The sequence below is a fragment of the Falco punctatus genome (genome assembly GCF_963210335.1).
Source record: "Falco punctatus genome assembly, chromosome: 1".
NCBI lineage: Eukaryota > Metazoa > Chordata > Aves > Falconiformes > Falconidae > Falco > Falco punctatus.
The window spans coordinates 56,469,843-56,614,021 of NC_137580.1; the positions used below are offsets into that span (position 1 = coordinate 56,469,843).

Consider the following 144,179-nt stretch of genomic DNA (forward strand, 5'->3'; position numbering starts at 1 on the left):
ATTCATATCCCCTGTTCAGTGTGCATCAGGGGTTTTTTTGTTGGAATACATTTTGCCATGATATTATACTCATGACTTGTATAAGTGCGTAAACTTGCACAACAAAATCCAGGCTGGATCATTTTGATAAACTATGACTGTTGCTTCTGGTGAAACGCACATGGATCTACACTGAACCACAGCTGTAGCAGAGTATATTAAGTTCTGTTTTCTGAACAACTTGACATTGCGTATGCTTTGTTTGCAGTGTGATGTGTGATCTGAAAGCAAGCACTAAAGGCTACAGAAGGCTAGCAGTTTGGTCAGGTTTGGGAAAGTAGCCAGGTGCATGTGTGAACTCAAGCTGTGCTGAATCCTTTGTCTTTGCTCATACTCAATGCTCCCCTTGTATCAGGCTTCTCATTTTCTAAAGGAGAAAGCAAATCACTGGCTGGTCTATAATAGTCTGTGTTTGTTTCCATACAGATATAGGCTATCTTCCCTCTGTTGTCCACAGCCATTTCTTTCAGTGTTTTAGAATTTGAAGATTGAAATACATGCATGCATACTTGCATTGATGTATACCCACATAAGCCTTCCTACATTTTTGGTTTTTTGTTTGGGTTTGGTTGTGGTTTAGTTGTTGGGTTTTGGTTTTGTTTCTTAAATCAAGGCTATTCTTAGCTTACCATGCAGTTTTATCAAGAACCAAATTCTGCACTTTTCAGATTAGGTAGGTCACTTGGAGGGCAACAGAAAGCAAGATTAGTCATATACTGCCTCAGGCTCAATTGTAAGGCTAGGTATATCTTTGGGAGTTTGATAAATTAAGTTCCCAATGTATCTATAGGCTCCTTTTTAAAAGGGTAGGTATTCATTTCTTTTTGTGACAGATTTATATTCAAGTCAATCTATTTCTAGAGTTAAAGGGCTGTCATTGTGACTTCTAACTTATTCATACTTTCTTTGTAATAGCCTGTGTTGGTAGTAGGATCTGAAGAAAACCTGGCTGCTATTCTTACAGTTTTGGAGTTTGAGGCAGGGAAGAGCACATTAATTTGCAGCCATATGTTACAGGGAATGCAGTTGTTGGTATCGGGTTGCCCCAGAGTCCACCCCAGCAAGGAGTCTTTGGTGGAGCTGCATAACCCAAGAGACCAAAATGATCTCCTTTGACCATAAGCGGGGATCTTCAGAGCTCAAAATGACCCGTCTTAGGGATCTGTACAGTTCAGATCTAACACAGAATTTGGAGTTGATAAACTCCAAGGCAGAAAGCCAGGAATATTTGCAGAAGAGGAAATAAGATTGAACCTAGAGCTTCTTTAATTTTGTGCCATGAAAGACAGTGATCTGCTTCGATCCTTGGACAGCAGTTTAATACTTGAAAGTTCATTCTTCCTTCCCACAGCAGCTTTGTCAGCTTTTACACAACGTCACAGCACTACTGAAGTTAGGAGGAAACTGGAGATCGTCTAGTCTAAACTCCCTGTTCCTACCAGGTCACCTGCAGGTTGCTCAGGATCATGTCCAGATGGCTTTTGAATATCTCCAAGAATGGAGACACCACAACATCACTGGGCGACCTATCCAGTGCTCAGTCACCCTCACAGTAAGAAAGGGGTTTTGCGTGTTTAAATGGAATATACTGTACATCAATTTGTGCCCTTCGGCTCTTGTTCTTTCACTAGATATCACCGAAAAAAGGTTTGGCCTGGTCTTCTTCACTCCCTCAGATACTGATGCACATGGATAAGATGCCCCCTGACCTTTCTCTCTTCCAAGCTGAATGGTCCTAGCTGTCTCGGCCTTTTCCCATATTTCAAAATCTCCAGGCCCTTAGTCATCTCTGTGACACTTCACACGACTTGCTCCAGTATGTTCATGTATCTTGTACTACAGGGGACCCCAGCACTGAACACAGCACTCTAAATGTGGCCTCCTGAATGCTGTGTAGCAGCTCAACCTGCTGGCAATGCTTTTCCTGTTGCAACCCAGGAGGCTGCTGGCCTCCTTTGCCACAACAGCACATTGCTGGCTCAGTTTCTTGTCTGCCAGGGCCCCAAGGTACTTCCCTGCAGAACTGCTTTCCAGCCCTTACTGGTGCATGGACTTACTCTTCTTCTGATGCAGGAGTTTGCATTTCCTATTGTGAACTCCATAAGGTTCCTTTCTAGCCATTTCTCCAATCTGTCAAGATTCTTTTGATAGGCAGCACAACCCTGTGGTGTATCAGCCACTCCTCCCAGTTTTCTGTCTGTGAGCTTGCTGAGGGTGAACTCCATCACATCACCCAGGTCATTATTCAAGATCTCAAATAGTATTGGCCCTAATATCAACCTCTGGGTAAATAACTAGTGACTGGCTCCCAAGTGAACTTTGAGCTACTGATCACAATCCTCTGAGCCTGGCAGTTCCGTCACTTTTCAGTCCCCTTCACCTTTACTTCATCAGTTTGTCTAATAGGATGTTATAGGAGATAGTATCAAAAGCCTTACTGAAGTCAGATAAACAATTTCCCTTGTCCATACAGCTAGTCTTCTAATTGTAGAAGAATATTCAATTGGTCAAGCATGATTTCCTCCTAATAAATCAATGCTCACCATTCCCAATCACCATCTTGTCCTTACAATGTTTGAAAATGCTTTCCAAGATTATTTGCTCCATTGCCTTCCCAAGAATCAAGGTAAAGATGACTGACCTGTAGCTCACCAGGCCTTCCTTCTTGCCCTCTTTGAAGACAGGAGTAATATTTTCTTTCTTCCAGTCCTCAGGAACTACTTCAAATCACTGTGATTTTTTCCAAGGCAGTTGAGGGTGGCCTCACAGCAATATCAGGCAGCTCCCTCAGCACTTGTGGGTGCATCTCATCAGAACCCATGGACTTGTGTATGCTCTGTTTGTTTACATGTTTTCTGTCCTGATCTTCTTCCATCAAGGTTAAGTCTTCCTTGTTCGACTTTCGCACTGGACTCAGGGGCCTGGGACTCCTGAAGGTAGGGCTTACCAAAAACGACCAAGGCAAAAAAAGCACCAAGATCCTCAGCTTTCTCCATGTCCTGTGTCACACGGGTCTTTGCCCCATTCAGCACTGGGCGAATGCTTTCCCTAGTCTTCTCTTTACTGCTGAGTTAGCTATAGAAGTCCTTCATTTTGCCTTTAATGTGCATCATTAGATTTGACCTCAGGTGGACTTTTGTTTTCTCATGACTGTCTCTGCATACTCAGACAGTGTCTCTGTATTCCTTCCAGGTCACCTGCTTCCACCTCCTGTACGCTTCCTTTTTATAGTTGAGTTTAGATAGGACCAACTTGTTCATCCGTGCAGGCCTCCTGCTGCCTCGGCTTGACTTGTTGCATGCTGAGTTAGATATTCTTGAGCTTCGAGAAAGAGATCCTTGAAAATAGATGCCCCGTACCTCTTTTCTCCCCAGGATCATCTACCAAGGGACCCTTTCAAGCATATCCCTCAGCAGCCTGGGGCTGGGTATGGAGTTAGCACTGTGCGGACTTCAGAGTCGAGGCCAGCCTGCTCCCTTGAAGTCCAGGGCTCAAATCCTGCTTTTTGCCTTGTTCCCCCCTCTATGGATCCTGCACACCGCTATCTCATGGTCAGTGTACCCAAGGCTTGCATATCCCCAACAGTCCATCTTTGTTTGCTGTAGCTCATACTTACATTGTGTCCTCCTGCATTGGCTCTCCAACACCTGTGCCAGGAAGCTGTCATCAATGCACTTCAGAAGCCTCTTGTGTTGCTTTGGGGTTTTCCACTGAATTTTTGTTTTGGTTTTTTTGTTTGTTTAATTGGTTGGTTGGTTGGTTTTTAATGCTGTCTTTGTGTGGGGTATGAAGGGGCTCTTACCTTTGGTAAAGAGCAGGATGACCAGATGCATCCAGTCTTTTATATTTGCAGTACCACCTGGTCACTGGCTCATTACTGGACGCTTGTTCTCCTGTATTAATGCTGTCAGATTTCTTAAAAATAGAAACATTGACCACCATACACAGCCGACAGTAAAAACAGTTGATTTCTACTATAATGCAGCATGAAGCATAGTTTGACTCTAAACTCCCATCACTGTCATTTCTGCAAACACTAACCTGTTTAGTGTCAGGTGGCTGTGATGGAAGGGAAGAGCAGAAAGGGATTTTGAAGGAAAATGTGTTCCATCAGAAAGGTTTAACAGCAATATGCCAAGCCACAACTTAAAGTAATTTTCATTGCCAGTTCTATCTCAAAATATTAACAATTGACTTGGGGCAAGGGAGAGGTGTGCAGCAGCTGAATAAGTAGCTCTGCACAAAACTGTAATCTTCACAAAATTCAGTCACGTTCTCTGCACTTGCCAGTCATGTCCAGTATTAGCAAAAAATGATGCTAGTCTTTGGAAAGTAGAAGAGACATCAAATTCCTTCCTTTTCAATAATTTATACCAGGGCCTCAAAAGATCTGCAAAGAAATTGAAATCAGAGTTGCTTTTCAATATTTAAAGTGTTATGAATATTCATCTTTCACTTTTACTGTGGCTCCTGTCCACCACAAATGCAAAGGACAACTGTTCAAGATGTTTTTCATGCTGGATCTAGTTAAATGCTTCTCTTCCCCCATATGATTTGTCAACTCTGCAAATATTACTGAAGCTTCTTGTTTACTTTGTATCTGTACATAAAGCATACTGTTGAAAAGAAATCCTCATTCATTACAATCTGATTTTTGGATTAAAAGTTTCGTGAAAAAATATACTCTATTATACACCATTTTCTATATTGCTATTAATCCCTCACATTCCATAAAAGCGTAAAAATAATCTTTGATGCTGGTGATATATTCAGAAAAAAAGTATTCTAACTAAAGTAAAACACTTCCCAATGGAACAATAGCTATCTTTGGACAATTGCTAATAAGAGAGCATTACAAGCATATTTTGCCCACCAAGCATATTTTGTCTGCATACATTTTTGCATTCACAAAGAAGGAAATGTATAAAGAGACAAGCAGAACAAACTGCTTCTTCGCCAATAACTTCATTCTTATTTTTATGTTGTCATTAGGATGTTACCTTGCTTTATAATACAATATTCTCTCTGAAAGGGAAGAAATGAAAAGGAAGTCAAATTCATCAAGTGGCTCCAGGAGGTGTTATCTGCAGTGTCCTAATAAATCAGTAAATCTCTTAATAATCCAATGCCCTGAATAGATACATAAGAACTGTACTGGTCATACAACTGAGATTGGACCCTGTTGGTACACACTCAAAAGCTACTGATATACAGCTCTGGAGAAAAGCAGGGAGCAATGCCCAAATAACACATACTTATCAGTGTGTTTTGAACAACTGTCCAGCCGGCAGCATCCCAGTGTGAATCCCATGTCTCATGGGTTGCCCAAACTCTCAAACCACTTCAAAGAAGGGTGGTTTGTTTTGGAACCGTGGCAAAGAAATGGCAGGCTATGGAATGGCAGTAACAATCAGGCCCCCACATTGCCCAATATATTGCTCAACGTGCACCGTGTGTGCTGTCCATAGGCTTTCCCCTGGGAATGGCTTTGGTGACAGCGTTGTAGTAGGACTGGAGTTCACTGAGGGTGTTGTACTTCTCTGTCAGTCTCTAACACAGTAAAACAGGTTCTCTGGGACTTTGGGATCAACACTAGATTAGCTGTGTAAGGTGTGCTACTGGGGAAAAAAAAAAAGCAAACCAAAACCAAACCAAAAAAAAAGCCCACCAAACACTTTTGAGCTATTACAAAGCAATCCAGAAAAAAACATTAACAGAAGGGCAATAGCCTCACTCAGCCTGTGCTGTTCTGCAGATAAAGTGTACGCCCCAGTGCGGGATACAGGTAAAGACATGCTGTAAATAGAAATTTGACCTGAAGAACATAAGGGAAATTTCTTTAACATTTTTTCTGCTCCTCACGTTTTAATTTTCCCTTCAAATCCGGGAGACTGTGACAACAGTTAAAAGGAGGCTGTAGCCTCTGACAAATATTCCAACACCAAGGAATATATTTGTTGGTACCTTTAACACTCAGAGTCTAAAAGCCTGAAATCCAAGATGAACCATCTAACATAATCTGAACTATGAGCAACACAATATCTTGAACTGTGAGGTATTCCACAGAGCTCATAAAGCAGCCCCAGCCAAGGGCTACAAGGAGCAATAGATTCTACAGTTTGTTTGTGAACTGAAGGCTGTCACTGATGCACACACGAGGCACCTAACTGGCATAGCCTGTCCTGCCAGCAGCTGCCAGAAAAGCATAAGCAGGAGCTGTGATACGTCACCTTGGGGCCACAACTGCAATTACCCAGCCCTGCATTTACAGGTTCGTGACTTCCTGCAGGAAGGTGCTGGCACCGAAGCACAGGGCTTTCCAGACTGCATAACCAACACAGAACCCTTTCCCCAAGGGAAAATCACACTGTCCGAGCACTGCCTGCCTGCAAATCTTCCATACATTTGCAGCACCTGTTAAAGGAGGAATCCTGCTCCTACAGGGTTTCTCACGCAAGAGGTTCCAAGGCTGACAGGGTAGATGTTTGGCTACGAAGCATCACACATTCCAGCACAGAGGTATGCCACTGTTTCAGCTGAGGGTTGCAGCTACCTGACCTATAGCACTCTATAGTCAAGTACCTACATGCATTTGAAACTAAAAAATCAAGTCCAGCAGCCACATTGTAACTATTACCGCATGACCAATGGTAGACAATGTATAAAAGGAAGGCTTTTCTTCACCTGATACGGTATGTATTTTGTATCACCTCAGTACAAGCAAATTTGTTAGGGAAAGCAAAATCACTCAGTTTGTGTGAGGATATGTGATAGCAAGGCTCTTCTGCTGCATCCTGTTAATTGACAGAAGTCATTGTACTCGTGCAAAGGATATTGTCCCAATTCACAGACACAGGTAGAGTTTGCTATCCACCAGCCCAAATATCTCTTTCAGGGTACAAGCAAGTAGGATCTAAGCAGTGATCTTCCAAGGAAAACCCTGGGAAAGCCAGCCTTGTGGTGAAGCCTGGGCCCAAATGTTTGAGTTTTCAACCTAAATTACCAATAAAGCCAAACAAGACTATGTAGCTTGGACTATATACGTAGGGACACTTGTCTCAGAAGTCCAAAGAGATAGAGCAGGTAGCAACAGGCACGATTTACAACATGGGAAATTCCAATCAAATACAAAGGAATGTTTTTATGCCCTGAAGGTGGTGACAGAGGAGCAGGGACCCAGGGAGGCTGTGCAGATCTCCATCCTTAGAGATGCCCAACACTGACTGGACAAGGCCTCACACCATTTAACGTGGCTGTGCTTTGAGCAGGGCATTTGACACCATGACCTCCATAGACCCTTTTCAATGTAAATTATTGCAACTTTGCTATATTTACCTATTTACAACACAGATTGCTCCCACACTGTCCTGGCATTCCCAGGTATTCCAGGAGATAATTACATAGCCCCAGCTCAGATACAAGGATCCTCAAATCCCTTCCGATGAGCAAAACTACTTGCATCTTCCATGAAGAACATTTATGTGTTTGTCATGAGAAGATGCAGCCATACAGGAAAAGAAAGGGCCACCCCTGAAGTATTTATAGCCTTTCCACTGAAAGACCTGGAACTCAGAACACTCATTTTGAAACAAAGAAAAACAAAACAAAACAAACAAACAAACAAAAAAAACCACCAGCACACACAAATCCACACCCTACTAACAGTATATACATTCGGGGTTGTTTCCACCTAACTTTTGTTGCCCCATCTACTCCCGTTGATGAACCAAGCTGTCTTGTAGCAGCTTTCTTATATTCCACCTGGTGATAAGTATATACCCTGCAGCAATATGTTTCATAATCTCCTGAAAACATGAAATATTGCTATGCATAATATGAATACATGGGGACATTCTCATTATATACATAAAAAACCCCTGTTAAACTCCCACCAAGCTAAGGAATATTTTTTTCCCAATATATTGTTTGCTTCCTTTTGGAAATTCTATCTTTAATAAAAAAGCACCTTCACAGAGGATGTAATGGGTTGCTTAAGACAAGCAAACAAAATCAACCAAACAAAAACCCCACACACAAATCCTGAGAGAAAAGCCATGAGGGGAATTAAACATGTGTGCTGTCAAACCATTAAAAACAAAAATACCAAATGTGCTATATTTAAATTAACTTTAATAAGAAGTACAAAAAGATAATGTTAAGCAATATTTTGCATGTGGTTAATAAATATTCTTCAACAGCAAGCAGTGACACATTCAAACATAAATTCAGTTATTTCTTTTACATTTTAGAAAAGTAACAACTTTTTCCAGTTAAAACAAGGTCACAAATTACAGAATATTATCATCCTCTTTAGTTATTTGTAACTATGAAACCTACTAAATAAGTGAACTGTCACCCAGATTTTATATGATGTTGATGTTCAAGGTTAAGTATACTTACATTTATCATGCAGTTTCTTACTGTGCATATTTGATTGGTGTTTAATTTTCTTTAAAATTATCGGTTCCATCGTTCCTCTTTCAATATTTCTTGTTGATACACTGAAAGCATCTATTTTCAAATTCCTTTACATTTTCATGCCTAAGTGACTCACTAAAGTAGATTTTTCATACAATGCATAAATGCTCTCTGACTCCAGCCCAGCTGAGAAATTGCAAACAATGTCTGAATAAGACTCCACGTTATTTTTACTATTTTCAAGTATAACAAGATTTAGTGTAATCACTTCCATTGAAATTAAAGTGCCTTCACATGTTTCTTAATAAAGTGACTAGAGGAGAGAGGGTGAAGGGGTGCTGTTTAGGAACTGATTTTTTAACAGTTTATAGATACGGTGCATATTGTACATATGTATTCTAATAGATGTAAAGTACTACATTGCATTCCATGCTAATGCTAAGCTACAGTAGCCTATAAACTGATAAATTCAGCCAAAATGAACATCTAATAAAGAATATCAAAAGCAGTTGATCAAAGCAATTTCTTGTTCCATTCTCTATCTCCATCCATCCTCAACAGTATAGGTAGATGGATGAAGTACTGGAAAACAAATACAACACTTTAACCTGTTGAAGCTCACCTCTTTGAGTATCAGATGAATGAAAGCACTCAGTGCAATCATTAAAAACCTTGAATGCATAAAGACATGCTCCAGGCCACCTGATCAAGTAAAGTATTCACAATATTATGTAAGGAATTAAAATCTGAGAGCAAAATATAACTTTTAAATCATCCATCGATAAAAATATATTCATATATATTTATGTAGACACCAACACTAGAGGAAGAGTATACATCATCTTGCATATTTTAAAACACCCTCCAAATTCCTTTTTGTGACTGTTATCATCTACTCCTAACTCATAGCACTTGCACAATATTCTTAAAAGGCATAAATATATCGGAGGAATGAAACAGACATCAAGTCCTGTATTTCAGTATGGTTGGCCCTTCTTTTAAGGGCTTATTTTCATGGGTTAAAGAACTAAGCACCTCTGTTCAAAGGAGAGCCCAGGTGTACTCTCATGTGTGCTCCCTCTCTGTAAATGATCCTTACTGACTTCAGTGACATAGATGAAGATCTGGAGGATGCTAACCAGCTTTATTTTAAATTCAGTGCAAATTTTGCCCTGGTCTCAGTCAGAGATGTCAAGCCTGCAGCGTTTAGCCTTTCCCAGTAAGATGTAATCACAGACTCCAAAACACGAGTTCAAGGATTCACCTAGAGAGATCTGATTCTAGAAAATTAAATGGTTTAAAGTAGAGGAAGGCAATATTTTTTTTTTTATGTGATTAACATCTGCCATTCATTGAAACCAACTTTGAGCCTTTAGCTTCTACTACTAAAGGTGTGATGATGTTCCTCACTGATTGTCAGATGGCTGGAATGAATAGTTGGGTTCAGAATAGAATTAAAAGTTCTGGTTGTTAGGGGCTTTGGGTTATCTACAGAAATGAGATGCAGGAGGTCTCCTCGACTGAAAATAAGAGCAGGTAATTTTAAAGGGATACAACTTAAAGTTATATTGCAAAGTGACAGCATTTTAGCAGAAGTTACACCGTCCCTGGGAAGAGGTGGAAGGAATCCTAAAATTGCTTTCTAAAGAACCACTCCCTTTACTGGAGGCTGAAGTGTGAGCTGATTCTCATATAAATTCACATAATTACTTCAAAATGTCAAAGTCTTTAAGACAAAAGCTTTATAAATGACATCAAATTATACCACATTTAGAGATTCTATTTAGATTTGTTTAGACATTTGTACATTTATCATGCTCTGTGTTTTTTAAATGAAGCAATTTAACTTTCTGGGCTCATTTTAAAATGTTTTCTTCCTCTACTTTAAAATCCATTGCATTGCTTTCTAAATTTTAGCATTGTGTGTCTACACATAATTGGGCATAGACTGATGGTGGTTTCATATCCATACTGAAATCATCTTTCATGCAAATTTTTTAGGAATGGAAACATTCAGGAACAGACTTCATCTATTTTGTGAAAGGCCAAGGTAAAAACCTGTGCACCACTAAGCTTTCAGAATAGGAATAAGAGGTATGGAGGATGGATGCTGACTATCTGTGCTTAAGTGAAAGTCACACCTCTTAAGAAAACAAAACTACAGCTAATGAAGTTCCACTTAATTCCTGAAGCTTCTTTCCTCCCACCACCCTAGATGTCCCATATGGTGGGAAGCTCACAACATTGCATGGTTTTCACAGAGCAGGCAGCAGAAGCCTCTCAGTTTCAAAGGCACAACTCATGTCCCTCAAGTTCAGCAGAATTATACGAGAAGTATTTAAATGTCATATGCTTTAAAAGGTACTTTCCCACAACTCAAGTATGAAGGCTCAGACCCGAAGCTGAAACAAAAATATACATTACCTCCCTCAATGGCTTCTTCCTCCATCATCTCCAAATCCACTGACACAGTAACAAGCCCATTTACTTCTCCTTCCCCTTTCCTCCCCTACACATGCCTACGTCCTCCCAGCTGCTTCTAGTTGCTTTCATGCAGTTTATGGTCACCCCACTCCTGAAAAGTCTCACCACCCCGTATGTTATCTATAATCACTGGGAAGGGAAGGTGATTCAGCAAGGCTCCTGGGCTCCTGTTTGGTGTCTATTGAAGCTCTTTCATGCTCTCTCCTGTGACCATAAAGGCAAGCTCGCTCCTGAATTTACCATAATATTCAGTGGTATGAGTATTCTCCCAAGCAAAAGCTCGTATCTCACATCTACCATAATAATTTCTTTAAGGATGCTCAACAATGCAGCAGTTACAATTTGGATTAACCCACATGTGGAAGCTGAAGGGAATTTCATTGGCTACAACATAATTGAGAAGTTTGGAAGCCACTCTTTTAAAACCAATCTGTTAAGAAGTCTCCAGCAGACAACCCTGGCTGATAAACCCTGCTGATCTCTATATTCTTCATGCTGATTTATAAATTACTGTTAAATTAACAACCACATGCATTCAGAAGTATGTGCCCCCGTACTACCTTGGAAACCTATTTCATAAACCTCATTCAGAATTATGGTAATTCCAATCCAAGTTTACCACAGTGTTAGATCATTGTATTTATTGTATTCTTTCTTAAGTCACATAACTTATGACACCCTGACCCAAGAATAATAGGAAGAATAAATTAGATTAACATATCAACCAAAAATTTCACTCACAGACACCATGTGCAAGTATGTGATAGTGAAGTGACTTGTGTTTGCTCACTCATGCCCTCTCTCACTGCTTGAAGTATTTAAGACCAGCAAACTTTACTCAAATTAAATGAAAGTTTTAGATATTTGGCACATAAATCTGTGACACCAGCTTTAAAATCCCAGACACAGATTCTATACTGCTAAGTGGAAAGAAGGTCTAACTCTTGTGTTCCAATATTCCTTGCATGATGCTTGCATTTACTTGAATCTTTACATTCAAATTCACTTATCCAGTTATTAGTCTTACAAATTTGCAACTTATGTGTGGTCAGTTTACTCGCTATTAATGTTTCGGTAGTGAAACAGTAAAGCAGACTCCTTCCTCCTACAGGAGGAGTTTGCCTTAACACAAACCAACTGAACTAAATGGAAAAGCAAAACTTTTCTGGAGTGTACGCACTCAAAAGCCTTGCTGATGCCCACAACAACTGCATGTAGATATTTAGAATATATTATTTTTCACTGAGTCATTTTATATAGTATGCCTATTTTTCTATATCAGCATGCAAGAAATGTATCTTTAGCATGTGATAAACACCTTTTTTTTTTTTTTTTTCTGTCTGACTGACTCTAAGTATAACAAAAGCATGGAGAAAATGGTCAGTGAATGAAAAAATAATTGTACCCAATACAAGCAGTAGCAGCAGAGTAGACTAACGTAAGACAGTAACAGGCTTCTTGTGCCAACTGAAGATATATATGCTTTTCGTGTGCAGCTCTGCATTACACAGATGTTATCTTCCAGAGAAGACTTGTTGGAGAAGACTTTACTGTTAAAAACCTTTGAGGGGTCTCATTCTTGGATAAGGATGCAAAATCCTTCCTTATCAGTAATCCAGCATGCCTCTGAGCAAAACCATGTTTGCAGGGGGGAGCATTCTGACTATACAGTGTTGTGCATGGAGCAATACACAACATCATTCAAACATTATGAAGGGTTTGGAGTACCTGGGATATGGCCAAGGGTGAAACACAAACCTGTTTCTCACACCGCAGTTCAGTGAGGTTCAGAGAGTCCCTATATCTTGCCGATGTGAACAGAAGGTAAGAACTCCCACTAAGTCACAGGAAGGAGACCTCAGCTACAGAAAACATAATTGAGCTACTCAAGTTCAAGTGCAGTTTAGCATGGGCCTCCATTAAACTATACAGTCAGAGCCCTTTGCCAAAAACAGAGTTAAAAGTGAAGGGATTTTTTCTACATTTCTAATATTTACAATTATTTGTACATATGTACATATTTATATATTTATTCATACCTGGACAATGCGATGTTAAAGGGATAATCTATAATTTACAAACGAAACATTTTTAAAATGTATAATTATACCATGAAAAAAACCTTTTTTTTATTGCTTGCCTTCCAGCCTTATGCTCATAATCACACTATTGCACACATCTCCATGTTACATGGAAGATCTACATTTATATATAAATATATATGAAAATAAGGATAGTTTTATTTTAATATTCTGAGTAAAGTGCTCATTTTTTAACTACTGTTGATGAGAAAGGTTTAATCTGACGGTTTAGTTAGAGGGACTTCAAGGGATACACACCTCGTCCATGCTTCTCCCTTTCATTTATAACTTATGAAATGTCTTTATTTTTCTGATGTCAACTCTGTCTTAACTATTAATTCTATTCATAATATGCATTTGTGACCTTGGCATCTATACTGTCACACAAAGTACAAAACAGAACCACATTAAAAGCAAAGAAAAAGCAAGAAAATAAAAGAGCAAATGAAAGCAGTGTTTCTCATTGTTGTTTTAGCACATTTCCATGTCTTAAGATACTCTTTTATTTGATTTTAGAAATATTTGTACAACTTTGTTAAACTCTGAACATATCTATTTTATGCACTATACTCAAGTACTGTACAAAACTGCAATAAATGACACTATACGACTACATATGTCTCTACTAGAAGACATCATCATAAAGGTGTATCTTTTTTTAAAGGTCAACTAATAACTGCTAATGTATGTGTGAATCAAAACATTTTTGATTGGCCAAGTATACTAAAATCTAAATACAGTACACAATTATTACTTATGTCATGATTTACCAGGCCTTTAGGGGCATAAAGAATCTTTGCAAAGGCTCAGATGAGAAACAATTTTACTGATCAGTATTAAATGTTCATATAAAATTGCAAATGGCAGCTCCAATTTTGTTATATTTGTGTATAGGAAATACAGTTGATACCTACTGATGACGCATGACCTTTTATTAAAAAAATAACATTCAAATCTTAGCAAAACCATTTATAGTATACAAAGTTGTTGTAAAGTTATGTCAGCGAAATGTAAAGTTGCAATTTACAAAAGCAGCAGTAAATTTTATCATATGGACAATCTCCTGAACTTAAATCATGGTTCTTGTTTCCCTTGAAAACAATGCTTTCTGGGACAAATACAGGTAAGAATTTTAACCACAGGTTTTAGAATATCATTAAGCAAGGAAAAAGAGTGTATTATACTACTGATATACTTAACCCTGAAAATTTTCTGAATGTTTTTATGCATCTGACAATAATCCAATTAAGAAAAAAGGCAAAAAGCAAAAAAACCCAACTTTGCTGAACCAGACGACCTGGCTTAGCAACATCAGATAAACAAAATGGTGAAAAGAATGAGTTTCACTAGCAGAAGTCAGTTGATATTGGAAATTTGATTAACACTTGCTTTTCCCTGAAATCAATTAGAAGAGTTTATTAACAACTTCAAACAGGACAGAAGTAAGAAAGTTGTGGCTTTTGCCATATAGTAGTCTTTACTACTTCTTCAGACTACCTACTGTCCAGAACATTTGTGAACAGTAGAACTGTATGACCACCATACTCTGTTATGTACATGGGTACTGCTATTGTATGAAACAATTACACCTTTTTTAAAAAAATCACTTTTTTAAATGACAGTTTCTTTCATTAAAGTAGAATTAGTTACTTTATAGAAAAATATTTTAACTTTAAATTAAAAAAATACTGTTCCTAAATAATTATGTAGGATCATATCTTCATTTCATTGTACGGAGAGAATATAATTCTGTGTATTTGAATCCTGGTTTAACAGAACTCTCCTGGGTATCACTTTTAAAGAGCTGGCTATATTTGCCATGGGTGCTATCTGTTTACAGACCCATGAATTAACACTGTGTCCCTCCTTTGGAGATACACAGATAAGACATCTATATACACTCTGTACATAATGGTTCACAGATTAGCAGTTATTAGTCGGACTGTACATAGCGAACAACCTATCTGATTAGAATGATGTTTTAAGTCCTCAGTGCAATTCAGCTTTTAGGTTGATGGCGCAAAGCCAAGTAAGACAGGCTCCCTGTTTAAATATGTAGCCCAATACACTAAATTAAAAGTACCAAATAAGACCGGAAACACTATTCTAGACATTCTGTCAATTTTGCTAACACTGTTGAATGTCTTCTTTGCTTCCTGTGGCTTCGCTTCTGGTTTTGCCTTGTTGGGTTCTGCAGTTGTAGCACTCTTGGAGATGGTTGGTAGCACTGAGTCCTTGGTAATATTTGGAGCATAGTTGGCAACAGCCACTGCATAGGCATTGTTTTTCTTAATGACAGATGCTTTTTCTTTTTTCTATTGAAAGACAGCATGAAGTTAAATATTTAATGTGTATTTGCCAGAATAGACTTAATAAAACATCTTTTCAAATGTTAAACAAATGAGTATGTGTGAGTCTGTTAAAATAAATACCAGAAATACCATACCGATCAATTGAAATATAAAGAAAGACACTCCCCGTCTATCCAAAAAGATGGTACAGGTAACATAAGAATGGTCTAAAAACATGGACTCTTGCATCATCAAATGCCCTACCAAAGTTATATGAGGAAGGGTTTGTTACTGCAATTGTAAGGACAAACGGAGAAGAGCTGGTCTTTCTCTAGCTGCTTTGTATCTGGCTCCTGACAATAGAATTGCAAGATCTCTAAAATGTTCTCTGTTAAGAGAACTAGGAGGAGTGAATGGGTGGACTGGGAAAAAAAGATTACCTGGCATTGTAATAAAACGCAAATGAGGCCATCTTTCCCACATAAATCTAGCATCACTATTATTTGAACACCTCATAACATACCACCAATAAATACAAGGATTTTGATAATGGTCTAAGTTTTTAAGAGATTCTGAAGGTGTGTATTTACATGTACATATACATACACACACACACACAGAGGTCAGAAAGAGATTGTGATTAAGATAAAGAACTATTCCAGCCTGGTAGTTGCAGAAGTGAGCTGCAAGAAGTAGCCCAAAAACTGTTTCTGTTTTTCAGAATTATTTTTTTTTAAATGCGTTACATTGATGAAATGGGGATTAGAATCTAAAAAGTAACAGAAGGTAAGTGGAATAGAATGACAAGAATTTAATGAATTTAGCAAAGGGAAATTAAGGTCTTGCACCTGGAGACGACCAACCCCATGCACCAGTACAGGTTGGGGCTAATGGGTTGGAAAGCAGCTTTGCAGAAAAAAGCCCAGAAGGTCCTGCTGGCCACCAAGCCAAGCCCAAGCCAGCAATGTGCCTTCAGAGCAATGAAGGCCAACAGCCTCCTGGGCTGCATTACAAAGAGCATTGCCAGCAGGCGGAGGGAGGTGATCGTTCCCCTTGACTCAGCCCTGATGAGATGTATCCGGGGTCCTGGATCCAGTTCTGGGTTCCCCAGTTCAAGAGGGATATGGACATAATGAAGCAAATCCAGTGAAGAACAACAAAGATGATTTAATGCCTGAAGCACCTGAAATATGAAAGGCTGAGAGAGCTAGGACTGTTCAGCCTGAAGAAGGGAAGGCTCAGCGGAGAATCTTATCAATGTTTAAAAATACCTGGTGGGAGAGAGTAAAGAAGACCAGACCAGATTCTTCCCAGTGATATCCAGTGGAAGGACAGGAGGCAATGGGTACAAATTGAAATGCAGAATATTCCACTTAAATAAACAAAAAAGCCTGCTTTACTGTGAGCATGACTGAGCACTGGAACAGGTTGCCCAGTGAGGCTGTGGAGTCTCCATCCTTGGAGATATTAAAAAACCATCTGGACATGACTCTGAGCGACTGTCCCTAGCTGACTCTGCTTGGAGTAGGGAAGTCAAATTCAACAGTCTCCACAGGTCCCTTCCAACCTCAGCAATTCTGTGTTTTTACGGGACTGTGTATGCTCTCAAATGGCTAAAGTTCAGCCAATGGCAGTCCAATGGAGAGGCTATGTCTATAGATATATACAGGAGTGTGTAGGTAATGAGGATAGGCTTGAGGTTTTAGACATATAGAGGTACACAGACCAGCTCTGCAGTAAGACTGTAATGCTATAAAATGATTGACTGTTTTGCAGTAAGCCCAAACTAAGGAACTTCTAATAACCTACAGGAAAGAATGGAAGGATTTCAGTTTCTCAGAAAGCATGGCTCTCCATTTGTAATTGAGAAGCAGGCAAATAAATATAGATTCAGTCCACCTCTTCTGCGAAATACAGAATTAAACAGATAAAGAAATAGTTAACTTTGACTCATATAAGAAATCATCAGCTGTTGTACTGGTTTGGTTTGATTTTTAATCTGATGGAAGTGGCACAAATGAGGGAAGACTTGTGATACTTCTCATACAAGTGCATTCCAATTTTTTACTTCCACTGGGAAGCATCTACCCAATTTCCAATTTTGATTTTAAATTAGCTCCAACTTGATATTTATTAAGGACATCTACAAATCTTGATCAGATCTTTATGGTTAGATGTAGTGCCCTAAATACCTTGTCTCAAGAGATGGTATCACATAAAAAGAAAATCTGGGATCAGGTGGGAATTCAGCATTGCTCCTTGTTGACTGGAGCGTGAAAAAGGGCTGATCAAATAGTAGCTTGTCCCTGCACCTGCTTTCCTGTGAGACCAATTCCATGTTGATAACATTCAGATGGGAATTTCCATATGACATGAACACAGATGACTGTCACTGAGGAAACATATTTCACTTTATTTGGTAAAGAGTAAATCTGGCTTTACATGCACAGATGCATTCGACAAGAGTAAGAGCAAATTACCAAATCAAATTACTAAAGGAATACTTTAATTATTCTATAATTCCTTCCTTTCAGGCATTCCTAGTGTGTTTTTAAAAGGTACCTGTAATACCATTAATGAGACCTGCATAATAAAGACAAACCATATTTTTGTATGAGAAACTATGAATATGTTAAAAGTTTAGCTTTTTGTTAAGCCAGTTTGAAAGAAATACAGAACTGGGAATGTGAATGATATATAAATCTTAAAATGGAATGGCTAATTTTGTCATTCCTATGGAAGGAATACTACCTAGCTGTTCAATAGCTGCCACTCCTAAGATCACAAGACAACACTGTTATATTCATTTAAAGGAACAGCCAAAGGATGATTGGAGAGTTTATTTAAGGGCTCCCTACATTGTTACAATGCCAGGGCAATGTGCCAGTCTGAAAAGCCTCACTTGTGACATGCTGACAAACTTGTAGTGATTCGATATCTACTTCTAGCATGAGGGAGCAGATCCTGAAGCTATGGATAGTTCATGCCCTTCCAGAAGCCACAGGGAATTATAAACAATGTACTCATTTCCTCTGATTGTCCTTTACCGTTAACTGAACATTTTGCTGCTTTATGCATTCAAAGGGCTGAGAAACCATCAGTTAATTAAACTGTTTCACGTCTACTATTACCATCTAGAAAGCAAATAATATTCTATCCTATTTTAAGGAGAACCACAGAAACGAGAATATTCTTGTAAGAAGAAATCCTTTCCCATGGGTAGAATCAGGGACTCGGATAGGACAAAATTATATCGGATAGTAAGTCAGTCAAAACAACAAGTCAGCTTTAACATTTTTTCTGAGTTACTAAAATTATAAACTGTGAAGCCTGACACAAATTTAGGTGTATCACCAGTTCATTTTGTTCACAAAATAAGAAATTCCATCAGGTTAAAATTTCTTCATGATATCACACCTACACTACTATCAATACCAGAAAATTAAGGCATGACTGTGCTTCTGCACCCCCCAAGCATCAATACATCACAGGTGAAGAAGTACTCAGAATTTTGTGCAACTGCTATGTAAATTAGTTTAAAAATGAATGTCTACATATCATTAGGGATAAGTTTCAGAATACTGAAAATGCTCGGAACTTCTAGATTTTGTTATTAATAGTTTTTACATATATGGGCATTCAGTTGTTTTTCTGTTCCTTAGTTACCAGGAAAATTATAATACATTATCTCTTTCTGTAATCTTTTGCTTATTTCCAACTCAATGGGATTAAATAAATAATAGAGTGATTGACCAATATAATCTGGATTAAATTTTCTGAATAAACAGATAAACAGATAAACAATTACATCTGGGGAGTCAAGAAACAAGTCAAGACAGTCCCCAACATGCTTGATACCTAAATCTGGATTATTGAGACAAAATGAGATTAGCTACATCAGGGCAGATATATTTTTGTTCAGGACAGAAAATACATCTACATTCTTTTGATATAAATAATCTTTTTTTTTTTAATATAGCCAATTTTGTCAAAACAATATATTACAGCTGGTTTAGTGCAATTGACTAGAAACAGGGCTATTTCCTTAGGACTTACCTTATCATTCACTACACTTTTTCCATCCCAGGCCCATCCTCGTTTTGTGAAATAATTTACTGTTGCAAATTCAATTAATGCAGAGAATACAAACGCATAACAAACAGCAATAAACCAATCCATAGCTGTTGCATATGCTACTTTGGGAAGCGAATTTCGAGCACTGATGCTCAGCGTTGTCATTGTCAGCACAGTTGTTACTCCTGCATGGGGACAAAAAAACAGAACATCAACAATGTTACTTGGATTTTGAATGTCAACAAAAATACAAACCAAGAATATTCATGAAACACAATGGAAAATTTGCTTGTCTAAGTTGGTGAAAAAGTGCCAGAACCATGTTGAAGGCTCCATTGGGCGTTCCCTTTGCAGTGCTTTAGTTCAATTTTGTCATCTAAACTTCCCTTTTTTAGCCAGCTGAAGATTTTACTTACAGGAGAGAGATAATTCCTTTTTTGTTTGTTTTTGGTTTTGGCTATCAGGACAGGTAAGGGATAAGATTAACAATTCCTTAATGGAATCATAATATCTTGCAGCATTAGAGTAGTAATGAATACGTTAGCATTTGGTGGCTGTAGGTCTGGCACCCATCTTTACTGACCGGTCCACATACATTGACCGTACACATACATTATTAATGTTGGGGGAGGCATTGCCAGTAGCTTTCTCACTAACCATCCAGCGACACAGATGAGGACATAAACAGGTTTTTGTTCAGATAACACGGATTTTTTCTACAACAGCATATTGATTTGAAATATCAGATTATTATATCTGTGTATAATGTGTCAGCAAACAAGACCCAGGAAGATTGTTGTTCTTTCACTGTGGCAGTTATTAAAAGGCCTTTACAGTACTTTGCACATAATGAGGACCCAGTAGGAAGCCAGGGATTATACTAAAAAAAAACAAAACAAAATAAAAACAAACAAAACAGAAAAAAAGATACATGGGAGGACAGAGAACGTCTTTCTGAATCTGTTTTAGCAAGTCAAAACCCACAGCCACAAATGCAGTCTCCGTTCCTTAAGTAAATCAGTTCTCCCACCTCGGGCTGAATCACACTTAGACAAACTAAACTATTCCGTTTGTGGCACGCCATTAAATACATCTCCAGAATGAACAGCAACACAAAGTGATATACTTAGCACAGATCAGCAAACCTACACTCCATTATGACAGACAAAAGAGATACCATGGCTGAAATATTAGTAACAGCACATCACAGCTTCAACAACTACACACTCCTAAAACTGTTTTAAGAAGATTCCCAAGAGAAAGTAAAGTCACTCTCCCTAAACCAGATCCTCCACTGTCAGCAATCTGTCACGGGTTCTGCAGGATTGACCTAGCTCAAATTTTCCTTCTGCTACAAGAGAAGCATTTTTAACCACTGTGAGAGGGAAGAGAAGCAGGATTACACCAACTCAGACCTCTTCAGGCTTTTCAATCTCCACCGCCCCCCTCCCCTAAAGAACCTCCACCTCTGAAGGTGCTACAAAGAATGACAACACAAAGCTGAGTGGACTCAGCCTCAGTGCTGCTCTATCTTGATGCACTTCTAAAGGTCTGGGCAGCAAGGAAAATAAGGCACAGAAGCATCGTGCTGAGTCACACAGTATCCAGACACCTTAGCAAACATAATTCTCTAATTGCTCTTTTTCAGTCTCCATAAATTAAATAATTGGGTTTCATCTGGAATCAGCCATGACGCTGTTAGGATCTACCTGCCTATACAACAAAAAGAAAGCAGCTATCATACTATATTGTATGAAAATGCATAGACAATATATTTGGTAAAGAACTTGTTCTCTCCTAACACACAACATATGGCTTAATTCTTTTCAGCACCTCAGGGAAAAGGCATCTGTCTTACATTTAAAATTATCACATGCAAATTTTAACACTGGTCCTGAGCTGCAGATAAATCATTTTAATTATACAGAAGTATCAGTAAAGTGATTATTTCTCAAAGATAAGGTGACCTCATCCACATGTAAATAAGCACAGTTGCTAAGGTACTGTTTTGTTAAAGTCCTACCTTTTAGAATAAACTAATATTCTGGAAGACCCATTGGCTTCTTCAGAAATCTAATTTAAGATTAACAGCTGAACTTTTCTAGTCTTAATTAAAACATCATGAATATACATCTTGTGCCTTGCCACCAGTCAACAATTCCTCTAAAAAGTTCAGCAAACCACACCACTCTGTGACCCAAATGCTAACCAAACAGCACGTTGTCAGACAACTGCCAGTGCACTGTCATTTATTCCTTTGCTCTGTACATTCAGTGATGATCAAGCTACCAGAGTCATTTAACCTGTACTGAGTGGGAAAAAAATGGACAGGTTAATTTAATCTGTGATACCTGCCAGTTTTGGAATCTCTAGCATTTTTATACTTGATATTGTTCTTCAGTCAAAAGACAGATGATTTTGCACATTATAGTTAATTTGAAAAATCAGTATTATTAAGTCTTCTTTATGAGAAAGGACTGAATGGAAATAAGCCACCTCCTTGTCATGCTAAACCTGAGAGAACTGAAAAATTATTGATGTGGAAGAATATGGTCAACTTGTAAAACAAAACACATTTATTTCACAAAGATAAAACCCCACAAAACACATACACTGACCAGATCAGAAACATTCCTCACTGCATTACCAAATCCAGAACACTAGTGAGCTAAAATTGGTATAAAAAATGGTGAGTGGATTGTCCCTCTACAGCGAGATAGTAAAAAATATTAAAGGAAACCAATCTTCTCCCCTAAATCTTATACTATTCTGAACAGCCTAAATAATTTAATAGGCTGTGTAAAGACTGCACGATAACTCACTGTGATATAGAAAGACCATAGTTTATACAGGTCAAGAACTCTCTTCTATAGCCCAGCACCCAGCAGATGTGGCACTGAACGGGTGCCAGAAGGACATGGACAGGTATCATCTTGTAAGAGACCACAAGCAGTCACCAGTTTGTCTTTAAAAAGGATCCAAAAAATAAACCATTGATGTTTCCCTTCTCTGAAGAGGACCAAATATTTTACACTTGACAGTAAGTATACTCCAACATCTTTACACTTTCTGTTCTCAGCAGTGCATGTCTATAAAATCTAAAGTATCTTCTATCACTACAGGTTTATCCATTCAGGCCAAGACTGAAGCTACTTGATTGCCTAGGATATTTTTATTTTTTTTCATGGTGCCACTTTTGCAGCAGCTCATCGGAGAGAGGATATCCATCTCCAGGCTGCAAATTCAATGCTTTTCACTAGCACTTCCACTGGCTGGGGAAAGTACCAGCTCTGTCATGTATTGGATTCCAGGACAGATGGATACTGTTCAAAATGTGTTTAAAGTTAGCCAGCCACCTCTAGGCAAACAGTTTCTGTCACTCAGTGGTATAGGGCACTGCCACGCAACAGTGGAAGAGGTAAACTGAAAAAATAGAAATGCCTAACTAAAAGCATACCGTGGAAATTGGAGGAGTTAGCAAATAAATATTGAAGTTCAAATCTATCAAGATGACAAGTTTATGCCCACATTTCCGTGCAAAAGCCAGGCTAATCCTTGACAGGAAGAAGTTCTTTTAGACCCTAATTTCACCTTTTGTGTATCAACTGATTTTTTCTAATTTGAACAGATTTTACACAACTAAATCATGTCCTAGCCTTCTCATGTTAGAATGTGGACATCTCCTTTGAGAACAAAAGTAAAAGGCCTAAATAAAGAGCTACCAAAGGACATTTCTGTAACAAAAGAGGTGCTTCAGCTTTGCAAATTATTTGTATAAAATGCTTAAGATGTGTTCCATTTCTTAAAATGTCATGCTACTACTGCAATTTTATTTTTTCATCACAACACTTTGCAAAGATACATACTGGTTGAAGAACACATCACAAAAGGATTGATAAATTACCTTATTTTATTTTATTTTATTAGGAAGCTAATTCCATTGCTCTATTATTTCACTCTTTCTTTTTCCTTAACAGTAATTGCAAATGTTAGGTAATTAGATCACTCAACCTGGTCCAAAACCTGAATAGATTTATAAATACAAATAACATAGCAGAAAGAAAAGACTTGTCCCTTTTACAGAGAGGCAGATTACTACTTCATTTTATCACTCCGAGAGTAAATAGTTGGAGGTATAAACAAAAGCTTTAAAATTCTGGAAATAGTGTAATTTTAAAGTATTTTACCATACCATCTGGCTACACACCAAACTGTTTCTTTTTTACTTACACAATGTATATGTATTACTTAAGAATACAGTACAACAGGAGGGTACATGGATTCTGCATAGACACCAGGAGGTGAGTCTGGACAACCATTGAGAGAAAGATTGTAGGAAACAGCTCAAGTGCTCTGCCTACCCTTTTTACTAAAAGAACAACAACATGAAAGGGCAGAAGCCTTTTTAAATAGCATGGGAAGCCAAGGACCGTACATAATCTATTTTCAGAAAAGCTGCATTCAGTCATTCAATTTACATATACATATTGTGAAGCTGGTGCTCATGTTGCTTCGCTGTACCAAACATGAGCAGTGGAACAAAGTTCCCCATTGATCGACAGTCAAGATCATTCCCAAAGCTGAATGGCAAGTGCTATTTACCTCAGCTCCCAGAAAAGTTGCATGTCATTATGCCACTATGGAACACCAGGAACACCAGCTAGTGTCTTGACACACCACTGAGCTAAGAAGACACTAATTTGTTTGCAGCGAGCTCAGTCTCTAACCAAGGGCTACAGTTCTCAGGTATGCTTGCCCACTGCCTACCACTAGAGCCTTATGGCTGCAGTTAGCAGAAATTCCCAATTAAGGAATTATAGACTGAAAGTTGTGAGTGGTGGGATATCTCTAAATGCATGAAAGACAATCTGCAGCATGTGAAAGGCAAAGTAAATAACATAAGTTGAGATTTTTTTCAACAAAATGGGAAAAGGTACTTTGTACATACAGAATTGTTCAAAAGGAAGGGTCTACATAATTCAATTCCCATGTAAAAATAACCAGAACAAATCTGCACTTTTCTTAGGCTTCCCTTTCTGTAGTTGCACGGTTTAAAAGTGTGTCTATTTCAGGTCTAAATGGCTTTTTGCTTCAAAATGTACATTAATTAATATAGGCTTAGAAAAGATGAACCAAGATAACTAAGAACAAGAAAAACACAGGGATAGGAATGCAGCATAAGAATAAAATGACCACAGAGAACAGAGTCCTGACCAAAGAGCACAGCTATGTGAATTTAAAATTCTGCATCTAGGACAATGTAATAAAAAAAAAAAAAAAAAAAGACTACTAATTTTTCTTCTTGCCTGCTTTGGGTATCAAATAATATATATCTGACTACATTCATTTCAATATTCTCATTCCTACTCCATGTGAGTTAAACCACATAGAAAACTGTAGCACTGAGAAAACTAATTTCTGATTTTTCTGTCACCTGCATCTAATACTGCTATTCAAATATATGCAATGTTTCTAAATGTTATGACCCCTTAAAAAATGACGTGAGAATTCAGTAAGATGCACAAGATTGGTTTTGCTAATATTGTTGACACTAAGTGCATAACAATAAACACATTACTAAATGAAACAGATTGTAATCTTGCACTAAATGAAGGCATTATGAACCAAGCTTATTCCCTTTCGTTAAAAATGCAATCAAATGCTTTTCAAATTTATCTGCTAGAGAAAACACATTCAAGACTTAATTAATGAAGATAAAAGTTTCTTCTTTCAATAATTTAAAGCAAAGTTAAAACAATATACATTAGGCCATAATTCATTTGAGATAGCTTAGGTCAACAATATTAAATAGGTGCCATAAAGGAAAGGGATTAAAGAGCTCAACTATAAAAGAAGCCTCATTATACCAAGCCCTTAATGTTAACCTGGAACTTGAAACTGTGTTGAGAGAGAATAGAAAGGGGAAAGAAAAGTAACTTCTTTCAAGCATGAAATAATAAATGCTAAGTGGTGCTTTGAATAACTGGGAGTTATGTTTCTTTGAAAGGAATCCTACTTCAGTGGTTAGTCCTTTCCAGGACTTGGTAGCTCTCAAGAAGGTATTTGAAACAAATTTCTCATTGATTCTGAAAAACACTTTATCAAACCTAATACTTTCTACTTAACCATACTTTAATTTTGATATATTTATTACACAATGAAAAGATGGCTATCCAGCAAGTGACTACTCCCTATAAAAACTAAAAGTTAAGTATGATCAATACAAATGTAAAGTGCTATCTCCTGCTATTTTTTATATTCCCTGCTGGAAGTAGCTTTTTTTTTTTTTTAACTTAGCTGTAGTACAGGCTTCTTGTGTCACTGGGTGGAGTCTACCCAAAAGTACCACCCAAATGAGACCTTGAGGGCACCTGCCAAGCTCTGTCAAGATTAATTCAGTATGAGACAGAAAACAGTAAGAAGCAACAGACAAACTTTGTTATGAAACTGTGGCTAACTTCACAGTTTTGTAACACATTTAGGCAGGAGACCAGAGGGTATCAGAAATCCCACTGACAACTGCTGCCAGTAGGTATGGAGAAAGACCAGGAGGTTCACCTGGGGCTACGCGATTAGAGCAGCCCTTGGCAGCTGATGCTGACAATCTCATGCACAGTGTAAAAGAATGTTAAGAAGTAGCTCCTCAGGGGACATCCAACCCGATGTAGAAGGCTAAGCCTGAGGTGCAAACACTGCTACAGAGGCCAGGCTGCTCCATCAGGCAGATCCTCAACACGTCTTGTGTCTTGTTCCTTCAGGGTGCCAGTCTACAGCTGGCCTGCAGGGGACGAGCCCTGGCGGGTGCGTGAGGAGCATTTCTGTGCAGCAGAAACAAAATACTAGTACAGAAATTGCTGTCTCCTCAGTATACCCACTGTGCTGAGCAAACAGATTTTAGATTTTATGTCACTGGGTGGGGTGGTTCTGTTCTTGTGGCTATCCGACCCTGCTCCCTTCAAGGCATCCTGAAACAGGACACTGTTCATTACCCATATTATGCTAAACCCCCAGGAGAGTAAAGCAGCAGGCTGCTGTGCCGATATTACTTATTTTAAAGAAGATGTGAGACTTTTCATGGACAAATCGGTTACACTGTCCTAAATGTATAGGAGAGAGTACAGAAAAGGGCAAAGTTAGAGTTATAGACAGATTTGACAGTGTACTTGCAAGGCTGGAAAAGAGGAATGTGCACTTGGATAAGCAGAAATGGACAAATTCACAGAAGATTCTAAAGGAAGAAAAAAAAAATCTGCCTGATAACTGGTCCCACTAAAACCACTGGCCCATTTCATGAGACTTCAGTGCGGCTCATATTCAAACCTGCAATCTTAACAACACTTTGTGTGACATTTTCAATACCAGCAGAGACAGTAAGTGCTCTGTTGTGCATTATACTCAATATAAATTTGAGTTTGGCCTATTTTTTGAAAGACTGCATGGTGTTTACCGATGACTAATCATATGACTTTTTGCAGCTTTTATGACGGCTGATTCCACACAGACATCACTTTCCTTTTGTTGTGCTAGTCTCTTTTTCTTTAGAAGCAAACAAATTAAAAGAAGTTTAAGTTATGCAAAGAAGAAAGACATTTGTTACTTTGCTTTAATAAAGAGAGCAAAACCTTGTAAGAGAACCACCACTATTTTGTGCTGCTGAAACTGTTCACTCCCTTACAGTACTCTCCAATTTGAATTAGTGTGCAAGTTTTTCCCAGCTGCCCAAAGTAGGGTTTCTTTTAAAGGACTGCAGCTTGCAACATTTAATGCATTCAAATAATCCAACAAATTCAAATTTAATTTGCTTAATTTACAAATATATTTAGAAATGGGCTTACCTACTAAGTACCAAAACATCTGGATAATATCAAGGTAAGGCATTTCAGAAAATAATCTAAATTTACTTGTTAAGTAGAAACATTATCATCTTTTTTCCATTCTGTGAAAACTGTTTCCTCTTAAGGCTCAAGGGTATGTGGACAGTTCTCTCGTATGTGCTAATTTCCAAAAACTGGGATTCTCAGAAGACCTGTAAGATAGCTGTATTTTGGACTAGAAATAGTATCACATTCTACAAACGCACTAACTTGAATGAAAAAAGCCTTTAACCAAGCATACTACAGAAATGCTTCCTAACAGTTTCAGCTCTTGCAAACAAAGCTAATGCTGCTCAGTATACTCACCAAAAACTGTCCTGGCAGGTACAGATTCTCTGTTCAGCCAGAATGACACTTGAGAGAGAATGACAGTCATGATACAGGGAAGGTAAGTCTGAATGACAAAATAACCGATTTTTCTCTTCAAATGAAAATGAGCCGTCATTACTGTGTATTCACCTAGGTGCCACAAACAAACAGCATACAATGAAACCAAAGGTTATCTTTTTAAGGAAGTACATTTATTTGGTAAAAGAATGGTATGTTCACATGAAACAAATGCACTAGGGTTAAATTGCACAGAATGTATTTTGCAGTAGAAAGCATCCTAAGGAATATAAAGAAGTTTTTGAGTGCAGCTACATCTTATTCCCACTGAGCTCGAGGAAAGATTAGTGTTCAAGAACTTATAGGAACTCTTGTGTGTCCTCACAAGAGCTTCAATCCTACAGGCTTCTGCACATAAGCAATTCTGTGTTCACACAAAAGCACCCTGATAACTTAGTCTACAGTCAGAAGATAATCATGGGGTCCATCACAGCTTGGCACATACAGGAACACAGCCTAGAGTCTGGTAGAATAATCCAGTGTTTAATGCCAAAAACCTGATGGAAGGAAAAAGTGGTTGAAATCTTCATGCTTCGCCATTTAGTAGACAAAAAGTGTCACTTACCATATGAAATTAAACAATTATCCCAGGCTTGGGTTACAAACATTAGGATTCAAGACTGAGCTCCAGATCGCATTAAAAGACAGTCATGGGGGACAAGTTCACCTCTGCTATCACCAGTTACTTATTAACTTGAAAGAATCAGTGAAGTGCTGCTATGTGTTACTTGTACCATACATTAATGGACTATACCCAATATCTTATATTTTGCAAGTTTTTTTCAGTAGCCTTCTAACACCACCAGCAATGCCTATGTTCTTCATAGCCAAGTGAGTGTCTCTTTCTTCAAAATATCTTTTACTAACCTGTACTTTTCTTCAAAATATCTTTTACTAACCTGTACTTGATTTAACTGTCTCTTTTCCAATTGTTTGGCCTAAAAGATCATACTGATTCAATCTTGAGCCATCTGGTGCCACCTGCACTGAATCTGAAGCATTGTAAGTCCAAATGTATGTAACTTCTGAAGTTGTGTATGCATCTATGGGAAATAAGATAAAAAAAGTCGTCAGCAATTTAAATTAATCAGCTTACATCAAAACTCATAGAATTAGAAGTTACTTAAAATGATATGGTAAAAAAATGTTTGGCCATTTAAAATAGTTTTACTGTAGGGTAAATGCCTATTGCAGAATGGGAACAGGGCACTCATTTGTGATCTTATTAACCACAATTTATTGCCATTAAATTACAGACAACATCTCTTCTACACTATTAAAAAACTTGTCAGAGATTAGGTATTATAAATATCCTACAACTCACGGTAAACCAGATGAAAAGAACAGCAATTTCCATTGTTTAGGGACACATGACATTTTTGAAAATTCATTCTGTATTGTTCCCGTTTTCCATTGTCCCCACTCTCCACTGTGGGAATGTATGACAAGCATTTTATTATTAGATGAAATTCATACCTCAATATGGGAAGCCAGATCCAGTGACAATGCCCTTAGCAAACTTGCAGTGGCTCAGGGCCTTGCCCTGCACACTCTCTGAAATTTCGTTCCTTGGCATCTTTTTGTGGGACACTCTGACATCAAGCAGACTGCTCTGTCAGGGCAGTCATGATCACACATACATTTGGCCTAGAGTCTGTCAAGCTAAACTAGAATGAAAGCAAATCAACACTGTATTTTAAATAGCATTAATGCCTCTCCAGTAATTAAGAAAGGAAAAAAAGTGTAGTATGTCCTGCAAGATTTTTCCAGTCTAACAAATGTAGTATGAAAGGAAAAGGGTAAACCACTGATGGAAGAAAGTGTGTGCTCATTTTGGTTTACTGAGACAAGTACATTTTAAGTCTTATACCATAACTGTAGTGAAGTGAAAAAGAAAAGCAACATTTCTATTGAGCTGAAAACATTTTCACTTGAGAAATCTCTGGAGACCCAGAAAGAAGATTCTTCATGCAACTAGCCGTAAAATGCATGACTAACAAAATCTTACAGGTAGGTAACATCAAGATTTTTAACATTTCCCTTCTACCTTTCCAGCTTCCCACAAGACCTCTGCTTTAATGCAAACCAGCCGTATTGCCAACTGCTGATTTGTCCCCATCCACCTCACTGTTGGCCAGACTTTTTGATAAAGATGGGTAATCTATTAACCTACAGCTTCTCCAATACATTCAATTTGGATCTTTTCTTATGTGTAGAAAAGAAAACGGAGACATTCACCCAGGCTGATGATCCTCCTAGCAACGTAAGATTAACAGCGTATGAAGAGCTGTGACAAATATATACCACTAGTAGACTTGTCCCAGCTAAACCAAAATCCTCAGGATTCCTGATTATTTTCACCACTATTCACCATTCAAAAAAATTTTCAAAAAGCTGAAAAATGCACAGTAGTCTAGAAAGGAGTGCTAGTTAAAGAAATAAAATGGACAGAAATAAGAGTGCCCTGGATGTGCCAACGGGCTGAAGCACACATGACTATGGGGGAAATGAAAGACAGCTTTTCTAAAAACACATAGCTCACAGTTTGAATTCTTCTGTGTACTGGAAAACCAGAAACCATGGGCAGAGAACAAAGAATAAATTAGTAAGTAAAATAAACCAACCAACCAAACAAACAAACAAACAAAAAAAAAAAAAAAAAAAAAGAAAGAAACTGTTTACAGAAAGTCTAACATACTGAGTCGGAAAGGTTTCCAACCTAGGAATGGAAATGCAGTCGTAGTATAAAGTAGTCTCTTGGTCTGAGTATCAGTTTCATTATTACAGTGTTTTTAAAGTTGTTTTGAGGCTACATATGAGTCTTTTTTTCCTCCCACACCTTATAAATCAAACATACCTTGCTGTGCATGTATATGTAAACATTATTAGCCAGTAGCCAATTTCAGCTAACATCTCTGGTGTTAGTTAAGCTGTATTATGTATTATAAATATAGTATTTAAAGGACAAAAAAGGCTCCATGATACAAATATTATTAATTCTAATGATCTTTTATCTCCATAGCTAAGATTTTCCTCTAGTGTGGAAACATCATCAGAAACGCAGGCTTGATTTAATTTGCTCCAAACTCCAAGGAAAAGGGATATGCCAGAATTTAAAGGTATTAATCAGTTTTTTCCAAAAAACATTCCCTTTCCTGGACCCAGCAGAGAACATAGGCTGCAGCCAAATTAAAAAAGAAAACCTTTTAGTGTACAAAATTAGTGATCCTAATTCATGAAGAAGAAGGAGGAAGGCTGTAATATAAATAAAGTTATGCTGCTGTTAAAATAATAATAGTGAGATCAAGGTCCACCTGTCTGTAAGATGCAGACATACCCATGAGTGAAATTTTTTGTCACAAGAAGCCATTTGTTGTTGCTAAGAATGTAAAAACAAATATCATTAACAAGAAAAAGAAAATAAATGTTTCAATACATGAAAAAAAACATTCTTTGAAGTCTTTAATCAGCTCTTCATTAATACTAGACAGGCTATGTGCACCCAGGACTGCATTCCTCAGTATAGTTTGCACACTGGAATGAAAGTAGATCAGTGCACTGCTGAATTAGATGCATAGTGTTTATTGTTAACTGGAGTCAAGAAAGCTTTAAAATACATTAGAAGATACAACGCTGAGTAAAGAAAAGAGATTTTGATGTGTCAGGTTACTTTTTTTTTTTTTTTCCAAAGTACCATCCTGTGTTTAAACCTCTCATGTACCAACTTCTGAAATAAAGTGATGCTGAGCAATGTTAGATATGCGCTAACCAAAGTCTATAACTCTCATTATATACTCACAGCTGCCAAATTTCAGTGGGCATGAGTGAGCATCCATAGGGAAGTCTTCCAAGTGCATTGGACATTCAGCTTGGACCGTAAGCCTAAAAGGCAAAAGACCATTATGCATTTAAGTCAGTTAGCAGGACAAGAAAATCAATTCCACAGAAATGAACAGAGATCATGCTGATTTAGGAGATGAAATTAAAATGTTATATTAAACTAATTAAAATTTAAATCAGCTCTTGCTTCTTCCCTTTTATGTGTTCCTTTGGAAGGCATTGACTTATCACATCAAAAACCTGAAAAGGCTGACCTCAAAACCATAAGCAAGGGCCATTTAAATGAAAATATAAATTATGTAACTGCAGGTTGTTAAGAACAGTCATTTTCTTCTCATAATATTCTGAGGTACATATGTGATAATATGGCTCTCAAAGGCTCATTACAAAAACACACAAAATACAGTTAATTTGCCTAAGGACTGTGCTCCATAGTTTTCTGATTTTTTTTTTTTTTTTTTTTTTTTTACAGTTTGAATGGAAGATGTAGAAAAAACCCCATGCGTTCTTTCAAAAGATTGCTATTCTCCATGTTAATTGTGATTATTATTTTTATTTATGTACAAGCATGACAGTATGTTAACAATGCATTCACTTTTGCTCATTTTGTGAAAAAAATCCCAGCAATGTTCCAGTATCAAATATGGGGATTAATATGACAAAAAATAATTTATAACAGTTTGAGGAAAGTTTTTGACAGAATTTTCTTTCCCTTTTTTTTTTTTTTTTTTAAAAAAAAAGGCAGCTGTGTTTGTCCTTCTTATCCTGTAAGTCTCCTCTGGGTAGAGATTTACAAGTTCAAATATTGATTTGAGCCCAAGCAAAAATACTATAAATAGGGCTTTCAATTTATTTCCAGCAAACTTTTCTGAACTTCTCCAGCCACCACATCATTCAACATTATTAGCAGTCTACCCATCAACACTCAAAACTGTAAGAGTTTGGGTATTGTATACTAAATTTGCTGGTATGGTTGCATGGAAAAAAAATGCACAGCATGTATTTGCTTTACAGCTCACATTTTATATCTTACTCAGGCTGGGGATTTTAAATCTACGTTCACAACGAATTTAATTTATTAAACATTCTTAAAGAAAAAGAAACTAAGTCAGAGGTTTCTGGAATTTTGGATTAAAAAAATCTCTAAAAGCTCATATAGGCAACATTTCTGCAAAAAGAGTAATCGAAGAAATCACTCTTATAAAAATGCTCCTTATGCCTATGCATAGATGATATTTATAATTTTTCATAAAATATTTTCTAAGCAAACAATACATTTTACCAGCTAAATGTTTATCTTAGCTGCTAATCATGCACAGGATGCAAAAATTAAAACTGTAACTAAAATACTGTAATTAGATGTAAAGAAACAATTATTACCAAGTATTTTTTGCTGGAAAAAATTGGAGGTCTTACTAACCCTTACCTCTTCCTCTTTAGTTTTTGTTGCCACGGATCTTAACAATAAATTTATTTAAAGGTTCATGTGGTTGGTACAATGGATGCAATAACAAGCAAAAGTCATACACTATTTTAATCATTCTAAGATTGAGTATTCTTACAGAGTGATTCCCATCTGAAGGTCAAAAAGCACTTTATGCAGGTGGTCAGTATCTTTTAATACATTATAGAGGTATGAAGGCTGATGAACATGTAGGAAGACTGATCTAGCTCATTATCAGCCAACAGACTCACAACAGAACTGGAAACAAGGTGTACATTTTCCTAGCTTTCTTTCTGCTGGGACAGAAATGAAACAAAGGAACGTCCTCCTGGAACCTTATTTAATTGTTACCTGGAAAAATCACAGGAGATATAGCTCAAGAAACAGCTTGAGTAGATGAAAAAGATTGCAAGCCTTACCTCATGGTGTACAAGAGGGTCCCATCATCTTGGATTCGTAGAAGCTTGTTTGGCATCGTCATGTTATGAGCCACTGACTTCTTCCCATTATGAAAAAATGTATCTGGGGTCCAGATTTTGCTGGCCATTAAATTGTTCAATCGAAGAATGTTCATTGGTCCCTTAAACTTTAATCTCTCATCCTTCCATCTCTGACGGAAGAAAACATCTATTGTGTATTCCTGTAATGGAATAAAGATATGCTGCAGCAGATGCACCTGAAGGAGGAGAAGCACCCAGCATTTCAAGAGCATGGGGAATGGCTGAGACTGGAAGGAAGGAACGTAACAAGGCCACCCACAAAGGGAGTGATATATCCAGGCAGATTGATATAAAAGATTTTTCCAAAGGTGAAAGTAAGGCTCTGCAGTGGTATGGATTTTATTAACAAAAGTACATAAGTAGGGAACAATAGCTGATGATTAACAGGCGACAGACACGCTGTCTGCTGAACTTTACTCTGATGCTTAATCTGGGGAAGGAACTGCAGTCTGGAGAAAAGGATGCAAGCAAAAACAGGCTGATGACCTAGACCAGATGCCTGTGTCACCCAGCGCTGGGTATCCCATGTGCTGGCTTTTGTTGCTGTTCTAAACAAACAAACAAAAAAGATACTGATAATGTAAATTCATCAACTAACTTCAAATTGGATCTGTGAGTGGTTTTAGTGGTTTGCTACTGTCAGAACAGCACATAAATTGGAAATGGAAGAGCTTTAAAACTTCATTGGAAGCAAACAGTATTCTGGGTATTGGCAGATGCTACCTTGGTGCAATTTTGGTTTTGTTGGACTGCAAAATGGACTCACAATTTCTAAATATTAGTATACTACAACAGTCTGTACTATAGCAATTACTCTGCAAATGCTACAGTTCACATAAACCATTTTTGAGCAAATTATCTTTGAATGGACAAGTCCTGATAAAATTCAACCAATATAAAATATTCGAGTGATTTCCATATAAAAGTGATTTCAAGGAACTTTTCAGCCCCTGTCACTTTTTGCTGGCTCCCTTGTGTGCTGATTAACAAGGCTCAAGTTTTTTCCCAGTCAATCATATGGTGATACAACAGGAGTGCTGAATAGACAGCGAGAACTGACAGCTCCTTTGGTCTGTGAGCCAAGGAGCTGTGAGGACCTTTTCCAGGTCAGGGCCAGAGGCTAAGATGAGCATGTGGAATAAAGAGAATTCTGTTACCTGAAGGAGCATGGCAGGGGCAGGAGAGAAAGTAGTTGTCATTACTAACTGAGAAAGGAACCTGGGGAGATCTTTTTGGAATGGTGTGATGGGTTACTTATAAACTAAGCTGGCAAAAACCACAAGCACAATTTTTAGGTACATCAAGGGGTCTTACATTACTACAACACAATTTTGTCAAAATGATAGTTGCTAAAACAAATATTAAAACTAATACTACAGTACACGGAAAATTAATTTGCTTGGGTTTCTTTAATGTTAGCTGGTATTACCTCCAATAATATTTTAGCAAATATATCTGTGAAATACAAAATTATACAGTAAAACATATGTTTCTTTCACATTATACTTGATCTTCTGCTGTCTCTCATCACTGCCAGAGACACTGCCTCATGACAAGTACTTTGCCCATTTCTCTATGATCGATCATATTCAACTGTTCTATTTTAATTGCTGATGTATATGTTGTTTTATTTGCTAAACATCATGTGACTTAAAATGCCATTTACAAATTCCAAGTTATCTATCAGTTCAGTTGTAGATTAGGGGAAGTCACAAAACAAAATCATGGAGGACCAGGAGCAGTGGGAACAGTGTGCCCTGAAGCAGAGGGAATATATGAAATCTGGCTAGAAATACCAAGTAATTAAAGGAAAACAATTGCCTTAAAAGCCTCCTTGTGGTTTCTGTCTGAGGGGCTTTGCCAATGAATCATTGCTAGGTATGATAAGATTGATGTTTGAGGTATAAAGAAGTGGAAAGAGCCTGAGGGAGTAAGACTGAAATCCCACTGAAATTCAACAGGAGTGATAAGTCCTACAGGCTTCTTTGAAAAATTTCCCCGCATAAAAATGATTAGAATATAAATCTCAAGATTTTGTAAAATTTCCATCAAGAAAAAAATTCAAATGTCCCGCTGTTTTGTTGTCTTCCAACATATATAAAAAGAATTACAAGAGATATAAAACAGAAAAAAGCTGACATGGAATACCACTAAATCAAAACAGTAACATTTAAAAAAACCACATCTGATGCATGCCAACTGCTTAGGAAGCAGAATAAGCAGGACAGAATCTGAGCTGCAGCCTTGAAAGATCCCACTGATAAATCTTTGACTGAGCCACAGGTAATTCTAACCTTTCCATCCAATCCGTGCTGGAAATCTTTATTTGCAGGACATCCCATTTAGAAGACGGAAACAGGGAACAAACCAAGGTTTGGTGTGAATGATCGCGAACACCTTTCTCCTTCCATTTACCACAACAGCAATAAAATCTCACATAGTTCTTAAATAACGTATCTTTCTATAGACGTCAGTGCATTTTTCAAAGGAAGTATTGGGATCTCAATTCTATATGAAGGGAAACCAAGGCACAGAGATGAAATTAACTTCTCCCTGGTCCATTTACAGAGTGATTATGAAAAGCAAAATACAATCCATGCTGTTTGCATCTACTGATCCCATGTTCCCTCCTGAGCTAAAGCTATTAAACTTATGATCATGTATGCCACTATGATGATTACCATACAAAACAAATGAAACAACAGGAAAGTATTAAAGTATTTTGTATATAATCAATGTGATAAAAAGCCATCCTTTTTAAAAGATGCTACAAAAGACTTTATAACTATTTCCTACTCCACATATATGTACCACTTTGTGGCAAATGCTGTGTAATGTTTACTTTCCAAGCAAGACTAACATTCTGTTAGAAATGCTAATCCAGACTCCAGAAAAAAACACTCAAATTACTACCAGATACTCCTCTCATACAATCCGCAGATATTCTCCTATGTGAAGAAAACTTGTGCTGTCTCTGGACATTACCAAATGCAGTATTTTCACAGAATCACAAGAGCATACTTCCAGGACTACGAAGGACTCCTTTGATCATTTCTAGATAAGCAAATGCTTCCTACTGATTCGTATCTGAAATGGTGCTTTCACAGCTGGACTCTAACACAGTATAATTAAACATAATCTTTCAAATATGTATTATACTGGTTTACATGATATTTTAGGTACAGATGAGATTCTTACTACAGCGTTAAGAGCCACTTGAGCCTCTGCCACTTCAATGGTCAGAAGAGTAAAATGGTGAAGGAATTTCACTCTTCATTTAATATGCAATTGTTGTGCATAACAGTATGCAGAGTGAAAAAAAGACATTAGTATCTCTGGGAGAAGCTTTAACTGCCCTGAGTATAAGCAATCCCTCCTCACTACACGGCAGTCTTCTTTTTTGCTAAGGCCAGATTAGTATGGGAAAAGTTCAAACAACAACAACAAAAAAAGTACTCTCATCCTCTCAGCTAATGGTTGGCAGATTTTGGCAGTCTTTGCACCTGGAGTAAAGATGGAAGTGTTCCAAACGTCTCAAAAATCGTGAGTGCCCATTAGCAAGCAGTACTGCCACAGAGCAGACCGAACATTTTATTAATCACCCTCTGGAACACAGCATTTTGTTTAGTGAATGGTTCAGGCCAGAGTTCCTCATTCCCTACTTGAAAAGATTTTTCTCAGTCAATTCTCTAAAGAAAGTTTGGCTTTTTCTTGACCACTCTTAAAGCCATTAACTGACAAACATATAGATCTATGAAAGCAAATTTTAAGTAATCTAAAATATGAAACTTTTAAAAGGCAAATAGAAAAACTTAAAAATAAGTAAAGGGAAAATGTTACACACAGCTTTTTTATCGATTCCTTAAAGACAGTCAGAACTACTGTGGTTGCTACTTTAACAGGATAAACACACAAGATTCACGGACAAAAATCTCACCTAGCTAATATAGCGATTTCATATTAATATTTACTTTTACATTAGTATAATTTCTTAATTTTATTTCTTAAAAAGCATATTCTTGGTGTCATATCTACCTTAAGACAATGTGTGATGTTTAGCTTAAAAACATTGACAATATTAGTATGCAACTAATACTACCGAACACTAACATAGTTGGTATGCAAGTAAGTATCAAAACCACTTCCAAGAAAACAATGAGTTTTAGGCAGGAGATTTAAAGAAATATAATTAAAGTAAAATAATCTGCCCAGTATATGCATTCTTGCTATAATCTCATATTTGTGGGTTTGAGGAGTGCAAGTTTGTGATGGAACTTCTGCAAATTATTTTACCAAACTTCCTTATTGAGCATTTGGACCTAGCTTTGGAGTGAATGCTGAAGTTAGCTTTACAGTGGGAGGATCAAATAATTCGTTTGTTGTCTTGGTCATTTCATTCTCTGTGGGATAGATTTATGCACAGTGCAAACAGCATACACAAGGGCTCACACACCACAACAGGCTGCAAAACCCCATAGTTCTTGAAGTACGCCACTGTATGGCTTGGCTTTACCTAGGCCTGTCTTCCAGATTGGACAAACAATGTTCCTACCATGTCCATCTCACTTTCTACGTATCTCTCCTCTAAAAAAAAAAAATAAAAATAATTATTATCTAACAATATCAGGACCGAAAGAGTTCCAGGTACAAATCTCCTCTTCCCCAAAGCCCTTCAGCTCTAATCACCAAAATGCAGGCTGCTCGGGCTCTGTGAAAGTACTTCACTAGCTGTGTGTCTAACATCAACTTGCACTGCACAGATGTATAAACTAAATCCATTTGTTCTTTTCCAAAACTTACCTTCCGATGTGTACAAAACACAGAACACAGAAGGAAATAGACAGTCAGAAATTACTTTCAGGTCTTTAGAAGGTGAGGATCTTAATACACTGGTGAATAGAATTCTTGCAAATATTCTGAATAAACTCCCTTATGAAGGAGGGTTGTGGTTTGAAACTGCACTGTTGGTTATTTTTTATCAAAACCCTTAACAGCTCTGTTAAACACTATCCCATCACTGCATTTCAAAGGAACATATATTAATTTTTTAATACATAAGTAATGTCTGCCAGATATATATGACCTGTAATACTGTAAGGAATGTGTGGTAGATTTCCAGGGAATTGTAGTATGGTTTTTCTCCATTTGAAGAACTCATTTCAAGCCTTTTATTTCTGCTTCATCTGCCAACTTCAGTCATTTTTGCCTAAGCATTTAATCTAAACATCAAGTATTTGAAAAAAAAAATGGAAAAAATGTGTTTAACCGGTTTGAGTAATAGTGTTTAGGGAAGAGAATGCCTTCCTATCCATATCCACATCCTTATGAAAAGGACCTTCTCTGAATAATTTTCTCTCTTTCTTTCTATAGACCTGATGTAGAATGAACTCTGAGTCTAAAATATGCACTGAGGAGGGGTAAGAGAGGAATGCAAATGATACAAATAGGGATTACTTAGAAAAGAGACTACAAGATATTATTCACACTGCTGTCACTGAAAATACAAACACTTCTCATTATCCTTTTTTACTCAGACATGGAGAAAGAGCAACCCTGAAACATGATGGATGCCTGGTGCCAGGGACAGGAATCCAGACAAGAGATACACTGAGAGCTAATGTCAGTGAAGGGCTTGGACACAGACTCTGACAAATCAATCTCCAATATTGAGCCACCTGGCAGGATGCTGCACAGGGGAACATGCCTTCCCAACAGAATAAAAGGACAGAAAGTCTGCAGGAGATCATGTGAGATATCCTGCTCAAAATTTCAGCCTGTGGTTTTAACTTGCAAAGGCAATGACTTGAGCCTATAATATAAGGGAATACAGCAACCAATTTGTTGACTTTCAGAAACATATCAATGATAAAAAGCCAACCTAGATGCTCCCCAACACCCAAGAAAGACAAATGTATTTATCATTTCTGTTTGCCTTTTACTGTTTAGTCTTCTGCTACTGAGCCAAAATAAAAGTGACAGTAAAATAATTGCAGCACTTTTTTAAATCATTGTGAAAAAAATCATCTGGGTGCATTCCTATACACTGTCCTGACTTACTTATCATGCAGCCCCTGTAAACCTTCTCTCCAGTTAAGGAACCATAGCTAATAATTAGAGTTTGAAACAGGTAAAAAATGAGTTTCATAGAAAAAAAAAATCTGAAATACAAAATAAAATGAGGAAATCTGAAAAATGGACACCAAAAAAAGAAACGTGGTTCCCAGTTCAGACACTCTTTTTAAAGAACCATCTTCAGTTTTAGTGAGAGATGCTGTAACAATCCTTTTGGTCATTTCCAGATTTGACCTTCCACCTTCATTGAAAACCTCTGTTCTGGCTATATTTGGAAAGTCAGAAATGTGTATTGAATGTTTAATTGAAAAACGACCAGATGGAAGTGTGTCTAGCGATGAACTGGCTGGGTATGACCATCTCTACAGGGAGATGTTCATGTTTCTTGACTCTAGAATAAAAAATAGATGTCTATCTTTGAGAAACTAGGAAAAAACATTGTGTACAAACCGATAGGGAAAAAAAAAGATGTAACAACAGTAAACAAAACTCTTCAAAGACAATGAAAAGCTAAGGTTGACATTTGAAACACAAAACTTTCAGAGAAGTTGTAATTTTTAATATTCAAGCAAAACTGATTCAGATCTTGCCACTTACTAACAGTGATGCAGGAAAGACTGTACCCAGTGACAACTAGAAAGACTGCTCTGAGGCAAAATTTGGCAAAATCCTGGCCAAGCTTTCTCCACAGCAGACCTCATATAAAGGCTCTCGGTGCCTGTATGCTCTCTCTTATATACAGTAATTGTTGCTTGAGAAGTAAACATGTTACTTTTTTATTTATTTTTTTTTTCTATCAAGGACATCTGCACTTACAGCTATCTGGAAAATTTTAGAAGCCAAAGTGTCAGGACAACTTGAAAACAAAGTAAGTCTGAGAAAAAGCTGTCAAAGTACACTACTTGCAGTGCTAAAATCAGAGTTAGCAGCATATATATTTATAAAGATACATCAATCTACCAGACTTCAAATAATTAATTCTGAAAAAACCCAGAGAAATAATCAATTATAATATTTAAATCAATTCCATTTTGTTACCATACAAATCACAATCCAACATTATCCTTCACCTCAGAATTTTCAAATATTAAATATTGAAATTTAATTAAAAATGTTTTAATTAGCCTCTTTAATCATAATTTAGCCTTATAACTCTTTAGAAAATTCAGATAAACTTTGTTTTTCAATTGTTCTGTTCAATTTTTGGTTTGTTTGTTTTTTCTAAACAATGCAGCTTTTCTTCTCTCAGGCTAATGTCAAAATAAATCTGTATCACCAATCTGGTTGGAAGCCTAGAAGGCATAGCATGGTAATACTGAACTTAAACATTTCAGAGAAATAACAGCTCAAAAAGACAGATCAGTGAAAGTAAAATCTGTTTAATCCCATGTTTTGGTTTGCCCTCCTTGATTTTCATTAGTTTGCAAAATGAAGTTGAAAATTCCTGTTGTATAGCCATTTCCTTTGACATTAAATGTGGTGGTTGACATACAATAGCATTTTTATGACACAGCCAATATAGATACACCAATATTTTAGTCACAGCAGTTCATTTGAAGTGCAGTTTGCAAGAGTTCTGGCCAAGACTGAACAGATTTGGTAGCTGACTATTTGGGGCTGAATAGAGAGTAGCATCTTTTTTAACTTAGTCAAAATGTTAATCCACAATCAGCATCAAAAGGTTTTGACTCTTAACACATTTGGAGAAAAATCTCAGCCTCAGCTTTTGCCTCCTAAATTTATCGATGACAACTTCAGCTAGCCTAAAATCAAAGATCAAATTCCCCTGGACTTAATTATTTTTTGGCAAAATTGCGGTGCTGGTAAAATACAGGGGATAAGAATAAAACCCTACATTCTAGCAATCATACTGAGTCACATATTGCACACAATACTATATTATTATTAATAGGAACTACCACACTGAATGAGGAAAACAGAAACCTCATAAATTGCTGTCAATTCAACAACAAAGGTTAGAATGACACTTTATCTGTGAATCAACACTTCTATGCGACAACTGTGTCCTTAGCTCCAATCCGCCCATCATTTTCAGCATGCCTTCTCCCTCTTCCAGACTATAAACAGAGATTAATCATCTCCCACGGCAATGAGTCCCCTTCCCATTTTCAACAAGCTTTTCTCCTAAGCACTGTTGTTCTTCAGAAGATGATAACCAAGGGGAAAAAAAAATCCAGGCTGGCAAATAGGTAATGCAAAGGGGTTGCAGTCATACACCTGCTGACTTTCACTGCTACAAAAAATCCCAGGGGAAGGAATCCTGCTGGCAGCAATGACTATGAGAGTTTTGGGCAACAGCAGGTGTCCAGCCTAAAACCCTGGTGTGACTGAGCGCCTCACCACTCAGGCTGTGAGAGCAGGGGACCTCAGGGGCTGGTACTCAACCTTCCTGAAAAGATACCAGATTCAGTTCAGGATCCTCTGGAGATTTAGGAGGACATGGGCAAGAATAAAATTTATTCTTCCAATGAAGCCTTTTAAGGAGGAAGTTTATAAAATGAGAATATTCCAGACCTTCCAACATTTACAGAGGAAAATATTGGCAAACCCTCTGTATAGTAGTTTACATTATCAATTCAGTAACACAATACCCAAAAGAAAGAGTACTCATCGTAAAAACTCTAGTGTCACCTTCATGTTTAACAGAATATGTGATAGTTTGGAAGCTATTATTTCAAAACTCACAGGTTGAAATGTTCTAATTGACTGCTCGTACGTTTCAAAATGATTTTATAATTATCAACTGAACAAGCTAAATTAAGCCTGAAACTTGTAGCAGAAAGTATTAAACTGCTCTTACTTACCTATCTACTTATCTGCAAATAGACCTGCCCATTACAGTAACAGCTGCTGTTCTTCTGTGCCGCACTCTGCTTTGATTAACACCTCTGCACAGAGCTGTTAGAGCTCTGACACCAAATGACCTGACCCCTTACTGTGCCGTCATATCTGTCTGTGCAAACGGACACAGAGTTCTCCACACATTTACACACCGATGTTGAAAGTGTTTCAGGAGCTACGGATTAGGCTCAGGGAGCTTTTCATTAAATTCCCATTTAAGCACAGATGACATGCACAGCCTTGGGTAAGGCTCATCGTGCCTCCGTACCACATCTTTAAAATTGTGTTCATATCATCTCCTCATTTCACAGGAATTCTGCAAGTATAATACTGCAGTATTATATATATTGCGTATATATATACATTATATATACATATAGATACAATAATAATACTGCAAGTGTAAATTATATGTGTAGTGTATAGTATATATAATATATAATGTGTATTAAAATATAATAAAGTGTAAAGTGTAATATATATATACACAATAATAATACTGCAAGTGTAAACACTGTGAAGTCATGTGATACTAGATTAACAAGGTCAAGATGTTCATATCACTTTTGTATATAGCTGTGGATACTTGCTTTTTATAATTAATAATAAAATAATAAACACTTCAAAAACTTAACATTATTAGGAAAAAAATACCCCAAGAGAATCGGTAACATATACAGTGACAAAAAGAAAATAAATGTCTACTTTTCCTATGAAACAACTTTTCAAGTGAAGCCTCAGTAATCTATTCATCGCAACTGAAACAAAGCTTGAAAATTGAAACTATCACACACAAAAGAACAATAGAAAAAAACCCCAGAATATATTCTACAAAGCTATGACTAGCTGTTAGTCAGTGAGCAAATAGCTTTAAAAATGTACACCATACCATAAAATATTTAGTTTCATTGCAGCCTAGCTCGTAACATCAAGATGTGTCCTGTTTTGTATGATGTATAACCTGAAAGTTTTCACAGAAAAATTAAATATTGCCTGTTTTTAAATACATTATTTTTTTTCAAAGCCTATAGTTAGAAATAGGTATTATTGTATATCTCTTACATAACCATGAATGTTCAAAACATTTCAAAAAATAGTTTCATGCAAGAAAAAACTTCAGGAATGGCAAGGGAAGCTAAAGTAATTTTCAGATTGTCCTTCCCTTCTTCCCCTTTAGAGATGTTATATCCATGAAGATCTTTCTCCCTTGTGCGACACGTTCTCCCTAATCTCCGTATGATTCACAGTAAACTTACAAAGGACCCCTTGTCTCAGACTATTTTCCATTGCTGTTTTCATGAAAAACTGTAATCCAGACCAATATTGTGACAGTTTCCTTCTTCTTAATGTCACTGACTTCCTTTAAATGGTTAGTAAAAAGTTCAAATTATGAAGGATGGATGTGTAGAACAACACAATTGTGCTGATAACCCAACTTCCAAGCTACATCTTTCAAAGGTTTAGTTTAGACTGACTCCAGGCAGGTCCCTCAGACTGATGCCCACGTTAAGTGTGCTCCTACAGTGCACCTTTCAGCCCAGTTTCATCCAAGAGAAATCCAGTTGACCCAGTTCAAGACTGCTCCAGAATACGAACCAAAGCACAGTCAGTAGGGACAGTCATGATTTGCTGGTCTGAACTAAACAGCTAATACAAGTGTACTTATCATGTAAGGTCTATAAACCATTTTCCATCTTTAGAACCACTGGGATTTGGCACCTCCTGACTTCAGTGAAATTATTTGCAATTTGTCCACAATAAGTAAAAGCAGAATACAAGTTTAAAGGATGTAAATAACATATATCTTATACGATTTACTATATATTGAAAAGATTCAGAAACTCACCATATCAGTATCTGAAACAGGTCCAAAACTGGTCACATAGATGTTAGTGAAGACTTCAGTAATACTATCTGATATAAAAAGAAAACACAAGCAAACATTTTAAATTTCTAATATTTCTTCAAATTCTGCAAAATTATGGGACATTTTGAACAAGTTTATCTCCTTATTTACTTCTCCTAACCAGTATCCTGTTGTAAATATGGGGCAGGCCTCTACCCCACTTAACACAGAGGTTATTAGATGAGAGTTTGTCCCACTGAGTAGTTTGTTTCAGTTAAAGGACTATACAACCATCAGCAATGACACACATATCTCCCATTTCTCCACAAGCAAAAATAACCACATTGTCTTGGACTGAACACGGTGGCACAGTTCTAAACATAAAATGCCTTTGTTGAAGCAGCGTTCTCTCTGTTGTTGCAGATCATTCCTATTTGTTGCTGCAGATCATTCCTATTAAAGCCTTTCTAGTTCAAGGCTGTTTTCTTCATCCTGAATAGCTTTTTCAAAGCCAAAGACAAGAATAAGCTTACGAAGCAATTATTGACTACACCAAATGTAACACTCAACAGCATTCTACTTTTTAATTGGGTATGTTTTTAAGTGCCACATATTTTAACACAATAGTTCCTTCCCTTGATACACAATGCTCCTGATACATTGTTGTGGTACTGTAAATACTATAAGAAAATGTTCTTCCTAATCATTGTAGTCAGACAGCCATGAAATCAGAATATTAAATATTGTACTGCAGGGAGAAATAATTGCTGAGTTTTCTATCTTCAGTTTTCAATTACACTCAAAATGGAACGATATTCACTAAGAGGGATAGCACACACTTGCAGGAAATTCCTTACAGCAGTTGCCAACTACTGTCTGCATTCAAGACAGTCAGCATAAGGAATTCTCTACCTTAAAGCCAGTTGCTGACTAGGAAAGAAATCATAGAATCATAGAACGGTTTGGGTTGGAAGGGACCCTAAAATCATGGAGCTGCATTCAAATATTTCATAAAAATAGCTGCGTTTTGACCGACCCCAGAATTTCCATTCCTGAAAATAATATAGCTGCCTGTTATACGAGTGATCCTGCTGTTCAGTTGTTATTTGCATATTTATCCATCATTTAATATGGATAGTTAATACTTTCTCTGTTCTTAAAAGCTATCTTTTGACAAGCACGTGGCACAGGCAGGTTTTACCTTCACTTGTGTTAAGCCACAGTATAGCCGCTGCTCTCTGTCCAGAGGAATCGGCAGGTGCTCCACCAGCCACCAGGCAAAGGCAAGGCTGTTCGGTGAGCAGCTGCATGGAAACGGTGTGCTTCCAAAGGAATGGAGCTGCACCCACAGCCGAGAGCAGAGGTGGCCTGATACAATACTTTCAAAAAAACTTTGGAGCATGGGGGAGGCACATTCCTGCACTCTCATCTGTAAGGAAACTTGCATTTCCTTCTCCAGCTGAACACCAGACATGTACTTATTAGACTACAGGATTTTGTAAAGCCTTTCCTACCCAAAACTACCTTCTTTCCAAGATTTCTTCTGCTTTTTAAGCAAATAAGTAAAGGCTGACACTTACTATGTGTCATTCTGAAAGTTCAAAAACACACATCCCCTGCACGTCCTGAGAGAGGTATATTTCTGTGACAGAGACTTCTGCGATCCCATGTGCAGAATCCATCGACAAGCTGAGTTGATTTCTACTCCAAACACCTTACAAACTAATTTTAAGTCTGTGGACAAAACGAGGTGCTGAGTCTGCGCTGTTCTTTGTATTCAACAAAGATAAAGTATGGGTCTGAAATACCACACAGAAACCACAGGTACAGTCCAGAAGACTAGTGACTACATGTTGCCTGTGGGAGACTCTCCAGAAAAAAAGATCATTCCCTCCAAATGGTTACCTGGCACAGGCTGAAATGAAATGGAAAAGTGACAAGAGAGCTACTCCTCAGGGGGTAAAACGGTGCTGCAGGGACTGACTGTGAAATTTGGCCTGTACTATAATGACAACGCAAGATCTTAATTAAATTCCATGAAATACACTGGTGCTACAGAAGTATGATTGAAAATCAAGTATCCCAACAGCAGAGAACCAAGGCTAATTCCAATTATACTCATGTAATTTGAAGGAACCCTACTATAGGCAACAAAGTCACTTGGCAAATCTTAACCTGCACACACACATCCCTGCCAAAGGGTTGGAAGCACAGTCCTCTTGTAACCTCACCCTATTGCTATCAGTTGTTTGCATCCGACCTATTTGACACATGGGAATGACTTTACAATTTGCATATAGTAAACTACAGGACATGGAATCTTCAGGTTTGTCTTCCATTTAGTTTTTAATTAAAAAAACACCTCCCATATTCCATCATATTTTTTCTGTATACTTCTGGATCCATCCTCCCATCACTTGGGAAGTGAAGGGGGGACATGTGGGAAGAAGAGGCTTACTATCCACAGATCCTCAGCAACAAGAGCTTCATTTCAGGTGGTTGTAATTACAATAAGCACTTCAATGTATATAAAAAGTCCTGGGGCAAGTTCATCCCTGATAGCCTCAGGAATGGGAATGCATGCAAATTAACCATGTACCTTTATTTCTTTTTTTGCCAAAACTGCCTTAAGCCAGCATAGCTCCAGGCAATGGTGACAGCAATGTGTTTCAACACAACCAGTTGCAATCCCCCAAAGCTGGGGGTTGTCCTGAGAGCAGGAGCTCCACCAGGCTGCTTCTGCTCAGGCGAGAGCCATGCCATGGCACAGGGCGAAGGGAGCAGGCAGAATGTCTCGAAACAGGGTGTGAGAGGGACAAAGGAAGCTGAAAAGTTACAAGAGATGTGAAGACTGGGGGAAAAGAGAAGGATAAGAAAACAGAGCAAAGGAAGACAGGAAAAAGAAAGAAAAGTACACAAAAGAGGAACTGGCAGATTTTTATTTCTGCCTCATATTTTCTCTCAAAATTAAACATATTTTAGAAGTTTCTATTCATACCTACGTACAAGGAAACTGGTCCTTAAAGATAAAAGAAGCTGAAATGGAATAAATCTCGAATTAATCCTCTTATCATCTGTTAGCGTCAGCTGCCTGAGCCTTGTGTCTGTTTTTTCTTTGTTACTTCACAGTGTTACAATAAAGGTTCCTCTGAATTACAAACTTGAACACAGGATTTCAGAATCAGTGTCTACAAAAAGCAAATATGAATCCTCCTTTTTTACAACAAGTTATGTAGTTATTGCTTTGGAAGAATATATGCTCGTCAAATAAAGTCTGTATTAAAACATACCACTTTGTCCCACTGGTAACTTACTGAAAACAATTCAGAGGCACAAAGCACAGTTTCAGATGGGCTCTCTAATCAGAATTCATCCAGAAGGCACCACAATTACAAGCTTTTTATAACTGATGTTCTGTCAAGAACAGCACGAGTCATCACACTTAGCCCACTGGAGATTCAAGCAGTTCTGGAACACCAGTGCTTGTGGAAATGCCAAAGGAACGTACGCTGCTACAGAACATTCAGTGCAATGTGTACTCGTGTACAAATCTTCATTCTATTTTTTGAGAAAAATTAAGGACAAGTTTTTTCCACTAGAATTATAAAATCTTTTTCTTCAATAGACATGTAAATACATAACTAAAAGGCCTGGTTTTCAAAAGCGCTTAAATCAATGGAGGCCTACTGCTTTTTAAAGAAGAACCCTCTGTTGGGAGGAGGGGTGGTTGACTCATTTATACTTGTGAGCTCTTAGGTTATTCTGAATCACTGACTTTGAAGGTTAAACAAAGAAACAGGAACAGGAAAAGCTAAGGATGTCATTTCTATTTCCGATGCTTCTTTTAGGGGGGAAAAATCTTGCCTAAAAATATGACACGTAGATGCCATCATCATATGAAATGCTTTGAAATTCAGCAAATGCTATTATAGTATCGTTTCTAACTTTTCTTGGTCATAAATGTTAAAAGAGAAGCCTTATCTGACTTTGCTTAGGCCAATTTCTCAAGAAGATAGAAGCCAAAGGTAAACTGACTAAAAGAAAGAGTCAAGAGTCAAGACAGTTAAAAATAAAGAGAGGAAGACAAGTACATCCTATGGAAGTAGTAAAAGTAATAACTATTAAGATCATGTTTCACATAGTTCTCAAGCACTGGTTTCTTCTGATTCCCTTTTCTTTCTTGAACTGTCATGATGTCAATACTGATAAAACCTCCTAAAAATGAAAAGCAATAAATATACCAAACTGCAGATTTAGAGACCTTATCTATCCTTAGCTAGAAGGTTTACTGTCTGCTTTAGTTACACTTAGGATTTGACAAACATTAATTACAACAATCTTCCCTCTGAAGATAATAATTTTATCATCTCCATTTTTCTGTTCTTGGGAAGCTGAGGCAGAAGAATTAAATGAAGTGCAAGTAATGTGAAGTACACGTGTCCACCACATCTGGCTTCGGCTGTCCAACGTTAAGTATCCACACAGGAAAATGTCAATGCCATTGACTTGCCAAAAAAATAGAAAAGGAGTTCAGGGCTTCATTAGAATTGATATAAGTGCCTTTGTCCTTTCCATTATGCCAGTTTTCCTGCTGCTGGGATATCCTTCCTGATGGTCTCAAGTTCTGATGACTTGTTCCTCAGTAGAAGAGCCTGCTCAGCTGAAGTAGGCTGCTTGGCAGAGAAATTGCAGGGGTTGAAGCCTAAATCAATCACAGGCTGAATAATGGAGATGGTCAGAAAAGTCAGATGAAAAGGTTCCTCATCAGCATTTACCAATTTCTCAAAATTGGAAATTTCCACAGAGGCAATTAAATTTTGAATGAGTTCCTTTGAACTAACTGCCTGCCAGGCAGTTTTCAAAACTTCTCTTTCTTCCAAATGTCCCTTCTCAGCTGCCTGCATCCCTGAAGGGGTACAGAGCATTCCAGTGTCTGCAGCGTGGGGTAGGTAGACATGCAGGGCTGGGCACACCTGAGAGCTCTCCTGTTCCTGGAGAAGTCTGAGGCAGTATTTCTTGAAATAAATTTTCTATTTCACAAATTTGAGAATAATCTGTCTTGCTCGTTCCTTCTCACCTTGCTCCTCCTCTCACCAAGTAATCTACAATCCTTTCTTCGCAGACAGTAGGGATAAAACATGCATGACTCGTTCTAGGTATGTTTAAAAGAAGAGAAGAAAGGAGTGTGATCATTGCAAAGTCTTCAGAGTGGACCACCAGCAAGGTTCCAGATGTTCATTTGCATGAAGCTGACTATGTTATCCATTAATGTGTCAAGGCTATCTTCACAAGAAAACAGACTAGCAGATTGGGTTGGAATTTTTAAAATTTTATTTGAATTTTCAGTCAATAAAACTATGAATCCAGGGTTTGGGCAGCTAAAATAAAAGCCAATCTGTCTGAGGTAACTCAGAAATCATCAAAAGTATTCTTGGTGGGACAGAGCTTTTAAAATATGCATACGTAGTTCTAATGCATAGCATGAAACAATTTCTTACAAACATTATTTTAAATGTAGAGTAAATAGTACCCAGGAGAACACTGCAAGGCTGTAAATGGAGGGCTGCTACAGCATGTGAAAAAGTATACGAAAAAAAATACTGCTCTTTAATTATGTCAACAAAAAATAAAAAAGGAGGTCAAGTTTCAGTGCTGTGGGAGCCTTAACTGAGGATTTCTGAGTTCTTGTGGAAATGCTGTCAAAAGCTTGATGTTACTTTAATTATTTTGGTATAAAGAAGTTATTTAACTGGAATTGACATTGTTCTGACATTGTAATATGGTCTCTAAGGGCATGCTTGGCAATGTTGCCCAAAGGCTTTGAAATTGTCATTCATAATACAAGTCAGGGATCATACAGGTGAAACAGCCAGGGTCTTAATCCATCTAACACTGCTCTAACTCAACATGCTGCCCTTATCTGACAAGCTCCTTAGTGTGTCTGTTGACGGCTCAAGACACTCTCTGGCTGGCAGGGAATGAGTCAGAGGAGGTCGTGCAATGTGGAGCCATACGAGCAGCAAAATCCATAGGAATGCAGGTATTTCAAAACAGTGTTCTGCCAGCTCTTCTTTATATTTGGTTACATGGCAGTTTTATCTATCCAACTACTCAGCATCTTCATTCATTATCCACTGTTAAATTACAAGTTTCAAAGACACATGTGCCAACATAAATACACTCCCAATTTGTAAACTGTACTGTGAGAAGAAACAAATTCACTTCCCTCCTTGACCCCAGCGCTTCACTTCCAATAGCCTCACTCTACCCTCGAACTGTTGGCAAGACAATTTCTTAATATAAGCCATAAGTAAACCTCTTTCAAACCTCCATCTTTAACGAAGCATATGTAGAGTAAGCTTACCAGTTAGACCTAGTAATACCTGTAAGTGTTACTGTTAACAGTTGCTCTCCTGATTTACATTGGTATAAATGAGATCTGAATCAGCCATTGTACTTGGTTTCTCACGGTGTTGACTGAAACAAGAATATATTCTGCAAAAAGACACAGGAACTGAAAGCCAGCAGGTTAACAGACCCCAAACGATTTCCCTCTGAAGACCTTGTATCTTTTAACAGACATTACAGCATACAGACATGTAGCAAGCAGACAGCTTCATGTAAAGACCATCAGTGACCCTCCAAAGGCCTGCACAGAACTCATGAAGTTTGGCAACCTTGTAAAGTAATAATACCACACTCAAAATAAATACCATTATGTCATTTAGACTAACTGAATACCTGGTCCTGTGTATAAGCCCATTCTTGAATTTGAATTTCTATTTCAGAAAAGTAGTGTCTATTATTCTGAAATTTAATATAGCTGGTCCAAAATAGCAGGAAAATATAAAGCTGAGGGAGAATTTACTGTGATACAGAACTTCAGTTAAAAGTAGGTGTATCTTTAGAAGTGAGTGAGACTTTTTGACCATTAAAAAAAAAGACACATTCACCTGGAAAAAACTGTTTAGTTTAACTGTCAATATCCTTTTCTTCTGTAGCAAAAAATATGACTTGGGAAAACATTTTCAGATATGTTTTTAGCCAACCTTTTTTAGGTGTAGGTTACCCACAAAATACGCACAGAATGAAATTTAGGCATAGCTGTAACTCAAATAACATGATGTATCTCCACAGTCAGGTAATTACTTAGATTTGTCCAGTAAAAGACACTGGTGCAAACTGTAAGAGCACTGTTTCCAGCTAGTAAACAGAAAATTAAAAGTTCTCTCTGTGCTGAGTGATACAGTTATATGTTACTAAGAGAATTTTCCTATGCATAGAACAGATTTGGGATTTAACTCTCACTCAAAAAAAAAAAAAATAGTAATCACATGCACAAACATTATCTTTACTACTTTTCCTTCTCCCTCTCTCTCTATCAAGAGGTCTTTAATTTGCAAACCTTATTGTTTCAGGTAACAAAATTAAACACATTTGCAAAGGGTCCTATGAATGAAAAGCCTTGGATACAACTGGCATTTGAGGTGCAGTTTTAACTTTATTATAAGCTTCCTCTGCAAGTTCGAGAAAGTCACTCAAGGGTAGGGTTAAAGACTGATTTGGGTGCCCAATTATCTCTTTCAGTATATCGGACAAGCTCCACAAAGTTATTTAAGCTCCAAGTTTCCACTTAAATCAATAGAAGTTAATCTGAAAGTCTCTGTGGTCCAGATCATGACGACTAAATTTTGCACTTATATTCATCTGAATCCCCTTTAGTCCCAAATTCCTGTCTAACATTGTCAGTACCTAAAACTCCCTGGCTGCTTTTATTTCCACCTTAAGGCAAAAATACCCTGACGCTGCCAAGCAGCTTAAAGAACTGGCTCTCAACCAAGTCCCAATGAGTTCCTCAAACTATAAATAATTACAAATTTACTGGGCCAGAAAGACTTTGAGAGAGAAAGCCAGAAAACAAGCAAGAGACTGATTTCACAGCCTAGCAGTACCCATGGGATGTAGCAGACATAAATTGAAGTCTCTGCTCAATATCTAATTATTTACATAAAGCAGAACAATTTCTTCCGAAGGCTGGGGAAGCATGCCCTACCTTAGAAAATTCACCTTTGTGGTCAAGACAGACCCTGACACACAGTAACTTGAGTTCATGTCTCAGCTTAGGATGATGGAAACCTGTGTGAGCGAGAGAGAGCGTCTCTTGTCAAGTACGTGCTCTGATTTAAAGCAATCAGCCATTTGCATGGCTTTTTTCAAGAAAAGAGGAATGGCACGAGGGGCACACCACTGTGAACAGATGAAGTAGAGACCGGCAATGTTTTCCCACACAAACTTGGATGTTTCACCTGTGCTGGTAAGAAAAGGCATCAGTTGAATGCCTCTCCATCATTTTTAATCAGTTAGTTTGACAGATCCGCACTCAGTTTATTGACTTCATGAACAGCTTTTGCAGATAGTTAAGACTATGCCCACACCATCTCTGAGGTGTGCCAACATGCCTAGCTTTCCCCGTGTTCCACAAAGGAGACCTGGCTGTTTGAAGCAATGAATTTCACTATAAGTGGGAGCCAAGAAATGTAGGCACTGCCAAACCTAAGCCCTCAGTCTGTGTGGGTCTGACTGGGCAAAGACTGCGGATTGTTCTGCAGTCCAGCAGTACAAAACAAAGGTCTCCATCCACGTTCTGACACATATGTAGATATTTTATCCAAAGTAAAACGTCTCCAGTGGAAGAAACCACTCTCCCAGAATGATCAAAAGCCCTGTGTCTAGTTAACAGAGTTAGAAATCAGGAGGCATGGATTCAGATCCCTTTCCTAAATCAGGTAGAGAATAAATGAGATGTTTAAGCCAGTCACCAACCAATCAACTGGTTTATGGTTTGAATCCTGACAGTACATAAACGTGTGACAGAGTTCAAAGCAACCAAGGAGTGCATAACTTATTTGGTTCTTTGCACAGGGAAAAGAAAAATATACTCTTGGTCATTAAAAAAAAAAAAAAAAAAGATACACTTGGTCATTACTGTTGGACTTCATAGATTTTTGGCACCTCAAGCAATATTTTGACAATCTCAGAGGTATCAACTTGCCAAGTGATTAAGACAGCAATTAACTATCTAGACATCTTTCTGATTTTTTTCCCCTATCTTTTAGACAGAGTATTCCTCCAATTTATAGCTTCATTGTAAAGACATTAATACAACATGGATGGTTTGGTTGTATAAATATTTGAGATAGCTGAGTAATCATAAACAATAGTCTTGACTATCACAAAATTAACTAAGGGAGAAACAAAATGTTGAAAATAGGAACAAGGAAGAGTGAATGAAATCATTAGAAAGGGCAATCTAAACACATGGGTAGTAAGAAATCTGGTCCCATAAAGCCAGACTACCATGAAATCCACCAAATCATAATTTGTTCCCTTTTCATTACTTCTTCACACACCAAGAAAAAAAAAAGAAATAAAATTAAAAAGCATTCAGTTCTAAAATAAACAACAAATGTGATTCATGTTTAGTTGGAGTTGCACAAAATGTTCAATAGAAACATGAAAGTGAGCACAGTTGAGTTTGGCTGGAAGAAATGTAATCTTACTGAGATGGGTTACTTAAAAGGTTGAAGTAAAATGAACTTTGCTAACACACAACACATTTGGCAGCAAACCAAAACTACTTGGCATTCAAATGAAAAATAAAACCTTATCCCTTTAGACACTACAGCTTCCATCAGGATGCAAAGAGATTGTATATAATAACCAGGCTGAGTAACAAATGGGACTGCTGTATTATTTAGAACAACTGGGTGAGCATGATAAAGCTAAAACGAACCAGACTGCCCCAACACTGTCCAAAGAATGAGACGGAGGAAGACAAAAGAGAATAAGAGCACTCAAACAAGTCTGGAAATGGAAGGCTTTGATGAAGTGGAGCAGTAATTATTTGGACCAACCTGAATCGGTGTCATCACACAAGTAGGGACAGCAAAGTTATTATTCCCATGCAACTGTATTTCTGTCTACTCTGCTTAGAGGCTTGTGCTATTAGAAAGCAAACTATAACATTTACAACAACTCCCAAAAATTATTTCACATTTTAGAAACATATTCAGAAGTGTTTTTTTTTCTTTTTTTTTCCCCTCTCTCTCTCTTTTAATGTTTGAAATTTATGACCGCAGTACTTAGAGTCATGGAACACCCTGTCAAATTCTGGTGCATTATCCTTCTAGACTACTTTCAGGTTTAATCTCTGTGCTTTATTCCAAGTCACAGCATTTATAAGTCATCCCATTTGATACACCACCCTGCCAGCCCCTCCTGTACTCCAGCACACATCTCCCAATAACAGCTGTACCATTTTTAAAAAGCAGCAGCTTCAAGTTTTTATTTACAGTCATGAAGTGGCTGAGCCTGGGCTTCTTAACATATGCCTTTATTGCACGGTGGTTCCTAATTCACTTGATTTTAATTGCTAGCTTATTTGCTTGTTCATCTCCTCTTACACAGGCCCAGGTGCTTTTCTAACCAAGATCACTGAGCCTAGATCTCCAAGTTAGATTTCAGGACCCACTTTGGCTTATGCTGGTAGGGCCTCAACTTGACAGTAAAAGTACAAGTTACGAAAGGCAGCTCTCCTTCAGTGCCTTCCCAGATTCCAAACATTTAAAAAAAACCCAATGCTCTTAATTCCCTGGAAAAACATCAGAAGTCAAAGTCCTTCCACATCAAGAACATGTGAAATGGCTGCAGAACTCACACTAGAATGACTAAGAAACTGTGACAGTACACACAGGATTTCACCCTTTAGTTACACACTACTTTTTCTAAGCTAAAACAGACACTGTCACTATGCTTATTAACCTTGTTAAGTATTACATGAAGATTTGGGTAGCTTGCCAGAACCTGTAGAAGTCAGTGAAAAAGGCTCCCTGTGGTGATGGCCAGCTTCAGAGGAAGCCTTTGGAGAATGCCTGTCTCCACTGTCAGCCGTGGCGTTGTGGTTTAACCCCAGGCAGCAACTAAGCAGCAAGCACACAGCCGCTCACTCACTCCCCCACGGCGGGATGGGGGAAAGAATCAGAAGAGGGTTTTGGTTTGGGTTTTTTTTTGGGGGGGTGGTTTGGGGTTTTTTTGAGATAAAGACAGTTTAATAGGTAAAGCAACAGCCAAGCACAGAAGCAAAGCAAAACAAGGAATCCATTCACCACTTCCCATCGGCAGGCAGGTGCTCAGCCATCCCCAGGAAAGCAGGGCTCCATCACATGCAGTGGTTACTTGGGAAGACAAATGTCATCAGTCAGTGTCCCCCCCCTTTGTTATTCCCCCAGCTTTATATACTGAGCACGATGTTCTATGGTATGGAATACCCCTTTGGCTGGTTCGGGTCAGCTGTCCTGGCTCTGCTCCCTCCCAGCTTCTTGTGCTCCTGCTCACTAGCAGAGTGTGGGAAATTTGAAAAGTCCTTGATTTAGAGTAAGCCCTACTTAGCAACAACTAAAACATCACTGTGTTGTCAGTGTTATTCTGATACCAAACCCAAAACACAACACTGTACCAACAACTAAGAAGAAAATTAACTCTGTCCCAGCTGAAACCAGAACACGTGGCTAAAATAATTGGCACCCTGGAGCTGACAGAATCTGGGATGAAGCTGTAGGAAAACCAGTCTTGCTTGTTCTGTGGTAAACATTCATTGTCACCAGAGGTCAGCACGTTCCCAAGGCCTGCTGCTATCAGAGCAAAGTATGAAATTCACATGTTCTGAAGTCCCAAAGGCTGATGGAGCTCCTCTAGACAACAGATTTAAGAAAACATTGAAAATTATGATCCTTTCAGACAGATTAATTTTACTGTCCATGTATAATGCCCAGTTACTATAGCCCTGGATCGTACAGTCATTAAAAATGGAGCTAAAGTTCTTTTATCTTTTGCTAGCCTTGTACTTTGCATTCAAGCATGACAGGAACCAATGGTAGAAAAAGGTAGTGCCTTTATTTAATAGAGCTGTGTATTAGTGGGCACTCTTAATGCATTTTTTGTAGCAGGAGCCTCAAATATATTTTTAATAGGTAATGCTGTATGAAATTCTGTAATAGCATTTCAGAAGATTGTGACACACTCTCAAAAAAAAAAAAAAAAACCCAAAAAACTAGACAGCATTCTAATCCTTCTATCAACCAGCCAGCAGTTCTTATTTTAAGCTAGGTGAAATAACTCTGAAGTACAGGAAATTAATGTTTATCCAGACTACTCTAATATTCTCAAAAAAGCTAGCATGGACTTATAAAATCAGCTGTAGGTTGTGTGTATGCTAACCCCCTAAATACCCATGGTACATAAGAACAGGTAGGGACACTTTTTCTTTACACTTCTCTGATCCCCATGGTTGCTGAAATGCACAGAAAGGAGGAACAGAGGTATGGGGTTTGAGACACACCACAAATCATACTGGTTGCTAAACTGCCTTTCTTTTGTTCTTATCTTTTATTATTATTATTATTACTCTTTTTTATTTTTTGGCTGGACAACTCAATGGATGGTCATGGATATTAAGCTTCTTGCTAAACAAGAGTCCTGACAAACAATGAGTTCATGGCTTGACCCAACAGACAATTATTTACATTAATACTTAAATCAAACAAATAGCCCCCAAATGAGCAAAAAATTACAACATAGGCAGTGATGGGGCAATCTTTTTTAAAATCTCATTTTAACATGTTACAGAGTTGTCAGTTACTCTTGTTATCTAGTTAATAATAAAAAAAAAAAAAGGTCTTAGATTAAGGCTGTGTAATGTGCCTACAAGAAATGTACTGCAGCACTCAAAAGTCCCACTGCTGAAGCATTTGGTTGTCACCAAACTGCTTTACAGATAACAGCGTTTCCCAGAATCTCCTCTAAAACATACTCCCAGGATACTCCAAAAGCTTGGATTAAGCAGCCTCAAATTTGTCTTTTATGGTTGCCTGTGACAAGAGAATTCCCTTCTGGCTGTCCATGGGACTTTCAGAACCCATCAGGCTTCTTTATGTGGAAAGGTTATATATTTGGGACAAGAATCTGCTTTTAACATTACATTAACAGGTGGTGGGATTTTTTTACCAGCAGAAAATACAAAATAGTATTTTTTTCTTTGGAATAATGCCTAATGTGAGTTTAATTATAATTCAGTTTCTTAAAGTGCATATGGCTTTGTGAAAATGCAGACAGCGTCCACCACGGAATACTATCTCAAAACGATTGGTTATTTTAAAAATAGCATATTATGCAGTAGCAAACAAGATTATCTTCATTTTTTTATGGTCAACTAAAGACAAAAAGCCCGGTAAAAAAAACCCAAATAATTCTCTGACAGCTATTAGCACCCAGCAGATGGAAAGGGATTATTAAGGATGTGACCATTCCCTTATCTCAAACAACAGGCATTTATATTTCTCCCTTCTTATCTTCATTTATTTAGTTATTTTTCCAGGAAGGAATGTCCTCTGTTCAGAGACTGCATGAGGCAATGCAGTAACCAAGCTCACATTTAAAGTTCTAGTAAAAAGAAGTTCACTATTTGGTACTCCATTAACACTACGGACACTGGTAAGGACAGTCCGTGAAATGCCATAGCATGCCCTCAGCGTGGCAGAGGGGGTTTGTCAACACAGCACTGAATCTAAGCTTCAAACTTCTGGTTTTCCTCATTTATATACTCAACACTACAACAGCTCCTCAATCTCTTCTCATGCAGAGGGACTTCATTCCTCATTCAGTGAGCCTGTAAATTCTGAAAAACAGAAATTACTTCAAATAATGAGGGGGAAAAAAGGCATCTACAATAGCCTTTAGATTGTCAGTCAGAAGGAAATACCTACAACATAAGGCTGGTGTATTAAAGGCAGGAACTGTCCCTTCAACCCACCTCTACATTCTCAAAAGATAAACGCAGGCTCTCCTTTCCCCTCCATTCTCTTTCTGCTCTTCGGTGTGCTGAGAGGCTCAAACACTTGAGGGAATGGAAAAGGATGGCTCTAATACCTCCCAATCTCCTGGTATAAGTGGTCTGAAGAACCTATTATCTTAGGTCAACTGAGAATGGATACAAGAAAGGAAAAGCAAGGAATGTGTTGAAACACAATTACCTCTCTTGGATGAGAGAATCAGCACCAAGCAATAGAGACCAGAGAAGAGAACTCCTAACAACAGAGCAATCTTTCAGTCAGAAGACACATTGTTTTTCTGTTCAAGAAAAGCAAGAGGAAGCAAGAGGGTTCAAGATGAAGCAAGTTTTTAAATTGAAACAGAAGAAGGCATTAAACACATATTGGTAAATCCAGAAAACTACATTCACACAGAAGATTACATAGGCAAGCAGTCTATAAACATTTCAAGAAAAAAAACAGGAGTTTCAGCTCATTTAGAAGTCATCTTTCCAGGTGGAATATAACTCCTCTATACACCTCTCTGCTCAGGTCAAATCTGTGTTAGAAATTATGTGACCTGTAAAACAGAGCACTGTACCGGGGCTTGGAGACATAGATCATACCTCCCAGTTACTTCATCCTCACGTACCTTTTGTATTTACCCAGATATAACAGTCATCCCTTTTGCAAAAAAGTCTTGAGTTCTCTGATACATTTTCAGTGTCACTGCTGTGAGAAAAGCCATGATGTACATGTAACAGATGTGAAGTTCTACAGCGCACATCAGCGTTTAACTGATTCTTACTGAACTATGTGTCAGAACATAGTGAAGGTCAGTGGTCCATGGCACTGAACTTGGATTGCAATCAACTCTATTAGTCATAAAACTACAAGATTACAAGATACTTATCTTACATGTAAAAAAAAGACTAAGAGATGGAACATGGGACAACCATGTTTTTCTCAAACAAACTGCAGATTAGGATGCATGATCTCTACTGGTTCAACAAAAAAAATGCATGTGCAGGAACAAATATATATGGATGGACATAAAAAATAAATGTACTCTGGTCAGATTCCATTAAATCCAGTATCTGACTGCAGCTACACAACTTTACTAAAATTTTTCATATCCTCTGATGTGCACAATAATTCCAGGTAAGAGGAAAATTGATTTACGCTGCTTTCACAGAGTTAACTGCTCTAATTTTTAAATAGCCCTCAACATATGGCAAGGAATTACGGAATGTAAATCAAGAGCCACGTGCTACAAAGTAATCACACAAATGATTCCCAAACAGCAACACCACTTCCAGAAGGTTAGCGGAATCATACCTGATGTACAGACAATTTCAGAAAACTAGTACTAACATATTCTGCAGTATAAAGCAAACTATTATTAGGGTAACAGTGGTAAACAAAACTTCCTTTAGCTTGTGGTTAATTTAATTCAAGCATTAACCTGAAAAAACAGACATTAAAATGTGTTTAAAGATTAATCTTGGCATATTGAAGTGCTTCAGTTTTTATCATTAAAATTTATTAGACTTTTGACAGTATTAATTCAAAATCTTCTGCTGATGCTTTAGTTTAGCAGGCTGGTGAATTGTACAGCAACACAAAACATTCTCTGATATATCCTCTAAAGCTGCTTTTTGATACAGATGACTCGTTGAAAAACATTACTGTCAGAAATTCAAATATATGCATATACCATAATGATAAAACTGCTTATGTTATTCTACTTTAAAGTTTCCAAAGGGTATTAAAAAAAAAACAAACACAAAAAAACAACACTATTATTCAGCTGTCTTAATTTGCCAGTTGTTTAAAAGTGGCCAATGTTTAATATCACCATTTTACCTCCCTCCTTCACTCTCCATCTCTTTTGTCCTGCCCTCCTGCCCTTTCCCCCTTCCTTGCTCACAGTGTTTTTTCACCTTGGCTTGTATTGCCTTAATGCTAGGTTGTTGAAAAACAGTGTTATGTTCTACTTTGTATCTGCTTCTTGGAGTCCTTAGAAGCTACTGTTAGATACTAATAGTAGCAACTAATAAGAGCTACTAATACCACCAAGTAATACAGACCAAAAGACTGTAAAAAAAACAAAGCAGGTGCAAATTTAATGTACAGGCAATTACAATGTCCTTCTGCATGATCCTTGTTGATGAAATACCTCTCTCTCTACACACTACTAGTTCTAAAAATTGGATGCGCTAGCTTGTGTATTGAAAAGGTTGTTGTCAAAAATGGTCACAAAATGGTGGCACTGCAAGAAAACAGAAGCAGGAATATGCAGTCAGGAATACTGCTAGAAGCAACAGATCCATCTCAGATCACTCAACACCACCAACAAAATTGTACTGGCACAAAAGAAAGGTCATACAATCTATGGGTAGAGAAGGATCTTTGCTTTCTATGTACCCAGGACTCTGCCTCTGCATCATTTCAACCTCCCCATTCCAGCTGCTTTAGATACGAAATCTTTCAGGCAGCTGGATGTAAGCAACTGTACCTGGGAGGAGGGTAAGGCAAGTCTGGGTTTCATAGCACACAAAAAAAATTTGCAAAATTAGACAGCTGCACCTACATGGCATGTCTGTCTTGGATTTGGGGAAAGCTGTATTTAGAAGGAGTGAAATAAATTCATGAAATTTTGGTTAAAGAAGAGAGTTTGGCATTTTCTAGAAGAATGTATGAAATAGGTATTTATAAAGAGAAAATCAACTCTGAAAAGAGAAGAAAAAGACAACCTCCATAAGGACACTCCAGAAGGGCAGGGTTTAGAAGTACCTAGGCGCTTCCTGAGGAGGTGTTGAGCTCTAAAATACATAGCATTGTACAGCTTTTCAGTTCCCTGTATGCTGTCCATCTAATGATAACAAAGTAAACTGGAAAAGATTCAATGAAATACAATGCCTCTCCTTTAAAATGCTGTCTTTTCCCATATTTAACCCTTTTCAGAATTTCAGGTTATGGTGACAGTGGCAGAAATGTGGCTAGAGTCACTATTAGTCAAGTACCAGCTTCTGCTGAATGTTAGAAAATGCAAGACAAAGACCATAGAAAAGGATCTGTCCTCTGCATTTTTCCAAACTTTGTCCACTTACCCCAAATCTTCCATTCATCAGTGGATTGTTTATGTATAATAAGCTCAAGAGTTGTACAACACTGAATTCTGCTGTCCATAGGTAGACTAAACTTTTCATCTACACAGGTATTTTTATTCAGCTGTATCTTCCAGAACTGACATTCTAAATTTTATTTTTTTTTCCCAGTTGCCAATTAAGATGGAAAACTTCAGCCATTATTTCAAGATCTTGCTGGTTGTAAGTCATAGAATCTTAGAATAATTCATTTCAAAAAGCAGCTTTGGAAGGTCCAAAGCAGAGCCAGCTCTGAAGACAGATCAGGTTGCAGACATCATATTCTGTCTAATTTTGATTGTCCCCACAAATACGGAGACTCTACCACCTCTCTGAGCCACCGTTACCTCTGCGACTGTGCTGAAAACCACCAGCATTGGCATAGTAGTTACGAGCTTGCCTAATACAACCAAGGGGAGGGGGGAAGTAATATTTCTTCTTTTCTTTTTGGGTTTTTTGTGGGATTTTTTTTTTTGTAGTTTTAGATGATGTCTCACAAATATAGTATTGCTACATTGTTTTCACCACAGCCTTGAATAGAGTGGAAGCCTGTTGGGCTGTGCAGAATATAAATACATAGTAAGAGGTGTGTCTCACGGCAGCTTTTATTTATGGGGTGCTAATATACAGGAAAAATTTAGATAAATATTTGCCATTAGAGGCTGCAAGAAGTAAGGTCAAAAGAACCTTTTCTACACAAAGAAGCAGGAGTTCTGCATGTTCATTTAATTCCAAGTTTTTAGCTCCATTCAAAATAAAATCTCAAAACTTGCCAGTGAATTGTCTTGAAGGAAACTTACACATGACTATTTATACATGACTATATATAATAATTTTTTTTATTGGTCACACAAGCATAAATCAACATCACTAAAACAGTGATGCCTACTCATATCACAGCATGATGCAACTACCATTTTTCCTTAAACCAAACATACTCCTAAGGTCCATTTTTCCAACTGTGTGAAGAATAGTGTATTCCAAATATTGTCTGTCCTACATATCTAAAACCAAAAAATTCCAAGAGAATCAATGCTTTTATTAACTGCTGCTTTAATAGTTCTTCACCAGAACTCTCTTCATACTTGTATGTAATTATATAATTGACTAAGAGATCTCTATAGCTTCCTTCTTAATTTAGCTAGCACTCTTTTTTTGGTATACCTTACTAAAGAAAAAATTTGAAATATAACTTGTTGTGTGTCTCCTATACAAAGAATCTAGGAAACTGAGTACTCCATGGCTACATTGTAGCAGGAAACGTTAAAGGATTTCCCTGATACTGTACGCCTTTTAGTGTAATCCAGAATACTAGTAATTTTGTATTACAAAATGTATCTTTGTTGCTACAGAATGACTAACATTTCTTTCATTGTAAGCAACATATACATTGATTTCTCTATTTCAAATTCACCTTTTGCTTAGTTAAAATCCGCTACTAAAAACCCCTGAAATCCATTTAAGATCCCCAAATATATCCTGGATGAATGTCTAATGCATTTAGATTTTTCTGAAAATGTTTCAGGGTTAGATTATTTACATAATAATTATATTTCCAATCCAGGTGGCATTACACAAATTGTATCATATCACAAGGGTAATAAAAATTTTTGAACTATAATATTGCAGTCCTTTGGTACTTGGCTATTAGAACTAGTCAGCCTGAGTGAGAAGCAGCTCTATTTTTCAGATGGCAAACTCACTGCAAGATTTATGTAACATGTTAAGAGGCCTTAGTGGGAAGCAGTCAACAGCAGAATATCTTGGATATCGGCAAGGCCACTGCTTTCCAACCACCTTCTAAATAATCGAGAATAAATGTACCACTGAAAAAAGGCAATGTTTGTCTTAGACCATCAAATCTGGCTGAAAAATTAAACTGTCCCATCAGTGTGATTTACAATGAGCTTCGGCAAGCTCCACAGAAATCTACAGTATCTGCTTTCATGTCTTCCTTGCAGCTGACATAAGCAAAGTAAGCAAAGCCTTAATTCAGCCTTGGTGTCATCAGCCGCATCTCTAGCATTAAAAGCAAATGCTTTACTGGGGGGGGGGGGGGGGGGGGAAGGGTAAAGAATGAAAATACTGAATAAACATGTTCAGTGAACTGAGAGATCCTCCCAGATAAGCTCCTTTATAGGCATATAAACTTTACTGTAAAGTACCTAGATTGTTGGTAAGCGTTGTGAAGCGTAGCATTTTGCCACATTGCAGTGCAACATTTTCCCCAATTGCAATACTCTTCACAGTTGTAACATCAATTTTGATGTCTTCACTGTTGATTTACCCACAGACTTTCAATAAATAAATGAGCTTTATTTAGCTCCTCAGCCCCTACCCTATTCTACTTTTTTGCTGGTTTGTTTTTCAGTGTCACAAAAGTTTCTGAGGGGTTTTTATCCTTCCGCTTTCCTAATGATTCATTCTCTAGAATGCTTATAGATACTGATGTTAGTTCTGTTCTTGGATTTTAGCACTATCTGCATGCCCTGAATAACTAATTAAATGATATTTTCATACCTTCCTTTCTATTGCTTTTCCATTTTTCACAAGGAATGCTTTTTGCCGATATATGTTATCCACAACATAATTTAACACAAATTAATCTGAGTTTCTCTCTGACTCCTCTGAAAACACTATTACAGCCAGATTCTATGTGACCCTTCCAGGAATGCCCAAGAAAAAAGCATATAGTATTTACACCTTTGTATCCCAGCATAACTACATAGACAGTGGGCTTTCAGAAAATGCAAGTGCTGCTCTGAATTGCTTCTGCACTAGCACTGACAGAGAGACATTACAATTTCCTGAAGATGAAACTGGAGCAAAGAAGAGCTAAAGAAGCAACCAGAACTGAGCAGGGGAACTGCACTTTTTCCTTTAAAAACAGCAGTGAAATCTTTCCTGTAGTGTTCTGCAGCAAAAAATAGTCAAAGTGCCTTCTTTTAGGATAATCTGAATGTGTATTAAGCACAATGAGGCTGACAAACACCACTAAATTTTGAATGCCCAGCTAGGGGACTGCTACAGCTACAAACTCTTCTAAAGCTGATTAAAAACTCTGAATCACAGCGATATATAAATATACTGCCCTAAGTTTAACATCCTCCAGATTACCAGCATATGATCATGGCCTTGTTTCCTGGCAACTGAAGACATACAACTGATAAACACACAGACACAAATATATATATAGCTCTTCTGATCTGGGGGAAGAAAAAGAAGTTTTCTGCGAAAAAATGTTTTTTCCCTTTTAGCTCATATTGATGAGCACATCATACAATCTTTAATTCACAGAGTCTAATACTCTCCACTACTACACTGATCCTATGCAACGATATATACACTGCTGCAAAGATGAATGATCATACCCGCAAGTATTCATTGCTCACCATCTCTGATAGTAACAATCAGCCATAATACTTCTCAGTTCTCTTCAGTTTTCCTGCTAAATTTATGTACAAGATGTTGGGGGGAAAAAAGGCTATGGTCCATCTGTAAGCAAAATGCAATGGGGATTCTTGTTTAAAGCAATATGAACATCTGAAAGTCACCTTGCAGCAGAGACGGATCCTTCAAAATGGAACCACAGCAGCACTTACTTTTCACCTACCCGATGCCTGGTTTACCTCGGTTTCTTTAATAACCAACATTCACCATTTTGGTTACAATGAGAATGCCCCTCCTGAAGCTGGTGAGACTGACCACAGTTTGTGGAAAGATCCTCAAATTGTGCCAATTTGCATAGCTCTTTTCAATGTCAATATGGCAGTTGAAAATCTGGCCTTCAGGCTATGAAGTCCACTCCTCTGTCCTTCAATTTCTCTTTGTTGTTTATATTTTATATAGCCTTGTACTCAATTATATTTTATAGATTTGCAGGAGAACAGATAGAAGTTCTATAGCTGCTGGAAATGACCAATTTCAAATATGAGAAAGCAGAGCAGGCTGAATAGCTTATGGAGATGGTAAGATAACTGAAGTATCCAACATGATATCAAAATCCTACCACCATCTCCATTCCTTCTCCCTTCCTTCCTCTTTTTCATCTTTAAAAAAAGCTAGCATTTTAGCAAATATGTATGTTTTTACGGATACACCTAATCCACAAGAATATCAACATATTAAAAGAGGGGATTGCCTTAATCTTTGTCCCTTTTTCCTTTAACCATGTCTGTCCATGGGGCAGAGGAAAGCAGACAGAGCAGACAGATAATCACTTCCAGATTCGAATGCAGCTGTATCTCTGCTTCAACCTTCTGTTGTCTCATTATTTCAAGATCTAAATTCTCTTTTGGTCCCTTGTTTAGTTTAATGTCCATTGTTTTGTGGATTTCTTTTTCTATGTGCTAATAAAAATCAAAGGATTTATGGAAAAGTGCTACCCTAAAGTATCTTGCAAACATTACAGCAAATAAATAGAAGAAAACACCTTTATGATTTTGAAGAAAATCATAAACAAATCAAACTCCTCATGACTTGCCATTTGCATGGCTGTATTTCATACAAATTAGTGTTAATGACACGCAGAATTTGTTTTGAAAGGGAACTTGTAACTTATTTTTGTGTCTAGACAGAAATGGCATGGAGTGTTTGGGTAAAATAGTTCATGTCAGAACTGAAAGTGCAGTCAAGAGTGTTCCAGCTGCAGTCCTGTGCTTAGCATAAAATGAGTACAGAGAAAAATTTCTCTCCCCTTGAATACCCTCAAGCCTATCCATATCAACACGGTAGCTCTGGGTATTATCTAAGTCATATGAGATGTCTCTGGCTGCAGGGGACAGTGCAGTGTCTTCTTTTCCCTGCCCACACCCATTTTGCAGGCTATTTCATCACTATAGTGTTCATACATCATTCAAGGATCCCAGCTGCTAGGGCAGCCAATAGCCAACAGCCAAAACCTGTTTATACAACAGAGCTGCCTCACCAGTGATAGCTAAAGCTGCCTTAACAGTCTACAGAAAATAGTATTCGGTTTTGAAGTGTATAGATGTATCAGTGAAGGATCAAATTACATACTGTAAGTACTAACACCAAGCCTCTTAGCAAAATCAATTCTAAATATATCCCTAAATTCAAGAATTAATTCCCAAACAGCTAATTACTTAGTTGAATTTATTTACGGTCTTTGAAGAAGCCCATATCTTTCCATTTTGCTGGTCAATAACTAGCTAAAATGCCAGTGTTAAGCTACCACTTTTCATTATTACGAACATTTTTGAGATTAATAATTCTTTATAATGAGCTGAATTTTTGCTGCAAGACATCTCTGAAAAAGTCTTTCACAACAGGTGAAAGTGGGCTGGTGAACAACTCTTGCTTTCAGGAGGCTTTAAAAGAATCCATCTCAAACCCTGGACTGTTTCTGCTGTAGCACATTAGGCCAGACTGGGATCTCAGTCACAGTAGTGCAGCAGGATAACACAAGCTGCTATGCCAAAGTAAATGCTCTACTGCTTTCAACTGAATTATTTCAGATTCATATAAATGCAAGTGGAAGAGAACTAGTATATTAAATTAATGACATCTGGCATGGTTAAAATGCAGTAATCATGCAAAAACACTTTTAGAAACTATGAGGTCTCACTAGGTACATAGTGTTTTTAAAAATATTAATTATTTCCACTTTTCATTTCAGAGTACAGGTTAAGAGAGAAACAGGAATAAAGTGCTGCAAAATCCTGAAATATGAAACTCCATAATTACTAAGCACTATGTACAAAAGCATTGTTCAGTGTATTTCATATCATGGATTATCACAACTGGCTTTTACAAATGTTCTTTTAAACTATAAGAATCAGTCCATCCACAAATAAAGTATTCTTGCAGATTAAGATTAAAGTATCATGAATCATCACGCTTTAATATGCATGACACAGTTTCATTTCACACACGTTCTGCATGGGTTGATTGCCATGTATGCCAATATCAAACAGATGTTAATCCTTTAATTTTTTTGTTCCCAAAGTATATTTTAATTACCTAAGAGCAGGGGGGGGGGGGGGGGGGGGGAGGAGGTATTTTGAAGTATATTTATGGAACATCTAAAATAAAAATCTGCTTGAAAATTAATTTTTAAAATTCATGTTTTTAACAATATCAATTTTAGCATTAAAAAGAATGCATGATATGCAAAGGAACTGCAGACTGTTCTCATTAAATGACATTCTTTTTTGTAAAAAATAAAAGATTTTTTCATTATTTTTCTAATTAAAAAACATAATTTTAAAAGCCCTGCCAAATAAATATGAGCTTTGTGATACGAAATGTTTCTGCAAGTCACCTGTTAGGCATTACATGTTTATACTATGTCTAAGTTCTTACATTTGGGTATGTTGCAAAGAAATCAAATCTCCATGTAAAACATCACTATATGAATTCTTACATCAGCAGTGCTGTATGTCTCATTTTATGGATTATCTAAATTTAAAAGTCCTTAAATATAAAATATTTCACAAGTCTCCACAGTACAGAGGCCAGAAATGGAAACTAAAAGATATCCTACGTTAAGATTAATGCGTAACAAGAAAGCTGTTTCCAGCCAGTGCCAGCTCCCACTTTATGCTGTGTCAGATGCAAGCCAAGATTCTCCAGAACCAGAACAGCACCAGAGCCACAAGTCAGGGTGGAAAAGTGTTGGCTAAAACCTGTGAGCTTTAACTAATTCCTAATTTGATCAGAGTTGTTAGGTCCCATGGAAGTTAGAGCGGGTCTCTAGCTTTGAGCCTGACGTTACTGAAATCAACAGGAACAGGAATGGCTCCCAGGGATTTGGCAGTGGAATAGTTTCAGCAAGCTGCAAGAGTCTCCAGGTTGAAAATTACCACTACCAAAACTGTTATGAATAATAATAATAGTAACAGGTTTATATTAGATAGATAAATATTTACATTAGGTAGTATAAATAGCAGATAAACAATAATAGTAAAGAAATATTATAAAAACCAAGATATTCTACCCCTCCCCGTACCATAGAGATCTTTTTGCACAGTAATACTTCCAATACCAAACAAATTGTTTAAATTTCTTGCTTACATACTCACATGAGCTGGCATACAGCTTTAAAATGAAAATGTGAACTGACATTTTGAAAAATAACTGGCAGTCATGGCACAAAAGTGCAGTGACCCCTGTCCTCCAATATTCCTTTTATTCTTTTACTTTTTTTCAAATGCCCAAATACATGCAAGGTACCAGAAACGAAATGCTAATTACCAGTGAAACCCTAATTCCAAGGAAATAAAAAATAAAACATTTCTATTGAATTTACTGGGACAAGGAATGAATCTAATATGTGTACTTTACACACACCACACGGAACACTTGTGCAGATTTCTGAAAATATACACTCATCGCATTGCAGGGAATCAACTCTGCATTCCTTCTTCAACCAAAATTCCCTGACTGGAATAACAGCTTTAGATGTTATTTTTGTTCTCATTCTGGTTTACTATGTTAAATCACCAGATATTTTTTTTCCTTTTACTTAAGATAAATGTGTGAAAGTGCCTCCTTTCCATTCATAGATGTTATCTTCCTCAAACTTCAAATGATTCAGCTGGGTGAATATAGAGTTATAAATAATTTATCAAGATACATACCAATAGCTGGGGGGGGCGGAGAACCCTGAAGGAAGAATATCACTGCATAAAATCTGAACATTAAAACTGTTTTTAAAAATCAATCTTTAATAGGTTTTATTACCTCCTAATCCAGGTCTGAGACGATTATCATAACCATCCAGAAGTCTGTCTAGAATTCTTGTAAAGATGGTGATGTTATTCTTAGCTTCGTCTTCCAGGGAGTCAGCCAGCACTGATCTAAATGGACATTTTACATTTTAGAAAGTGCTAGATGTGTTTTAATGTACACTCAGCATGCAGTTTTTGCAGGCTGGCCTCCAATATTTAACTTGCTGCCCTCTAACAGGAAGGGTGTAGTTAAGAGTATATGAATACACAATGTATGTATATATATATATATATATATGTGTATATATATATATATATATATATATATATAAAACAAGTTCAGAAAAATAAGAGTCGACAACATACTATTTAAAATTTCCAGGAAGTCGTTTTCCATTAGCCTCTACTTCTAGTCAACATTGCATCACCGTGAATGCTACTTCAAGCTTCACTAACACATTTGGCTGTGCAGGTGCAAAAGCCTAAAAGACCTTCCCAAGCCTCGGTGGCATGTCACCCCGGACTGGTAACACCGGGGTTCCCACACACAAACCTTCCTCCTTCCAGCTCTATCCTAGCTGTCCTCACCTAGAGTATACTCTACCTCTGGATAAATCCTGTGGATATGCTTCCACCCAATGGTCATGTAATGTACATGACCAGAAGAACTAACATGAGGGAAAACTCCAGCGATCATGCTCAGGGAGTCCTCTGATGTCAGTATTTTGTGGGTGGGAACAACGATGCTGACTAGCAAGCTGCAGGATAGCAGTGGATAGCCTTCATGGCTCTAAAATGCTATTTTTTTAACAAAACAACAAGAAGAAAAAAATCATAAATGGAGTGTCAAGAAGAATGTATTGATCGTCGATTGTTTCAAACTTCCCCAATGAAGAGAGAGATGTTACAGCCTTTGTGGGTCATATCTCTGTGGAAAACACCAGGGTCTGGAACATGAATCAGCTGTGGTGCTGAACAGCCCTCCCAGACCTGGACACGGAGCCCAAAGGTTTTGTGTACCAGGGGAACGCTCCCATGCAGCAAGCCTCACACATGAAGATGTGACTGTGAAAAATGTTAAGCACCATGCGTGTAAAATGTATGAGCTCACCAGTCTTACCTACTTAACACTGGAATACTTGAGCATCGAGGAAGTAAAGCATCATATGCTGCACACATTATCTTTTATACCTTTTTCAGCCGTCTACATTTTTAACTTGAAATGTTTGAGTGTTTATCATCTCTAACGGAACTACTACTCAAGGCAATCTGAATACCAAAAAAACCCGAGCATATTTTCTCCAAACCAAATTTGTCTCCAAAAGTAGATTTGGGTGACATTTTCTCTAAAGCAAGCAATAAAATGATTAAAGACAGGGCTTATTCTTGGTTCCCCATTCAACATCATGGAGGAAGTATTTAAATGTAAATCATTGCAGTTGGTGCTTTCCATCACACAAACCATAGAATCGACCACAATCAGATAACTTCTAAAGAACATACCAAAATGTTATGCGTGATTTTACTGATGTGTGAGTTTTTTCTTAATTTTAATTACTGGATGTTTCATTTTTTATTTTTAAAACTGTATTTCTGTACTGTAAGTCTCTGCCATTTTTTGAGCTTCTTTTTGAGATACAACAGTTTTTTTTGAACTTAAGATACCACTAAAAAATTAGACCATGCAATTTTATCAAATTAGGGTCAAATCCTGAAAATTTTACTCAGGCAGAAACTCCTTAATTACACATGTAGTCTCTTTGACGTCAGTGAGATTACTTGCTTGAGTAGGGTTTGCAGGATCTGGCCCACTGTGACTCAACTAATACTGCACCATATTTAGCCATAAAGTGAAATAGGAAATGTAGTTTCAGAAAATATTTTGTTCATTAGGAAATAGACCAAAATAAATGCAGACTTTTTAAATCATAGGAAACTTGCATTATTTAGCTTACGACCCTTACCATTTTAGGATAAGACCTACTGCAGCCAGAGCCAAAGCAAGTAAACCGAAGTTACAAACTACAATTAGTTGCACATTTAGGGGCTGTGAGCAACACAAAACTATTTCGTGATTAAAATTACTTTCTTTTGAACCCTGACTTTAGAAATGGAGAACTTTAAACAACATAAGAAAAGTTGATTAATAAATTAGGCTATTGTTTTATTATATGTGATTGTGAAGTTGTATGCTATCTCCACCTAGAGGTTTAAAGCTTAAGTATCGTTTTGAATTCTGTTATGTTGATCAAAAAAAAAGACCCCCCCAAAAAGAAAGAAAAAAAAAGACATGCCCATATTAAAAAAAAACATGCGAGCATTATTTTAGAGACTGTGATTTGCTGTTTGACTTCACGATAATCTAATTCTCCATCTTAACTGTTCTGTATGTCACAGAATCATAGCGATACAGTAAGTCCAATGATTTAAGATCCAGCAAGGCATTTAAGGGAATTATATTTTAATGGTGAAATAAAGCATCAATGCACAAACTGTTGAAGGACAAGAGATTAGGCTTATACGGCCCCTAGCCTTCCCTTGTACCGCATCTGCTCTGGCAACTATGTAATCCTGCACTCAAACAGCTGAGAAAGACTGGTTTTATGACATTACTACACACTACACTTTTATAACCCCTCACACAGGCTCACCCTCAGCAGACCGCGACATCCACGTTTGCAGGGAACAACAAAACTAACCATCCCCTCACCTTGTTGGGAGCCACACCAATACAACGAGAAGGACCAACTGCATCTCGGAGAGCGCCAGCTTCCTCTTCATCGCCGCTCTTCGCAAGACCTAACCGCGCAAGAAAAACACAAGCCGCTCTCAGCCACGGCCGGTCTCCAGCGAGCAGTGCCTTCAACTTCACCCGAGGGGAAAGATGCCGCTCCGGTGGGGGAAGGAAACCGCCGGCTTCCCGCAGCACTTTTCGCTACTAGCAACTTATTGTATTTCCATCTTTCCCAACGATCCTGCTCTGTGCAGAGAGGCAACGTATGATCAAACGTGGCATGTGAGCAGACGCATCAGACGCTTCCCTTTTCCGTAAGCTGAAAGCCCCGAGACGAAAAGGAACAAAAAAAAGCCGTACGTGTAAAGAGGCCGGGGTTTAACCATCCCTCGCCTCGCTACGGCACGCCGCAGCCGGGGGGGCGGGCGGGAGTCATGCCATTCGCGGGGGCTCGGTGCGGGACCGCGGGCGAGCCGCCCCCCGCCGCCGCCGAGCGCCCGGCACGTTTGACAGCCGTTCGGTACAACACCGCCGGCGGCCGCCGCGGCAGGGGGTACGGGAGGGGGAGGGGGATGGGGGGGGGGGGGGGGGGGCGACGGGAACCCCCGCAGGGCGACAAGTTGCGGACCGCAGCAGCGCCCTGCCACGGGCAGGCGCTGCCCCCGCCCGCGAGGGGCCGACGCCGCCGGCCCTGCGCTGCCCGCGGCGGGCGGGGACCCCCGGGGACCCTACCTGGGAGCGGCGGGCGGCCGGGGCGGGGAGGGGCGGGCGGGGGGAGGGAGGGCGCCGGCGGCGAGCGGGGCAGGAGGCGGCGGGGAGCGCGGGGCGGCGGCGGGCGCGGGCAGGACGGAGCGGCTCCCGAGCGGCGGGCGCGCGCGCGCGGGTGTGCCTGGGCGCGCGGGAGGCGGCGGGCAGCGCGCGTGCCGGTGCCGGGGCGCGGAGGCGGCGGCGGCGGCGGCGGCGGCGGCGGGGGGGGGGGCGGCTCCGCGGGCTCGGGGCAGCGGGGCGGGGCGGGGCCGGCGCTGCCCGCGGTGCGGTGCGGTGCGGTGCAGCGGGCGGGCAGGGCAGGGCGCCTCGCCTCGCCCCGCTGAACGGCGGCTGCCGCCAGAGCGGCTTGCGCGGCCTCGCAGCCTGCGCGGAGCGGGCGGGCGCTTCGCCGGCGCGACAACCATTAACGGGGCGAACAGCGGCCCCCGGCACGATCACCCACGTTGGCCGCGGCCCCTCCGCAGCCTTCGAACCAGCTCTTGTCAAGTCCGTGCTTGAGGACATCGTCTCGCCGGCCGCCCCCCGCCCCGCCCCGCCGAGGGGATGAACCACCGCCGGTGCCCGGCTCCCACCCGCGCTCCCGGGCTGCCTCATTAATATTCCTTTCCCACTTGCCCATTGCCACAGCCTAATTGAAATGCAGGGAGAAGAAAAGTCTGCCATTTAAAGTGAGCTCAGGATGCAGGCAGCCAAGGAAACAAACCTTGCTTTTTCGCTCCACTTGCATTACTTTCTGTTGTATCTTCCACGTTGCCCTTCTTTCTCAGACGCAGTCCTTCCCTGGGAGAAACTGGACTGCTGCTGGGATTCATTCCCATTGATTTTAGGTTTTCCAGCGCAAGTAGATCAGGACAGGCTTGATAATTAAAGATAAGGGTTTATATTTAGTGTACCCTCATTTATTGTTAACTCAGAAATAATTAAATAACACCGGCAATAACGTTGCAGTCTTCTATCATTTTTTTTTTCCCTAAACCAATCTCCATTAATCTCCTTTCCTTTTGATCTGTTAATTGCCAAAACCACAGCTCTCATTATCCTCTTAACACCACTGGCCCACCTGTTCAATGCGTGTTGACTGAAGTTGTGTTGCTGAAGTTTGCTTCTGAATCATTACTGGTTCCAAAGTGAATGTGGGAAGCTGGACACACTGACACTGTGGGGGAAAAAAAGAAGAGGAGAAAAAAAAGTAGAAAAAGTATTTGCTTCAGTTACGATAGCACCCACTACAAACATTGGGGGATTCTTTTTCCTGCTCCCCTTCTGCTGTTTTTCCTTTGTTTCCTGCTTCCTAGCTGTTTCTGCTTGGCAGTTGAGGTCTCCTTGTTTTCCTTATCCTTTAGTGGCTTAATGGCTCCACAGCAGAGCATGAGGGATGAAAGAAGGAAGGAAAGTGCTTGGGCTGCAAGGCAATTTGTTACTTCAACTTTGAGATATTTCATAACTTGCGGTGAGACTGGGAAGAGAGAGTGAACAAGCTGGGTTTCTTTATTTTTAAATAACCGGTAAAATGAAAGCCCAAACTGTGGGAAATTATGTAAGTGCAACAACTGAAATCCAAAAAATACTCATTCAGCAGGCGTCCAACCCTGGCCATGTAAGGAACAAGGCCCTTGTCTTTTCCTATCCAGATGTGAAAATGTGCTCTGCTCACAGTTCTTCATTATCTGATCAGTTAAGCATATATGATGCATCTAAGGTCTTCTTTGGATCTGCCTGTAAGTCCCCACATATTAGGAATTAGCAACTGATACTAAAGGCAGAATCCACCCTCACAGTAAAGAAAACAAGTTTTAACTATTTGTCCTAAGACACGGTGGCTTCACAAAGATGCAGAAAAAAAAAAAGAAAAGTATTAGAAGTCAAGAGCCTCTGTTCTTTATTCTTATGTGAAATACATTACATAATAGAAGCAGAACAACTTTTTTCCACAGGTGTTTGTGGCAGTCCTTCCCAAAAGACACTTCAAGTAACCACAATACCGAAACCATAATCTAATCTTTGTATGTGAGTTGCATCAAAAAGAAAGTAAACCACATTTGTTAAGAAAAGCAGTTACAGTGGCTCTTCATTGCTGTGACAGAATATTGTCTTTCTTCAAAAGCCACATGGGGTAGGTATGTATTTATGAGTTTGCGCTCAAAGCCTTCCCCCAGAAAAACATGCTGGCTTTTAGGCTCCAATCACAACTATTACCTGTGACGTTCTTCGAGATTTACCATAGCTTCATGTGTTGAAGTCACACTTCAGAGAAACCACATACCTTGAAAATACCAGAAACTTGAAAATAACACCCCATTCCAGGCAAGATGGACAGCCCTGTGGGGCATCCCAAGTCACAGGGAAGCTGAGTACAGATCAGAGGCAACGTAATTACTGCCAGAGAGAAGGTTCTTTATGCTAGTCCCACAAGCTTCTGACCCATACTGCTGAGGAACTGGAAGACATTCAAGGATGAAAGTGTGGTATTGCTGGGGTTTTATTGTTTTGTTGGGTGACATGCAGGCAGAGCTCACGAACACTAGATGCATTAGCTCTTGTTGGTTAGAAACAGTGCGCTTGGGCCCATCGGGTGCATAGTCGACAGGGAACCCCCTCTTCCCTTCTGCGTTATTATTTGCGGGGTGGTGTTGAATGCAGTCATTCATTATTGAATTTCAGTTAGCTCTGAGTCATATGTGGCATCCAGCATGTCACCTGGGTTTGTGAGGCTCTCCTGAGTCCTGATGCAAGTGCCCTGGAAGGCGGGGAGCCATGCCATTGATTTGAATGGGACTTGAAACAGTCCGCTGGAAGGCAGCAGGTCTACAGATTGTTACTTTCCAAGTATAAACAATTTATTTTAATTAAAAGGCGTTATTTCTTTTCTGTTATATTTGCTTAAATATATAAATAGAATTCAAGCCGTATTTTGGTATTTTAAAATGTCTTTTTAAAAGGACCTTATAATCCTATTATTCCCCTTGCCCAGGATCTCAAAGCTCTGCACACTCTGATAGGTGGTGTTTCACAATACTTTGGTGAGATTGGAATGAATTCCTCTGTGAGGACAAATTGAATATCAGGGCAGGTATGTGACATTTCATATGCACTTCTTCCAATTTAGAGGTAATAGAATTGCAGGACAGGTGAAGCCTGGGCTAGTCATTCTCTGTACTGCAAAATACTAAATTGAATGCTTCCTTTAACATTTTGCTTAAAAGAGTGATTTAGATTATAAAGTTTCACCATCCTTCAGGCAGAATAAATTACTCAAAAACAATACCTCTGACTTTTAGCCACTAGGGATGTGGCAGTAAACATTTTCTGTCATGGACATAATCAAGTAATGCCAAACAGAACTTAACATAGTATCCTGATCTGGTGTACGTTCTGCAGTACAACACCTCCAGACAAAAATTTTGGCAGATTGAGGTAATCATTGTATACTTTGTGCTCCTTGAGACTAATCCTCACCCTTATATCTAGGCCAGCAACACTCTTAACCGTAAGCGTGAAAGCAATAATCACTGGGTTCAGTGAATTGATGCATATATGTGAAAATTGAAGTGATATATGAGAAATTTTTATCTGTGATATAGAATTGGATTTTTTTTAGTATAAAGTAAGCTTTTTATAAAAGTTTTAATCTCTAAAAAGGTATAAAACACATCCCTCAATCAATATGGTATTAATTATTGGAATTTATCCTTTCAAAATGCCTATTTACATTAATTAAATAGTTAACCACCCATGTATAAATGCAAGTGTTTGAGATAAGTAACCAAGATACAATGTCTATGTAATTTTAAATATGTATGTTATTTTATTTATGTGGATAATGACAAAATAAAAAGTTGAAGGGGGGAATTAGTTTTTGATTGAGTCAGTCCCTGGAGTGGTTCATCATGCAGCCACGTGAATGCTAATCTGAGCAAAAAGAAGGGAAGAGCTGGCTCCTTTCAGAAGCAGCTCCACATTACATCCCAGTGAATGATGATGGAAATAAGATTTCTGTAAGAAAAGAAGTCACCAACTTCCTACAAGATTTTGCCCTTAATCTCTCAGAGAAGTTATTTTGAAATGCACCGTTCAATCATAGGTGCTAGTACAATAAACAAGAAAGCAAGAAAAATCTTAACAGTCTTTTGCAGTGCCCGCTGTTGTAAGTGCCTGAGCGATCTTTAATCCTTAGGGTTTTCCATCTGTGACAGACATTCCCAGACTGGGAAGAGTTGCTGTGCTCATTCAAAAGCCCTAACTATCATACGGAATGCCTGATTGAAGAGCAGAGGTAAATGGCCAGTGGCAGCTTTATTGCAACTCTGTGTAATCATCTTTCAGTTGTTTTCTGAAGTGCACTGGGGAGTTCAGCAGAACAGGAAATTGAAATGAGCTTTTCCATCTTACTTATTGACAAGTGATTTTCTTTCCCAAGTTTATACTTCTCCCAAATCTAAACCTTAAAAAACAAGTGAGGATTTTTAGCCTTCTCCAAATACACCGAGATCTACAGAAAGAATGAGTCTTTACTATCTATCAGGAGTAGTGAGACTTGCATCATCCTTTTGGAGTAGGTCTTCCTTGAGGGGACAAACGTAAGGCAGGCAGCAGAAGGCAATGTAGCACATGCACCAGCTGGGATGGGAAAGCTCAGATAAATTGACTCATAGCTCTTGGTTTGAGTGAGAGGAAGGTGAGATCTGCTTTTATAAATGCAACATATTTCTACAGCTGCAAATTCCTCTTTTCTTTTTACATCTCTGTGGAGCTCACCTATCACAGCAGGCTGAAAGTGAGTTTACAGCAAAACAAGACCTTTGCTCTGGGCAGAGAAGACAGAATGCAGAAAATGCAAATATGTGTGAAATAATTTCATAAATATCTTTACATTTGTGTTAATTGTACAAATATGGTTTATGTTATCATTCATCTGTTTACTCGGTGATTCTTTGGAATCTGAAGATCTTTTTCATGTAAAGCAACACAAATCTGTGACATTTCATGTCCCAGGTGTCCAGCTTGGGGCAAGTAGAGCTTGTTTATTAAAGGGATAGGAACGTACAGCATTTCTGGAAATCAGAATTGCAACACAGGACTCTTTTGAGATTCCATTTGTTTGAGTATATTTTGAAGTTCAAAGACAAATCCTCTTTTATTGCTAAAATGAGATTGATATTCAGAGAAAATTTTACAGACATAGGGCCGGTTATGATCAGCCTTTTTTCCAGGAATACAAAGGAGAGACACTAGACTTCTGCCCCCTTGTGTTGCCCACAAAATTGCCATGGGCTGATTTTGCAATCTGGAAATACCAGGAATCATTCACCAATGACTGTCTTTGCTCCTGCAAAGGCATCATGTCCCCTCTTCACTAGCTAGTATTGACCATCCTAAATGATGTTTAACGCACATGAATGTATCAATGACCAATGGATTTGCCTAAGCCTCAAGGCCTCAGACATCTTCTGAGGGGATGTGCTTCTCCATCTTTTTCCCCCACCAAAACACAGTCTGTAGGCAGATGACACAACTAAGTAGTGATAGTTCTATGTCTAAAATATTTAATTAATTAGTTAAATTCTGCTTCTGGAGATTCATTAGCATGAAAGATTAGTAAAAACAAGTAGAAAGTCAGATGGAATATAGTATGACAAGCAAAGGGATTACTGAGGGATGAGTTTTCCAAACTGGTATAAAAGGTACTTTCTTTTGTGAACAAGCACAAGTCACTCTAGAACAAAAAGCACAATACAGACCTTCGGATTGCCTGAAAACTGCTGAAATGGACAGTTCTGTCAGTGACAGGTTTTGAGCAGAAAAATATCAGGTTTGGGGTTTTTTTTTTGATTCCTACTAAGACGGCATTGAAATTTCGAATTTAAAAACAAAAACAAAAAAAAAAAGAAAGAATGTTTTTTCTGAAGGCCTGATAAAATATTTCAGCCTTTGCCCTAATTTCAGTGCTGCTTAAAAGAATGGCCAGAATTCATTTAGCAGTCTGTTCAATAACTGCTCCTAGTCAGGAAAGCTTTTGTTGCTGATCCAAGATTACCTTATCTTGGGTGGCAAAAAAATCTGCATGTTAAAAATTATTCTGCCTCCCAGGACTTCAAAGAGTTTCCTCCTGTCTGTGACTAACATTAGCTAAAACACACGCAAAGGTGTTCTTCTATCACTAACAACAAATAATCCAAAGACAGTTCTAACATGAAATGTCTTGCCTAGATTCAACAAGAACAACAAAAATATCACATTGCTCCACACAGAGTCAACACAAATGTAGCTTCTTCGTCTGTGGAGTCTAGATAGTAAAATTCAGGAGCAACGGTGTTGTGCTATGTCCCATGTTTGTTAGAAAAAAATATAAACCTTGCTTACAGATGTAGGTGTAGCCTGTGACAGTTTGCTCACAATTTGCAAAAAGACTGAGCTATTTATAAACATATCTGGGTTACGTAATTGCCATTACAGTATTTATGAAAATACTATATATTTAAATACATGTAAAAGAAGAATGTAGGTTCGCTGCACACTGCAGATGACACATTATATAAGCAGGATGACAATCAAATCATAGTAAGGACATTTGTATAAACAAACTGCTAGTTTTCAGTACCTGTTCCACGTACTGCTGCTTCCTAAATTGCCCCTTTGTGCACCAGATGATTGAGAGATCAGGAAGCTTTCTAGCCAGCCAGAAGAGAACCACCTCAGCTCCAGAGGAGCTGGTTAGATCAGTTCTCAGCCAGCCCTGCTGGAGGAAGCTGAAATACCCAAGGATACACAAATCCAAAGGGCTCCTAGCACACACCTAAGCTGGCAGCATGAATCCTTCCACTACCCATCCATGCTTCAGTGCAAGAGATCTATCTTTACGTGAATGAAGGTTCTCCGCTTCATCTCTACTCACTTCTGGACACACGGGTGCCAAGCACAGCCCAGGGCCAGAGAAAAAGCATCAGCTGTCAGTCCAGCTGCCGTCCATTGCCGTGAGAAATGGGGCTGAGAGCCAGCATGAATTTGGATCCAAGAGCACTTTACAAGAAAATGCCAATGAGGACACTGTAATAGAGTCACCCAAGGAAGACCTGTACAAAGTTGCGGAGCTGAAAGGCCGTCACACAGGCTGAAAATCCCATCAGCTCTCCGAGAATTCCCTAGATTCTTTGCACAGGGTGTGGACGCTGCAGGACAGGGAATGCACAACACCTCCCCAGCTACCTTCACAGCCCGGCAGCCAGCCCCTGTGCATCAGGAACTGGCCAGAAAGGAAGACCCACTGTTTACCACGGCTGTCCACACGGCACAGCCATGGTGACATGCCACTGCTGGCTCAGCTTGGCATTCCCCCCTCCCCCTCATCCTCAGTGAGGACAGCCTGAGTACCACAAGCGAGCTGCTGTCTACACAGTGGGTGAGGAGGATCCCAAAGTTTGTCCAAAGAGTCAATTCCATCTGCAGTGCAAAAAGAGGGAAAAAACAACTGAAGAAACTTTCTATGTCCAGTATTGCCATGGGCTAAAATAAAAAAAAAAAAAATATTTGTAAATAGGTGTAAAAAGGCTTGGTTTGCCTTCCTCTCCTTTCAGACAATGAATTACCAGTGAAATAGAGGTGACCCACTAAGGGAATCCAAGGCATGCTTTCTCTTTCACTTGTGAGTCTGCAATAGTCATCCATGCTCTAAAAGGGAGAAAACTAGACTGCGTTTTAATCTTAATTGTCACAAGAAGTCAAAGCTTCCTGTAAGTGCAAAGGGATTCTTAAGGAAAAACAGAGCTGCCCTCATATCTCACTAACACAGTGAGAATGTATAAATAGTTGCACATAGCAGATAGTTTGTCTCAACACAGCATTGTACTTGTGAGCATCTGGGTACCAACTGCTTGACACGAGAGAGCAACTGAGTGGCTGCTAGCAAAATATTATCCTGCTGTCTACAAAGTCAGCACTGCATTACCCAAAAGCTCTAGTCGGTGCTATTCAAAACTGCCACACCAAAATGGGTGCCCAGGGAAAGAGTTTATTAAACATCACTAAGATTATTTGAGAAGAGAGAGTTTGTTATGTCCTTTTTAATTGGTTCTGTGGTACCTGGCTTTGTGCTTTGAACTCCTGCTGATGGTCCCTACTGTTTAACTAAGAACCTGGACAGGTCCTCACCTTGGCCTGGCCAGTCCCTGGCATGGCTGAACAAAGTTGCATGCCACATTTTGGGAACATGGTGACAGGCTCCCCCCTCTTCCTTGGTGGCTCTCCACACTATTTTCTCACTGTGCCATCTGGCTTCAGAGGCACATTGTAAGTCCCCCTTTTTTTTTTTTTTTTTTTTTTTTTTTCCTGGGAAGCCCTGAGAGATGCTATGGAGACACAGGGGCAGCTCCTTCCCCACCCTTCCTTGAGGAATGCAGTCCCACATTTGATGAAGGAAGCCTTTAGCTATCCCTGGAATTGCCACCATATCAAAAAGCAGGCATGAGCATGGCCAGAAGTCACAAACACACCAGTTAGCCAGGGCAAGATCCTCCCCAGAGCTGGCTCTCCCTAAACGCCTGAATGTGTTCTTACAGACACCAGGGGCAGAGGGGCAGTGATCTGGGATGCAAGAAGGTGGAAAGGCATAGAGAAAAAAGCGCCTTTTTTTAGTCTTATTTGCCAAGACACATATCTCCCAACTTCCAACTTCACACTCTCCACAGAATTCCCACTCCTCTCTTTGGTTTCCCATTTATTACAGGCAGCAGTTCATCAGGAACTTCATATCATCCTATCCTTGAGTATTCGTGTGTATTCTGCATTACATATTTGCCCAGCAGGATTACTTCCACAGAGAAGTGTAGCTGTCCCTTATGATTCCCAGTCACAGTTCCTCTTCAGGGAAAAAAATGTAGCTGAATGGAATCTTATTTATGTTTTGAAATTTTAAAGGACTAGCAGGGGACTGTTTGCATGAAGACCTTTCTGTTGCCCTGAGCCTAAAGACTACAGAGACCAACCTATCAAAAAACATCAACACCCTACTTGTAAAAAAAGAAAATACTCAAAGCAGTCTTCATGCACTGTTTATATGACTCTGTTAGAGACATACCTGCAGCCCAATTTGGCAGACTTGTAGCTTTCACACATTTTCACTGGAGTATTTTGGATTGCAGAGAATAGCTTTCTTCCTTGGTTTTATGTTGCTTAATCCAGCTCCTCACAAGCACCTCCAGGAAATGGGGGATATTAAATTCATTTTTTCTGCACAGCAGCAGGTCTATCTCTAGGTCAGGTATAAATACAGTGTTTCCTCAAATTCATTCTTGTCCTGTACAAAAAGAAGTGAAACAAAACAAAAAAACCAACCAACCAACCAACCAAAAAATCAAATTAATCAAGCTATCCAAAGAGACCATAAGGGATTTTTTCTTTCAGTATGTCTCTCTTATCCAACTGCCTTCCTTCTCCAGTGATTTTCTTCTCAGCTTCCTGCATTTTCTACCATTCTGTTCCCTCTTAATAAAAAAATCACAGGCTTTAAGTTGGTCCTCTGCTGAATTTGGAAAAATGAATATTTCAAAGTTAAATGTTATTCAATACTTTTAATTTAATTTTGTGTACATTATTTTAAATGGAAAATGAGTCTTTGGTGTTCCATCACTTAAAAGAAACTGAAAAAACATTCTTGCAGTGAAGAATTTTGTACTTCACTAATACACCAACAGTGTGAAAACATATCTCGGAAGGCGTGAACAGTACTTGTAAAGCCATGCAACTCTCCTTAAATGACACAACATGGTTTTATTTGGCTGAAAATGAAAGAGTAAATGTAAGTTGAACCTGGATACTGTTCCAACACATTATTTAAACAAACTCTGCTTGTTTGCAATTTTCATGACTTTATATGTTTTGTACTTCGACTCTTATAAATGTACTTTGTAAAATGTTCATCTTAATCGTATGCATCCAATTGCACATTGTTGCTATGTCTCCTCAAGTTCTTATGTATCTCTGCATTCCAGTCATCCGGCAAACTAAGCTGTATTGTTAAAATCCCAGATGATGCTCTTGACTTCCACAGGACCCATAACTCTTTCCAAGAATTTTCACTTCAGACACTGATATGAAGGTGAGTGCTTTGGATATATTTCACAGAAGAACGGCAGGGGCTAGCACATTTTTCCACCCAAATACCTGTGCCATATTTGAATGAAGCTATGCTTGAGTGAGATCATCCCTACACTGCAGTTATTTGGAAGAATAATGTAAAGAAGCTTTGATATAGCTCAGATTCTGTTGACAGTGTAGAATCTGGCAGTATGAGCAACAAAAACTACTCAATAAAATTGGTGTTTCTGAGATGTCAGGGTGAACACATGATGGGAGGTAACTTCAGCTAACCATGGCTTTACTGCTATTAATTCAGGTTTGTCTGCAGACTGGTGTATACTGCCTGTATCAAGTCCTCCTAAAAATTTTATGATGCTCATACAGTTTTTATTAAACATATTGTAAATCCAAAGTTTTGCCTATGCTCCACAATCTCTCTCCTATAGCTGTTATCTGGTGGACTATGTAGAAGAAAATTAATAAATTATTGATTTTTTTAAAAAAAGGATTTTCTACATGTATTGGCTTTGGAATAATCCTGAAGTATTATAAGATCATGGAAGGACTATTAGCATAATATATTTATACAAGGACAATATATATTTAATCAGTACTTAATGGTGATATAATAATAGGTTTCCCCATAGAGAATGACAATATGATTTTCAACTTCCTGAATTAATAATCTTGCAGAATACTGAAGACCATTATTTCACCTCACTCACATGCAGAAAGAAGAAATCTTTTTCTGTGCAAGTAAGGAAACCTCTAAAACAAATCAAAGATGTGGGCAGACAGTACAGAGAACTGATTAACTCAAGGCGAATAACCCAGGAAAATTAATGTTGAATTGGGTGTAGTTCAAAGACTTCAAGGGTAACAGTTTGAAACGCAGCATTTATGGCCTTGAGTAGTTAAAGCCTTGTGAATTACTGTATTTTCTTCAGAAGGCAGGACACATCAAAGGCAAGAGGAATAGGAAGAAATCTGTGTGTACAGTGATAAGAAAAGGAAAGGAAGAGCTCTCCTTGTATTCAGAGAAGGGGAAGATTCCTTAAGATCCTCAAAGTCTTCTCTGGAGATAGCGACTGCTACTACTGCACTACGAATAGGGTCATGGATGAAGTGAGATTGTTGAAGGAACACGTGCAGGGGTCTGGGCATGCCAGCTTCCCCTGAGGCGGAGTGCCTGGTGGCTGCTTCCCTGTGGCAGGGTCTTCAACGTGCAAGCATGTCCATGTCTGGAAGTAGCTCCTTTTATAGTGTTGCTAAATCCAGTGTTCGTTAGTCAGAAGCAGATAAGAAAGATGGTTCTGAATCACTGATGTAATGTGGCACTGTAAAAATTAATGTGGCCCTAGGATGCACCAGGACATTTTTTGCAGAAGAAATAAGACGTTAGTACCTCTGTATAAGATGCTTGTGTGATCCTGTCAGGAATGAGGATCAGCTTTAAAATTCATGGTTTGGAAGGAGGAACTGAAACTTGGGACATGTGTCCAAAAGCACCACTGAAATGACAGGGCTACTTGTATTCCAGAAGTGTCAAGACTTGTCTTCTTGTGCCTACTGTAGCAAAGAGAGAAAGGAAACTCTCATAAGGTGTCTCTAGAAAACACCTAGAAAAAATCTAGAAAAAAAATCAAAGTAAAAAAGAACAAAAGGAGTGGGTATCCACGTGTCCTGAATAGATGTACCTAAGAAATTAGAGGGGTTCTAGCAAAGCAGAGCAGCTGAAGTAGGAGATTCTGAGGGGAGCAAAAACAATAGTTGTTAAGCAAAAGGGAGGAAAGCAGCAGTTTGAACAGAGATCTCCCCTTCTGAACGTTTCCTATTTTGGGACATGTTTCTCATTCCTTGTTTAAACTGTGATAGTATTGACTAGAAACCCCTCTTTCGTCATCTTCAACAGCATGCTCTACTGATAGAGAGCATTGACTGGGAAAGCTTTAGGCAGGAGCAGAGCAAAGTGTTTTACTTCTATACATCTTGAATATTTCAGCGCTAGAGGAATAAAAACTAATAATAGCAATAACATTATTATAAACATGGTACAAAACTGAAGAGCCCATTTTATCAAAAGAGCCTACAGATGCTTTTGATGAATGTCAGTCTGAACAATGATAACTTCTACTGCACAGGTATTTAAATACACCTCTGTCCAGTTTTTGGACAGAGCTGTCTTTGCAGACGATTATATTTCAGTAGACAAATAATGTATATTGATTCCATCTCAAACATACATATGAAACCTGCCCTTTTGCAAGCAACCTCACTCTCTCAGCTGGTTATCATTAAGGAAAAGGTATATAGTATTAAAATATGTTGGGTGAGCATTTTTATTATGCTAAGTGTTCACAATGTCTACTCTAGAATTTTTAAACATAGAATGACTTCAGGTTTTTTAAGATTTCCTATCTGGTCAAGACAAACTCTACCTTCTTCCAAAAGACCTAGAGGACAGACTACAGCTCATTTCCTTGTTTAGTAAGATCAGGATTTTCCCCTTTAATGCTCAGTATGGATTCAGTGACCTCACAGTTGTGTATTTTCTAACTGTATATTCTGAATGCCTTAAAAGGGTAAAGTGCTTACATAAATCAGAAGTAAGTGAAGTTTCTCAACCTCAGGTGAGGATCGAGTGTGGAGATTTTCTGCCAAATGGGAGAATATTTTTGTGAAACTTCCAAAGTATTTTTACAACAATATTTTTAATAATACAGCATCTTACTATAATTATATTGTATAGCAAGAATAACTGGTTTACAACAGCATTGTAATTTCTTTTAAATGCTTCTCCATCAAATTTATTCTTTCTCCATCAGTGAGCCATAATTTATTTATATACAGATATATATACACACATGCTCTACAAAATTGTGATTGATTAGGCCTGATTTTGATTAAGCAGATATGCATTGTTCATTTCCATCCCAAAAGGGATCAAGAAAGTAAAAAATTAATGAAAAAGGTTAGCAAAGTCATTTAAGAATTAATGCGATTAGAACCCATATCCCTCTTACTATACCCAGACCTTTGAAGAGCAAATGGCAAATATATTCCAGCCACTGGCAAGCAAAGAATAGATAATAAATCTCACAGAAATGAGAAAGGTTAATGGAAGACCATAATAAGGAAAGAAAATTATCTCACAAATTCAATTAAGAACTTTGCTATCTAAGGCTAAAAGTAGAAACCAGAGGTTCAGAGATACCTGGACGTAGAATTGGATGTCATTGAAACAAGAAAATGTAGAACACAAATGCCTTTTAGTAGAGACTAGTCAGTTTTACAAAGGTGGAAGAGGGACAGAAGCATTTACTTCATTGAAAAAGATTCTTTTCTAGCTGGGCTGGATGCTGGGTTTTGCTGTGTTAAAGCTGGATTAAACATTTTCAGATTTCCTGCAGTGTGATCATCGGAAAAAGCCATTTTCAATGGGCAGGAATCCCTCTCTTCTTTTCTTACAAGGGGAGGTGTTCCCCAAAGAAGTCTACAGCTTTCTTTCTGTACTTGATTAGTTAAAATAAGATAAATAGGTAAGACTAAATAGAGAGAACAAAACAGTCTGCAATGACTTTGGACTGTTATTTATATGGGATGCAGTTAACAGAGTAGATTGCAACCACTACCAACTCACTTCCAGTTCCTTATCCAGAATTAAGTACCAGAAATACAGAAAAGTTCGCACAAAATGTTGTTGTTTGATTTTATAAAACACAATACCCTTCTGTTAAAGAAGAAAATATGGTGATAAATGTCGTAGGGCGTTCACAGAGCCTGAAGCTAGAATGTATGCCTTTCTGAAAAAAAAAAAAAAAAAAAAAAAAAAAAAAAAAAAAAAACCAAAAAACAAAAAAAACCAAAACCCAAAAACCCCAAACAATTAAGTATCAGGATAAAATAAAGGAAGTGTATCCTGGAGCTCCAGGAATAGTTGTTCACACACTCGGCCAGGAGAGGGACTGCTAAAGTCTGAGTCATGCTCTGCCCAACAGAAGCTGCCTTAGTTACGCAGAAAAGGCACAGCCAGGGCAGTGCTGCTGCCAGGTGAAGAGTTCTGCTTTTGACACTAAACTGCAGCACGAATGCTGGCTGCCTGGAGATTCAGTGAAGAGCCTAAGCTTTCAAAACAAGCACATACCCCTCCAAAATACTGCACAAACCCCTCCAAGATACTGCATTTCCCCTGAATGGATGAAGGGATTTATTTAGATTTAAAACAACAAAGGCATTTCTCCAAAGCTTAAATAATTAATTATACAGCAATAACAATACAATTCAATCTCAGCAGTATTGAGGTTATTTGTGCATGGGCTGACACCAGCAGTCAGCCAGTGGCCAGCCTTCCTCTCCCATCCTCTACCTCCCTGACCCACCAAGTAAGCCCTTGGCCCCCTCTAGACGTTCCCTGTTTCATTTAACAAGTGCAGACTGGACTACTAGTTCTTCTGATACCTATCAAAACACAATGATCATCTTTCTAACTTGTACACTTTTATGTTTACAATAAAGGGTCTGGGTTTGCAAATAAAGCTTTGAAATACTTATTTTTGTCACCCTTCTGCCCCTCCTTTTATATAACAACCTGATGCAGTTTGGTTTCAACCATTTTCAATTTGCAAAGCTCTAAAAACCTCCCAGTGGAGATGTATAGTGATTTAAGCCTCCTAACAAAATACCTATCATGGTTCCATTTCTCAGACCCTTAGGGAAGGAATCCATAGACTTTATAAATTAAAAACCACCATAGTGTCTGAACCTTATCTTGACTGCAACCAATCGGGAATGTGTCCTGTAGTTCTAATTGTAGCATTTGATTTTACAAGTCTGTCTGGAAGAAGAAGGATACAATACCACTTTAAACGACATTAAATAGGTGAGAATTGGCTTACATATACTGAACAGTATTGTGTATTTCATCATCAGAGCTTTTCCAATGGTGATCCATTTTAAAGGGGTATACCTACCAGAAATTCTTCCTTCAGTCAGCTAGAGTCTCTTTATTCCTATGAGGAAAGGGAAAATAAATCAACTCAAGAAATCAATTTATCTCTATGCACATCCTTTAGGGTCAGTGGAATAGTATTCTGGAGAGCAAACTCGCCCTCTGCATGTGCAGATGTCACCTCAGATACAGCACCAGGAGGAAAACGAACCTGTCATAGTCCAGCCTGTCCCTCATTATTCCTGTCAGCCTGTGCACAGTCACTAGGTCCTAAGCACACTGTGCTGAGACAGGCAGCTGAGGCTCTGCCCAAACTAGGACTTAAGCAGAATCTAGACCTCATGTTAGGTACCTCAATACATAGCACATGCAGAAAGAGAGAGAGTTCAAATGAGGTCCAGAACAGCCATCTGGTAGTTGCACATATCTTCCCCTGAGCTTACGACTACTTTAAAAATCAAGCTGGGATCTATTTTTAGAAATTACCAAGGCTCTTGATTGTTACACTCTAGGCAGATGGGCCCTTCACTTCAAGAAGAATGTAGAGGTGCTCGAGTGTGTCCAGAGAAGGGCAATGAGGCTGGTGAAGGGTCTGGAGCACAAGTCCTGTGAGGAACAGCTGAGGGAACTGGGGGTGTTTAGCCTGGAAAGGAGGAGGCTGAGGGGAGACATTATGACTCCCTACAACTACCTGACAGGAGGTTGTAGGCAGGTGGGTGTCAGTCTCTTCCGAGGTAACAAGTGATAGAACAAGAGGAAACGGCCTCAAGTTGCACCGGGGGAGGTTTAGATGGGGTATTAGAAAAAATATCACTGAAAGAGTGGTCAAGTGTTGGTGCTTAGGGACATAATTTACTGGTGGACTTGGAAGTCCTGAGTTAATGTTAGGACCTGATAATCTTAAAGGTCTTTTCCAACCTAAATAATTTGGTGATTCTGTGACATTCTGATCCACATCTCCCGTGATGGCGTCTAGTCACTGTCTGTCCTGCTTCCATTTGACACTAGATAAACTTGTCTATCACATACAACAGCAGAACAAACCCCATCTCAACTGTGCAACCCCATGCTAATATGTAGAAACAAAAGAAATGACCAGACAAGGATGATAATGAGAAGGTTCCTGAGTATTGTGATCAAGACAGCTTCAGAAATCAGCCTGCAGAAACTTTCTACACGATATTTCCAGAAGCCATGTGTTCTAGAGAAAAAAAAAAATTAATTCTCTGTAATTCTCACCCACATTCCTGAAGAAATTACTTAAAAAAAAAAAAAAAAAAAATAAAAAGTTGTTACTGTTTCTTTTTCCCCATATGCTTCAGAATTGTCTAATTTGGATGAAGAGAGGTGGGTGGGTTTTGTGGATTTTCAAGGGCAGTTGCTCCAATTGTACATAAAAGCTCAGCATCTATTCCATTTTTGGCAGAGCAGAAAGCGTGTAAGTAGCTAGCAAAGTAGAAAGCAAAATCTGTAAATGCTTACTTGAATGTAGCCTCCAAGCTTCTGCCTATGGGTGACAGACTATTCCCCATTGATGCAAATCCTTTTAATCAATGCATTAATCACAAATTAATACACACTATAAAATAAAGGCATTTGTGTGTGAATGTGTTATGTTGCAGGTAAATACTATTTTTTTCCTATTGCCAAAGGTGTCTAGTATCCAAATCACACAGAACATTTTTGGACAAAAAGTTTAAAATCCAATGGCTTACACAAGATGACACAGTAAAGTGTTGCATGAAGACGCAGACTGTGATTGCAAAGTACTAGTTTTTAAAACTAGTTCACCAGAGTACTTAAAAGAGCCATTAACCCAACTTCTCATTCCCATGTAGGAGTTTCATAAAAACTCATTTTAGAATATAAAGCAAATGCCTCCCCAGCTATTTCACACAGATTTCATCCCTTGTTATTTTAATACATTAAGATACTGTGCATATGATTTTATGTAAAGTTTTAATATGCCTAATAAGGTTAAACTAGTGTGTTAAATAATCAGTCTTTAAAATAAGTGTGGGAAGAGACAAACTAAGCAATTGCTGTGTTCCTCTTACTCTGACTTTATATATAGTGCTGCTATTAAAAAAAACCTCTAAGTTTTTTATGGTGCATTTGTGATATAGAATTATTAAGGCAGGATAAAAGAAACAAGAACTTTTCAATAAGTATTCTAATCCAAACATAGGCTTAAACAAACAGCTAGAGTTTAAACAACTCTTAAATTTCATCAAGCCAGGGACACAAATATGTCAGATTTTTTTTTAAACCAGCTACAGTAGTAAATGGTGTTTATTTAGGGCCTTTCTCACTATTTAAATGCCACTTTAGCACATTTTTTTTTAAGTAGAATGAAAAACCATTTAGTGAATTCAGTCATACTGGCCCAACAGGAATCTTTTCTCTCTTTCATTTCAAGTGAAATCACAGCTACTCCATTTTATGGGTATTTACCAGTGAACTCTTGTGATACAGACTGCACATTTTAGCTCTGGTATGTAATATTTACTTCCATCCCACGGGCACCACTGAACAAATAAGTCACTGCTTTTTGCGCAGAGATCACACTATAGTCATACAGGTTAGAGAGATCTGAGTTATATTTCATCCAAATGCTATAAAAGGATAGCCAGGGTTAATCCTCCCCCCTGTTATTCAAGAGATTTAAAAGAACATTTCCAATAATCTCATTTTAACATTTTTGATTGACACTTGACAATAGCAACAGCTGAGTCAATTAAATGTTTGGATACCAGGACAGAGGAGGAAGCGAAATTCATTTGAGTAAGCAGGAGTCTGTCTTTTTCAGCAATATCAGCTGCTGTATGAAATACATCAATATCTTGCTCACTGTCCTTGTCCTACTCAAAAGGCACTACCTTTTTTGTACAGTATGTTTCAACACCAGAAAAGAGATGTCAGCATAGAAATGTTGAATTATTGACATTATCTATCATTTTTTTTTCCTTGAAACTGCTTTAACTCAAAAAGAAAGAAAGAAACTTCTGATAAAACATTTAATTTCAGTGGATCCCAGTGCTTAGAGATCCTACTAGACACTGCAGTTGTTAAAAAACTCTAAAAAATACAGGCTCTCAAACTGATAACATTGTTTCTTAAAATATATTTCAGACAGCTCTGACATAGGGAATGCTATGCAGAAGTGTAAGTGTATGGCTGATGTAGTTTCCACCCTGTATATTTTTTGAGGAGACTTAAGAATAGCAAAGCTTTCCTCTTCCTCATGTGAGAATATTTATCATTCTCTTAGAGCTTGAAAAAGAACATTTCTTCAAACCTTTGAAATTTTAATTTCAGCTCTTAAAAGAAACTGAGGAGGCACCTAAGATATTTTGAGCCTATATCTTTGTTGCCCTTTGTTGCTGTTAAACCCTGTACCAGCCTGGAACACACCCCCGTTATTTAATGCTCAGCTCCGGTGATCAGTCTGAGCTCCCTCTCATCAGGAATATGTGCCTTGGCATCTTAAAGAAAATGGATAAAAAAATTACTTTTAAAGAAATACTGCCCTATCATATATCTATCAATCATTTCCAATTACTATCCATTCTAAACAATCATCCTTTTAACATGGATGATTCATAAACATTTCTGAGCTCCAGATTCATTTCAGGTTTCTTGGTTTCCATTCACTGTTGCACAGGAATTAGTATGGCTAGCATTATAGTCTTCATGGTGACATGCAGTGGTTGAACATCACTGCACTGCATGTGTCAGGGAGATACTGCTGCCCACAAATAATGTGTCTATGGTGGCACCAGGAGGATGTAGGAAGTTAATTTCCCATATTGTTCACTGGAAAGAGCCATTTTTAAATGAACAGAGAGAAAGTACATCAGAAAATTGCTGGTCTCCCAAATTCATGCTTCTGAAATAGCACTTGGGGACTGATTTGTGATAATCTGGTGATTCACTGCAGAGGGCTGAAGGAACAATGTCCCCCCTGTTGACAATGATAAGCAAGAATGAGATTTCTCATTACCGCCAATGCACCTGCTGGAATTACCACTCAAGTACTTTCTGCTATTGCTATTTTTCCTTCTGCTGTAATTAAAGTAACATCAGAGGAACACTGCCTTCTGCTATATCTCAATTAAACAAAAGTCAGCTTCTCCGTGTATCCTTATCCAGGAGGTTTACAAAAAGAATAAGAGACAATATACTAACTTTAATACTGTTTCAAAAATTTTATCCATTTCCCTATTTAGCGATGGACTACAATTCCAAAGACTCATAAGGACCCAGAAGTCTTTTGTTTTCCTGAGGTCATGTCCTCATTACTAATCTAACTGCGGTAGGATTGCTGGACAAGATCTGAGGCTTTATTCAGCAATGACTTCGATAAAATTCCCTTTTCTTTCGGTAGCTGATTGGACTGAAGAAACATAAACGTGGAAACATACTTCATGATCTGATCCCAAATTTCAGCCAGATTCACAGACCTGATAGTAAACGTAATTTGAATTCCAAGATCAGGAGTATTAACTAATGGCTGAGGAACATTCTCTTTCTCTGCATACATAAATTGGGCTTGGCTGTGACTAGAGTCTTCACCCAAGATCCGTAGATGGGCAAGTGAGACCTCGTGCCTGCAGTGGCAGGACCTACCCACATCAGCTGCAAGACATGGGGGAGGGAGCCTTCACCCTCGTCCTGCGCGCTGAGCTAAGTACTTGACTCATCAGAGGGAGTATGAAAGGTGATTATTTCTTAAAAGGGCTGGGATTAAATTACTCCTGTGGGATATGTGGAGCAATTTTCCCTAGAGATTTTTCTCTAAATCACACAAGCTATGTCTATATGGCTAAATAAAAGCCAGACAGGCATGTGTCCCCATGACTAAGGATGTTTTGACACAGCCCTAGAAAGTGAGATGCAATGGTCCAAACCAGGCCAGCTAGCAAGCTAGCGGTTAGGTAAGGCAGACGGTCAGACCAGTATTTGATCTCGGTCTCTTGGGCCTCTTTTTTAGCAAAACAGAGGCATGGTAGGGCTGCTCTGACACACTCGCTGCACAGGACTGTGGCTAAAGTCAGAGTGTTCAAATGCCCGCCTTTCTGCAACAGCTGCCTCTGCTGTGGATGGCACAAGGGCTCCCTCTTTTCCCCCAAGACTGCTCAGAGATCACTTAGCTTAGGACATTGATCTAACGTTTGGGTCACATCACTGGGAAATGTGCCGGTCACAAGGGAGAAAAAGAAGAAAACAGCAAAAGAGAAATGGCAGCGGATGTCAGTAAATATAAAGGCAGAGAAGCTATGTCCATCTAACGTCCAGTTCTACCAAAACAGCTGTTTCCTTAAAGTTTGTTAGTAGATTTGTATCTATGTATATGCATAAGTGTTTATATTCAATTAAGATGCAGACTCATACTGCACCTAAGGAAAATTAACCCCTAGCTGCAGCCAAGTGCTTCCACATTTTCCTTATGCTATTTCCTCATCATTCATCTCACTTGCAGTGACCAGTCCCAAACACTAAACTAGCACAACTTCTTCTGTACCCTAACTTCAGTTGGCTCAGCTCTCTGAACAAATTCACCATTGAATGGGACCTCATCGTGATGAGCCTGTCGGGAACCCAAAAAAGCAAAGTGCCTAACTGGAAGGCATAAAGAGAAGCATGACTGACTGGCCTTTGTATCAGCCAGCAGCTACTTGGCAGGCTCGGCTGTACTCCCAGACATACTCCCAGCCAAGAAGATTTTTATTCTGCAGAGTTTTGTGGGACCTAACAATGTCTCTATTACATACCTCACAATACAAGCAGGAATGGGTGCTTTTTTCTGTTCTTTTTTTTTTTTTTTTTTTCCCCCTGTAGGGGGGGAGCAATAATAATAATTCCTTAAGACCTGAAAATATGATTAATAAATAGACTGAGACACATGGGTCAATTTGAAACCGGAGCACTTTCTACTTCTCAGGATCTGATGTATGTCCAGGCTTACCTTGAATCTCATATCAAAGCAAGATCGCAGCGTATAACTGCTGCTCCCCTTCCAGTGAAAAATATGCAAGTACATAAACAGCAAAAAACCCTGTAGTTTGAAACTTCTGCTTATTCTTTTAGAACACTGCTTTCTGGGCACACTGAGAGTAAATCACATCTATGGGCTGAATCTCTCAGAGGGTCACTGCATTATTAATAGCTGATTCAATTTAGCTAGTTAGAGAAAGAACAGTTTCTAAAGTAAGACTGGATTCCAACCACCTTTCCTGGATTTATGTTATTTTTATCCTTTAGCACTAATTACTCTCTGTGCATGGCTTGCCACACAGTTAGAATGCCTATATCTCTATAATACGAAAACAAATAGCTGCTAGGCAATGCTAATCCTTGCTGTCGTCATGGTGGAGATTTTATTGTCACCCTTGTTTGGATCTTTCCCTAAAAAGGCTTTTTAAGTTCAACTGGAAATTGGGTTGGTGCATTTCTCTAGTCATCCTTCCCACTTCTACCACCTCCCACCATAGATGGCTGCTGCTGCTAATTTTCCTTTGAGCACCAGCATATATTGCAGCGCATCCTCACTGCCAAGATATTGTGAGGCACAATCAGCCATTCTGATTTGAGAAAGCTGCCAGCACGAGAGCTGTCCTCTACACTATGTTTTCTTAACAATGAAATTCATTGTAAGGAGGAAATTTGCAAAGTAAGAATAATACCTCAGCACCAAAGCCCAATGACTGGCAAACGTATTTCTCTGTACCTTTCTCTAAGAGCAAGAATATGTCTTTCAGCGACTTCTTTCTAGATACAATATTTATATTCCTTCTCTATCACTGAACAATATACAGCAACATTTTGCAATAAAACCCTAATGATACTGCGATACTGTGCTCTGTTCACTTAAAAAGCACAATGAGTTTTGTGTCACCAGAGGATAAACAGTTTCTGCTCTGAGGCTTCTTTTGACTGAATGACTTCTTCATTAGTCAAAGCCTTACATATACAAATAATAAAATGCTTGCACAAAAGATTTAAGCTAACATTTACAAATATCCCAAGAAATAAAGAACAGTAATGATTTTTTTTTTCCTGGCTATGTTTTCCATTAAATAATTGCTATGAATGGTGATATGGACATCAGTGAATGTGGGGATTCCAAGAAAGAGTAATAACAATAGATTTTCAGAGACAGAGCAGGGAGGTGACATTAGCAGCCACATTTTTCGTAGGGAAAGGGAGAAAATGATGGGAATTCTGGGGGAAAAAAAACCAATAAAGCAGTTTGAGTGTTTACAATGTGTAAGACTGCAGGCCTGAAAGCATTAAGTCTCTGTCCTGAAAAAGAGAGAAAAACAAGGCTTTTAGATGTGCTATGGGGGGAAAAGAAGCCAAGCATAAAAGCCAGCTTGGACCTTTGGATCCATCAAGTACTGAGGGTCGTCTTGCATATATTATGATCAATCTCCCAAGATAAATAACACCACCATGAAAATGTTTGATGCTTTCAGTTTTATTAAATTACAGGAAGTTATTTTCCCATCGATCAATCAAATAAGCAAGAGTGGAATGTGATTATATATCCCTGAGTTGATCTGCCATAAATCAAGTCCCCAGTTGAATACGTGTTTAATTATGAGTTCACAAACTGTTGTGTAAAAAGAAACATACCTACCAAATTGTATTTTTTACTTTTTATCTGAAGAATTTTTTTCTCATTAACTGCTTGCTACCCACAGTCAACTTTCTCTTGAGACTTGTTAAGAGCCTGGTATCAGGACAGAGTCTCACCTAGGAAGAACCTACATTTCCACTGAGTCACTTACTTCTGGCAGCTTGAGGAAAGGGCTCCTTACCTTGCAGAAACAGGATTCATTCATAATCAGAATGTGTGCATTGCTGGCTTTGTTTATCCTGTGTTTACTTTATTGGGCCCAGGGAACACACTTCTGAATGGAGTCCAAGACTGAGGAAAGCTGTATATCAAAATACAGGCAGCAAAACCATTCTTACAAAACAGCCAAGAAAAAAACCACACATGAATAGTAAGGGCTTATTTTATCTATTGCCACAAGAAAAAAACACAAGATAGAATGCCTTCCAGCACACCCGAGAGCAAAAGCATCCATTTTCCAGAAAGGATTGTGTGTCCCAAGGGTACCATGGCATCCACTTTTTGTAGACTTAGTAAATACGTGGACTGTAGCCTGACCACCGTGGTCTACAGTCTCTCTTTATTATTTATTCAAAAACATCGGCCATCTGGGTTTTTTTTGCTTGCTTCTTGGAATTTTTAGCCTAATGGGCAATCACATCTAATCTGTCTGCACTTCCTTGTTAATGCCAACAATTGACTTCACTGGGCTTGTTAAGGCTATCAAGCTGTTGATGGAAGTATCTGAGACTCCTAATGCAAGTCATTACTGCCCCACAGGGAGATGTTCAGAAACTGTGTTAATGCTTTGTGAGGACAAAGTTATTTGGGATGCCAACTCTAAGTTTCACAATCATCATTTCTTGCCTACTTATATCCTAAGAAATATACTGTTAAGAGCCATAGCCCCATCTTCTCTATTTGGCCTTTTCAATATATTGTTCTCTTGAAAAGAAGCCAGGAAATCCACATTTCCGGAGTGGCTCAGTGCCTGAAGGGTGACATAGAGCCATTGTCATCAGTCAGTGAACCACTGTGATGAGTAAGTCATAAAGACTGAGAGGAAAAGAATTTTCTAACACCAAAACTTACAAAACATTTTGGTTTGTTTTGTTTTTAAAAAAGGTACATTAGGTAGAATCCAGATAGTTCGTCATTTATGACCCCACCTTTGCTGTGTCCTAAGCATGGAGTACTTTAAAGGGGAAGTCATCACAAGTTTCCTCCTGATCTTAAACTATCTTCTGTTACAAAAACTTGCCTTTTCATGACCAGCTTATCACACCATTAAGAAACCTGTATTCTTTTTCTTCCACCATCCCAGCCTAGACTGGTGATCCTTCCCAGAATTCTTAGATTTAAAAAAACATTTCTAGTTTTCTTAGAAATAGCAGATCTTGAACAGGTTTGACTGGTCCCAGATGCCATTGGTTATATATGTACAAAGAACAGATCACCCTGTTACAGTGCCCTTCAAAATCAATTGAATAAGCTCTAATAAATTTGCATAAGGGAACAAGCTTAAACTCTAAACTCAAAAATAATGTAGCAATTCTAATTCATTATGCTAAAATCTTTATCCAACACCTTTCACCCCTGCTAATATATATGAACGTGTTTGGAATCCACAGATATTCCTACCGGAAAACCTAATTTAGCCAGAGATCCCAGAGTTGGCACTAAACCTGTAACTTAAAATTTTGTTGAGGAACCGTGAATTGTATGTTCTTTTAATTTACCTCTGGCCTGCCACAAGAGAACCACATCCACACTCAAACAAGGTGATCTGAGAGCAATAAAGTTGTACATATAGGGCAATTTTTAAAGCTTTCATTAAAGAACTACAGATTAATTTGAAAGATTAATTTCAGGGTCTTGTGTGAGTCATTAAGGCTGTGGGTCTGGGAGGAGAATGGTCAGATCCAGGCAAAGCATGAGATTACTAAAAGGCATGAAGGACACGGATTTTTCCATCTTGCACATCTGTAATTAGTACTTTCTTGGCGCAGCCATCTTAGCATGTAGTAAATGAGACATTGTGTCTATTTTCACCCAGGCCAACGCTTGTTGGCCTTGGTAACTTGCTGGCTTCCATCTGCTTTGCATTCTTTACTGCTAGAAGCCATGTGACAACTGCCCTTGTTAAAATGTGGGATGCTTTTGACTGGAAAAAAAAAAGAGAATGCAGGTAAAAAGTGTTACGCAGCAAATGGAGTGTGGGGGAAACTGCTGAAATCATCTGATTATTTTGTGAGCTTTTTTGGGTGGGGTAGTTCTCCATTTACTTTGTAATATTGAACCTTGGGCACTGGCTGCATAGTTATGTGTCGCTGCTTGTATAGAAAAATGTGGGTTGTGATCCCTGGTGCATCAAACACACGTAATTTCAGTTAGTTTCTGGGCAGCTTCATACGCTCAACATTTTGTCAGATCTGGTACATGAATGGATTGATACATGAGTATAGACTAGTTTAAATTCATGGACAAGATTCTTATTTACAGAATCCCAGAATAAGGGTTTTCCTACAAAAAGTCCAAGATTTTAATTTCCCTGCTATATGTGTCCTTGCCAAGGACATATCAGAAGCCAGATAAGAGCATTCAACAATTTATTACAGCTCCAAGGCTTTGAACTAAGATAAATCAAAGGTAGATGTTAAATTTTAAAGCAGTAAGTCCTTAATATCACTTTGGTACTTGGCAAGTATAGTATGTCGAGATTTTTCAGTGGAGTGGGAGAGGTCTGAATACTTTCCTGGAAACCAAAATGTATGTTGTGTATTCTTTCATTTAGAGCAAATTAACTTTTTTTCCCATCTACCATCTTCATAATTTGTTCTGATTCAGCAAGATACTCAAATTTAAGCCTGTGAATAAGAACATGGAGTCAGTAGAACTGCTTGTGTCCCCCAGCTAAGGAACATGCTTAGGCATAATTATGAATTCAGTCTTAATTACTTTCTAATACTGCTAAGCACTTTTTAAGACAAGGAAGATATTGACTGTGCTTTGGTTAGAAAGTTTCAAACTCAGCAAGAGCCTGGTTTATCTTCGTCTAGCCATAAATGTCCTAAGTAATTAACCAGGTTCATGATGACACTTATTTATGCATTTATTTATTTTAAATAAGGAGAGGGACAGGACTCCTAAATTTGGAGTTACCCTGACATTGCTAATGCTACAAAATAAATTGTTAAGAAAAACAAAACAAAGAAAACTCTTACGATAGGAATGCAACCACATCAGCAGAAAGAATGAAGCCACTTCCCTGTTGGTGAAGAATTCATTCAAGACAACATGTTTACTGTCTCTACCTATTTGTTCTTGCAGATTAAACTGAATAGTTTAAATTCTGTTTAATTAATTGAGGAAGTCACTACTTTTGTTTATTGGAAAGGTAGTGGAGAGAAGAGAATAGGCTGACTTCTTCTTGTCAACTTTATTAATTATGTTTAGACACCTTTGTAAATACACTAGGGATGTTAATAGGAAATCAAGAAAATGCAGGACTCCAGGACAGAGAACTTCTGTGTCTGTATATGTAAGATTACACATAGAGAGAGGAAGCAGCTTCAGTGAATGGAAGAAGCAGAAAAATGTCAGATAAGGAACATGACTTAAGAACAGCCTTCTGAGCAATTCATTAACTGGATGCCAAATTAATTACAAGTTAATCGAATTGGTTTTAAAAACTTACCTATTTTTGCATGCCAGCTCAAGTCATAGCTTTCTGAAATCTTCGTTGCCACCTCCTCCTTTTTAATTCTTCAAGCTGTTATGGAAATCATGAGACCTCTGCAACTTGCAAGGACATATGACACTTCTGGATTCTCTTCTACTTTATTTCTCTGCTATTGGGTTGTGCATTTTTTTACTTCCAATATTCTCAAGTACTTCCCCTAATAATGAAAATAAGAGCCAGAAAACCACTGGAGTAAAAAATTCATTGGCAAAGATAAACATAAGTGACTAAAGAAATGGAAAACCACAACACTATATATACTTTAAATACAGACAAAAGCAGCTGTCCGATGGATTTGCTTTCCACAAAGTCATTTAGCTTGTCTTTAAGAAGAGTGGCAAACAGTAAAAATAATAAATAGAAACAGATATCACTGGGGCTACTTAAGTAAGGAAAACTAATGTGAATAAGTACTTGAGGGGATATAACATTTAATAACAGATACTTATAGGGAACTTTATGTGTTCCAGGAACTGCACTTACAGCAATTAATCCTTAGGACACCCTAGGGAGACCATTTGGTAAGAAATAGTCTCCTGCCTGGTTTACAGAAGGGGTTGCAAGGGTGGAAACAGGCTGTCATTGTAATATGCCCAAGACAAAACAGCAGGGCAAGAACTCCTGAGGCTCTGGGTTTCTGTTCTGCTTTCACATTGTCACAAGTGGCATAACCAGAGTGACACGGGAGATAAGCACACACACTTATTTTGTGTGTCCATCTGGGCATTCTGTTTGCTGCCAGAGATTGGCTCTCACATGCCAAAGTCCCATGTAAAGATATCTAAAAAACTATTGGTGTCATTGTAAGCCTGGAAATTCATAGTTTTCGTTCATGATTTTCAGTGCTATGACCAACGGAAATTCAGGTTTATTTCACAAAGTAAAAAAATACGTAACAAAATATTTTATTTTCAGATATAGTAGGAGAGAAGAGTATTTAGTTGCTTCTGTTTTGAGGATCAATCAAGAGTTGGCATGATTTTAAAATGTTTCATTTTCCTTTGGGCTATTAAGTATCAGCAGTTCATTTGAGCAACAGAGGATGGAAAACAAAATAGAGAAAATGTGAAAAATAACAAAACAGAATATAATCAGAAAGGGGAGAAAAGGATCTTAGCTTGTAATTTAGAATTCCTGTATCACATATATTCGAACTGCTCTCTTTTTTCCCCACAGACTCATATAAGCAAGTCTTCATCTACTTTACGAAGGTTATTGCCTTCACACAATAATTTTATGTGTTCCCATTTAAAAGCATTTTATTGGACATCCCAATTATAGACTATAATTTTTATTATTAGCATTGGGTAGGAGTAATAGACCAACATGCCATTATAAAGACAACAACAAAATCATTCTTCCTTCAAACAACTTACATGTTCTTTTTAATGGGATGTGTAAAATGTTATAATGAGAACCATTCTGAACTGCAATGATTTCCCTGACTGAATGCTGGCACATCTAGAACCTTCAAAGACAATTTTTTTCTTCTAATGCTTATATCTAATATAACTAGAATTTTAAAACAAGCTTAGTAGAGGATTAATATGGACATAGTAATTTTTATTTAGTCACAATGAATAGCATTTTTGTAAACATGAGAGTTCAAGGACAAATAAAAAAGAAGAATCTGATTTCTTTATAGCTGACTGTCCTGAATGTTAAAAATTAAATTATCCTACCATGAGTGTCAGTGGCATAAGTCTATGGGCTTCAGTTTGCAGTTTTAAGATGTTTATAGTGATGCTTTCACTGTTCCTGCACAGGAGTGACAGATAACAGTTTTTCTTGGCTAATAACCTCTATTGGATGTGCTGAGACATTCCAGCCGATAATCCTTTCCTGCAAGAAGGGCAGGCCAAAGACCAACCATACTGTGAAGTTAAAAAGTGACTCATGAAATCCAATTATGATTTGAAATATGGCCACTCACCACAATTTTCTCCTCAAAAAAAAAACCAAAACCCCAATATGGATAGCATCTCCCTTAGTTTGTAGTTTTATTATTTTGTTCCACAAAGCTGCTCATATGAAGAAAACAGTCATGATTTGTTCATACTAACTCACAATTTATAATGCTACATAGTGCAATGACAAGATCTTTCCCAGACAGAAAGCAGGAGAGAGTAATTTGGGGGAAAAAAAAAGACTCTGAACGTCAGATTTTTTTAATTTTCACTATTTCGTCACATGTGGTCTCAGAGAAAGAAGCTAATTGTAAACTGGAAGTCGTAAGCACTCTGTTGGGCAAAAGCAATGAATCCTCCTCTTAATCTACGAAGGTAAAATTCCATTATAGCCTTAAAATAACTTGCAGAAAGAGCCAGACAGAAAAACTAGTTAAGAAACACAGTGGAAATACCTGTATGAGGTTGCTTCAATTCTAATTAATTAGAGGAAAATTTGGAAGGCAGGAGTAAATAAATCTAAACCTTGGTAGCAAAAGAAGAGAAACCATGCTGCTTGCTACAAGTGCCCAAGTAGTCTTACAAAGGAGGAAGTAGCTCCACAGCCATATTATAAAAAAACAAGGCAGAAAGTCTACTGAGCAAAAAGAGAAACTCACTCTAGGGACACTATAATTTTAGCAAAGATGGGAAAAGGACTTACAGAAAGAGCTCCTAAAACAAACAAACAAACAAAAAAAAACCCAACAGAAAACCAAAAACAAACCACAGAAATCCCCCAAACAAATACAAATCATTCTTATGGGAAAGAATGGGGTAATCCCCCAGCACCCATCCTAGCTAAAAAGCTGAGGCAATGAAGGAGGGAGATTCAGAGGAATCCTTAACAAAGGAACAAAATGAAACTGGAAGTGGTATCCACAACAGCTGGGCCAGTTGCTTTGTCCGCAGACTGGGTAATCTGCAGTAACTAGGTAGCCCTTGCAGTGCTAAGACTGATGCTAAACTGCATTTTTGGCGTTACTGGTTTTGCATTTGGTTGATGGTTTTGTTTGGGTTTTTTTCACCTTTTCTGACTTTTATGTTTTAAACCTTGCATTTCAAGATGCTTATTTCATTTTCAGCCTGAACTGAATGTGGTGACAAGCGCTGTCAAGTTGCCTACCAGAAATGCCTGGGGTTCATTAGTAAGAAATTATCCCAGGTGCTTTCTCCTTTATGGAACAATGCACCAAAATTCAATGAGGACTGAGGGGAGAAAGCATGGCCAAGAGAAGGATTCCTGCAAGTGGGTATTCCCAGGAACCACTGGGATTTGTGGTTCACATCAAAAATATCCTGAAGAAGCATGCAGATGTAAGAGCTGCCTTTGTCAAACAGAAAGTAATGAAAACTTCACACACACTCCTTTTTCGCCTTTTGTTTTTCTTTCTTTTTTTTTTTTTTCCTTTTTTTTTTTTTTTTTTTTTTTATCTCAGCACTAATTCTTCTTGGAGAAGGGGCCAGATTTTGCTGGTAAGTGTCAGAGCTATGACTCACACTCTCTGCAAAACTCTATCCTCCAGACTTCTTATACCTCCAAGACAAATGAAATTCCTGAATAACATGCTTAGGGCTGGTGTTAGCTGTAGAAGTTCTGATCCTCCACTCATGTAAAGCATAAGTAAAAATAAGTTCAGCAGGAGCAGTGTTGGGGGAGGGCTTCTAGTTCTCCCGCACAGCACTCAGGCCCAGCACTTCAAATCTGCTGCTGTTTGGTTCTGCAGCACTTCAGCAACGTGTAATTCCTTATCCTGCAGGTGACAGATATCTGTCTCTGGTGTTATTGCTGCTCTGTGGGCAATAAATCTCCACGCAAATATAAGCCTGGGTCATGCCATATGACAACTTCTTTACTTATTTGCATCACTGTGAGGCAGCCTGGCAATTATACAGAAAGTGTGTTACCATGGCAACACAGGGAAACTGCAGCATCTAAAAAAAATTAAGACTGCAGAATTACTTAACATTTTATTCCCCAATGACTTTGGTATTCTGAGTTTAAACTTTGAAGAAAAAATCATAACAAATGGTGCCTATTTCATAAATAGTGCTTCCTACGCCTTTTAGAAGTAATTGCTTCATTTCGTCAAAGCATTTTATATTTTCGTATTTGTGGAATTATTGAGTACAGTGTTTAATGAGTAAAATAATCCTCTATCCCCTGTCCAGAATTTTTTTTTTTTTTTTTTGGCAACAAATACCACTTGATTATTAGTCAAATACAGTAATTATTTCAGCATAGTTAATGCATAAGTCCCCTCACACACCTCCCACACAAATGACTGCAAACAGCTCTGACAGCTCCTGCAACCTGGTAAAGCTCTGTAACAACACAAAAGAATAGCTGAGATTTTACTTTTCATAGGACAGGAAAAGCCAAGCTGTCTGAAGCATGAGAAGGGACACAAAAAGCTGAGAGGGACAGAGTCATCCAACGCCCAAGTTGTGGGCTGGTACCCACCTACTCAAGATAAAAAATGCTCTGGTTTCTAGCATAAGTCACAAGACTCCTTCTGGCTTAGTGGGTAATTCAAAACTGAGACTCAGCCAGTCAAAGATGGTTTTGTCACCCAGGTCGCACCAGCTGCACTGGTTGTGGATGTTGCATGTCACGTGATTTATACTTTTAAACCTTTTAGTCTCGTGATGGTGACCAGGAAAGCAACAAGCAGTGGCGTCTGTACTGTCTTCTGTGTCAGCCTGCTACTGCAGGTCACCTTGTAAACCTGGGTTTTGTAATAATTTAGTGTAAGCCATTGCAGGTGTATCATTACTATAAATAGCGGCAATACAATGAAGTACACAAACAATATTAATGAAATCCAAGTAAATAAAAAAAAAAAAATATCACTATACCCCAGAGCATTTTTCTCTCATGCTACTGTTTGTAAACTATTTCAACCTACAAACACGGGCAAAGCACGTAAAGGCAAAAACTGTTTAGTGGCCTAAGAATGCTCATTATGTGCCTCTTTGAACAGAAATAAATATAAGCAAATATGAAGCAATCATAGTTTTGTGACACTTTTCTCACAAACAGAGGGTAGGAAGAATGTTAAGTCTGAGCCCTTCTTGGCAAAAATGGAGCCATGTGACACAGATATAAAAGTTTGGAGAAGTCTATTAATGCATACCTAATACTCTACACCAAGGCAAATACCCTGGATTCCATTATTTTCTAAATGATTCAACACTGCTAGCAGGCTACCCTGAAGTCTGATTTTGAAAAACAGCCCATCCATCCATTCATTGGCAGAATCAATAGAAAAGCACACACCGACCTCTGAAGATCAATTTGAAAAACAAAAGCCATGCTGTTCAGTGTCTCTGATCCACATTCCATGCTAATTAACCTGTATCTTTCAATTAAAAACATACAAGAAGCTTAATTATGTTACCTACATTGTAGGCATTTCTGAAATAGGTGATAAAGTCCATCTCAAATTTAAGTCTTTGTTAATACCACTAACCAATATGATTCACAGAGAGCTGGTTAGGAATAGAAACTCTACAAATGTCCAAAGCATTTGCACAAGGAAAACATGCAGAAGTTAACAACTGTGACCTGCCCAGAAGTTTCTGTTGTACATACAACACATATGCAATACAAGAATGCAAAATAGCCCAACTGTCTTGAGTAAAATTCTACAGCTTGAGGCCAACAGTAGAACGGAAAATAAAGTAATAGATCAGGAAAAATTCTGAAATAAAATCAGCAAGGGAATGCTGATGTTTATTCCAAAGCATGGTCTTGATGAGCAAGAACCAGAATGCCAGGCCCAGCAAAAAACAGAAGCAGCGGGAGGAAGAGAGGTAACACAACTTATGTTGTCAGGGAGTCTACTGACATGTCAACTGAAGCAGCAAGCTGAGAGTTCTGAAAAGAAAATGGTAAATAAGAAGCAGCAGCTCAATCATTAAGAAGCAACAGCCAGCTAATGGGAAAAGACATCCAACTGTCAGGAAGCCAACTGCTTGGAATAAAACTACCGTAAAGGAAAGATGACCACCTGGCACCACTGAAAAGAAAACAGCCAGTTGCACATACCAACAAAGTTACTAGAATTGTCAAGTGGAAAAAGCTGTAAGAGAGGAAGCCTGAAGGTAAAGCTGCAGGAAGGTCCTGGCCACGCTGCAGACATTATTTGAAACTAATTCTGCTTTGACTACAGCCTCACTTAGTTGCAATACGGCTTTCACCATAAGATGGACTGATTTCCAGGTGCTGAAAAATCTGTGTTCAGAGAAAACGAGCTATCACCTCTGACTAACTGCTTTCCCATTTCTTTTTGTAAAAATGCTTGAGTGGTATTTCTGTTCATGGGATAGGATTCCTTTCACACACGGCAGCATTTCCTGTCATGCCAAGCCCCAAATATAGCCTCATGTCAACTAAAGAGGAGGAGGAAGGAACTGTGCCACAACATTATTGTCATGGCACATGAGAACCCAAGCAGGTTCAGTTCCCTACCCTGAAGTAAACTTTTATAAGCTGCATCAGCCAAGTCTGCTCCTTCTAGCAGACCACGGTTCAGAGAGCCTTGGCACAGCTTTCCAGTGGGCTCTGCAGGTGATGCGTGAGCCTGCACTGGGACACGTCCATGCTCCTGCAGTCACACTGGAAGCCTTCCTGTGTGCAATGAAGATAACTATCTCCCCTGCCCTACAAAGATGAGATTTCAACAGAGATACAGATGGCAAAGACCTAGCGAAATACTAGGTCTGTATATCCTCTTTATTCACAGAGCGCAAGCTATCTGGTTTAAAATCTAGTGGATAAAGGCTGAAAGGAATGTACAGCCACCTCTACAGAAAACATATGGCTGAATTCAGTCTTGGTGTAAACAAAAATACTCTTAAGTTTCACACAATTTCTTTTCCTCCTTTTTATTTCACACTTTTTCAATAGCTGCAAACTATCGTCAAAGCCCATCACAGACGAAGTAATTTCTGAAGCCAAGCTATGCATTTTTTAACGCCATTTTATCTTTTTCCATATGTCACTCCTTCTATTTCTGTTGCTCTTCTTCACCTGTAAGCCAATTATATATCTGGTAATTCACTCTCCAGTAAAGTCTGATTCATCTGTACCCACCTAAGGACAGATTCCATGATGAAATCTTTAGGGGAGAAGATTCAGGGGAGGAAAACTTCAGTTTCCCCTAAAGATATTTTTCCAAAGCATTCCATTTCTAGGAGAAAGCTCTCTAAATCCTGTAAAATTAACATAATAAATAATACAACCCCTAAGGCCAAAACTGCATATAGAGAAGCCTGTTTCTGGACAGGTTTTCTTTCATGCAATATTCCCCTGTGCACTTTAATCCTTTTTAAAGAAACTCTGGAGAGGGCTATTTTACTATGTCTACGGTAACTACAGAATTATTTCACCCATTTTAACAGACTCTTTCCACATTGGTGCTTTCGTATTTTTTTGCCTGTGTAACCAGTCTTTTGACTCTAAATCAAGGTTTTCTCTACCATCTACTTTGCCTGCTTGAGTCTCATGGATATGCTTTACCTTTACCATAAGCAATATGTTACTCCAGCAGCTAACTTTTTAGTCCCTAAGAGAGCTCATTAAACCTCTCCTACCTTGTTTGACATATTGTTATTTTTAATACACCTGGAAGTCTTTCAGCCCTTTTTTTGGAACAAGTGGTACTACTTTTGTTCAAGTAAATGTGAATCATTTTTTGTCAGCTGATTTCATAGGATGAAATAAAACTCTAAAATGAAATCCAAAGACATTTCATCTGCTGCAGCCTGTACAGCCGCTGATTTTCTATTGTACTTTCAATATAAAAGAACAATTCAAAACATGCCTGATTAAAAACATCTTTTATAAGAATCATGAAACTTCCTGCTCAAATGGTTTTATATGTTTAGAGAGACATTTTCCCCTACTATTCTATTATGCTTCTAGAAGCAGAAGTTAAATGTAAGAAAGTCCCGTGCCTATCTTTCCCCTCCTCTGCTTTCCTCTCTACTCCCAACTCATGAATCAGTACAGTTAGATGTGTTTTCTTCCATTTTTAACCAAGTGACAGGGGCTGCTGCACCTTCTCCTGGTTGCAAAGCCACTTTCACTTCCCTGCTCTGGGATCCCAGTGCCACATGCAATGTCTGGTGTGCACACTCCTACAATGGGATGCGAGAGGCGCAGGTACTGAGGCAGAGGGAGAGATCAAAGTGAGCAGTTCATGCTCAATCCACAACTTCAGATTCCCCTGAAGGCTCCTCAAAAAAAGCTCATGATACATATATTTGGTTAAGGGTTCCCCCCAAAACTGCATGCCATAAATTCACCAGAGCAGCAACTCCCCCAGGCTCTGCTGCTTCGTTTCCTCACTTGCTCCCTTGTCCTTCCCTGAAATAATTTCTGGATGACCTTACTTTCTTTCTAATTTGTGTGTGCACGTATGACAAATAAGCTTTGCAGGGGATCTCAATCTTTGCCATTTTCAATTCATAATTAATTCACCCATCCTCTTCATTTATTAATGAACTAATTTCTTGCTAAGGTTAAAGTTACTCAAAAAGGAAAAATGCAGAACTTTTTCAGTACATGAAGGTCTCCCACATGTCAGTAAAGAAGCACGTTTTGTGGCCTGCTGCCTAGAAGAGTCCACAAAAAATAGTGATGAATAACAGAAGCTGCACGTTTAAGAACGTTGGGAGCTGGCATTTGATCTGGAATTTGTGTTTCCTCTTATTTTTAAGCCCTGTATGATTAGACTCCTTAGAGAAGAAAAATAAAAACAAAGCCCTCAACCATTCCTCTATAATCATCCTCAGAGAAAATCTTCTTCACAGCTTCTGAAGATGTGCCTCCCATCTTCACATCTGACTATAGAATTTATTTTCTGAGGACCATGAAAGCAATCGTTTGGTTGAATAGAAAAAAAAATACCTTTTACACTCATTAGCATCCTGGAATGGGAAGCTCAGTATCTCAGGAGTCCGAGTCAGAACTTATGAAAAGGCAGAGCAGACTGTATGTCCCAGTACAACTATTCCCAGGTTGAAGCAGCACAGTTGTGCAGGCTTGGCTCACACTTTACATCTCTGAATTCTCCCCTATACAGTCTTATAACAATAACTCTGAGCTACACAGTGCTTCCACGGGCAATATATTGCAAGGTGAGGAGAAATGTGGGGAAGTCAAGATAATCTATCCGTACTACTTGCAGAGAAATTTTTGAGTATGGCATATCACTAGGCACAACTTCCTAACCACGCGTGACTCCTGTTCCCCTAGCCCTCTTCTGTGACTGTAATTTTGCACACCGATTTCACATTAGGCTCACTTTTCCTTCACTGACTTTATGTTCTCATTTCCATGTTCTCAGAAAATAGGTCTTTAGCTCACTCAACTATGTAGCATGCACATTTCTAAAACAAAAAATAAGGTCAACCAAGGTCATCATTACTAATGGAGCCTATTCTAAAATTATGTAGCCCAGATGGTTTGTGGGTTTTTTTTCTTTTCTTTTTTAATCAAATGTAGGACAAGAGTAAAGAGTACTTGAATTGACACATTAATATAGGATGGAGACCATGTGAAGATGGAATTAGAGTTATAATCAAAGCCTGCTTCATAAGACCAGACTGCTGCAGCTATGTTCAGAGTGGAGTATGATTCAAGCTGTCTATCCACACTCTGATTTCTTCATTGCTTTGTTATTGAAGGCTTATATTGTATTTCTATACATAGACACACATGAGCTGTAAGGGAGAGATAACAGTCACTGTTGGTAAGGAAACAACTTACTGGGTGCTGAAATCCACATCTAAAATTAGAATTCTATTAGTATTTGAGGCAAATCATACTTACAATTGTCAATGAGTCTTTATCTGTATCTATCTAGAGTATAAAATCATTAATTGTGCTAATATATTTGAAGGAAAGTTAGTTATTCCAGTAGTATTGAACTCAAAAAAGGATATAAGAAAGAAACTTCTGAGGAATGTGTGGCCATTCCTATACAAAAAAATCAAGCACATAGAATTGCAATACCTTGTTTCCCACAACTTTCAGTAGTTTTTGAGGAACCAAGACATGAAAACCCAACATTTTTTGTTGGTTTCCAATGAAATTACTGCTATAGACTGCACTTGAATTACCTCATGACCGGGCTGCCTTCCCACAGCTGTTAGCCCAAATCTGGCTAACACCCTCTTCAATGCAAGAGCCGACCCACACACAGAGCCCAGACACTTGCTTACTGCAGGTCTGCCCAGAGATGGGTAACCCACAAAGCTAGCACCCCTCTTAACACTTAGCAGAACTTTTAATACACTTTGAACAATTGTTTACAAATACACTTAATTGCCCTGGGTTCTCAGAAGCCCTGTCTCCATTTGAAGGTACAGTGTTCTTTTTTTTTCACTGTTTGGTCCTGTGGAGAGGGGGCTTTCTTTGATCGAAGGTGGAACTTTTAGTATGCTAATTAGGATAGTTAACTCATAGTCCCAGTAATTTTCTGTTTAGTCTCATTAACCATTTGGGTCTCTTTGGCTTGTCTTGTTGTGCCCAGGCTTGACATATCCCTTCTCCCAAAGCCACGTTTTGTTAACTGTCTGTAAGGTTTTAACTCTCCTCTGTTTTTTAAATTCTCTCTTTTTCACTACAGATAGCTAATTTCCCTGCCCCCGTTTCTTTTTTAGAGTAAATAATTCTTATATCACATTTGTTGTCCAGAAAGAAAACAATTGAAATTCCCCTTCCTCGTTCTCTGGATCATATCATAATGGCGTTCAGCCTCCCCTGTAGCCTTCTGTAGAGGTCTCCCAGATTTTGTGCAGTCATTGCAACTAATTCAGCACCTCTATTTCACCTTATATTCTAGAACAAGCCAAGAAAAGGGCATGGAAATATGCACTAGCCCAAGGCTGAATAGACCTAGCAGCAAAACCAAAAGGAAAAGCTACTACTTATGGCTCTTCTGCGAAGGAAGAGCCTTGGTGTCCGCACATCACTAGTGCTATGGCAGAATTTTCCTGCCAAGTGCTGTTTGTTACAAGGACAAAGTCCAATTACATGGTTGTTAAACAAATATCATTGTTCCTAGATGGAAAGTTTCAAACCCAAACCAAACAATAGCGCTTTCAGTTCTTCCTGAAGTAACTTTTTTTTTCCTTCCATATAACAATTAAAGAGATTCAGTAAGGATTACTGCAAATGTTACTAGTTTATATGAAAACTTTAAATGTGAAAATAGGAAGTGTTGGCAGTTTCAAGTCGTAAGTGGAACAGGTGAGCATTTAAAGTTTTCCACATATAAATCAGTTCGTCACATATAACTCATAAGACATAGCTGAAGGAACTATAATACGTTTCCCATCCTACTCTCATGGTAAGGCTAGTATAGGCTCAGAATGTATCATCTCTGATAAACAAATTCTTCTGGGAGTTACATGCATGCTGTATAATGAGAATAAAACTTCATGTCACATTTTTAAAATACCATTTATGGTCTATTTATGGCTTTACAATTCAAGGTCATTTACAGGGATCATTATCTCCACTTATTCTTCCAATTCTTTCAATAGTTTGACATAGTGAACTAATAAGATTTCTGAAAGTATTAAAGCACATGTTGTTTTAATTTAAAATAGATGCCCACTTAGATATATTGATTAATTTCAAACCTGAAAAAAGAGCATACGTATTTTAGTAGGGTTTATATTATAAAAGTCAAGTGTATATAATGAACTAAGGATCTTAACCGTTTGTTTGTAAAGATTCTTAGATTCCTGGAACAATAACTAAATTATGTAAGAAAAATGGTTCTTTAACTTTATGTCTTTATGCAAAACAAATACTCCTTATAATTTTAAGCTCAAATACCTTTGTTGTTGTTGTTGTTGAGTATTTTTATGAAACAATGAATTAGAAGAAGGTGCTTAGGAACAAAATATGAAATCCTACTACATGCAGGAAGATGGGTCTAAAACTCTTGGACATTTTTCAGCCAGCAATGTGTCAAGCACATTATTGTTATTTTTATTTCAACTGAATAGCAGGAAATTTCTTGCTGATTTAATTTCATTTACTTCGTATAGTCATTGGCAAATTTAAAGAATGGATTTATTAGAGAGTTTTCCATCTCTAGGGACAAATTTTCCTTCTCTTTTCAGAAAGATGTGCAGAGCTGTCCTACTACAAGTATTGACTTCTCAGCGTCTACAGTAATGATATTTTCTTACTCCTCTCCTAATAAAAATAATACAGGCTTTGAGTATTTTAATTATTATTACTCCTGAATACTAATGACTTTTTATGCAAGTAGAGCCAGTAGCACTGAATTATCAGCACTAATATCTCCATACAACTCCAACAAGTGAAACTATCTGGCATCAGGTACTGTTCAATGTTGTGAATTTTATTATTTAATCTGCATATGTCTAAAAAAATAAGACTTATTTGCCTACAGATGATCAACAGACACAAATTATGGACAAACTTCATTAAAAATATGCACTTATTTTAGTAAGTACTAGTAAATTAGACATATTAAGGGAAAATATTTGTGTTTGAACATAAATACAGACACTGGCTACACTTTGGTTACCATCTCTCCTACAAAGTCAGGCAGAGAGATGCTGTACTGTTAATGCCATCCCCCCTTCTGATACGTTCACCATGTGAGGTTAGAAAAACTTAGTTATGTTTAGGGTGGTTCCTTGCCACACTTGTCAAAGCTACCTCACAGCCTAATGATGCTAATATTTATCCCAGTTATGTTGTCAAGGGACTTAGAGGCACTGAACACCATCTATTTCAAGTGGTAATACTTGGCTCTTTCAGAAATACCTTTAATGTTTATCTGGCTACATTCATCTCAGGATCCAAGTGCTTCTTAGCACTACTGAACATAGCATAGTGCTTTGTTAGGGCATGAAGGTATGGACAAATGAACCAAATCCATTAATATGTCACGCAGGGGTTCTCTTACAAAAAGCCAAGAAGTGTTTTCTTCTGCTCTAGCCAGAAGACCAGAGTTTTGGTGACTCTTACAGTTAATTTTCATCATTACAATAGCTAATAATAATTGACTACTCCTTCACACCTTCTGCACTGCCAGTTAGTAAAACAAGTCCTCTGTCTCTCACTTGTATTTCTCTTCGAGCGGGTTTCAAAACTGGGATCCAGAGCTGTGTGTTCCACATCCCCATGGTAAGAGGAGCATTTCCAAACCTGCTGCACTCCGGAGCCAAAGGCAGGATGGGTGCCTGAACAGGCTGAGGCAAAGAGGCTTTTGCCGAGTCTCCAGTCTTCAACAGGAGTATGGCATTTTGTGTTATTGGTGAGAAATCAAGCAACAGGGAGTCAAATGTTTCATCAAATAGCTAAAATGTATTCCAGCCCTAGAGGTACTCTTTCTTTTCTCCTTACATTGAATCCCTTTTCTGACCCTCCTGAAACTTCCCTTTCTCCTCTGCCATCTGGCTCATTCTGCTCTCACTACATCTCTCATGGTAACCAGTTGCTCTAATTTTGAAAGATAATTTCATTTTTTACTGGTACAGCTAGGAAAGACAATGCCCCAGACAAAAAGCTACAGAAGCGTTTGCTGGGCATGGTTTTGTGGAGGCCTTTGCACCCCAGTATTTATATGCACGCAGTGTTTCCCTGTTTTCCTCTTTCCTGTCAACCAGCCCCAAACCAGAAGGGAATAGTTCTGAAAAAAATGCAAAACTCTATATGTTAATTTTAAGCCAAAGCCTTTTTCTGCCACCAAAGTATAGGCAACAGCACTGGCAACTGAGTGGGTCTGCAGTGAGCAGTTCCAGGGAGACAAGGTGATAGACAGCTCGCTCCGGGTTAATAACCACTGATACTGAGCCTTTTTTTAATACAGTTGAAGTATTGCTACAGAGGTTTAAAAGAGCAACAAAAACTTTTGCTTTTTCTCCACTTTAAAAATATTTATTTTATTACCTGTTTAGAGCCCTCTGAGGCACTTCTCCGCTTTCTAACCAAATTTCAGAGATATGCAGTGAGGTACATGTCATCCTCATAACCGACTTCCTTGCATTACTATTCCATTTAGGTTATCTATAGCACAACAAAAAAAAATTCCAAATACAATATGAGACTGCAAAAAACCCAGAAGGACTTTGTTTATACTGAATAATGGTTCCCAAGATAAAAAAGGTATTTTTGAAGTTACAGTGGGAGCTTCTCTCTGTTCCAAAATCTAGGTATATTTTCACACATTCCCTGACTGATTTGTGAGACAGTCATTAAGTTGATGGAATAGCCCTGAGGGCTTTAAAAAGATATACCAGTTTTGTTAGCTAAAGCACTGAGAACACATTAAAATCTTCAAAACTATTACTTGCTTTGGAAAATTCAAAGTTATTTAGGCCTAAAACATTGTATACTCTATTACAACATAGTACATTAAGAAACAGTTGACTTTGACTTTTTTCTTTGCAATAAGCCCTAGGCTAAAAAAAACTATTATTCCCCCATCCAGTTTGTCCACACTGTTTCCTCACCACAACAATAACCCTTCTCTCAGCAGTGTGTGTTAAACTTAATGCAAAACATTCTCACCAAGAAGCAATGTGCTGATGTCTTTGGCGGAACTTGGTACTCAGCATGTGCAGTACTGGGATGCGCTGCTGTGGTGCTGCATCTCACCTCCTCTGGGCAGCTTTACGCTCTCAGGGATCCCAGTTAGGCCTTGGCATTTGAGTAACGAGTTGGGCAGTTAAGCACCCCTTGATCACCCCAACACTACTTGCATGACTAAGGTGGGGAGTGGAACTGCCCATACCAGGAACTCTTGTTGCCTGACAAAGGTGGAAATGAAGACCAAAATTGGCCATCCCCTGACAGCCTTAGGACACTCCTGAGCCAAACTGTAGCCCAAATGGAAGGATACCGTTGTCACTGAAAAACAACTGACTCTGATAACAGCCAGGATGGAATTTTATGGATGACTAAAGCCAGTCATCCACAGCCCTATAAACAGAGGTTCAAGTGAAACTCTTTGAGCTCTCCTGGACTGCAGCAGGCTGCAGCCAGCATCTGCCTCTGAATGCGATGCCACTCAGAGCTCATGAACTCCCAAGTTTGGGATACTAGGGGGTCTGCCACCGAAAGCTGACAGTGGAGCCTGGGCTGATATCCCTGCTTCTCGAGGCTCAACCCTTCACTCTCTGAGAAATACAAAGGCATTCAGTGTATTTCACTGGACTCAAGGGGAACTTTCAGTAGCCATACCCTTGTACATATATTTCTATATACCTATCCATTTGTGTTTGTGTGCAAATTGATTTAGATACCTCATAACCAATACAGCATAAGTGTTACCATTTCAGATCCACAATTAAATCACTAATAGAAGTAAATCCTATTGAATCATTTTGTAAATGTTAAGTTAATTGATGATTAAATGTTGCTTCAGTTTTATCAGATTTAAACTTTGGATAAACCTTGACTCTCTCTATACCCTTAGATCCATTGTACAAGTCTGAGACTAGGATTGGATCTAGCCACACCTAAACTCTATAAAGAGTTTAGAATACAAGGAGTCCATGCTGAACCTTGTGACTCAGTGGAAGGATCCCCTTTACTCTTTTGTCCTACTCTTTATGTCGCAGCACTCTCCAAACTATCAAGCTGCACGATGTCTTGCACCACCTCGTACCAGCATAGTCTTCATACAGTCCCTCTGCTGCTTTCTCCTAGGCTCACCTCATCCAGGGCATGTGTTCTGTCTCCTCTTGCTTCTTCCTCTCTCACCTTCTCTTCCTCAGCTGCTTTCTCTTCCTTGGCTCTCAAACACTCAACAGAACCAGCCACAGCTGCACCTTATCTACATCAGCCAACCCGCCGCCCCTGAAGCCAGCCCACAGCTGTATATTATCAATGCTAATTAACCCAGCTTCATTCCACTACATCTTTATATCTCTTGTGTTAGACATAAACCATTGATTAAGTCTGAGGCTAGGACTGGATCTAGCCATACCTGAATTCTACCAGAGTTTAGAAAGCAAGGGAGTCATCGCTAAACCTCATTACTCAATGGTAGGGTCTCCCTTACCCCTTACGCCTTTGATCCTGGTGTAAATCATTTTTGGCTTAATTCTAACTTGATTTTTAATTTGTATTTCTTTGTGCATTCTATCTGTATATTAAGGAATAGACTGAACCTTGCCATTGAACTTGCTGAAGTCTCACTCCTGCAAACTCGTATTAAAACAATTTTGTTCATACCCTTGACAGTGATTCTTCAAGCAACCTCCTAAACCATTTATTAGTGACAGCCACGGATAGTGTACATACAAGATACCTCTCAATTTGCTCATTTCAGTAATATAAATCAGCAATATTCACAACACATTGAAAGCATTTGCCATCACGAAAAAAAAAATATTCATAGACCTGCTATGAACTCTAGTACTGTTTTACTCTCACAGCAATACAAATCTCTGTCTTTCTAAACTTATGGGATCATGTTCTTCAATTTATCACAAACCAGACTAACCTTAAAAGTCAGTATTTTTGTATGATTTACTTCACCACAGCTGTGCTCCAACTACATAAGTGCTCAAAGTACAGCCAGCCAACCAGCTGTGCAATTGCTCTGTCAGCAACACAGAGTCTTCTAAACCCAACACGCTAAAACGGCTGTTTAAAGATGTGTCGAACTATTCGCAGTGATTAGAATACTGAGCGGGAGTGGTGGTTTGCTGGTTAATGATGGGTGAGAGATATAATTTCCTACCCATGAAAATAGATGAATTTTTTAGGACTTGCATTGTTGTACTACTGCATCCTAATTTACAGCACACAGCACTGCATGAAAAAAAATAACATAACTGGGCTGAAATCCATAGGCCTTTGTGAGGCAAAAGCTATGGCTCAGTTAAGGAGTGCAGAATTTGGCACACAGACCTTGATCATTTGTCTCATACAGAATGACGTATGGTTTTCTAAAAAAAGTAAATTTGAAACCAACTAATTTTATTTCATCTTTCCATCTTGTAAACATGTGGAAGTATGAACATTTATACCTCCTCTATAATTCCCATTTTTGATGCAACTGTAAATATTGTTAAGATATGTATAAAAAATTAAAACTTTTTGGACTCCTGCTTACCATCTATCTGCAATCATATCTTGGGGCAATGCATGGTAGAGGTTAATTATACACTGCAAAAAAAAAAAAAACTATACATTTTTTTTTACTCAGCTTCTTGTTCAACTGTTTGAATGCTCTCTTGCTGTCAGCATCTAGGAACTGTGAACATGAAGGAGTAAAATAGACCCCATGAAATCATCTAGATTCATCTACTTCTCAGAGGTATACAAATACCACTTACCCTCAACTAGAATGACTCCATAGTCTGTGACTTTTCCAGTTTTGCTATATACAGTGAATAAACACACTCACTAAGCATTTTTTTCTGAAAACAAACTGAAGTATTTTCTTTAATTCAGTAAGCATTTAAATATTGTCCATTAAGCTTATTATTGCAAAAGTGGGCCATTACAGTAAAAAGCCGATTTCACTTATCTTTACAACATTAACAATGCAATTCCATGATTCCTTACTGTCATTAAGCATCATGTCATCTTCTCATTTTGATGTCTTTAAAGACATTACAACTCTTCCTAAGGAACACATTCCTGCTATTTGTAGAGACACCTAGAAAATTTTTTGCTGGCTTTTAATACCAGAAGGACAGGGCTGTTTTCAAGAGGAGTAAAAAAACTTCCCAGAAAAATCTCTGATGGGAAAGCAGGTAAGAAAAAAAATAACAGACTATGAGCTTAAGCATAGCCCCATTCAATGTTCAAATGGCCTTTGGATCAAAGCTGATTTGCTGGGTCAAATCCCATTCAGCACCGGGGGGTGCTAACTTTTCTTACTCATCTAACAGGATGAGCAAGCCCTGAGTTACCAGGAAAGGTTGAGATGGTTTCCCTGCACACTTGTACTGAAGCAAAATGAAGTCTGTGACGAATCACAGCTGCTTCAGGAGCAACTTTCATGGTCTGGCACCATTTATTACTCAGACCAATACACATACCCAGAACTTTATCTTCATGATGGATAGCTTCATCACTCAGAGCATTTCCAGCCTTCCAGTATCAAATCTGATCTGCCATCCAACAGCCTTTCTGAGCAATGCACAGGGTGTTTTGCACAGCAGTCTCTTCGATGACATTCATTGCTACCTGGTTTCTGATGATGTATATGCATTCTTATATTTTGTTCTTAAGTTTTCCAATGAATCTATGAATTCAGTATGAAGGTGATGACCATAAAAAAAATGTTGAATTATACATATGGATGAAAAGAATATAAAATTCCAAATATTTTGGTCAAAGTTTGGAAACACTGCTGTAGCTTTTCCAGGAAAAATTGTGTGCGTTATTCTTTAGCTGTGCTTTGTAGGTCAGTCTCTCCTCCTGGGGAAAACACCTATTTTCATACAAAAATTCTGTTTAGTCAAAATCCAATTCTGCAGTGAGAGTGCTCAAGTGTACTTTTCCATCAGCCATAATACTGGCAAAACAGTTGGGGCTGAAATTTAAAGTCCTATTAGTAGGTACATTTTATAGTTCATTCTTTTTCATTCTACTCTCTAAACCTCTTTTACATGAGAGGAGGCATCTCAGGGATATAGCTGATGCAGGGGAGCATAAAGTAAGAATCATTTACAGTCAAGGCTAAACCAGTCTTTACCTCATTAAAGGTTTGCTATTGCCGTTGTTATGGTCTGTCAGGGAAGGAAATCTTGCACACTAAATGAGGTACAATACTTCAGCACAAAAATGAGAATTGTTTGGTTGAGCCTCACCCCTGCATTTCCCAAGTTTAATCAGACCTTTAATGATAGTTTAGCATGTTTTTTCTTCCAGATTCCTTTTTTTGGTGCTTAAATGTAGAGAAGATGAATAAACATTTATAACAGACATTTTCTTTAAAATTAAATCTGGTGAAGAGTACAAGGCATCCTTCTGATGGAGCTCAGTACAACAAAGCTCCAATTTTCCCCCCAAGTTCAGCAGTTTCACAGGAACAACCAGTTTGCCAAAGATGAGCTCTCCTCATGAAGATGATCACTTTGCAGAATAGGCTCCACTCATCTATGAGCTCCAAAATCTAGTTCATACCACTGACATCATTTTATCAGGACTATAATCATACAGGCTCCTGGATCAAACATTACGAAAATAGTTCTTGGACTATGACACCACGATGGTATCCTTCCCATCAGCCTCACAGGCAGCAGTACTGGCATCATGAAAGATGTCTTCATCTAGTACTAAAAACTGTAACAAACAAAAAAAAAGAAGGCCAACCAAAAAAAAATGTCCTAGCTTCCTTCCTATGCTAGATTTCTTCCAAAATGACTAAAAAATTTGTTTCTTTTCTGGTCAGAATATATATCTTTATTGAGGGTCTCCAACCCCGCTGCACACCGGCTGTAAACCTGACATGTCCAACCACACTGAGGCATAGCTGAGGTCAGGGCTTGCTGCCACAACATGTTTTAGACTCTCAGACTCAAATTAGGCAGGACTTTGGTTTCAATAATTAACTGCCCTTGATCAGTGATCCGGGAATACAAATACAAAAATTAGAGTTTATGAAGTCAAGTATTTACCCTTAGCTGTACGTAAATTAAAATATATCTGAATCAAGCAGGCAAGGTAAAGTAGCTTGTATACAGTTGGCAGACTTACTTTTACAAAACGCTTAATCACACCACCTAAAGATCAGCTGCATAACTCATTACGTCAAACACCACCTTCAACAAAAAGAAAATCATAACTCTAGCATAATTTGGTGGACAGTGAAATAATGAGAAAGGACAATAATTTGTTATAACATCAAGCGCATTTCTTTTATGCACCTTTCTTAACTGGAAGAATGTCTGAATAAACAGTAGTTGTTGTGAAGTCATTCTGGGATAGCTTTCTATCCCGGTGTCAAATGATATACATACATACTCATGGAGTATTTCCACACATTCTTCAAGCCATAGTAGTTCTTCTAGAACAACCTGGAATTCTGGCACTCAGAAATAGTTTGTCCAAAGACTCAAACAATAAGACTGTCTGGTTTCTTTTATTTCATCCTAGATGGGGGTGGGGGGTGGGGGGGTGGGTTGGTGCAGTGAGGGAACAAAACAACCAAACCAACATGATTCATGTTCCCTGCTCTTGCACTAGATCACAGCTTTTCCTGTATTTTCTTGTCTCTCAGGCAATAGATATTTCTCAGTACCTTCCCCCACGCACACTTCAGCTAAGTTAAAAACTGAGCCCTTAAGGATCAAAAATGGTTCAGTGCTGTTCTTTTCTACAAAATGTCAAGAAATTAAACAGTTTTGTTTCAGGAAATCACTTTTATTTGCTTTCTAAGAATATTAACAGGCGTATTTGAAAAAATGTCCTTGAGCAGCAAATTTTCTTACCAATAGCAATTTTGGTCTAATTACCTATGCAGGAATCTCTTGCAATGATGAGAAGAGTAATAAAGAAGACCGAAATAGCAGCAGAAAGCAGGCAACTAATAAAAATGTGACTAGACAAAAGACAGAAAGACAACTCCAATTTCATACATTTTCATGGAGCTTAAACAAAGAGGAAGCCACTACATCATCTACATCTAGAGTTTGGCCTTCAGATCACTGCTGATCTACAGCTCACTAAATAAAAAGATGTACAAATTCTTCATTTCTCTATGACTGTCATGGTAAACTACAAGTAAATCTAAAGCTTCACAGTGATGCATGTGTGTTCAAAACGAGTAACCACTGTCATGGATCATTGCAATTTCCCACTCCTATACTGAGCCCTGTCACTTGATTTATGCAGAAGTTTTACACTTCTTAGATGAATACATAGAGATGTTTTTCAGGCAACAAACAAGAGACCCATGGCTAAGCAAGGAAATAACATGGACATCCAAAAGTCACCTATGGAAGCCCCACTACCTTCAGATTCAAGACAAAACATCTACCAGCCAGACCTAGGGAAGACAGCTTACCATAACCTTGTGGTGATTGCTGTGACCCTGAGCATATAAGGACACCGAGCAGAGGTTTCTCAGTATTATTTAATAACATGAATACAACCTTCCTAACTTATCCATCATCTGACCAAATTTTGAAGGTTCAGATGAATAAATAAATAAATAAAATGTGTAAATTCCTCCAGACCCTCCTAGGCAATGAGCTGACATTGGGGATTCAACTGAAGGAGGAGGTTCATTCTACTTACCAGTTTTTTATGTAGCTGCAAATGTTAAAAACATGCTGAGTTCAATTACACATTTTACCTGTGGATTATGGGGGCGGTGGGGTGGGGGTGGAGGTGAGGAGCAAGGGAGGAATGGAGGGGAGAGACAGAGAATACAGAAAACTAGATTTTAAAGTCCAAAAAATGCTATAATGATCTAAGCCAATAAAAACAAAATGCTTGTAGGAAATACTTTGCCTTCTTTTTAAGGTTTCGGAAAGTGGAGCAGTATTGTACCTCCAGTGCTACTCTTCTGAAACAGTGAATTATCCTCATATGAGGAAGCCTGCCTCTTTGAAACAGGAGGTTTCTAACTTCAGCCTACATCGCCTAGATTTTGATGGAGATAGGATGGAGAACGGACGTCTATTGGATGGAGGCCCACTGGTGGAGATTGTAAGAATATTCTCAGCAGTGTGGTTTTCTTTCTTCTTGGTCAGATCACATGCATTATTTATTGAATGTTGGGTTTGAGGGGGCTGGTTATTTGGTGTTTGGGGTTTTTTTTTCTATATATTATCCAGCTGTATTTTTTTAACATCCTCATGGGTTTGCGGCTGAAGAAATGTAGTTTGGAATAAATAAATAAATAAAAATATGTTTACTGAGTCCCTTTAAAAGGTCTAGGTATATGTTATCAAACCCTGTAGATTTGAAAATGCTTAGTTTTAGTAGACAATGCCTCACAGCTCCCTCTGCTACAACTGGGAACCTACATACCACACCATACATGATGGAGCCTGCTTCAGAATAGGGCTGGCTATTGAACCACTTGCCTCTCTGTCATATTATTTATAATCGCCGTTTAATAACAGCTATGTCTCTAACTGAAGCTTTTTTACTCTTCAGATATATCAGATAATCTTTGTGTGCTTTTTTTGACCAAAGTAACCATTGGTATTTGATTATTCCTTTAAAGAGTCTCATCAGTCATCTATATGATTAATATTTATTGTATATTCGATTGCATTTATCATTTGCTTTCCCTTATTTATTCATTATAAATAACTAGGTGTCCTTTAAGTAGAATGGATTTTTGCCCAGTGTAACTTGCCATTCCCCAACTCTTTTTTAGAGTGTAGTTGTATCTGAGCAGCGTGTTTCACCACAGATGTGCTCACAGCTCTCTGGACTGCTTTGGACTAGTCTCTACAAGGAAGCTGCAGGCAGTTTCATAACTCGGGTTTTTCCCATTTTTTCCCAGAGGTAGACCGAAAACAAAAGCAAAACCAAATCAGGCAGTCAGAGGCCACTCAGGGGCTTCATTTCACCTCAATACAAATGAGAGGAAGGACACCAACAGCAAAGACCACACACAGTACGTTTCACCTAAAACTTACCAGCAAAGCACAGATCCCTGAGACTCTGCTGTTTTGCTAATCCATACAATGCACATCAAGGCATTATGACTGTGGGAGATAAAGAAAAGGATGCATACGGTTAATCCTTATAATCAGAAAGGATATAAAGAACATGTCTCTTCGTTTTCTCTCAGACTTCTGGAGTGTTTAATGGCTCCTGTCTGGCAGACATACTAACTTTGAAATTACTGAGACAGAGCTGACTTTCATGTATAAAAGGATGATGCTCTACCAAGGCAACTCTATCAGCATAAATAGCTGTAACGCTAGAAAAAAACCCTCGTATTAACTTCAGTAGTGGATTATTTAACTGTCTAAAATTGCTGTATTCAATCCTTGTATGTCACCTTACCTACATTTTCTAGGGTAAAGCAGCAATGAAATGATGAAAAGCATTACCATGTAAGAAAACATCTCAGTTTAAGGCATGTGAGGAAGTACTTCATTTTGATGTGTAAGTGTGTGTTCATGAACCATAGCATGTGAAAAGAAGGCAAGTTGCTTTGCACTCTCACCTGGCTAAAATCACATCAGGTAACAGTGTGTGCGTGTGCCACGTGGCTGGGGCTAACCTTAGAGCCACAGCACGCCTGTATCTTCCTAGCATTGCCCTTCTGTAACAGGCATCTATTTCTGAAGGAATGCTTGCATGGCATGTAAAGCTATCTGTCTTAATACTAAGCATTGGTGTTTGGAAAAGGCAAAAAACATCCAGGCTCTAAGCTGGATAGAAAGCAACTTAGAGAACACTTTAAAAAAAGGGGGGAGAGGGAAGTTATAAAGTATTAATTTTGTGGACAATGAAATCCAGTGGGTAAGTCACTCAATTCATAAATTACATTTAATAGTCCTGTTAAATTATGTCAAAGTGACATAATAATAACTCTAGAAATGTTTCAGGGCCTTTACATCAATTTTAAGCTAGCCACAAGCAATGAAACCAGAAAACCAAAAGTATAGCCATTTTTATGATGATGAACATCATTTTACAGTGTGCACCTCAATAGTTTTGCCAGTGTCTATGGACTGTGAACAGCTGCGTAATAATCTTAAAATAATTCAAATATCCTCTCTGAGACTTATGATGCTTAACCTTATGCATTTTGATTTGTCACAGGAGTCATGCACACACACACAGATACATGCAGAGTAAGCCAAAACTGTGAGGAAAGAAAACAAATAAATGAATAGACTTTGTTGGTTAAATAAGGACATTGTGTCTTCCTGAGCTAAACTTCTACCTTTAGTTTGTCATATGTGATAATATTTATTCTGTCTTTCATACTCTGTTTAGGTGGTAAACAGTAATCAAGGAGTCAATAGTAACTAAAAATGTTGTTGTTTTCTGGAAGTGTACAGTCAGAAGACTTCAATATCAATACCAAAAGTGATTATTTTGTCCATATAATTCCCATCATTTCGATCCTGATTTTGCCTTCGCATCCTGTTGTGAAAAACTTTCCAGTGAATTTCATATCTGTGATACTTGAAGAGAAGTTGCTGATGCTGTTGTATTTTGATTGTTTTCTTAGTGATGTGAAATATTTAAACTAATTAAGGAAATTAATACATAATCTGTTTTCTACTAGCGGAAACAAAAGAGAACCCACCCTCTTAGCTCTGAACCCAAGTGTACCCAATCTGAAGGAATACAAATGATTCTGGAATGGAGTTTTGTAAATTTTGTATTGCCTCACATCCTGTACCTTTTTAAACAAGGGGTTTGCTAATAAACACAAGGATGTACACGAAGTGGTGCTATGTATCATACCAAGTATGGAACATTCAGTATTATAACCGAATAATGGAACATTCCATTATAACCAGTCCAGAAAGAGTAATAAATCTACACGCTATTCAGTTAAAACACAAACAATACAAAGAGTGTTTTCTTACTATACAGGACATATAACTCTTGTAAAGGTAGCAAGAAGTTGCAGCGATAGCTTGTCAGAAAGATAGACTCATGCTTACAACATTAGAAGGGGATCTGCCCGCATAACAGAGGGATACTGAACAGACAGCTACCACAGAAACAGGAGCAATGCTTATGGTATATTTTGAGCTGAAAGCTATGTCAGCTTTCTATCCATCATTTTGGCTAAAAAAAGAGGCAAAAAACAATATAACTTCCACTGTAGTAGAAAGATTTTTGCTGTTGCTGAAACATCAAATTATGTCACTTACTTTACAAGTTTACCTGTGATACTTTGACTTTAGAAAGCAAGCCTTCATAATTGCGTGAAATCTTGGCTACATAAATGCGGAAGTGTTGTGTATATTAACGTAATAAGTCGTAACTTATTGGCAGGTTGCTCTTAATTGTACTTAAAAAGACTGCTTAAGAATCATCTATGTTTTTAAAAATAGACAGACTGACAAATAAATAATTTTTAAATAGTAAAACAGAAGTCAGAATTTTTTTGTGGTCAATGAAGGTAATCTGTAAATGTAGGATAAATACACAGTTTACTTTTTTTTTTTTTTTTGAAAGATGATGAAATTGAGAAAGATAAAGAATAAAAAGTGCTGAATAACCAAATGGAATATTTCTGATTAGGTTGCAAGAGTTTGTCTTAAAGTGAATGTTTTTCCTCTAATTTTGTGCGAAGTTCTGCTCCAAGCAAAACTGAATTATATTTACCTGCTCCTTGTTGGAACTGCTGTAGACAGGCATAAAAGAAACCTCTTCACTCTAATTAATAGATACAATAGATCCCTAAGAAAAAGATAGTGTAAGATTTGAGCTAACATTCAAAAGATGTTCCAAGAGCTTTCCTACTCCAGAGGTGAAAGCAATTACACCTTCACTGCATTAGCAACACTGAATATGCATTTTCATGACCTGTCCTTTGCTCTCTGCATTGACTTCAGATAAAATTCACATTTGGAATATTCTAGTTGTTCTCATCTGGAATATTCTGTTACACAACACTGATCACCCCCTTCATATCTCATGGATTTATGGAAGATGAAATCATTAGTGTGTACATATAAGCTACTTAGAAGTGGTAATGATAAATGAAGATCAAATTAAAAACATTAACACATACAGTGTCAAGTAGTACTTCTGTGATCTTAAACATCTCCAGTTAGTTTACAGGTAAAATTTCTAGTACTGTAGTTCTCAGAGATTCCAGTGTTGTGAATCTATGATGCTTGTATGGTCTAAAAAATTTTAAATGAAGACCACCAAAATCCATCAGAGGTTTCTGCAAATCCAGCAGGTAACACACAGCAGTAGGGCAGCCACTCCCTTGCTTTTTGATCCTGTGTGTTGAAAAAGAAAGATTTTGTTTCCCAGCCCTGATATCTTGAAATAGCAAATAGCCACTTAATTCAGATTTGTGTGATATTTAGGACTGACATTACAGTGGTAACTAATAGGTAATGTTAATAGTAAAAAAAAATAAGGGGGGGGGGGAGGAGCACCAAACCAAAAGACACACAAAACACACACACATGCTGCTAACTACTTAGAAAAGCATCCAAACACCACTAGAGACCTTCCAGAGCTGATGAATGTACTCCACTCTGACAAGCCATTGCAATGGATAGTGACTTTTTAATAAGAATCTTCACTTATTTCAAGTCTGACTATTTTTTCTTTCACAAGTCAGATACTGAACATCTCTTACCAAAGTTTGTTCTCACTGTTATAAATAGACTTTTCAGCCTGTAAATTTCTCTTTGATAAGTTAAATAGACTGAGATTCTTCAGGAACTCTTTAAAGGTTTTTTTTCTAGTCATTCTCTCACTCTTTGTTTCTTCTCTGAACCTTCTCCAATACTTGTTTTTTTTTTTTTTAATTATGGACTTCAGAATTGAACATAGTGTTCTTTCAGTAAACTCATCAACACCAAATACAAAGGGATTATAGATATTAGCAAGAACATGTAGTGCCAGCATCAAACATCATAGTTTTCACATTGTTTCTCAAGCTCATGTATAGATTGTCAGTGGAAGATGTACCATGAAAAAACAATTTTATATTCTTCCTACAATATTTATTTTGCAAAACCTCTACATAGGTCACAGCTCTGCCAGCACAGCCTTCCCATTCTGTTGTACTCCTCAACGTGGTTTAACCCTTCAAGCTGTCACTGACATCCCCTAGAGCACATTTTAAAAAAAAACACATGCTCTCTTTTCCCCTCTTTCATTCTTTCTTCCTGCTTTCCAGGAAAACTTCATCTACAGGAAGGAGCCTAGCAGAGAGTAAGTAAATGGCTGATGAAAAAGCAATCCTTAAAATTTGACCTTTCTTAATTATTGTTTATCAGCTGCTTGCTCTCCCTGATTTGAATCAAATGGAGCAAAGTGAGATGCTTTGTGGATTGACCCACTTGAATGAGGAATTATGAAAATTGGTGAGGCAGGTGGCAGAGGTGACACTACGAATGGACAGTGAGAGGCAGACCATCAAAGCAATTTACTCCTGCTAGGCTCAGAAGGCCAGCTAGAATGGAGATACCCCAGCAGCACCTTGCTCATTTTACCTGGTCAGATGCAGCCTAGGTGTTCCCTGGTAAGACGGACACATCATGCCTGCACAGTGTGTTTGGTGCAGGTGAGTGGGCCAGGTCACCAGTGCATGAGTTGGCAGGTGGCATATACAAGTAGCAAATGCCCACCTGAGGCACCTACTGCAGTGCCCATAAGGCCTGGCCATCTAGTCACCAGGTCAAAACTGTGTCCTTTCAAATTCACCAAAGAACACTCACGTGTTTTAATGAGAACAGCACAGCTGATTCCAAGGCTGTGCTTGTCCTGGTGGCCAGCGTTTCTGACACCAGGACTCTGTGAGCTCAGACAGGTGTGCAGGCTAAGCTACTCATTCTGAGCAGCAGCAACTAAGTTTTGGCCAAGCGTACCCTTCAGCAGCTAGCTTGGTACAATGGACAAGTTATAGGTGTCCTGCGGGGAGGATCACAGCCTTCGAGGAATCATACAATGCTAATAAGCAGACATTCATACTCTTACTCATCTCTTATTAACTATATCTTAATAGAAATAAACCCCAGGTTATTTTTAAGAAAGAGCTTTATTCTTACATGCTTTCTCTATTGATAATAAACACAACATGAAGACAATCTGCACAATATTCAGTATTGCTGCACCCCAGTGACTTGTGCAAGAATTAAAATGGCATTAATATTCTCCTTTTCCAGGTACAGACTGCAGTGGCTTAGGATCTTTTAATTACATTTTAAAAAAATAAAACTAAAAAGCTCTGTAAGAGAGAAAACCACACCTGACTCAGGTAATCAGTGTGTTGGCTTTAGATATTTTCTTTTAAGCCAGATTTTTTTCCTTTCAGCAATTTCATATTATCTTTCTACTTTCAGCATCTTCACATGAATAGTAAGTTAATAGCAAGAAATTCACTTATACTGTTTATATAACAACTTGGAATTAAGTTTGATGGCACTTTAATCCTTAATGGATGTTGTTTGCTAGAAAAGATAGTAAGGATCCAATATCTATTGATTCCTTCTACAGATAGGATACAACAGCTTGTAGCCACTCCCTGAGATGTAAGAAAAATTTCAAAAACCTCCTGCAGGCAGTACTTCCCTGTGTATGAAAGTCATTGCATGAAACAAAAGCTATGTGGAAAAGAAAAAATAAATTTGACATCAGGTTAGGGAATTAAATGTCAATAAGTAAAGCACAAAAAATGAAGCGCACACACAACTTGAGCGTTCTGAGTCTTTTGACTCAGTTTCCCCACTATTGATGTGAATATCCCATGTTAAAGACCTCTGGTCCTGTGGTCCCCTCCCCGTTTCTGGAGTCCCCCTGCACTCTATCTATGGCCAGTGAAGACACAGACCCCAGCACAGCCTTACACCCCCCCTGGTCCCTGGGGAGGTGCACTGTCACGAAGAGGTGCCTGTGTCATGCCTGGTGCCTGGCTGCACCACTGCTCCTCGGCTGGTCTCCTCACGCGCTCTAGATGTGGAATAACCAACTTTTGTGGCTCTCTGTCTTTGATACAGCCCTGGAAAGGGATTTTCATGCTCTCAAACTTTAACAATCACTGCTTTACAAGCGTTATGATCTTTGTGTCAGGTCTTTTATTGCAGTTTACTATGCATTTCATTCTGGCCAAAGCACCGGTGGCCTTTCTCCCTTCTCTCCACATCTCCGGGACACCTGAACTCCCACACCCAGCAGCCCATGGCTGAGATTTGGCTACGTGGAAGCCTCGCTCTGCATCAGATTCAAGTCGTTTGTTGCTTATTCAGCCAGTCAGGATGACAACGCCTCGTTATCTCTACAAACAGGGAACACAAACCCGCCTTAACAGGCCGGCCTAGGCGTCCGCACGGGCGCGGTGGCGGCGAGCGGCGCGGAGGCGGCCGGGCTCGGGCTGTCCCTGCCGCCCGTTATCAATAGATGGCAGCAAGAAGCTCCTTCTCTCCCGAGCGTCGGAGAGGGAAGATGAATAACATCCCGGCAGAAGCAGAGGACAAGCTTGCCAACGGAGTTCGGGTACTGGACGTTTAACCGCCATGGGTTGCGCTTTGCCCAGGAATGGCTCGGTACACTCTGCAGCAACGCCGAAGTCCAGAGATGACTCTTCAGTAAAGTGTCCCAACACGTTTGCAAGGCATTGAGAACGCGTCAACAACAGGAATTAAAATATGTTTTTCACTTGTGTTTATTTGTATCTTAACTGGCATTAACTAGTGTAAGTTAAAATCCTAAAACAAAGCATAACAATCAGTGGTAGCAATAGCTAAATCAGGTCAGGATGCCACCTGCACAGACACAAAGGCTGCAGAGGTTGGAACTCATGGGCAGTGCGACTTTGATAACAGCCCACTATACAATTTGACCAGTTTGTATGTTTAGAAGGAAGATATAATTTATATTACATGAAATTTTGGATGTGTATTAAAAACTTCTTTTTTTCCCCTAGCAAAGGTGAGTTCTTCAGGAGTCTCTCAAAACTACTGCATCCTTCCTTCTTGTACTCAGTTTGACTCTTTTTTTTTTTTTTTTTTTTTTCCCCCTGGACCAGGATTCCAACTCCCTGTTTTGCCAGTTCCTCTAGTCATAATAATATTTTTCTGCTCCTAGAATATCTCTTTACTCCCAAATAACCTTTCCTCACACACACACACCCCCTTGTGCACCACTCCTTTTTTCTTTCTATTTTTCCCTTTCTTCATTTCTCATGGCATTAAAGTGAAAATCTTCAGATAAAAGCATCTCTTTCCAGTTCCATGTGTTGTACATTCACTGGGTTGGACAGGTTATCAAAACTGGCCAAGTGAACCAGTGACCTCTGAAGGATGTGCGAAATGAGAACAAATATGCCCAAGCCCTGCTACTGGCCCACAAAAAGAGGCTCTGTGTTATGATTGCTTAGGACATAGTTCTTACTATGATATTTAGATATATCTGCTTGTACGTATACAAATTTAAGCTACAGAACTGTTTAAGCTGACCATTAATAATTTTTTCACACAAAGGATGTTTCAACATCATTTCCTGAGCAGATAATAGCCAGTAAAAGAGGAAACTATACCTTATTTGAGGCATTCAGAAAAAACTTCTAAGAATCTTGGATTTTATTGTTCAATTTCAATATTAAAAGAATTCAAAACATTGACCTCAAGATCTTTCATTTCCTGCATCATGTTATATACTTTAAAAGTAATTTTGAAAAAAAAAAAAAAATATTATCTTGCCTTTTTTTTCAGTAGCAGACCTATTACTTCTGCTTCAGGTCTGCCATGTTCTAAAGTAATTAGCAGTTTCTTACACAGGTATTGACTAAGAATTCAAATGCAAAGTCTACAACATCACTTCTGAATGCCTAAAGTCAGCCTGATGTCAGCAACAACAGGGATACTGCCGTGAACCCAGAAGCATCGGCATACCCAATAAAGTTCTCTCAGTCTCCTGCGTGTCTAAGCAGAAAGGTCTGTAAGTGCCAATGGCAGTTAAACCGCATTAAATTCTGGCTTCTTATAATATTGTCATGCTGCCCGTGTTAAGTGGTATAAGTCGAACTGAAGACAGATGGCTGGATTAGTGGAGGGATCTAACATTCTGTGGTGAAGCTTGAGGAATACACGTGCTGGCCAGGTTATGAGTGCGTCAGCACATCACCCAGCTCTCCTGACAGGTTTAAGAACTCCCCCTGCCACCCCCCGAAAAGCTCTGTTGCTGGGAATACAGAAAGACAAACTATCTTTGGGGAAAACCTACCTTCACCACAGCCTGTGACCTTCTTCATCTACCAGTTTCTTGGGCTTTTCTAACTTTGCTGACACAATCTCTCTCTCTCAGTCCTTTAGGGATTTTAAGCAAATCATGTATTTACATTGCCTTGTCTTTTAAATTTAAAATTAGGTGATGTCAGACTTGATTGACTTGCAGCCTTTTGTTTCCAGTCTTTTATGTAAAAGCCAAATATTCAGATTTATCACAGAAGTCTTTCCTGGTTATTACTATTGGCAGAACTGAAATCAACAAGTATTCTTGCAGGCATCTCATAGTATGTTTAGCAAAGCATCAGGCTGGGGAGCACATTCTGCCAAGTTGAAAAGAGGCAAAGCAGAGGCACAAGCTTAGATGGAAAAAGATTTCCCTGGAAGAGTGAAAACCAATATTTTTTCCTGCAAAGTTCCAGTAACAGAGAGATAGCCCAGGGCTTCAAGCAGAGATAAAAAATACCTCATAGTTGTTAATTTAGTCTCCTTTTCTAAGCAACAGAGATCACTGCAGAAAGTTATGGCTGAGGACTGGAAGTTAATTTATCGTATGCAATTTTATTTCAACTTATCAAAAAAATGTGCAGAGGAGGGAAGTGGCTCCTACACTTTCAGCCAGGGGGTGGTCATAGATCTATTTCTGCTACACTGGAAGTTGCATCCTCCTCTCCTGTCACGATTATTTGCACATCCACTACCCAGCCAAAGTACAGTCACATCTTAGCTGTGTGGCAGCATCAGTCATGGGACTGCAGCATGGGGGAGCAGGCAGAACAGCTAGCTGCTGCAGTCCTCCTTACAGGTCATGGATGCCACAAGTTGCACATCTGGCACGTTAAAAAGAGGCGTTGCTTTTCACATGATGGGCATATGACTGGTCACAGCAGAGGAAATGCTGGCAGAAAAGGACTTGGGTGTGCTGGTTGACAGCCAGCTGACTACAAGCCAGCAGTGTGCCCAGGTGGCCAAGAAGGCCAAGAGCATCCTGGATTGTATCCAAAATGGTGTGGCCAGCAGAACAAGGGCAGTGATCGTCCCCCTGTGCTCGGCACTGGTGAGGCCGCACCTTGAACACTGGCTTTGGGCCCCTCACTACAAGACAGACACTGAGGTGCTCGAGTGTGTCCAGAGAAGGGCAATGGAGCTGGGGAAGGGTCTGGAGCACAAGTCCTATGAGGAGCAGCTGAGGGAACTGGGGGTGTTTAGCCTGGAGAAGAGAAGACTGAGGGGAGACCTTATGGCTCTCTACAACTACCTGAAGGGAGTTGTAGGCAGGTGGGTGTCAGTCTCTTTTCCCAGGTAACAAGTGACAGGACAAGAGGAAACGGCCTCCCGTTGCACCAGGGGAGTTTTAGATGGGGTATTAGAAAAAACTTTGTTCAAAGAAAGGGTTATCAAGCATTGGAACAGGCTGCCCAGAGAAGTGATTGAGTCACTATCCCTGGAGGTATTTAAGACATGTAGATGTGGCGCTTAGGGACATGGTTTAGTGGTGGACTTGGCAGTGCTAGGTGAATAGTTGGACTTGATCTTAGTCTTTTCCAACCTCAATGATTCTATGAAATGAGAGCAGCTTCTGACTGACACCGCAGCATTTTGGCTACGTGACGCCTTCCCATATATAAGGGTGGGAGACAGTCCTGAGATGCACCCAGACAATGGCAACAGAGGCGTGCTGGAGAGGGGAGGAATTTTGCTATGAAGTGCATCTGGCACACAGGCTGTATCTCAATGCTAGTTCAATGAACAAGAACTAGGAAAATGGTCTATCGCTCTTAATAGGCAATATAACTAAAGGAAAGCAGAGTAATGGCAATGATGAACACAGTGCACAAAGACTTGCCTGAAGGCTAATCCACTAAACAACATCAAGTCTATACCCTCCAGGAAAACATTTTTCATCATGGAAAGTCTTTTCTACACAAGTTAAGATACCATTCTGCAAGTCACTAACAAGTTTTTTTTCTACTGTACTGCACAAAATTAGAAATCATTACACAGGTGAAAACTGTTTTATCAAAATTTACAAGTGGACATCAGTGAAATACACTTATCATTACTTAATTAAGGTCATTATTACATTTCATTACTTAAAAGATTCCTTTCATACAGTGATCTTGAAGTAAACGATGAATTAGCATGTTAAATGCTTGTATTAATCAGATCTCATACCCACACAAACCAATTTCAATAGGGTTCCTCTGCTAATGCATCTGCAAGCTGCATCTCACGGAAAGGTATTTGAGAGCAGCATTACACCAGATTCCCACTGCTTCTTTTATCTTCTTGCTGCTGTTTGCACTCTTGTAGTGGTACACAGGACAATTTAAGGAGAGACTGCCATAGGTGGAATGGATGGCCCTTCCCCGTGCAGATCATACAAGGCTTATTCCCACCTCTTCCTCTCATTTCACTGGCAGAAAAGCAAGCACTGTGCCTGGGAATCAGCTGGCTGGGAAGTAGCAGTGCCTGTCACCTCCCATTGCCCCCCACACCTCCGAGGAGCTGCAGCCCTCACTCACTGAGTGATGGTGGGTCAGGCTGGGTGACGCCTCCCGCGCTCTGTTACTCTGTTAGCACCAACCACCTGCTTTCTGCAGAGGCTTCAAATACTTTTCAAAAGATTTTGGAAAAAAGAGATTTTGTGTCTAAATAATGCTAGTATTCTGTGGTCTTATTTTCATTACGTATTAACTTTCTTGTGTCCTGTGTTTGATATCAAGGCTGTCTTTTTTTTAATTTAGAACTAAATTGTTTGACTATTGCCAGCTTCTTCAATTCTTTAACCGTGGATTTCAATTGAAAGTGGGTAGCTTAGATAAACACCTAAACTAGGTATTACTTTTTTTTAATTTATTTTTATTTTAAGAAAGGTTTTAGGCATCACAGTGAGTTGTGTGATATACATAGCTTCCTTTCCCATCAGTTTCTCGCCTGGAGAAATGCTGGTGAGCAATTAACTTTGCAGAGTCATACATGCATGGCAGATATAGGAGGCTTCACAAGTCATCAAGCTTCACTCAATCTTCACTTCAGCTAGTTTCACATAGCAATACCATCCTATCTTGTTTACTCTATTCTGAGTTATGACTCCTACAATACCACAAATTTCTCTGCAAGGCAGCCAAAGGATGCAATCAGTAGCAAGAAACAGAAGCTGGCTTCTCAGAAACATGACAGAGATTATAGGAGACAATGGAATTAGCCTTGAAAGAAACTGAGAAGTGGAAATAAGTTTGCATCTGATGTATTTACAAAAAAAAAAGAAAAAGTTATTAAAACCCCACTGTTCTTGAGGACGGAAGAAGTGAAGCAGGATGGAGAGGAAAACGGACATTTCAAACCTATGAAGAGGGAATACGGTCTGTACAACATTCAGTAAAGCAGCATGAAAAGGATATATTTACCAGTTCCAAATAACAAGACACACTTTGAGAAAAACAACTTTAAGGTGCTGGGTGAGAGGAAAGATGAGCATTTAGATGCCAAGATGACAGTTTTATTTTGCATTATGGAGTTTTATTGATCCTGTACGGAAATCCATTAGCTGCCCTGCTTACTACTGTAATACCTAAAATTTTCCATCCAATTTAGTAATATTAGCGAGACCTGCAGCACTGTTTTTTCTGAATGCCTTCAGGTCTTTCCAAGACACAGTATTTCATTGCTAGGTTTTGTATCCTTTAAAAGGGAATATACACTGTCAATCCTCTTACCAATTTCTTATTGTGTAGTGCACAGTCAGCGTTAAGTCTAGTCATTATAAACATATTTTCCCTAATACTTTACTCACAATGCTAAGAAAGTCTTATCTCTTTGTTGTGATTTCATTCCCCTAGAATGAAGGCAGACCTAAAACTGCACAATACAACCTATACAAGGTTCTTCAAGGACCAAGATGACAACAGTTATCTTTGCTTGATTTCAACTCCATCACTTGGTTTACAGTAACATTTTACACACAGAAAAACAAGGAAAGAAAAGAAAGAGAATCTCAGCAACTTCACTTTCCCCCCTCCTTGTCTGGAAACCATAGAAACCAAACCGAAAGTACAGCCAAGAAGTTCGTCATTTGGCTATCTCTGGCTGATCTCCATGGAAACATTTCACTTTTTGTTGAAAGATTTTCAAATCAGACAAATGGCCACAGTCTGATGGGTTATGACATCTTTGGGAAGAATTTAAAGAACAAAACCAATGTCAAGCGTTTCTGCTTTACGTATTCCTATTACATTTCTATGTTACGCCATTCATGCCTATTTTATTTCCTTATAATTACAGCTTTTATTTCAGAGTTGTGTTATCAAACAAGACATTACATTTGAAAAAAAAAAAAAAAAAGTGATACCCTGCCTACAAGCCAGGGTCTATTCACTCTGGTATCCAATTTAGGTATCATTCGCTGTAAATTATATAGGTCATCCAATACCTTTTTTTTGCATGCTTTGCCTGGAAGATTGAATAGAGGTGTTGAATGCATCATAACAACTGAGAGCTAAGAAAACATTCAACACTGGCAGGTTACACCTCTCAGAGCTATTCTTTCAGGAACCCTGCAGAGCCAGGAAGGCAATTCTGCCTGCTTCCCATGCCCTTACCTTTTAAATTAGAATTAAAATACATCATCAGATGACTGGGGACATTGGGGGGCGGGGGGTGGGGGGGGCATATGTGGAACCTACAGGCAAGACAACTAATATGAAAGGAATTTCCACAGGACTCAAGGCTTTTATTGAGCCCATGGAAGTACTTGGGCACTTAAAGTACATGCTTGTGAGGTCCCTTCTGACAGAGGGTGGAGTGGCCTGAGGATCCTACAGAGGCTTCAGAGTATGGCTGGTACACTGCTGGTCATCCACAGCAGCAACGAGCTTGCTTAGGGCACCAACAGAAAGAGAAGACTTTGGAAGACTCCACTTTGATGACTATATTTAATAGTATGTAGGTACAATCTACACCGTACATACCACCTACACTGGTAAGATGTGGTTAAGCAGTGCAGATTCAGCAGTGAAAATTAAAAAGTTTTGTTACAAAGTTGTCTGAGGTAATAAACCACAATTAAATTTATTTGCCCTTAGCTCCAACTTACTGCTGCAGCCATTCTACTCCCATAATTTTTTATTTGCTTCTTTTGCAGATAGTACATTAACGTAGTTGAGAAGTGGGTAAATCTTTCTGCTAACTTAAATACACACTGAAGCTCAACTCCCAGAAAGCTCTGAGGCAAACACAGGAATGAAAAATACTGATGCCATCTTAGCTTATACAGAGAAAGAAAGAATCCACAGAGACCCTAACATTATTAAAGAGTTATTCAATTAATTATTATGCACAGCAAAACAAACCACAATGCATATGGGATATGACTTCCAGTCTTAGAAAACCCTCTAGATTTCTCTGACTCATCATGCAATGAATATTGTTTCCAACATCGACATTATCACATTAAGTGTCGTTAGCTAATGCCTAGTGGTGGCACTTTATTACACTGCCCCTATCAGTCGCCTACCTGCAAAAACATAGTGACAACAGAGATTAATGTAATGGAAATATTGCCAACAATGAAGAGACATCATCTGATTTCAGCTGCAGACAAACTGTCACTGAACAAAAGAGTGAAAATGTGCTGATGCATCCTAAAATTTGAAAGAATGTCGGAAAGATTGCAATGGATTATAGAGATAGAAGTAAACAGAGCAGGAAACTCAAGGAAGGCATGAAAGAACATTCATAAAGAGAAAGTGACAGGCAAAATATGACTGTTGAAAGTTTTATCAAACATTCGAAGTAAAATAATAGTCCAGAGCCAAAAGGGAGAAAAAGGTCACATCTGCCTCAGTTAGAAGTGACTTTACAAACATACAAATGAAGACTTGAATGAAAAGGATGGCAGAGTTTAGTCCAGATTATTCAAGTCTGCGTAAGAACTATTCTAAGTATTTTGACCCCATGTGGTTTCTCTGTATCTGTATATTTCAACATTTTGCACCTGGGATATTAGTTGGAAGATGCCTTTTTTGTTACAACGCCTTCAATACCAGAACATCATAAAGTACAGTTGTGCAGGAGCAATTGTACAGGACTTGGCAGTGTTAGGCTTATGGTTGGACTCTGTGATCTTAAAGGTCTTTTCCAACCTAAATGATCCTATGATAAAGGTGGTTAGCAGGGGTATAGGTTTTTGTCTTCACTGCATGAGCATGGTATGCAGGTATCAGTCCTTTAGACTACTTGATCTGTAACTATACGGGAAGGCAGGGTGTATATTATTTTCATTCAACAGGTATACAAGACAGACATTTTCCAGCTTGATTCTATTGAAATTTGGGTTGCTGGTGTTTTGTTTGGTTTGGTTTTTTTTTTTAATTAATGCTTGAGAATTCAAAATAATCTCAACAAGTTTGTGAAATGATTGAGGGGGAAGGGGTGGTGAAAGAAAAGTATTTTGTATTTGTGCTTAGAAGGGATCAGATTCCCAAACATAAGGAGGAAGATGATCAGCTTAATAGTACTCAACAACATCCATCTTGAAAAGCTATCTTTGTACCCTGATGTACATATATATATTTTTTTTAAAAAGGCTGTATTCAAGGCATACAACCTGTTCTGCTCAGCACTACTCCTGAACCAGTAGCACTGCACCCCACAGAGTACCCGCTTCAAGAAATCCATGGATCAGCTGGAGAGAGCCCACAGGAAGACAAGAAGAATCAGACAGCTAAGAAATGTCCTATAAGGAAGGTCTGAATGAATTGCAGCTACTCAGTTTGGAGAGCAGAAAGCTAGAGGGAGACTGAGCAGTCTTCTAATATGCAAAAGCTCCTTGTAAGGAGAAGAGATTAATCTGGTTTCTGTGTCCATTGCAGGAAAGCCAAGGAAAAACCAGACTTAAACTGCATCTAGAGAGATTTGGGCTAGAGACAGAGAGAAGTATTTCCAGCACTAAGCTTTGTGATAGATTTTCCAATAGAATTGGAAAATCTCCATCACTAGCAGTTTTTGAGAGCACATCATACAAACATCTGTCAGGAAACATTTATATATAATTAGTCCTGCTTGGGGCAGAGGAATTGGTTTAGATAAGAGTTTCTCTGTTTCACTCCCTGTTTCACAGGGACCTGCATGGGCAACCTTCTTTCCCCTTTTTAACCTAGAAAGCCAGAGGGGACCTCAGCTAGATACAAGGCACTGGCCAAACTACATCAGCTGTGCCAAACTAGATCAGCCTCCCTAGGATCTTCAACCTTGTTTCCTACAGTTTTCAGGTAAGAGGAAGATGGAATGGTAGAAAAAGAGCATTTCAACTTTTTAGCATATGACAAAGCAAACACACTTTAAAAATTAAATTCTAATTTAAAAACATGATTCTGAGGAATTGGATGAATATTTACTTTGATTAAATCAATTTAGGGAACTTTTAAGCATCCCACCTGGCACAGCAGTTAAAATTTAAAAAAAAAAAAAAACAAACACACACTCATCTGGGTGTTTACTTGCAAGTAACCTTTTTGTAGGAAAAGTAAAGCATGTTTCAGCATCTCCTTACCCTTCCTCTGCCAGGCCTTCACCCATTCCCACCAGCAGGATGGGAGCCTGCACAAGCTCCCAGGACACTACTGGTCCTTGAAGGCAGTAAATTTTCCTTCAACAATTAAAAGCCAGGAAGTAATGAGCTGGGGCAACCATTAATTACTGTGCAATCTGGATTAATTTCGTAAAAAATATTAGCATCTGAAGGGTGCTTTATTATGCTTCAAAAATATGAATGTACATCCCTATGGGGTAGTTTTAGAGAAGTATTTCCTAGATTTCTGTGTTTAATAATCGCACTTCTATTGTTCTTGCCTCAATCTAAACTACTTGGTGGCTACTAAGACCACCCTCGCATTAACAGCTTCTTCTTTGCTTTCACACAAAAATATGAAAATTTCCCCTTGACTTCTCTTTATGTAGCTTGTAATAGAACTGCATCTGGAAACACTATACCATATTCTTATACTACTTTTACAGCAGGAACTGCTAAGTACTTTGGCTCGCTTACAAATTCCTCAATTCACTGAGATATAATTGTGCTATGATTCATGCCTTTGCTAAATCAATGCAAGTTGTGGGCATGATTATTAACATCACATTAAACCCTAGAACTAAAAAGATTAGCAAACAGATTATTTTTTTTTTCCTGGACATTGACACTTAGCAGATAAATTACACTGTCAAAATGTTTAAGGAAAACAAAGAACAATTATGACATAAATGGTTTTATTTTACAGACTGCTCTACTTTTAAGAATTTAGCAATTGTTATATGGCAAAATATGGCATAATTTCAACATTTGTTTATCCAGGGAACAGCACAAGCTCACCATAAAATAACATTAAGCGTTCAGTTCAGGAACTTATGGTGTTATTTCTTATTTTCAATAGAATTTCACACTCAGGATGTCATAAGCCTCTGTAGTGACATACATTGGCATAAATAGGCCACTGTATGTCACCAAGTAACTGTTATGGAGCCTATTATGTCTCTTTGAACTACAACCAATGGGCTCTTTGACTTAATTTCAAATTTAAGTTTTGCTCAGCTTCTGATTAAATCTACTGCCTTTTCTTATGTGTTTTTCTGCTGACTGAAATCTCTTCCCAACACAGGTACACATGAGCTATGATCAAATGACTGTTCAATTATACTACAAAATATTATGGTCCCTTATTTCTCATTGCTAGGCAGATTTTTTTTTTTTTCTCCCATCCTCAAATAGGTTTCATGCAGCAGATGTTTTTTTCTAAGATGCTGCAGATTGTCTAAGGAGGGGAAGGGAAAAATACAGAACTGTGAGCCAGGGTAGAAGGGGTAAACTAAATTGATGACAGCACATGCCATTGACTTTAGCAAAACTCTAAGGAGTATTAAGGAGCAACAGGACTTATTCTGTGGCTGAGAACATTGTCACTGCAGCCTTTCAGTAATACCTCCTGAAAATTTCCATAGGAATTCTAGAGGAGCAGGGAAGTCTGGCAAGAAATAACAGCTTTAACTTTCAATTTGGTGATGGTCTTGACAGGCCAATTGACCGTGGTAGTGACCACTTTCTTAAACAGTTTTAGTATTATTTTTTTTAATGCCCTTTCTCAGCATGATCAGTGCAGAGAATTGTTCTGGAGAAATTATGGTTAGGGAAAACATCATACCATAAACATTATCCATCACTAAAAATCTACGTTAATATGATGATACAAGCAATCTGAGCTAAACATAAAGAGTCTGTTGCATTTATCATCATTCATTTTATCACGTGTACAAAACAAAGTGGTAAAAAGAACATATTTATCTCTAAAGCCAATAAGGAAATCTGCCTTGTTGGTAGTTCCATAAGGTTTATTACAAATGTTATGTTACTCCTACCCCTTTTCCAAGTAAATCTTATTACTTGCAAAATAAATAATTAAAAAACATCAGTGTTTCTAGTCATTAATCACTCATATCTAAGAGCTTTCTAGTGGCAATTGATTCTCTTGTAGCTATACACTAGAATGTTTTTGGATAAAATGTGTTCAAGTGTTTTCGGCAAACAACAAAGGAGCTGAAAATACTTGTTTTTGTCAGAAAACTGTAACATTGAGACCACACAAATTTTCAGTATCTGGTAGTAGGAGCAGATCAAGGGTCTCCTAATAAGGCAAAATTATATTGCATTCAGATTTTCAACATATGCAACATACACGCATACATGAGAGACTGGCAGAGATTTTGGAGCTGTTTTGTGCAGGAATACAGTTCACTTCAAAGCAACTCCGAGACAAGAGGGCCAGCTCAGCATGACCAAAAATACTGAGACAGGCTTGGAGAGACATGGGAGCGTGCTTTCTGAACACCTGAGCAGCCAGATCCCATGGCTCACGGCAGGTGAGCAGGAGAGGCTGTGCCCACGGGGGTCCGTCCTGGGGTGGTGTTAGCTAAGGATGAGGGACACGGCACCACAAATGAGCTGCTGAAACAGCAAGCCTGAAAATTACCCCAGTGTTTTTTCAGTCAGAGCTCACTGTCACAGCATCTTTGCTTGCACAAAGCCTGAATGAACGCGTTCACCCCTCTCAATAGCTCACTGCTGGTAGCACCAACAAGCCTAATGCTCAGAGCTGTATTATCACATGTTACTGGGATGAATGAATAGCCATGGAATAATGCAAGTACACCGCCTAACAATCAAACTGAAAAATTACTAGGACTATAATACCTTGATCAGCTTTCATAAGACTTCAAAAAGACAAACCGAAACAAAAGTCCCTACCTGGGTAGTCTGCAGTCACCTAACAGCCTGCTGCATTAAGAGGGGAACAGCACTTCTCCCTACACACTCATCTGGTTAAATCTGTTCACGAGCTAAAACATACTGAGTAAAGATTCAAAACAATGCAAAATACTAACCTGCACAATCACTTGCTGGTCAGCCTGCAGCAGAAGATAGAGTCAAAAGCTACTAGCAGCAGGTAAAGGCTGAAGTCATTAACAGATTAGCAGTGGAAGATAATTTTATTTTGATCAGAGACAGACAAGGGTAATTACCAGCTATCCTTTTTTTTTCCCCCTAGTCAATTTCCCCATCCCAAACCACAGCCCTGTTCATTATGATAATGGTTCTAATGCTTTGCAACTGTGAACATGACAGAAGACTTTCATGAGTGTTTTCTTCTACAAAGATTAATGTAAAAAAAAAAAGGGGGGGGGGGGGACACCAGACAATGAACATTTTCTTGCTTCGTTTATCACAATTTTCTTGTTAGCCACAGGGCTCAGTTTAATTACAGTTGCAAGCATTGGGTCAGCTGCTTTCTTGCCTCTGATAAGTTTGTAATTGTTAGTGTCTTCCTTGATCCAGTGATATCATTAGCAAGAGTGCACAGTACTGAACCTGACATCATCATCTAATATTTACCCAAAGAAACACAAGAAAGAGGTTATCAGTGCGTTTTGTTTGTTTTAAAAATAATGGCTGTAACCCAGAAGACTGACCTAATTAACTTTTTGAGAGAGTAGTTCATTATCTGTTAATTAACAAATACACATCTCTCAGTGTTTATACTTGTTGCAGTACTAGGCAATATCTGTGAGCGGAAGAGATAATTAGAGAAGCTTTCTAGATTATCTTTTTAAAGCAATCTAAATATTGTTGCTTGCGGAAGGGAGTGTGATGCAGAACATGTCAAAACAGGAACAACAAGCACCCTTTAACCACTGTTTTTTCTGCTTTCAGTTATTTAGCGTTCAGGTAGGGCTTTTACTTTCCACAAGCAAATAACAGTAAAACTCTGAACCATTAATATACCAATTTGTCCTCTACTGGAAATAATCTTCACTCTGGCCCTGGCTTACTGGATGTGTCATGCTTTAAATCAGGCTGGAACAGAGAGTAAACAGTTTCCTACACTGGCGAATGTAAATGAAACACACACAAGCACAAGGTATGGTGACTGTTTAAGGGCTATGGAAGCACAGATCCACTGCGAGAAGCTCTTGTTTCAATCAGGTGTGTGTGTGTAACAGTTGTAGTCTAGTTGTATGCATCAGTCATTGTAACAGTTGTAGTCTAGTTGTATGCATCAGTCATAGGTAAAATTTGCAGCTATATATGGCGAGAAAAGCAATAATGCACTTCATCACTGCATTACTGATCACGCTTATTTGATAAGTCTGAAAGTTATGACTGTGATTATGAAGTTACGGTTAGGTAGTATTATTGCCTTCTATTATAATTTCAAATGGGTATTACTAAGAGTGTAACTGATTTATTTAAACAAGTTTAACCTGATACTATGGTGCAATTATATAAAGTAAAATTATGACCATTTTAGCACAGTTTAGGGCGGCGAAAATTGGATCAGCATGACTACATTTCTGACCATAAAAAAGAGTTTCCTGATCCAGTTTTAAACAAGAGAATGTACCTGGAGGAAATCAACTTAGTGTGCATACGTAAGTCATACTTCTTATAACGCACCATGTTAGCATACACAAATGTAGGAGACCATAGCTCTCTCAGGTGTCCAGGTAGCTTTTTAGTATTCTTTAAGACATACATTTGAATTTTAAGTGCAACAGATAATTCAAAGTAGGTATTTATATCAAAGTACATTTAAATGAGTTTAATGTTTATCTGAAGAAGTACACTGATCTCTCAATGTAAAGCTTTAAACAAGCTGGGGTTATTCTTATTATTTAATTATTAAATCTGTAAAAGTATTTAATCTGCATACACACATATGTTATTTTTGTAAACTATACTTATTGTATGACTCATTGTAATTAACAGCGTCTATCTTGCTACTTGCCTTAGAGTTTATGCTGATTTTGTATCACAGCTATTACCAGGAACACCAGCTGAAAAACAGGTATTTGGAAGTGTCTTGGAAAGCAGGGCTTGATTTTACTAAAACCTAGAATACTTGATGCTCAAATATCTTTATTACCTAGTTTATAAACATCTTAAACATAATAAATAAATGCTAATGTTTAACATTAATGTGCATTGTTATTAATTCATTACTATTAGAAAAGTTACATAATATATGTTGAACTGTTACATAGTTTGTTCATTCTTATTTCCAAAATCTTAATATTATTACATTTGCTTAAAAATAAAAAAAGTTTTTAGGTTGTCTTCTTTATGTCATCATTTTCTATTAGTACATCTCTTACAGCATGAGAATTTTAGTGTTAATAAAGTTAACCCTGCACTTATAGGAATACTGCCTTTCATACTTCAATATTTTTCTCTTTTTATCTGCCAGCTATTCACTTATTCTTTTTGTATTTTACCCTGTTACATGATACTGTATTAATTCCTCAGCTTTCTTTGCTTCCTCGTATTTTAGCATATCTGAACTTCCATAAGATATACTTTCTAGATATATGATGATTTGAGGGTTTCTACAAATCTTTTTTTCATGTTCTTTCTGTAATGGAAAAGAAAAGACTTTTGAAAGCCTTTCCTTCTTACTTCAAATCTCATTAGATACTTAGAGAGCTAATTAAACATTTTATATCATGGGGCAAAATGATGCATGCTTTAAATCATACCATTTCAAATAAACTCTAAAAATAAGCTGTAAGTAAAGCTAGAGAAGAATGTGTGGCCTATAATTATTTTCCATTTTTTTTAATGTGTGATATGAGGCAAACCTTTTAATACAGAAAATATCACAGAAACATGTGCCTAAAGCCAAGTCAGATTACAGGCAAATGGGGCATTAAAGTAGAAACAAAAATTATAAAATCTTTATAGGCTGGGAGAATGATGAATCCCTCTCTTGCTGCATGAGAACATTATGCTCCTATTTACTCATTTAATTCCCAGTCACATCCTTTGATGAAGATGAAGAGTTAACCTTCATAGCACACACATTTTCAGCTAGTGGTTGTGAGTGCAGTCCCAGATAGACCCCCCCCCAGGTGGGGACCTTACACAGCATGATTCAAATGGACTGGGGCAAGATGGCAAGAACCTGGTTTCCCTTTTTGCATTGCTCTCATCTTGCATTTAAACTCTTTTTTCCCTCAGCTTGGGTGCCTGGTACACCTGTGCAATTTAGTGACTTAGCCAAAAATGCATGGTTTTGACTATAAATATATATATATGTATAATTTTTGTTAAGCATATTCAGATAAACTGCATATGCTTCTGCTTTGGGTAGTATAGCATTTACTGCTATCCAGTTAGGAATAGTGCAGCTGTGAATCTTCCCATATATTTTAAAGTATTCCATCCATCTTGTAGCCACATGGCCTGCAGCCTCAGTAGTTACACTACTAAAATCTAAGGGTAACTTTCTTTAAAACTGCTCTTTAATAAACCTCTGCCACCTTTACAGTGCCTCACGTGAAACTTCTTCATTTTGTTTTCTCCTCCAAAACAGGCACACGTCCCAGTTCTCAAACATCAAAATTGCCATTTAAATTCGATTTTGTCCCATTACAGTCTCTTTTCAGATGTGAATGCTTTTCCTTTCCCTGATATATTCTGATTTAATGCTGTGAAATCCAGGCTTCCCAAGGCTTTCCCTGACATTGCCTTCTTTGCTGCTAATACTTGTTCACTGTTATGCCAATCTGAGCTGAACATTCCCATGACTTATAAAAAAAGGTTACCAGAAAATTCACTCTGGGTTGCACCTTGCCAAGAAGTTACTATTTTAAGTATAAGCTTTATTTTTGGTTTAAGATAGAGGCATCTAATACCAAAAGCCACAACTGGAGAAAAAAATCATTACTGTGCAGGAAAACACATGAAATCTGGGTTTCTGTGTATGGAGAAAGAAGCAGCCTGTGCTTATGTGATTTATGAGCTGTTGCACACTGTACTGGGAGATCGGGAAGCCAAACAGCAGGTAAAAGTCTAGAGCTCAAAAGCTACAGACTTCACATCAGAGTGCGCACTATACCTCTCCTTTCTCACCAGCTGCCTGCAAAACCAGGAGCAATTTCATATCTTTCAGCTCTCCACCCTTCTGTCATGTCCAACTGAAAATGTTCAGTGGGCTGAAAAGTTACATGACCTTTG

General features: G+C 38.5%; 1 protein-coding gene across 3 annotated transcripts; it reads right to left on the reverse strand.

Moving 5' to 3' along the window:
* Window positions 1-8,152: 8,152 nt before the first annotated feature.
* On the reverse strand, window positions 8,153-98,864 carry GABRA2 (gamma-aminobutyric acid type A receptor subunit alpha2). Of its 3 annotated transcripts, none has more exons than XM_080404023.1 (11): window positions 98,757-98,864; window positions 72,384-81,708; window positions 71,628-71,716; window positions 68,931-69,046; window positions 44,213-44,280; window positions 33,352-33,572; window positions 31,448-31,530; window positions 28,548-28,691; window positions 27,568-27,720; window positions 19,370-19,572; window positions 8,153-15,337 (listed from the first exon to the last, which is right to left on the reverse strand). In XM_080404023.1, the coding sequence occupies exons 2-11, from the start codon at window positions 73,080-73,082 to the stop codon at window positions 15,029-15,031; spliced, it is 2,085 nt and encodes a 694-aa protein (XP_080260149.1). In that variant the 5' UTR covers window positions 73,083-81,708; window positions 98,757-98,864; the 3' UTR covers window positions 8,153-15,028. The 3 variants fall into 3 exon arrangements, with proteins under 3 accessions (XP_080260149.1, XP_080260148.1, XP_080260150.1); XM_080404022.1 differs by lacking the exon at window positions 98,757-98,864 and adding an exon at window positions 95,262-95,383; XM_080404024.1 differs by lacking the exons at window positions 72,384-81,708; window positions 98,757-98,864 and adding an exon at window positions 72,012-72,377.
* Window positions 98,865-144,179: the final 45,315 nt, after the last annotated feature.

Coding starts and splice junctions, on each gene's coding strand:
- GABRA2 (XM_080404023.1), bottom strand. CDS start 73,082: ATGGCAGACTTTTCTTCTCCCTGCATTTCAATTAGGCTGTGGCAATGG. Junction 71,717..72,383: donor CGGCCGCCCGCCGCTCCCAG/GTAGGGTCCCCG, acceptor TTGCGCGGTTAG/GTCTTGCGAAGAGCGGCGAT. Junction 19,573..27,567: donor ACCTGCCAGGACAGTTTTTG/GTGAGTATACTG, acceptor GTCCCCATGCAG/GAGTAACAACTGTGCTGACA.